The 144179-nt window shown below is 37.4% G+C and overlaps 4 protein-coding genes and 2 pseudogenes across 32 annotated transcripts; 4 read left to right on the top strand and 2 right to left on the bottom strand.

Annotated features, from left to right (window-relative positions):
* The first annotated feature begins 13386 nt into the window (after nt 1-13386).
* Nucleotides 13387-13872, top strand: LOC145807118 (21 kDa protein pseudogene; annotated as a pseudogene).
* A 35818-nt stretch (nt 13873-49690) lies between these two features.
* Nucleotides 49691-50176, top strand: LOC114308698 (21 kDa protein pseudogene; annotated as a pseudogene).
* Nucleotides 50177-54717: 4541 nt separating this feature from the next.
* Nucleotides 54718-64371, bottom strand: LOC114268872 (DNA topoisomerase 2-like). Of its 24 annotated transcripts, none has more exons than XM_082907264.1 (12): nt 63653-64330; nt 63282-63331; nt 62792-62827; nt 62507-62700; nt 60501-60747; nt 60041-60391; nt 58523-58617; nt 58300-58429; nt 56258-56419; nt 55431-55553; nt 55259-55330; nt 54718-55028 (listed from the first exon to the last, which is right to left on the bottom strand). In XM_082907264.1, exons 6-9 carry the CDS (start codon nt 60054-60056, stop codon nt 56340-56342), a joined length of 321 nt encoding a protein of 106 aa, XP_082763390.1. In that variant the 5' UTR covers nt 60057-60391; nt 60501-60747; nt 62507-62700; nt 62792-62827; nt 63282-63331; nt 63653-64330; the 3' UTR covers nt 54718-55028; nt 55259-55330; nt 55431-55553; nt 56258-56339. The 24 variants fall into 24 exon arrangements, with proteins under 24 accessions (XP_082763390.1, XP_082763396.1, XP_082763388.1 ...); XM_082907270.1 differs by having other exon boundaries at nt 60041-60133; XM_082907262.1 differs by having other exon boundaries at nt 55431-55562; nt 60041-60747; nt 63668-64371.
* Nucleotides 64372-67638: 3267 nt separating this feature from the next.
* On the top strand, nt 67639-73545 carry LOC114308686 (protein RETICULATA-RELATED 1, chloroplastic). Of its 2 annotated transcripts, none has more exons than XM_082905942.1 (7): nt 67639-68469; nt 69058-69156; nt 69482-69702; nt 70392-70461; nt 70835-70914; nt 71963-72027; nt 72796-73545. In XM_082905942.1, exons 1-7 carry the CDS (start codon nt 67987-67989, stop codon nt 72987-72989), a joined length of 1212 nt encoding a protein of 403 aa, XP_082762068.1. In that variant the 5' UTR covers nt 67639-67986; the 3' UTR covers nt 72990-73545. The 2 variants fall into 2 exon arrangements, 1 of the variants encoding a protein (XP_082762068.1); XR_014350695.1 differs by having other exon boundaries at nt 67651-68469; nt 71550-72027.
* A 10701-nt stretch (nt 73546-84246) lies between these two features.
* On the top strand, nt 84247-108495 carry LOC114308689 (AP-2 complex subunit alpha-1). 4 transcript variants are annotated; one of them, XM_082905940.1, is made up of 28 exons: nt 84274-84672; nt 88620-88751; nt 90125-90300; nt 90480-90605; nt 92929-92991; nt 93097-93194; nt 93282-93489; nt 94768-94839; nt 94914-95006; nt 96789-96890; nt 97138-97235; nt 97886-97967; nt 98552-98640; nt 98958-99063; nt 99161-99226; nt 99673-99779; nt 99869-99973; nt 100101-100221; nt 100387-100566; nt 100677-100919; nt 105423-105503; nt 105659-105823; nt 105912-105995; nt 106084-106209; nt 107112-107192; nt 107271-107342; nt 107663-107742; nt 107822-108495. In XM_082905940.1, the coding sequence occupies exons 3-28, from the start codon at nt 90298-90300 to the stop codon at nt 107964-107966; spliced, it is 2796 nt and encodes a 931-aa protein (XP_082762066.1). In that variant the 5' UTR covers nt 84274-84672; nt 88620-88751; nt 90125-90297; the 3' UTR covers nt 107967-108495. The 4 variants fall into 4 exon arrangements, with proteins under 4 accessions (XP_028110137.2, XP_082762066.1, XP_082762067.1 ...); XM_082905941.1 differs by having other exon boundaries at nt 84305-84672; nt 90125-90265; XM_082905939.1 differs by having other exon boundaries at nt 84316-84672; nt 90125-90387.
* Nucleotides 108496-108942: 447 nt separating this feature from the next.
* On the bottom strand, nt 108943-127506 carry LOC114308687 (DDT domain-containing protein PTM). 2 transcript variants are annotated; one of them, XM_028254334.2, is made up of 10 exons: nt 127271-127506; nt 126030-127058; nt 124948-125652; nt 123449-124733; nt 114070-114364; nt 113783-113907; nt 113141-113607; nt 113018-113046; nt 110585-111070; nt 108943-110476 (listed from the first exon to the last, which is right to left on the bottom strand). In XM_028254334.2, exons 2-10 carry the CDS (start codon nt 126959-126961, stop codon nt 109548-109550), a joined length of 5253 nt encoding a protein of 1750 aa, XP_028110135.2. In that variant the 5' UTR covers nt 126962-127058; nt 127271-127506; the 3' UTR covers nt 108943-109547. The 2 variants fall into 2 exon arrangements, with proteins under 2 accessions (XP_028110135.2, XP_028110134.2); XM_028254333.2 differs by having other exon boundaries at nt 126030-127068; nt 127271-127474.
* Between the last annotated feature and the right edge of the window lie 16673 nt (nt 127507-144179).

Here is a 144179-nt window from a genome sequence, read left to right as displayed (position 1 = left end):
CTAGGGCTACTGCTTTAGCGTTCAGCTCCGGCTCAAAATTTTCACTACGGATGGTGGGCATGCCGATTTCCAACGGGATGACCGCCTCCATGCCGTATGCCAGGGCAAAAGGAGTTTCCCCGGTAGATCACCGCGGGGTCGTCCGGTATGCCCAAAGGACATTGGGGAGTTCCTCGGCCCATTTTCCTTTGGCTTTCTCAAGTCTTTTCTTCAACCCATAAAGAATGGTCTTGTTTGATGCTTCGGCTTGGCCGTTGGACTGCGGGTAAGCCGGGGTGGAGTTGTAGAATTCAATCTTCAATTCTTCACAAAATCCTCTAAATAAGCACCCGTCAAATTGGGTGCCTTTGTCAGAGATCAGAATTTTAAGGACGCCAAACCGCGTTACCACATTCTGCCAGACAAACCGTTTGACGTCTTTCTCCTTGATAGTTGCTAAGGGCTCTGCTTCAACCCATTTGGTGATGTAGTCCGTAGCCGCGATGAAGAACTTCCAGCTGCCTGGTGCCGTTGAGAGTGGTCTCACTATGTCCAACCCCCACATCGTAAAACGCCAAGGGCTTGTGAGGGGAAGAAGTTCTCTGGCCGGCTGGTGAATTTGGTGGGCAAACTTTTGGCACTTCTCACATTTGCGAACATATTTCTTAGCGTCCACTTGCATGCACGGCCACCAATACCTTTTGTAAATAGCCCGGTAGGCCAAAGATCTGCTCCCGATGTGACTGCCGCATATGCCTTCATGAATTTCATACATGAAAGCTTCCACGTTGTTTGGGTGTACACACTTGAGATAGGGGCCGGTGAAAGACTTCTTGTATAAAGCGCCAGATGGAGGGAGCCAAAACCGCTCTGACTTCACCCGAACTTTATGCGCTGTCTTTTTATCGGCCGGAAGGGTCCACTCCTTGAGGAAAAGGATAATAGGGTCAATCCAAGAAGGATCTAGCTTGGTGCAAAGTACCTCCGTCAGCTCGGTTTCCTCGATACTTGGCCTTGGATGATACTCAATCAAGAGAGGACTGGGAGATGTTTGGTCGACCATGGAAGCCAGACCGGCTAACTCATCCGCACGGCTGTTGTCTTCCCGGCCAATTTATTGGACCCTGATTGCCTAGAATCGCTTGATTTGTTCTCTCACTAGAGCTTGGTATTTTGTCATTCTGTCATCTTTAGCTTCGTAAACCCCAGATACTTGGTTGACAACGAGTTGGGAATCGCTGTAAACCATCAGCTCGGATGCATGCACCTGAAGAGCGCTCTTGAGCCCGGCCAACAGCGCCTCGTACTCAGCCTTGTTGTTTGATGCAGGGAACCCGAGGGTGATGGAGTGTTCGATGGTCAGACCATCTGGTGAAATCAGAACTATGCCCAGTCCGGCACCATGACGGTTCGAGGCTCCATTTACAAAGAGTTTCCACATTTCGCCGACAAAGAGCTTCCAACACTCTGAGGGGTCCTAGGAGGGTTGAAGGTTGAGGGGATCGCGGTTGCTCGGTTGTTCGGCTTCAGTTTCAATGCTGGCGGTTCCAATTCCTCCCCCTTGGGCGATACGACACCGGACCCAACAGGTTGGTTTGTTATGCCCAAGTCCGTCACCTCATCGCCGGTCTGCAATATCATGCTGGGTGGAGGTTCTACGGCGGGCGCGCAGGTTCCGCGTTGCTAACATCGCCGTGCTGTGTAATTTCGGTTGAGCCTGCATTCACCTCCTCAGCTGCCGCGGCAAGATTCTCCAGGCATATTGGATGAATGCCAGGTGAGAATTCAACAACGAAATCGGTCAAGGTCTGTGCTTTTATGGCAATTCGTGGTTGGAACTTGACGTCAAATTGTCCCAATTCGACCGCCTACTTGAGGATTCGGCCGGAGAAATCTGCCCCCTCAAATAAGGCTTTGAGAGAGAACTCGGTCAAAACGATGATTGTGTGAGCATGAAAATAGTGCGCCAATTTCCTTGAGGCCATCATCAACGCCAAGGCAAGTTTTTCTAGCGGCAAGTATCTCGACTCTGCCGGTAGCATGGTTTTGCTGACGTAAAAAATGGTGAAATGCTGGATGCATTCTGACCGGACAAGTACCGTGCTAACTGCATGCTGAGAGACTGCTAGATAAAGGTAGAGTTCTCCGCCAGGCTTTGCCGTCACCAGTAATGGAGCGGAAGACAAATATGCCTTTAGCTCGGCCAAAGCCTTGTCGCATTCCTCGTCTCATGAAAACTTGGATTTTAAGGCTCGAAAGAAAGGGCGACAGCGATTTGATGACCGGCTTATGAATCTGTTAAGCGCGGTTGCCATACCGGCAAGATGTTGCGCGTCCTTGGCCAAGTTTGGCTGCTTTAACTCTTGTACGACTCTGATTTGTGTGGGGTCTGTCTCGATGCCTCGGTTTGTGACTAGGAAGCCCAAGAATTTTCCGGATCCCACACCAAAGGCACACTTGGACGCATTCAGGCGTAGCTTGTGCTGTTTAAGGTTGGTGAACATCTCGGCTAGGTCGGACAAGTGGTCTGCTTGATGCTAGTTTTTGACCACCATGTCATCGATATAAGCCTCCATCGTCCTGCCTAGCGGAGGAGCAAACATTTTGGTCACCATCCTTTGGAAAGTCGCCCCAGCGTTCTTCAAACTAAAAGGCATGACTCGGTAGCAGAAGAGTCCCCTTGGTGTAGTGAAGGAGGTGATTTCACGATCGGGGCCATGCATGGCAATCTGATGATAACCGTGGTAGGCATCCAAGAAACTGAGCCTGTTATGTCCGGCCGTTAGATCCACCAGCTGGTCTATTCGGGGTAGGGGAAAGCTGTCTTTAGGGCAAGCTCGGTTGACGGTCTTGTAGTCGACGCAAACTCGCCACTTCCCATTCTTCATGGGCACTACGACCGTGTTCGAAATCCACCGAGGGTAGTGCACTCCCTGAATAGCCCGTGTCTCAAGCAAGTTTCTTACCTCCTCCGCGACTACCTCGACGTGGTGTAGCGCCGATCTTCTCGTTCTCTGAATGACCGGCCATGCACCAGGAAAAACATTGAGGTGATGACAAATAAAGCTTGGATCGATGCCGGGCATGTCATAGGGCGACCATTCGAAGACTTCGTTATTTGCCATCAAGAACTTTACCATCTCGGTTCTTTCTTGGGCGGTAAGGCTTGATCCGAGCAAAAAGAACTTGTTTGAAATTTCCGTGTCAATCCGCACTTCTACCAACTCTTCAACAGCTTGTCCTCAGCCTTGGAGACCACATCTTCAAGGACTCCTTGATCCTCCGGTCCTTCGATCATTTGGACGAAGCCTTTGGCAGCCCAGCTCCAGTTCACTGCCACGAAGCATTGCTTCGACATGACTTGATCGCCTCAAATTTCCTCAATTTCCCCCATAGCCGAGGAGAATCTCATAACCTGGTGGTAAGTCGACGCTACAGCTTGTATAGCGTGAAGCCATCCCCTACCGAGGATCAGATTATACATAGACGGCACCTGCAGTACCCAAAACTCCACCTGCTTGACCACCGTTCCGGTTGACTGGTAAAATTATCTTTCCCAAAGGCTATTCCGGTTGCGAGTTGAAACCTACCAGTGGCGAAGTCACCGGAGCCAAGTCTGTATCACAGAGTTTGAGTTGCTTGAACGCATCGTAGTACATAATCTCAACCGAACTTCCTTGGTCAATTAAGATGCGCTTGACATCGAACTCTTTGATGCGAAGAATGACCACTAGGGCGTCGTTGTGTGGCATTTGAATGCGCTCCAGGTCCCTGGTAAAGAAACTAATCACGCCTTTTTGCTCGGTCTTCCCCCTTTTGATCGCGGACTAGACTGACACAACTTCCCTCATGTGTTTAGCCTTTTTGATCATTCATCGGAGCTCGCATACACACGCCGGCTCCACTATGTCGTGGATCACATTAACCACTCCTTGAGGGGGCGCCTCCAAGTCATCCGGTCCATGCGGATCAACCGGGGCGGGATGCGCGGCCGTAACTCCCCCATCAATGTAAAGATCCAAGTGTCCGGCTACGACTAACTCCTCCAAGTGTTGCTTCAGAGGCAAACAGTCCTCTGTCCGGTGTCCTCGCTCCCGGTGATATGTGCAACGGTACCGTGGATTGAAGCCCTTTTGCGCGTCACCTATCTTAGCAGGAAACCGGACGTAATCCTCGTCACGGATTTCACTAAGTATGCGATAGATTGGAATTTTGAAGACCGTGGTGATACCCGTCCGAGCTTTCAACCTTCTGTTCACATCAGCTACGTCATCGCGGGGGTATTCAGCTCGGTCATTCCGACGACCCCTTCTCCAGTTCCGATGATTTGATCCACAGTCAGATTCCTCGGCGCGATCATTTGGTCAATTAGACTCTTGTCCGACCGCGTGTACCTTGCCAGCCGACCTCTTGTCTGTTACCACCGGAGTTGTCTTCGCGATGGATGCCGCCGCATTGTCTTCTACCCGGATGTTCTCATTGATGCGCTGCATTAGTTGGCCCATGGATGTCCGCTGGTTCATGGTAAGCGAGTCCCGCAGCCTATGTCCGACCGGGAGATCGCGCTTATATTGGGTGATTGCCAGGTTGATCGGGCAATCTAAAATCTCGTTGAAGGTTTCCCAGTATCTGGAGTTGTATGCCTTAAGTGTGTCGCTCGACTCCATTTTGACATTGAGAAGGTGGCCCACCTCCTTCGGTGTTTTGGTGTTGGTCTTGAAACGAGTCACAAATGCTTCCACCAACTGTTGCCATCTTTCGATGCTTCCCTCTAGCAGCCTCTCAAACCATTTACAGCCCAGCTCACCAAAACTTGATGGGAAGATAAGGCTCATAAGAGGGTCATTGCGCCTATGTCCGGCCATGACTTGCCGGAAGTGGCTTACATGCATGTATGGATCGGTCTTTCCATCGTAGAGTGTAAACTTGGGCTAGTGGAAGCCCGTGGGGAGATGAGTGGTTTCTATCTCAAGAGAGAAAGGAGTGGCGCTCAGCCGCGCCAAATCTGTGTCTAGATGGAGAGGCACGACTGGGCGGGGTGGTGGCATTATGACCTCTTCACTGGCGCGACTGCCGTAAGATAGCCGCTGGAGCGCCGGCACCCTTTGAGTCTCCCGCTGGCAAGCCCGCTCTTCAAGACTGCCTGCAAGTCCTCTGAGTGAGCAGAATAAGAATACCTCGACGTCGTCGCTGGACGTGAGGGTTGATAGGTACTATCTTGCGCGCTAGACTTCTCTACAAGCGCGTCGGATTCTCCAACCCTGTAGCTTCTGGTGATAGAAAGGGAGGGAGTGTGCCGTTGGCTCTGACTGCCTGAACGGCGTGGTTGGTTGCGCTCACTGTGGTCTTTCATTCCAGCAACACCCTTCCCTTTGACATGCCATTTGAGATATTCCATCTCCGTCGCCATTCTCCGAATGAAGGCGTCTTGGTCCCTTAACTTGTGCTCTAGATGCCTGGCATGCGATTCTCGTCGTCGCTGGTGCCCGTCTGTATAGCGACCCCGGTCTTTTCCCATTTGATTATTGTATCCGGACTGTTCCGTAGATTCTGTCATTGTATATTGTTGTTGTTGTTGTTCCTTATTTTCTCTTTTGGAATTATAGGATGTGTTGGGCAGGTTTGTTCAGGTTGGTTGGGTTTAGAAACCAAGTGTTGCTGTCCAGAATTTTGGTTATTCGCTCGAGCGAGGAGTTTGTCGCTCGAGCGAGATGTTGTTTTGGTTCTTCGCTCGAGCCGGGGTTTGGTAGCTCGAGCGAGAGTTTGCGTCTGGGTTGGACCTGTAGCTTTGCATTCTTGGCTCGAGCGAGCTTTTCTTCGCTCGAGCGAGTTAGTTTGTTCTTCGCTCGAGCAATAGTTCCTTCACTCGAGCGTGAGTCTGGTTTCAGACCTGAGGGTTTGAGTTCTTCGCTCGATCGAGCTTTCTTTCGCTCGAGCGAGCTTTTGGGTTGTTGGCTCGAGCAAGGCTTCCTTGGCTCGAGCGTAGATTCTCTGTGTCTGGTCGCTCGAGCGACCAAGTCTTTGCTCGAGCGAGCCTGTCCAGTTTAAATACACAGCAGCGGGATTTGATCAGTCTTTTTCATATTCTTTTGATTCCAAACCCTAGGTTCGACCTCTCTCTCTCCCTACTCACCTTCTCTCTTAGGTTTGATCTGTTTAGAGAGTGTTTCAACCCTAGTTGCTTTATTAAAAAGATAGAGGGAGTCAAGAGCTTTCATTTAATCTGAACATTTGGCAATTTGGAGCATTTTGGTCTTTGGGCACTCATCTCTGTCTTCACCATTTGGGTTGTTTTCTCTGAGGTAGGGATTTCCTACTCCAATTTATAGGTTACGTTCTAAGTTTTGGTATTTTAATATGTTGGGAATACTTTGGTAAATTTTGGGAAAAGCCCTAGTTGAATTATTGAATTGATTTGTATAAGTAATTCATGGAATTGGGAAAAGATGATTAAATTCATGGAATTGGGGAATTCATTGATTAAATGGCATAATTGGATAATTTGTATCATTTGTCTATTGAATTGTGGACATAGTTATTTTCATTTTAGAAATAACTGTTTTGGGCTATCGGTGGAGGATAGTCGTGATTGTTGTAGACATTGCATGTGGATTAGGATTAACTGAAACTAATCACATTGGTTAAGTCATAAATTTTGACTATTGCATTGATAGAGAATAAGTGTATTGACTGAGCATTGCATTTGCATACATTGTTTTGTGTGTGGGAGGAGATAGGGGATGTACTCCACGGTTTAGGGGAAGATAGGGGATGGACCTCTAAACCGGATTTTGTTTGGGAGGAGATAGGGGATGTACTCCACGGTTTAGGGGAAGATAGGGGATGGACCTCTAAACCGGATTTTGTTTGGGAGGAGATAGGGGATGGACTCCATTAGCATCACTTTTATGTGTGCTTATTTATATAGAAGTGTTTTATTGATACAGCACTAAAATGTGTATCAATCTGGAAGTATGAAGTGTTTTGATTTATTTGAGCTTGAGTCTCATTTGTTTGTTGATATTGGAAGGATGTGAATACGATATATATAATTCACTGTTGTAAGTTTGGCCAGGTTCTGAGCCATGTTGATAAAACTGGGAAGTAAAACGTATCTTAGACAATAGTGTCATGAGACTGTAAAATGAAGTAATTGATTATCCTGGTTAACCATCTGTTGAATGCTATTGCTTTATTCGTTACTTATATGTGGTTTAGTATATTTCTACTGGGCTGTGGCTCACCCTTTATGGGAACATCATTTTCAGGTTCAGGGGATAAGCTACCTCCAATGACTTAGCTTGGAAGGACTTGGATTCTGAAGACTATTTTTCTGTTGTTTGCTTTTATTTGTTAGTACATGTAAACACTCAAGCCTAGGGCTTTTCTTGTATTGAGTTAGAACTCGTATTTTTGTATCCAAGTGTTGGCTTGGAAAGATGTAAGCCTGTAGGGCATTTTATTCGATTATTTAGTAATACTCTGATGAATGAATTAATAAAATGTCTTCTTTAAATAATGCATGTTGATGATATATAATGGGTTAATTTTGAGGGCGTTACAGTCTGGGCTTCGAGAGTTACTGAAACTTCTACCGCGCTTATCCCGCGCGTCTCTTGAATGTCCTCCTGGCGAAGTCTCAAGGCTCGCCATGTTTGGAACGGCGGGGAGTCCGTCTCTCCGTCTGGCTGACTCCGAGGTAACACCGTCGATGGCGGACAACGGTATCTCGTGGTTGTTCGCCATGGAAGGCGATCAGATGAGCTTGAAAGACAAGGTTTTGTCTATTAAACATTCCCACAGACGGCGCCAATTGTACGGGGAGCAAATATTCTGCGGAGCCCGTACTCATTTCGTCCAAGCTCCTTGTCTGTCCGATCGACCTGGGAGCATAACGGCAGTGAGCTACCCAGCGGTGTGTGGCCGGAAAACCCCTCCAACGGTCAAGTTAGCACACACTCAAGGATATAGAGAGAGAATAGGGAGTTTTCTGTTTTAGGTTGTTCTCACCAAAAAATGTTCCATCTCCAGCATGGGGGGCGCAGTCCAGTGTTGAAATTATAATATTCTGCGTAACCCATATTCTTTTAATAATATCAATTTTATATTGAAATTATATAATATTTGATCAATTTTATTCTGTTGTCAACTGTTGTCTATAATTAAGCAAAAGTTACTAACGTGGCACTAAAATTTCATTTGAAACTTTATTTTGCCCCCAAAACTGTATCAAAATTATCAATCAGACCTCTAAATATATATAAATAAATAAAATTAAAGGTAAAATACAAAATACACTCTTTGAGATTTGCTTAAAATATGAATTGTTCTCTATAGTTTTGGAAATCACAAATACACCTTATAATTTTTTATTTAACAAAATTAATGGAAAAAATAAAATTTCTACTTACTCTCTTATACAATAATAAAATTATATGAATTAATTGAAATATATTTCTAACATCATTAACCATTAATTGACTTTATAATTTATTAATAAAATGGGTCATTTGTTATGCGATTAGAAATTTGAACAGGTGAAATGTAATTTCCAGAACTACAGGAGACAATTCATATTTTAAGTAACTACAAGGAGTATATTTGCAATTTACCCTAAATTTTTTAATATTTAATAATAATTTTCATCATTCAATATTGTTTTCCAAATCTCAGAAGAAAATATTTCTCTCAAAATATGTATGGTCTAAATTTTTACCCATACAATTTTCTACCTACTATTAGTTATATTAAGATTAATTTGCAAGATAAACTAGTTGCAATTGCTAAAGAAGAGAGAGAGAGAGAGAGAGAGAGAGAGAGAGAGAGAGTTAGTAGACTTAATTTTGGGCTCAATTAGAGGTAGTTTGGGATAATTTAAATAAGTGCACTTTTTGACTTTTTATAAAATATGAGCTGGATTTGAAGTGATGTGGTAGAAAAATTTTGTGACTTAAATAAGATGATATGACTTAAATAAGATAGTGACTTTTTAACTTTTTAACTTTTTTAGATTATGACAAATAAGGCCTTAGTTTTTCTGGAGTCAACTCCAAGTAATTTGAGACTCAAGGCAACTTACTGTTTTAGCCTAAAAATCAAAAAAAAAAATTAAAATAATTAAAAAAACAAACATACATACTATACAAAAAAAATTCAAAAAATTTATTCCCTCTACTTTTTACATTTTTTTTTTTTTTTTTGGTAAAAGGTCAAAAAATTATCTCAAATATATTAGTTTTTTTACCTCATATTTTTGTCAAAAAATTAAAAAATTACTAAAATAGCTTTCCCAAGTGACGATTTTAAATGAAGTTTTTTTTTTTTTTAATAATTGTTTCTTGCAAATATTATTTAAAATTTAATTTTCCCACCTTTTCTAGATGAAAACTATTATCCGTTTGGGATCTATATTAGCTTTTTGGCTTTTTGGATATTTTAGCCTAAGGAAAAAGTTCGTTTGGATTGAGCTTTTTGGCTTTTTTTATTTTTGTGACAAAACAAATAAAATGATTATAGTTTGAATGGGACACTTTGTCTTATGGACTTTTTAGCCTATTTTATCTTTTTGTGGTCAATTTAGCCAAAAAGCCAAATTAGTCTACATGCCAAACGTAGGCTAAGTGTTGTATGGTTTCGCATAAATTAATAAGTATACACTTTTTATCTTTTTGAAGTCACATCACCTCTCTATTTTTTTATACATCTTTTCATAAAAATTCAAAAAATACACTTATTTAGATCATCTCAAACCACTCATTAATACTTTAACTTTTAATGAAAAGATGTGAAATGTGATAGAGAGGTGATGTGACCCAAATAAAAGTTGATGTAGCCCCAAAAAAGATAAAAAGATGTGCTATTCTAACACATCGCAAACAAGGCGTTAAATTGAGTTGTTTGAGATGATCCAAATAAGTGTATTTTTTGACTTTTTATGAAAAGATGTACAGAAAAATAGAGAGGTGATGTGACCCAAATAAGTGCACTTATTTGGGAGATGCTATTTTTTCTATTTATTATTATTATTATTATTAAAGGTCAAATTGATATTTTGGGAGGCAATAAAATAAATTCAAAATAAGTTTTAGTGTCACATCAACAACTTCTGCTTAATTATAAATGTATGCTAATGGGATAAGTAAAATTGATGCAAAAATAAATAGTTCATATATAAAATTATATTATTAAAAAAATATGAGATAAATTGATTTTTCAATACTAAATTTTAGGGGCAAAATAAAATTTCCTTTTAAATCAAACATTTTACTTAAATTTAAAATCAAATTACATGTAAAAACTAATTGAGTCCAAAATTCTAAATCTACTCTATCTCTTTCTCTCTCTCTCTCAATAATTCTAACTATCTTATCTTTCAGATTAATTTTAATAGGACTGATCTGTAACGCCCTCAAAATAAACCCATAATAACCATAACATTAACATGCATTTATAAAAGAAAATGAATCATTTGAGTTATTCATCAGAGTATTCTTATTGAAAGACATCACATGTAACATCCTGCAACATCAAAATAAATGCCCTAAGGGCTTACATCTTTCCAAGCTAACACTTGGACACAAAAAGGATGAGTACTAACTCATTTACAAGTTAAGCCCTAGGCTTGAATGTTTACATGAAATCTCAAAAATAACAAAATAAAACATAGAACTAAAGACAAGCCTTCAAAATCTCAAACATCAAATCCTTCCAGGCTAAGTCCGTGGAGGTAGCTTATCACCTGAACCTGAAAATGATGTTCCCATAAAGGGTGAGCCACAGCCCAGTAGAAAAATACTAAACCAAATATAAGCATTGAATAAAGCTATAGCATTCTATAGATGGTTAACAAAGATAATCAATTTTATCGTTAAACAGTCCCATGACACTAATGTCTAAGACACATTTCACTTTCCATTATTATCAACATGGCTCAGAACCTGGCCAACTTACAACAGTGAATTGTATATCATATTCACATTACTTCCAATATCAACAAAACAAACGAGACTCATGCTCGTATCAAAACACTTCATACTTCCCATTTGATACACATTTTAGTGCTGTATCAATAATCATGTAAAAACACTTCAATATAATAAGCACACATAAAAATGGTGCTAATGGAGTCCATCCCCTATCTCCTCCCAAACAAAATCCGGTTTAGAGGTCCATCCCCTATCTTCCCCTAAACCGTGGAGTACATCCCCTATCTCCTCCCAAACAATATGCATATGCAATGCTCAATCAATACATGTAATTTTCTGTATTAATTCGATAGTCTAAATTTATGACTTAAACAAATTGATTAGTTTCAATTTTCCCTAATCCGCATGCAATATCTACAACAAGCACGACTATCCTCCACCGATAGCCCAAAACAGTTATTTCTAGTCTCGAAAAATAAATATACCAACAATTCAATAGGCGAGTGATTTATATTAACCAACCACACCATTTAATCAATATATTCCCCAATTTCATGGATTTAACCAAATTCCCCAATTTCATTAAATTAATTACTCAAATCAATTTAGCAATTCAACTAGGTTTTGTTCCCAAAATTTTCAAAGTGTCCCCAACCTATCAAAATACCAAACTTAGAACAAAACATATAAATTGGAGTAGGAAAATCCCTACCTCGAAGAAAATGACCCGTATGGAGAAGATGGAGATGAAGACCAAAGACCCACGTGCTCCAAATCCCAAGTTTCTCAGATTAAAACAAAGCTCTCGCGAAGCTCTACCTTTCTTCCAAAGGAACTAGGGTAGAAGACCACCGGAAATAGATCAAATCTTGGAGAGAAGGTAAGAGTAGAGAGAGAAACTCTCAAGGGGCGGTTTTTAAAAGTTAAGAGATGAAAAGTAGGTCAAAAAGTGATCAGAAAAGTGAAATCACGGACTGATGTAGTCGACTCTACGCTCGAGCGTAGAAAGCCCCGCTCGAGCGTAAGACACAGAATCATGCTCGAGCGTGAAGAAAGCCGCTCGAGCGTCGATTGCACCCTTTCAGAAGTTTTGCAGGCGCTGCACCCGCTCGAGCGTCAAACTCCCCGCTCGAGCGGAGGAGCAAAAACAAGGGATCACGCTCGAGCGTAAAAACTACCGCTCGAGCGGAAGAACTGCAGAGCAAAATACTGGGAGATGGAAAATCCCGCTCGAGCGTCAAAACTCCCGCTCGAGCGGAGAAGCAACAACGAAGGGCCCGCTCGAGCGTTAAAACCTCCGCTCGAGCGTGAAGGCCAAAAATCTGGGCATCACCTATTGGCATCAAAATTCATCCAACCTGTACCAGACCCGTCCAACACAACCTATACTTCAAATACAAAGAGATTAAAGGACAACAACAACCAATAAATAATGACAGGATCTACGGAGCCTAAGTCCGGATACAATAATCTAAAGAGAAAAGACCGGGGTCGCTATAGATCAATTAGTACTAGGTTGAAAATCGTGTTGGTAAAAAATCTAGACCGCGCGTATTTTGAAAGAAACATATTCTTTTGAGATTTTCGTAGCAATATAGAATGATTAAATATTCAAATTTATTTATGTTTATAAATTTAGGGGTCAATTGATATTTTGGAGTTAGTTTGGGATAAAATGAAGTTCTAATGTAACATTAGTAATTTTCATTTGACCATAGTTGGCGGTCGACGGCAAGAGTAAAAATTGATTCAAAATCAAATAGTTTAGGTGTAAAATTAACATTATTAAAATAACATGTGTTGAAATGATTTTTGAGTGATAGTTTAGAGAGCAAAATAATTTTTTTTTTCTATTTTTTAATATGCATACATATCATTTGATTCATTAATTTAAATGGCAATTGACAACGTTTTAGAATCAATATGCCATTGAATTTCAGAATTAAGATTTTTGTGTCATCTTTCATCTTATTTCAAAGTTTAATTTTAACAATATTCATAATCAAAGTTAAGTTTCTATATCACTTCTTCCAAAGTTGGGGTCATTTTATCATATAAATTATTTTGAGACTTTAATATATTTTTTGCAATAAAATTTTCACGTTAGAGACAAAAACACTTGCTCCATAAAACTCTTATATGTTACAAGGAAATGAATTTCACTAAATTTTTCATATTATACGTGATTTACACAATAAATATGATTGGTTCATATGAGTTAATGCAGTTTTCAAGTTCCATATTGTGCATCTATACCTTATCTAAATAAAGTAAATGCCAAAATTGCTATGGTACATGGTCAAATTGGTGACACAATATTCACCAAGGGTTACGCGCAACTCACGTTAGAACAAAAATAGACCAAAGCATGCTCTATAAAATGTTGCCCTAGAGACCTCTTAACCCGCATCCTCCTTATTTAACAAATTCAATCTATTCTAAACCATCCTCCTCAATCAATAAATCCACACTACTCTAAAACATGGCAAGACCTACCCTTCAATTGCTTCTCCTGGCCCTCTATGTCTTGTACATTTCGAGTACAGGTGAGTCCACAACCCTGGCAAATATTGTTAAGGCCCGCACTGCGTTGACGACAAGCTTAGCAACAGCTGGATCCATAAAAGCAAATATGTTGAAGCTAAAAACCCTTAAGGGACTTAAGGCCACAGATTCCGAAGTCTTGAAGGATTGCTTGGGTCATGTTGAAGAAAGTGTGGACAAACTTAGCCAATCAGTACGAGAGATTAAGTTCTTGGGCCAAGTCAAGGGTGACAAGTTTGTTTTTCACAAGGGCAACGTGCAAACTTGGACTAGTGCTGCCTTAACTGAAATAGATGATTGTGAGGAAGGATTGTCAAGCAAAGCTATAGATAGTAAAATTAAGGGCTCCATACAAGGACAGGTCACTGATGCTAAGAAACTTATTAGTAATGCACTAGCAACAATTAACCAATTGGCACAATGAGCCATACCAACAATGTTTGAATTGCAAAAGGTTCAGATGACACATAGTATGCGGGGGATCGACTTTATGTCGTTTGTTTTTACCATGAAGATTTTATTTTGAGACCTTATATGGAACTTTAAAATATGTGATATGACACGTGGTTAAAAAAATCATAATTATTAGTTTCTTGTGGTTTTGTTTTATTTATTTAAGAATATGAATTAAGAGGATGCAAAAGTAACATAAGAAACGTTATTTTTCAAAATGCGTATTAAATGATTTATCAATTAAAGTGGCACTCGACGACTCTTCAAAATTAATATATAATTGAATTTTGTATTCAAGTGGTTTTGTCATCGTTCATATTGTTTCAAAGTTTAATTTTAACAATATTATCACTTTTTCGAGACTGGAGCCATTCAATCATATGAATTATTTTGAGACCTTAGTATATAAGGATTTTTTTGTTTGTCTATTAGGAGTCACAACCACCCTTAACCTTAGTGTACCTTCATTGAGAATAGAAAAATTCGTACCATCTACACTTATCTCAAGCTCTTAAACCTGAGTCCTATAAAAATAAAATAAACAAATGAGTCTGGAGATGCATTAATTGTTATTTCTTTATTTTTCCTTTACTCAATTGCATGAGACTCATCAAGGGTTGGTGGTATATCTTGTTTGAACATCTTGTCACTCTATTTTATTTAGTTATTAAAATAAGCTACACAAATGCACGATGCTTCTTATCTAATGTTTTACCAAGAAGTTAAAAGGACAATTTGTTAGAAAAAATCAGATCTTCAAGTTTGCAGTCTTGGAGAACCTCTAACGAAATGGTAAAATCTACTTATTTCAAATTGCGTTGTGACGTCAGTTTTTCAAGACAATATTTTTTTGTCCACCAGATAATGTGCACAATGTTATTGCGAATTCGATTCCAAGATACCCTTGAGATGAATAAGAGAACCAAGACACTAATTTTCAAGTTTACAATAAGTCGATATTAGAAATTAGCAAAATCATAAAGCTAATTTCGGAGAGAGTTAGAATTGCAACGATAATTCTGAATTCGGAGAAATGTTTTTTCGGGTTGGACCATTGCATATTTATAGGCCAAGAGGCACACTATGAATGAATGTGGTGTACCCATTTGGGTATGAGTGCATTACACTCAAACATTTTCAGGTTCAATTTGATCCGTCAGATCTGTGATTGTATAATTGATCGTATCGTCGGGAATATAGACTTTCCACCCCATTTTCAGGTTGTCTAACATTCCATTCCACCCCATTCAAAGGTGTGTGGAAATATAGACTTTCAATAATATTTTTTTTTTTTTGATCAGCAAAGAAAAATTTCATTTAAACAACATGAAATTAAAAGTACAGGAAGATGACATGCATCAAGAGAGATTCGGAAAGTATAAAAATACCCCTACTACTGCTACTCGCATCCATACAACCAACCCTTTAGCCTCTCGATTTTTTAAACAAAAAAAGTTAAGAAGAAATTAACTAGAAAATAAAATACAAGAATTCCCACATAATCAACCCACCAAACACCTAAAACAAACCAAATTAACTAAACCAACACCCAAGCTGCCCGAACCACCCAAACTAAAGTCTAATCACCAACCCACTCTGCCAAGACCCACACCTCTACAGCTACAACTCCCAAAGCCTTCATCACCCACGCCTACTCTGTTGCCCACGCCACCCCTAAGATGCTGCAACTCCCAACACCTAGAGCCTGCGCTGCTGCCCACGCCGCAAGTCCTACACCAGCCACACCTAAGCTATTAACTGGACCGAGAAGGCTCCATAGCCAACACTGGGAAAAAAACTTGAAGATGCTTCACTGCTGCCCACGCCACAAGCAACCACTCCCATGCTGCAACTCCCCCGCTGCAACTCGAGAAGACTCCAAGCTACTTCAACTCCCCTGCTGAAACTTGGCATTGCAGCTCCAACATTAGCTGCCGAAAATAGAACAACACCCACTGCCACCACTAAACTCACCCACAGATCAACTCCCACCAGGACTTCTTCTTACACCTCTCTTCTTGCTCACACCCACTGCAGCCCCATGCACCGACCAATGCCCACTGCAGACCCATGCACCGCCGGGACACCTCTATACACCGACTGCAGACCCATGCACCGACCAACTCTCACTACAGACCCATGCACCGCCGGGACACCTCTAAAAATTAGGAATAAGTTCACCCCTCAAACTCTCACTCGAATAGGAGCGCTCGAATGAAAAACCAGACAGATCTGGATCAACTACGACACCCAAGTTCCGCCCAAACAAAGCATCAATACAAAGAAATAATTTCAATGTATTGGAAAAAAAAAATTGAAGATGGTCGGAGAATCATGTAAGGCCATGTTTGTTTGGTAGTAAATAATCATGGGAATGATTTCTTTGTCCGACAAAAACTTTTATCCATGTTTTAGTTTAAAAATAAAAATAAAAAAGGATCTTTGGACTACTAGTCTGATTTGGACAATGTATCCCATATGAGGAATAACTTAATCCTATGGAAGGGGTGGAATACAAATGATTAGATTGAGGCGAGCTTAGATTTTGATGAAAATTTGATAACACGATTGAAATAATTCATATCAAATCAAGAAAAAAAATTCATTTTATCTCTAAATAATCTTTAAAAAATTAATTTAACCTATATTCTTTTAATAATATCAATTTTATATTGAAATTGTATAATATTTTATTCCGCTATCAACTGTTGTCTATAATTAAATAAAAGTTACTAACATGGCACCAAAATTTTATTTGAAACTTTAGTTTGCCTCCCAAAACTATATCTAAAATATAAATAAGACCTTTAAATATATAAAAATAAATAAAATTAAAGGAAAAATACAAGCACATTCTTTAAGATTTGTTTAAAATACAAATTATGCCCTATAGTTTTTGAAATCACAATACACCTTCTTAATATTTTTTATTTACCAGAATTAATGAAAAAAAATAAAATTTCTAATTGCTCTCCCATATAATAATAAAATTATCTGAATTAATTGAAATATATTCCTAACATCATTAAAACCTGTACGAGGAGCAAATATTCTGCGGAGCCCGTATTCCTTTCGTCCAACCTCCTTGTCTGTCCGATCGACCTCCGAGCACAATGGCGGTGAGCTACCTGGCGGTGTGTGGCCGAAAAACCCCTCCGACGGTCAAGTTAGCACACACTCAGGGATATAGAGAGAGAGGAGGGAGTTTTGTGTTTTAGGTTGTTCTCACCAAAAAATGTTCTATCCCAGCATGGGGGGCGCAGTCAAGCTTATATACTTTCTGTGCTTGTATCTGCTCCCATTAGTCTCTCGACACGTGGAGCTGCTCTCCCATCTGTCAGCTCAAATTTCGCAATCACCACCTAACCAAACCGCCAGACAACATTAACGAGATCTCGACAGATCGGCGGAATCACCGCAGCCTCCCACATCCATACTGCGTAACGTGCCCGAGTGCTCTACTCGCCGAGCTCCATAACAACCGAGCTCAGTAGCTTTCCGGCATAACCGAGTTTAAGATAAGCCGAGCCAATGAATAGAAGACTTCACCACTGAGCTCACCATGCTCCTCCAAAACCTGTGTAGCAGACGCTCATCTCAGCCCAGTAAGTCCAAATCTGGGGGAGCTCGGTCAATCACATGGCCGCGGACCCCAGGCCTGGGCCTCGACCGAACAAGATCACGTCCAGGGAAGTCCCAGTTAGCTCGGCCTAGACAGGGGCTAGGCCTCGACCGAGCAAATCCCACTCCAAATCAGGCCCAAGTGATTTCAGGCCAAACATGCTCGGCCCTGACCTGTTCGACCTCTTCCACGATCCAAAGCCAGATTATAAATCTCCCTCTCAATTGCCCCTTAATTCTGTCCGCGCAAGCGTGACTGGGATTACATGACCCATCCGGGGTAGGCTCTTCCTCACTCCTCAGTTTGCAAGACAGTAACCGCGCTAATTTCCATGCCTGGTTTCTGGGCTTGCTCGGTTGACGCCTCAACTTGCCATCTTGTTTCTTTAGTACTGACGCCACCACCATTATGAACACACGCCGTGCATTTATTGGCCTCGAGCAGCCAACCTAGACGTCCTTTCAAATTCGAATTTTGGCGGCCTTTTTCTCTTACATATACGCCTCTCTCTCCTTTCATTTCCTCCTTACTGACTCTCTTCCGTTCCAGACGACCTGAAGCTGCAGTGCCCTCATCAAGCTCCATTCTTGGCCTCCTCTACGTTCGTGTTCGAGGAACCAGCTCTTGCCTCTATACTGGTAAGCTCTTTGAATCTCTTTATAGCTTTTCCCTTTGGTATTTCACGTTTTAAGGCACCAAAACCATAGATTTTAGGGTATAGCTCCCCAAAACCCACCTCTACCCCTGTTCCCCTCAGTGTTCTTCAGCCTAAATGATGAACACATGAAGATCTGAAGCGGACCGAGCTCCAGGTCTTCTTCTGATCCCAAAACACATCCAAACAGAGCAAATTGCGAGTTTGCAAAACCTTCTGTAGGAACCGTGGTAGGCAGAGGGCTTGATCGCTCGACCGGGCTAACATCTGGTCCGCTTGAACGGCCGAGCTTTTGGACTTACCTTCGTGACCAAGGTGGTCTGGCACTCCATCTGACCGAGCTAGAGCCAAGCTCGTTTTGCGCGACTGCGCTCCCACTTATACTTACCCTCCTTTTCCTGCAGAGTCCAAGGGGACAACGCACCAACATCGAGGCTCTCAAAGACCGAGCAATCACCAAACCAGAGTTTGTGCCAAACCACCTCAGTCGCGCCAAAACCAGCCGGCTACACATGGGGCGCTACCGCTTCCTGGTCGACACGCCGGTCGCTTTAGCCTCGTTCCGGGAAGAATACGGTATCCTAGCTGACGTACATCTCGAGCTTGGTGCCGAGGAAACAACCCCCTAGGGCAGACTAGACCAGTGTCCTTTCACCGTGCTCTCCATAATAGAAGATGGCCTCCGCTTCCCGATTAACCCCCTTTTGTGCGAGTTCTTGCGGCGCACCGGGCTAGCGCCAACCCAAGTCTTAACCAATACTTACAAGATAATTAACGGGATCCACGAACTGAACAACCGACTAGGAACCAACCTAGGATTAGCCGAAATACTTCGCCAGTATACCCTCAGGCATACGGGGTGACGGCCTTGCTTATTACTTAAAGATCAGACCGGGCAAGGAGAAGATAATGACCGGCACCCCGGACAAAGACATGCATGACGATGACTTTTTCTGGGTGTCCGGTAATTACGAAACGACTGACGTGCCGGGCTAGTATATAAGCAAAAACTTCGGTGAAACATGTAAGCCGTGCTAACTGCTCGGTCAAATTTCTTCTCTTCTAAATTCCGTACTTAACATCTTTTCTTTTTTTGCAGCAATCGAAGCTTTGCAAGCCAATTACCATTATCCCAACGAAGCAATCATCAGAACCGTGCTTCGCTACTGCAACCGAGATTACCACGAACTCCTCAATTATGTGCCGACCTACAGGTACTCAGCTCCACGCCGGAGTAAGGTTACAGACTTCCTCCGTGCACCATCTCTACCTCCCGATCCCACATTGCTGGACATGCCACTTATCAAGTTGACCGAGGCAGAAGAGATGGCCAAAAGAAGCTGCATCAAGAACCTCCTCACTACTATCTCCACCGAGCTACCGAGCAACCCATCCCGCACAGCAGTTGCCGGTCAATCAAACCGAACCATGGTGGTACTGGCATCTCCTGTCGCCGGGCAGGCAAGCAAAGAAAGCCACCGGGCTGGGAAAAGGCCACGTACGGCCGACCCCTCTGCCAAGCTAGTTGCGGAGTTGAACATCAAGCAACCAGCGGTGACCACTGACCCAACACCTCCATGGAAGCCACAACTTAAGCACAAGGGTAAGGAAATCCCGGCGACTGCCTCGGTCAAAGGTGACAAGGAGCATCTACTCGCCTCTGACCTAACCAAAGCCTTGCTTCTGCCGAGGGACGTGGTCGACAGCGACCACGTGCCGGACACGCGGTTAGTGAAATCCTCGGTCAAGTCTATGACCCGGGTAAGAATCTCTAACTTTTTACTCAAATTTTTCCAAGTGTTTGCTCGATTTCCTTTCTAATCAAACTTTTATCTTGCAGGCCATCCAGAAACAACACTTGGTGATGGAGCGCATTCACAGACTCCGACATAAGGCAACCGACGCTGCCAGCCAGGTTGAGCATCTTCAGACCGAGCTGGGGCGATCAAAGACTTCTTTGGAGATCGTAAACTCCGACAACTCCAGATTGCTCGGCCAGCTTGGAGCCGCTGAGCAAAGGGATGCTCTCTAGGTCGAGCTGGAGGCGTTAAACCAGTTATGGAAAACGGAGTTGGAGGACGCCAACAACGCCGGTTTCAAGGAGGCCGAGGAAAATTACACGAAGCAAGTCCATGCCACCCAAGACATTTTCTTCAAGGCTGGCTGGAAGGCTGCTTGCGAACAGCTTGACCAAGGATCTAGAACCGACGTGTTTGCCTCTCCCCCAGCGGCCTTCCTACCGACATACTTGGTGCCCTGCGCCAACGATGTCTTCAGCGCACTGCAGGCCAAGGCCGAGGAGGAAGACGTAGAGGATGACGAGGAAAACACCGAGGGAAATAACCGCCCAAAGTAGACCGGCAAGGGCGAGGCCGGCGTCCAAGAAACCACTGTTACGGTCAACTTGGAGGCGACTACTACCGGGGATGAGTTCGCAGACCTTTCTCCCTTAGTGTAGTTTTCTGTCTTCCTTCTTTTGTTTTTAAGAATGTAACCGGACTACCAGTCCCACCGTATGTAATTATATTTCACATTAATGAAATGTTCTGATTTCGTTAAGTGTTTGCACAGTGTTTAAACTAAACAACTTTGGCCGGGGTAAAGCACCTTGGCTTAGCAAATCATCAACTCATCCTTGAACGAATTATTAACTCATATAGCAGAGATAAACCATCTCGATTGATAAAAACATCAACTCATTTAACCAGAGCAAAATCATCTCGGTTTAAATCACAAAGTTGAGCAAATCATCTCTGTTTATGCTGAGTAAATCATCAACTCATTCAACCGGAATAAAACATCTCGGTTGAAATTTCAGAGTTGAGTAAGTCATCAACTCATTCAACCGGAGTAAAACATCTCGGTTGAAATCTCAGAGTTGAGTAAATCATCAACTTATTCAACCGAGGTAAAATATCTCGGTTGATATCTCAGAGTTGAGTAAATCATCGACTCATTCAACCAGAGTAAAACATCTTGATTACAATTTCAAAGAGTTGAGTAAATCATCAACTCATTCAACCGGAGTAAAACATCTCGGTTACAATTCCAAAGGGTTGAGTAAATCATCAACTCATTCAACCGGAGTAAAACATCTCGGTTACAATTCCAAAGGGTTGAGTAAATCATCAACTCATTCAACCGGAGTAAAACATCTCGGTTACAATTCCAAAGAGTTGAGTAAATCATCAACTCATTCAACCGGAATAAAGCATCTCGGTCGAAATCTCAGAATAAGCAACGAAAACAACAGAATGCTTTAGCAAGAATAAGTTACTTCTATTATATTAACAAAAAGGGGATTACTTTCTGAAGTGTAAGGCAAACAAGTCCTTGCTCAAAAGAATAACATAAAAACTATGAAAAACTTAAAAATAGTACAGTTTGAGGTTGGCTACATTCCATGGCTGGGGTATGCCTTTGCCATCCAAATCTTCCAAGTGGTATGCCCTCTTGCCCGCCAGACTGATTATCCTGTAGGGTCCTTCCTAGTTTGCCCCTAGATTGCCTTCGCCTGGTACCAGGGTATTGCCCATGACCTTCCTTAAAACCCAGTCGCCTACTTTACACAGTCTGGGGTGCACGGTTTTGTTGTATTTCCTGGACAATTCTTGTTGGTACGCGTCCACGTGAATCAAAGCTTTTTCTCGGCGCTCTTCAGTAAGGTCCAACTCCAGGGCTACTGCTTCAACGTTCAGCTCCGGCTCAAAATTTTCACTACGGATGGTGGGCATGCCGATTTCCAATGGGATGACCGCCTCCATGTCGTATGCCAGGGAAAAAGGAGTTTCCCCGGTAGATCGCCTCGGGGTCGTCCGGTATGCCCAAAGGACATTGGGGAGTTCCTCGGCCCATTTTCCTTTGGCTTTCTCTCAAGTCTTTTCTTCAACCCATCAAGAATGGTCTTGTTTAATGCTTCGGCTTGGCCGTTGGACTGCGGGTAAGCCGGGGTGGAGTTGTAGAATTGAATCTTCAATTCTTCACAAAATCCTCTAAATAGGCGCCCATCAAATTGGGTGCCATTGTCAGAGATCAGAATTTTAGGGACGCCAAACCGCGTTACCACATTCTGCCAGACAAACCGTTTGACGTATTTCTCCTTGATAGTTGCTAAAGGCTCTGCTTCAACCCATTTGGTGAAGTAGTCCGTAGCCGCGATGAAGAACTTCCAGTTGCCTAGTGCCGTTGAGAGTGGTCCCACTATGTCCAGCCCCCACATCACAAAAGGCCAAGGGCTTGTGAGGGGAAGAAGTTCTCTAGCCGACTGGTGAATTTGGTGGGCAAACTTCTGGCACTTCTCACATTTGCGAACATATTTATGAGCGTCCACTTGCATGCATGGCCACCAATACCCTTGCGAAATAGCCCAGTAGGCCAAAGATCTGCCCCCGATGTGACTGCCGCATATGCCTTCATGAATTTCATACATGAAAGCTTCCACGCTGTTTGGGTGTACACACTTGAGATAGGGGCCGGTGAAAGACTTCTTGTATAAAGCGCCAGATGAAGGGAGCCAAAACCGCTCTGACTTCACCCGGACTTTATGCGCTTTCTTTTTATCAGCCGGAAGGGTCCGCTCGTTGAGGAAGAGGATAATAGGGTCCATCCAAGAAGGACCTAGCTCGGTGCAAAGTACCCTTGTCAGCTCGATTTCCTCGATACTTGGCCTTGGAAGATACTCAATCAAGAGAGAACTGGGAGATGTTCGGTCGACCATGGAAGCCAGACCGGCTAATTCATCCGCACGGCCGTTGTCTTCCCGGCCAACTTGTTGGACCCTGATTGCCTAGAATCGCTTGATGTGTTCTCTCACTAGAGCTTGGTATTTTGTCATTCTGTCATCTTTAGCTTCGTAAACCCCAGATACTTGGTTGACAACGAGTTGGGAATCGCTGTAAACCATTAGCTCGAATGCGTGCACCTGAAGGGCGCTCTTAAGCCCAGCCAACAGCGCCTCGTACTCAGCCTCGTTGTTTGATGCAGGGAACCTGAGGGTGATAGAGTGTTCGATGGTCAGACCATCTGGTGAAATCAGAACTATGCCCAACCCGGCACCGTAACGGTTTGAGGCACTATCTACAAAGAGTTTCCACATTTCGCCGACAAAGAGTTTCCAACACTCTAAGGGGTCCTGGGAGGGTTAAAGGTTGAGGGGATTACGGTTGCTCGGTTGTTCGGCTTCAGTTTCAATGCTGATCGGTTCCAATTCCTCCCCCCTGGGCGATGCAACGCCGGACCCAACAGGTTGGTTTGTTATGCCCAAGTCCGTCGCCTCATCGCCGATCTGCAATATCATGCTGGGTGGAGGTTCTACGGCAGGGCGCGCAGTTCCGCGTTGCTAACATCATCGTGCTGTGTAATTTTGGTTGAGCCTGCATTCACCTCCTCAGCTGTTGCGGCAAAATTCTCCAAGCATATTGGATGAATGTCAGGTGAGAATTCAGCAATGAAATCGGCCAAGGTCTGTGCTTTTATGGCAATTCGTGGTTGGAACTTGACGTCAAATTGTCCCAATTCGATCGCCTACTTGAGGATTCGGCCGGAGAAATCTGCCTCCTCGAACAAGGCTTTGAGGAGGAACTCGGTCAAAACGATGATTATGTGAGCATGAAAATAGTGCGCCAATTTCCATGAGGCCATCATCAACGCCAAGGCAAGTTTTTCTAGCGACAAGTATCTCGACTCTGCCGGTAGCATGGTTTTACTGACGTAAAAAATGGAGAAATGCTGGATGCCTTCTGACCGGACAAGTACCGCGCTAACTGCATGCTGAGAGACTGCCAGATAAAGGTAGAGTTCTTCGCCAAGCTTTGGCGTCACCAGTAATGGAGCAGAAGACAGATATGCCTTTAGCTTAGCCAAAGCCTTGTCGCATTCCTCGTCCTATGAAAACTTGGATTTTAAGGCTCGAAAGAAAGGGCGACAGCGATCTGATGACCGGTTTATGAATCTGTTAAGCACGGCTGCCATACCGGCAAGATGTTGCACGTCCTTGGCTGAGTTTGGCTGCTTTAACTCTTGTATGACTCTGATTTGTGTGGGGTCTGTCTCGATGCCTCAGTTTGTGACTAGGAAGCCGAAGAATTTTTCAAATCCCACACCAAAGGCACACTTGGACGCATTCAGGCGTAGCTTGTGCTGTTTGAGGATGGCGAACATCTCGGTTAGGTTGGACAAGTGGTCTGCTTGATGCTAGCTTTTGACCACCATGTCATCGATATAAGCCTCCATCGTCCCGCCTAGCAAAGGAGCAAACATTTTGGTCACCATCATTTGGAAAGTCGTCCCGGCGTTCTTCAAACCAAAAGGCATGACTCGGTAGCAGAAGAGTCCCCTTGGAGTAGTAAAGGAGGTGATTTCACGGTCGGGGCCATGCATGGCAATCTGAAGATAACCGCGGTAGGCATCCAAGAAACTGAGCCTGTTATGTCCGGCCGTTAGATCCACTAGCTGGTCTATTCAGGGTAAGGGAAAGCTGTCTTTAGGGCAAGCTCGGTTGACGGTCTTGTAGTCGATGCAAACTCGCCACTTCCCATTCTTCTTGGGCACTATGATCGTGTTCGAAATCCACCGAGGGTAGTGTACTCCCTGAATAGCCCGTGCCTCAAGCAAGTTTCTTACCTCCTCCGCGACTACCTCAGTGTGGTGCAGCGCCGATCTTCTCGTTCTCTGAATGAACGGCCATGCACCGGGAAAAACATTAAGGTGATGACAAATAAAGCTTGGATCGATGTCGGGCATGTCATAGGGTGACCATGCGAAGACATCAAGAACTTTACCATCAAGAACTTTACCATCTCGGTTCTTTGTTGGGCAGTAAGGCTTGATCCGAGCAAAAAGAACTTGTTCGAAATTTCCATGTCAATCCGCACTTCTACCAACTCTTCAACAGCTTGTCCTCAGCCTTGGAGCCCACATCTTCAAGGACTCCCTAGTCCTCCGGTCCTTCGATCATTTGGACGAAGCCTTTAGCAGCCCAGCTCCCGTTCACTGCCACGAAGCATTGCTTCGACATGACTTGATCGCCTCAAATTTCCTCAATTTCCCCCATAGCCGAGGAGAATCTCATAACCTGGTGGTAGGTCGACACTACAGCTTGCATAGCGTGAAGCCATCCCCTACCGAGGATCAGATTGTACGTAGACGACACCTGCAGTACCCAAAACTCCACCTGCTTGACCACGATTCCGGCTTTGACTGGTAAAATTATCTTTCCCAAAGGCCATTCCGGTTGCGAGTTGAAACCTACCAGTGGCGAAGTCGCCAGAGCCAAGTCTGTATCATGGAGTTTGAGTTGCTTGAACGCATCGTAGTACATAATCTCAACCGAACTTCCCTGGTCAATTAAGATGCGCTTGACATCGAACTCTTTGATGCGAAGAGTGACCACTAGGGCGTCGTTGTGTGGCATTTGAATGCACTCCAGGTCCCTGGTAAAGAAACTAATCACGTCTTTTTGCTCGGTCTTCCCCCTTTTGATCGCGGACTAGACTGACACAACTTCCCTCATGTGTTTAGCCTTTTTGATCATTCATCGGAGCTCGCATACACGCGTCGGCTCCACTATATCGTGGATCACATTAACCACTCCTTGAGAGGGCGCCTCCAAGGCATCCGGTCCATTCGAATCAACCGGGGCGGGATGCGCGGCCATAACTCCCCCATCAATGTAAAGATCCAAGTGTCCGGCTACGACTAACTCCTCCAAGTATTGCTTCAGAGGAAAACAGTCCTCTGTCCGGTGTCCTTGCTCCCGGTGATACGTGCAACGGTACCGTGGATTGAAGCCCTTTTGCGCGTCACCTATCTTAGTAGGAAACCGAACGTAATCCTCATCACGGATTTCACTAAGTATGCGATAGATTGGAATTTTGAAGACCGTGGTGATGCCCGTCCGAGCTTTCAACCTTCTGTTCGCATCAGCTACGTCATCACGGGGGTATTCAGCTCGGTCATTCCGACGACCCCTTCCCCAGTTCTGATGATTTGACCCACGGTCAGATTCCTCGGCGCGATCATTTGGTCGATTAGACTCCTGTCCGACCGCGTGTACCTTGCCAGCCGACCTCTTGTCTGTTACCACCAGAGTTGTCTTCGCGGTGGATGCCGCCACATTGTCCTCTACCCGGATGTTCCTATTGATGCGCTGCCAGCCGACCTCTTGTCTGTTCCCACATTGTCCCAAATCTGTGTCTAGATGGAGAGGCACGACTGGGCGGGGTGGTGGCATTATGACCTCTTCACTGGAGCGACCGCCGTCAGATAGCCGCTGGAGCACCGGCACCCTTTGAGCCTCCCGCCGGCAAGCCTGCTCCTTCAAGACTGCCCGTAAGTCCTCTGAGCGAGCGGAATAGGAATACCTCGACATCATCGCCGGACGTGAGGGTTGATAGGTACTATCTTGCGCCCTAGACTTCTCTACAAGCGCATCGGATTCTCCAACCCTGTAGCTTCTGGTGATAGAAAGGGAGGGAGTGTGTCGCTAGCTCTGACTACCTAAACGGCGTGGTTGGGTGCACTCACTGTGGTCTCCCATTCCAACAACACCCTTCCCTTTGACATGCCATTTGAGATCTTCCATCTCCGCCGCCATTCTCCGGATGACGGCGTCTTGGTCCCTTAACTTGTGCTCCAGATGCCTGGCGCGCAATTCTCGTCGCCGCCGGTGCCCGTCTGGGCTTCGAGAGTTACTGAAACTTCTACCGCGCTTATCCCGCGCGTCTCTTGAATGTCCTCCTGGCGAAGTCTCAAGGCCCGCCATGTTTGGAACGGCGGGGAGTCTGTCTCTCCGTCTAGCTGGCTCCAAGGTAACACCGTCGATGGCGGACAACGGTATCTCGTCGTTGTTCGCCATGGAAGGCGATCAGATGAGCTTGGAAGACAAGGTTTTGTCTATTAAACGTTCCCACAAACAGCACCAATTGTACGGGGAGCAAATATTCCGCGGAGCCCGTACTCTTTTCGTCCAAGCTCCTTGTCTGTCCGATCGACCTGCGAGCACAACGGCGGTGAGCTACCCGGCAGTGTGTGGCCGGAAAACCCCTCCGACGGTCAGGTTAGCACACACTCAGGGATATAGAGAGAGAGGAGGGAGTTTTGTGTTTTAGGTTGTTCTCACCAAAAAATGTTCCATCCCCAGCATGGGGGGCGCAGTCCAGTGTTGAAATTATAATATTCCGCGTAACCCATTTTCTTTTAATAATATCAATTTTATATTGAAATTATATAATATTTGATCAATTTTATTCTGTTGTCAACTGTTGTCTATAATTAAGAGAAAGTTACTAACGTGGCACTAAAATTTCATTTGAAACTTTATTTTGCCCCCAAAACTGTATCAAAATTATCAATCAAACCTCTAAATATATATAAATAAATAAAATTAAAGGTAAAATACAAAATACACTCTTTGAGATTTGCTTAAAATATGAATTGTTCTCTATAGTTTTGGAAATCACAAATACACCTTATAATTTTTTATTTAACAAAATTAATGGAAAAAATAAAATTTCTAATTACTCTCTTATACAATAATAAAATTATATGAATTAATTGAAATATAATCCTGACATCATTAAAACCATTAATTGACTTTATAATTTATTAATAAAATGGGTCATTTGTTATGCGATTAGAAATTTGAACAGGTGAAATGTAATTTCCAGAACTACAGGAGACAATTCATATTTTAAGTAATTACAAGGAGTATATTTGCAATTTACCCTAAATTTTTTAATATTTAATAATAATTTTCATCATTCAATATTGTTTTCCAAATCTCAGAAGAAAATATTTCTCTCAAAATATGTATGGTCTAAATTTTTACCCACACAATTTTCTACCTACTATTAGTTATATTAAGATTAATTTGCAAAATAAACTAGTTGCAATTGCTAAAGGAGAGAGAGAGAGAGAGAGAGAGAGTAGACTTAATTTTGGGCTCAATTAGAGGTAGTTTGGGATAATTTAAATAAGTGCACTTTTTGACTTTTTATGAAATATGGGTTGGGTTTGAAGTGATGTGGTAAAGAAATGATGTGACTTAAATAAGATGATATGACTTAAATAGAATATTTTTGACTTTTTAACCTTTTTAGATTATGACAAATAAGGCCTTAGTTTTTCTGGAGTCCACTCAAAGTAATTTGAGACCCAAGGCAACTTACTGTTTTAGCCTAAAAGTCAAAAAAAAATTTAAAACAATTAAAAAAACAAACAAACATACTATACAAAAAAAAAGTCAAAAAAATTATTCCCTCTACATTTTACATTTTTTTTTTTGGTAAAAAGTCGAAAAATTATCTCAAATATATTAGTTTTTTTATCTCATATTTTTGTCAAAAAATTAAAAAATTACTAAAATAGCTTTCCCAAGTGACGATTTTAAATGAAGTTTTTTTTTTTTTTAAATAATTGTTTCTTGCAAATATTATTTAAAATTTAATTTTCCCACCTTTTCTAGATGAAAACTATTATCCGTTTGGGATCTATATTAGCTTTTTGGCTTTATGGATATTTTAGCCTAAGGAAAAAGTTCGTTTGGATTGAGCTTTTTGGCTCTTTTGATTTTTGTGACAAAACAAGTAAAATAATTATAGTTTGAATGTGACACTTTGTCTTCTGGACTTTTTAGCCTATTTTATCTTTTTGTGGTCAATTTAGCCAAAAAGCCAAATTAGTCTACATGCCAAACGTAGGCTAAGTGTTGTATGGTTTCGCATAAATTAATAAGTACACACTTTTTATCTTTTTAAGGTCACATCACCTCTTTGCTTTTTTGTATATCTTTTCATAAAAATTAAAAAATACACTTATTTAGATCATTCCAAACCACTCATTAATACTTTAACTTTTAATGAAAAGATGTGAAATGTGATAGAGAGGTGATGTGACCCAAATAAAAGTCGATGTAGCCTCAAAAAAGATAAAAAAGATATGCTATTCTAACAAATCCCAAACAAGCCGTTAAATTGAGTTGTTTGAGATGATCCAAATAAGTGTATTTTTTGACTTTTTATGGAAAGATGTACAGAAAAATAGAGAGGTGATGTAACCCAAATAATTGCACTTATTTGGGAGATGCTATTTTTTCTATTTTTTATTATTATTATTATTATTATTATTATTATTATTATTATTATTATTATTATTATTATTATTATTATATTGGAGGTCAAATTGATATTTTGGGAGGCAATAAAATAAATTCAAAATAAGTTTTAGTGTCACATCAACAACTTCTATTTGATTATAAATGTATGCTAATGGGATGAGTAAAATTGATGCAAAAATAAATAGTTCATATATAAAATTATATTATTAAAAAAATATGAGATAAATTGATTTTTGAATACTAATATTAGGGGCAAAATAAAATTTCCTTTTAAATCAAACATTTTACTTAAATTTAAAATCAAATTACATGTAAAAACTAATTGAGTCCAAAATTCTAAATCTACTCTCTCTCTCTCTGTCTCGTAATAATTCTAACTATCTTATCTTTTAGATTAATTTTAATAGGACTGATCAATTAGTACTAGGTTGAAAATCGTGTTGGTAAAAAATCTAGACCACATGTATTTTGAAAGAAACATATTCTTTTGAGATTTTCGAAGCAATATAGAATGATTAAATATTCAAATTTATTTATGTTTATAAATTTAGGGGTCAATTGATATTTTGGAGTTAGTATGAGGTAAAATGAAGTTCTAATGTAACATCAGTAATTTTCATTTGACTATAGTTGGCAGTCGACAGCGAGAGTAAAAATTGATTCAAAATCAAATAGTTTAGGTGTAAAATTAACATTATTAAAATAACATGTGTTGAAATGATTTTTGAGTGATAGTTTAGAGAGTAAAATAATTTTTGTTTTCTATTTTTTAATATGCATACATATCATTTGATTCATTAATTTAAATGACAATTGACAACTTTTTAGAATCAATATACCATTGAATTTCAGACTTAAGATTTTTGTGTTATCTTTCATCTTATTTCAAAGTTTAATTTTAACAATATTCATAATCGAAGTTAAGTTTCTATATCACTTCTTCCAAAGTTGGGGTCATTTTATCATATAAATTATTTTGAGACTTTAGTATATTTTTTGCAATAAAATTTTCACGTTAGAGACAAAAACACTTGCTCCATAAAACCCTTATATGTTACAAGGAAATGAATTTCACTAAATTTTTCATATTATACGTGATTTACACAATAAATATGATTGGTTCATATGAGTTGATGCAGTTTTCAAGTTCCATATTGTGCATCTATACCTTATCTAAATAAAGTAAATGCCGAAATTGCTATGGTACATGGTCAAATTGGTGACACAATATTCACCAAGGGTTACGCGCAACTCACGTTAGAACAAAAATAGACCAAGGCATGCTCTATAAAATGTTGCCATAGAAACCTCTTAACCCGCATCCTCCTCATTTAACAAATTCACTCTATTCTAAACCATCCTCCTCAATCAATAAATCCACACTACTCTAAAACATGGCAAGACCTACCCTTCAATTGCTTCTCCTGGCCCTCTATGTCTTGTACATTTCGAGTACAGGTGAATCCACAACCCTGGCAAATATTGTTAAGGCCCGCACTGCGTTGACGACAAGCTTAGCAACAGCTGGATCCATAAAAGCAAATATGTTGAAGCTAAAAACCTTTAAGGGACTTAAGGCCACAGATTCCGAAGTCTTGAAGGATTGCTTGGGTCATGTTGAAGAAAGTGTGGACAAACTTAGCCAATCAGTACGAGAGATTAAGTTCTTGGGCCAAGTCAAGGGTGACAAGTTTGTTTTTCACAAGGGCAACATGCAAACTTGGACTAGTGCTGCCTTAACTGAAATAGATGATTGTGAGGAAGGATTGTCAAGCAAAGCTATAGATAGTAAAATTAAGGGCTCCATACAAGGACAGGTCACTGATGCTAAGAAACTTATTAGTAATGCACTAGCAACAATTAACCAATTGGCACAATGAGCCATACCAACAATGTTTGAATTGCAAAAGGTTCAGATGACACAGAGTATGAGGGGGATCGACTTTATGTCGTTTGTTTTTACCACGAAGATTGTATTTTGAGACCTTATATGGGAACTTTAAAATATGTGATATGACACGTGGTTAAAAAAATCATAATTATTAGTTCCTTGTGGTTTTGTTTTATTTATTTATGAATATGAATTAAGAGGATGCAAAAGCAACATAAGAAACGTTATTTTTCAAAATGCGTACTAAATGATTTATCAATTAAAGTGGCACTCGACGACTCTTCGGAATTAATATATAATTGAATTTTGTGTTCAAGTGGTTTTGTCATCGTTCATATTGTTTCAAAGTTTAATTTTAACAATATTATCACTTTTTCGAGACTGGGGCCATTCAATCATATAAATTATTTTGAGATATTAGCATATGAGGGTTTTTTTGTTTGTCTATTAGGAGTCACAACCACCCTTAACCTTAGTGTACCTTCATGGAGAATAGAAAAATTCATACCATCTACACTTATCTCAAGCTCTTAAACCTGAGTCCTATAAAAATAAAATAAACAAATGAGTCTGGAGATGCATTAATTGTTATTTCTTCATTTTTCCTCTGCTCAATTGCATGAGACTCATCAAGGGTTGATGGTATATCTTGTTTGAACATCTGGTCACTCTATTTTATTTAGTTATTAAAATAAGCCACACGGATGCACGATGCTTCTTATCTAATGTTTTACCAAGAAGTTAAAAGGACAATTTGTTAGAAAAATTCAGATCTTCAAGTTTGCAGTCTTGGAGAACCTCTAATGAAATGGTAAAATCTACTTATTTCAAATTGCGTTGCACCGTCAGTTTTTCAAGACAATATTTTTTTCTCCACCAGATAATGTGCACAATGTTATTGCGAATTCGATTCCAAGATACCCTTGAGATGAATAAGAGAACCAAGACACTAATTTTCAAGTTTACAATAAGTCGATATTAGAAATTAGCAAAATCATAATGCTAATTTTGGAGAGAGTTAGAATTGCAACGATAATTCTGAATTCGGAGAAGTGTTTTTTCGGGTTGGACCATTGCATATTTATAGGCCAAGAGGCACACTATGAATGAATGTGGTGTACCCATTTGGGTATGAGTGCATTACACTCAAACATTTTCAGGTTCAATTTGATCCGTCAGATCTGTGATTGTACAATTGATCGTATCGCCGGATGGTTACTAGCATTTGGTTGTCTAACATTCCATTCCACCCTATTCAAAGGTGTGTGGAAATATAGACTTTCAATAATATATGATGTATTGGAAAAAAAAAATTGAAGATGGTTGTAGAATCATGTAAGGCCATGTTTGTTTGGTAGTAAATAATCATGGGAATGATTTCTTTGTCCAACAAAAACTTTTATCCATGTTTTAGTTTAAAAATAAAAATAAAAAAGGGTCTTTGGACTACTAGTCTGATTTGGACGATGTATCCCATATGAGGAATAACTTAATCCTATGGAAGGGGTGGAATACGAATGATTAGATTGAGGCGAGCTTAGATTTTGATGAAAATTTGATAACACGGTTGAAATAATTCATATCAAATCAAGAAAAAAAATTCATTTTATCTCTAAATAATCTTTAAAAAATTAATTTAACCTATATTCTTTTAATAATATCAATTTTATATTGAAATTGTATAATATTTTATTCCGCTATCAACTGTTGTCTATAATTAAATAAAAGTTACTAACATGGCACCAAAATTTTATTCGAAACTTTAGTTTGCCTCCCAAAACTATATCTAAAATATAAATAAGACCTTTAAATATATAAAAATAAATAAAATTAAAGGTAAAATACAAGCACATTCTTTAAGATTTGTTTAAAATACAAATTATGCCCTATAGTTTTGGAAATCACAATACACCTTCTTAATATTTTTTATTTAACAGAATTAATGAAAAAAAATAAAATTTCTAATTACCCTCTTATATAATAATAAAATTATCTGAATTAATTGAAATATATTCCTAACATTATTAAAACCTGTACGGGGAGCAAATATTCTGCGGAGCCCATACTCCTTTCGTCCAACCTCCTTGTCTGTCCGATCGACCTGTGAGCACAATGGCGGTGAGCTACCCGACGGTGTGTGGCCGGAAAGCCCCTCCGATGGTCAAGTTAGCACACACTCAGGGATATAGAGAGAGAGGAGGGAGTTTTGTGTTTTAGGTTGTTCCCACCAAAAAATGTTCCATCCCAGCATGCGGGGCGCAGTCAAGCTTATATACTTTCTGCGCTTGTATCTACTCCCATTAGTCTCTCGACACGTGAAGCTGCTCTCCCATCTGTCAGCTCAAATTCCGCAATCACCACCTAACCAAACCGCCAGACAACATTAACGGGATCTCGACAGATCGGCAGAATCACCTCAGCCTCCCACATCCGTGCTGCGTAACGTGCCCGAGTGCTCTACTTACCGAGCTCCATAACAACCGAGCTCAATAGCATTCCGGCATAACCGAGTTTAAGATAAGCCGAGCCGGTGAACAGAAGACTTCACCACCGAGCTAACCATGCTCCCCAAAACCTGTGTAGCAGATGCTCATCTCGGCCTAGTAAGTCCAAATCTGGGGGAGCTCGGTCAATCACATGGCCGCGGACCCCAAGCCTGGGCCTCGACCGAGCAAGATCACCTCCAGGGAAGCCCCAGTTAGCTCGGCCTAGACAGGGGCTGGGCCTCGACCGAGCAAATCTCACTCCAAATCAGGCCCAAGTGATTTCAGCCCAAACATGCTCGGCCCTGACCTATTCGACCTCTTCCACGGTCCAAAGCCAGATTATAAATCTCCCTCTCAATTGCCCCTTAATTTCGTCTACGCAAGCGTGACTGGGATTACATGATCCGTCCAGGGTAGACTCTTCCTCGGTCCTCAAGACAGTAACCGCGCTACTTTCCATGCCTGGTTTCTAGGCTTGCTCGGTTGACACCTCAACTTGCCATCTTGTCTCTTCAGTACTGACGCCTCCGCCATTATGAACACACGCCGTGCATTTATTGGCCTCGAGCAGCCAACCCAGATGTCCTTTCAAATTCAAATTTTGGCGGCCTTTTTCTCTTACATATACGCCTCTCTCTCCTTTCATTTCCTCTTTACTGACTTTCTTCCGTTCCAGACGACCTGAAGCTGTAGTGCCCTTATCAAGCTTCATTCTTGCCCTCCTCTGCGTTCGTGTTCGAGGAACCAGCTCTTGCCTCTATACTGGTAAGCTCTTTGAATCTCTTTATAGCTTTTCCCTTTGGTATTTCACGTTTTAAGGCACCAAAACCATAGATTTTAGGGTATAGCTCCCCAAAACCCACCTCTACCCCTGTTCCCTTCACTGTTCTTCAGCCTAAATGATGAACACATGAAGATCTAAAGTGGACTGGGCTCCAGGTCTTCTTTTGATCCCAAAAAACATCCAAATAGAGCAAATTGCGAGTTTGCAAAACCTTCTGTAGGAACCGTGGTAGGCAGAGGGCTTGACCGCTCGACCGGGCTAACATCTGGTCCGCTTGAACGGCCGAGCTTCTGGACTTACCTTCGTGACCGAGGTGGTCTGGCACTCCATCTGACCGAGCTAGAGGCAAGCTCGTTTTGGGCGACCGCACTCCCACTTACAGTTACCCTCCTTTTCCTGCAGAGTCTAAGAGGACAACACACCAACACCGAGGCTCTCAAAGACCGAGCAGTCACCAAACCAGAGTTTGTGCCAAACCACCTCAGTCGCGCCAAAACTAGCCGGCTACACATGGGGCGCTACCGTTTCCTGGTCGACACACCGGTCGCTTTAGCCTCGTTCCGGGAAGAATACGGTATCCTAGCCGACGTACATCTCAAGCTTGGTGCCGAGGAAACAACCCCCTGGGGCAGACTAGACCAGTGTCCTTTCAACGTGCTCTCCATAATAGAAGATGGCCTCCGTTTCCAGGTTAACCCCTTTTTGTGCGAGTTCTTGCGGCGCACCGGGCCAGCGCCAACCCAAGTCTTAACCAATATTTACAGGATAATTAACGGGATCCACGAACTGAACAACCGGCTAGGAACCAACCTAGGATTAGCCGAAATACTTCGCCAGTATACCCTCGGGCATACGGGCAACGGCCTTGCTTATTACTTAAAGATCAGACCGGGCAAGGAGAAGATAATGACCGGCACCCCGGATAAAGACATGCACGACGACGACTTTTTCTGGGTGTCCGGTAATTATGAAACGACCGATGTGCCGAGCTGGTATATAAGCAAAAACTTCGGTGAAACATGTAAGCCGTGCTAACTGCTCGGTCAAATTTCTTCCTTTCTAAATTTCGTACTTAACATCTTTTCTTTTTTTGCAGCAATCGAAGCTTTGCAAGCCAATTACCATTATCCCAACGAAGCAATCATCAGAACCGTGCTTCGCTACCGCAACCGGGATTGCCACGAACTCCTCGGTTACGGGCCGACCTACAGGTACTCAGCTCCACGCCGGAGTAAGGTTACAGACTTCCTCCGTGCACCATCTCTACCTCCCGATCCCACATTGTCGGACGTGCCACTTATCCAGTTGACCGAGGTAGAAGAGATGACCAAAAGAAGCCGCATCAAAAACCTCCTCACTACTACCTCCACCAAGCTACCGAGCAATCCATCCCGCACAGCCACTGCCGGTCAATCAAGCGGGACCATGGTGGCACTGGCATCTCCTGCCGCTGGGCAGGCAAGCAAAGAAAGCCACTGGGCTAGGAAAAGGCCACGTACGGCCGACCCCTCTGCTGAGCTAGTTGCGGAGTTGAACACTGAGCAACCAGCAGTGACCACTGACCCAAAACCTCCATGGAAGCCACAACTTAAGCACAAGGGTAAGGAGATCCCGGCGACTGCCTCGGTCAAAGGTGACAAGGAGCATTTACTCGCCTTTGACCTAACCAAAGCCTTACTTCTGCCGAGCGACGTGGTCGGCAGCGACCACGTGCCGGACACCCGGTTAGTGAAATCCTCGGTCAAGTCTATGACCCGGGTAAGAATCTCCAACTTTTTACTCAAATTTTCCCAAGTGTTTGCTCGGTTTCCTTTCTAATCATACTTTTTTTTGGCAGGCCATCCAGAAACAACACTTGGTGATGGAGCGCATTCACAGACTCCGGCAGAAGGCAACCGACGCTGCCAGCCAGGTTGAACATCTTCAGACCGAGCTGAGGTGATCAAAGGCTTCTTTGGAGATCGTAAACTCTGACAACTCCAGATTGCTCAGCCAGCTTGGAGCCGCTGAGCAAAGAGACACTCTCCGGGCCGAGCTGGAGGCATTAAACCAGTTAAGGAAGACGGAGTTAGAGGACGCCAACAACGCCGGTTTCAAGGAGGCCGAGGAAAACTACACGAAGCAAGTCCATGCCACCCAAGACATTTTCTTCAAGGCTGGCTGGAAGGCTGCTTGTGAACAGCTCGGCCAAGGATCTGGAACCGACGTGTTTGCTTCTCCCCCAGCAGCCTTCCTGCCGACGTACTTGGTGCCATGCGCCAATGATGTTTTCAGCGCACTGCAGGCCGAGGCCGAATAGGAAGACGTAGAGGATGACGAGGAAAACACCGAGGGAAATAACCGCCCAAAGCAGACCGACAAAGGCGAGGCCGGCGTCCAAGAAACCACTGTTACGGTCAACCTGGAGGCGACTACTATCGGGGATGAGTTCGCAGACCTTTCTCCCTTAGTGTAGTTTTCTGTCTTCCTTCTTTTGTTTTTAAGAATATAACTGGACTGCCAGTCCCACCGTATGTAATTATATTTCAAATTAATGAAATGTTCTGATTTCGTTAAGTGTTTGCACTGTGTTTAAACTACACAACTTTGGCCGGGGTAAAGCACCTTGGCTTAGCAAATCATCAACTCGTCCTTGAACGAATTATCAACTCATATAGCCGAGATAAACCATCTCGATTGATAAAAACATCAACTCATTTAACCAGAGCAAAATCATCTCGGTCTAAATCACAGAGTTGAGCAAATCATTTCGGTTTGTGCTGAGTAAATCATCAACTCATTCAACCAGAATAAAACATCTCGGTTGAAATTTCAGAGTTGAGTAAGTCATCAACTTATTCAACCGGAGTAAAACATCTCGGTTGAAATCTCAGAGTTGAGTAAATCATCAACTTATTCAACCGGGGTAAAACATCTCGGTTGATATTTCAGAGTTGAGTAAATCATCGACTCATTCAACCGGAGTAAACATCTCGGTTCCAATTCCAAAGAGTTGAGTAAATCATCAACTCATTCAACCGAAGTAAAACATCTCGGTTACAATTCCAAAGGGTTGAGTAAATCATCAACTCATTCAACCGGAGTAAAACATCTCGGTTACAATTCCAAAGAGTTGAGTAAATCATCAACTCATTCAACCGGAATAAAACATCTCGGTCGAAATCTCAGAATAAGCATCGAAAACAACAGAATGCTTCAGCAAGAATAAGTCACTTCTATTATATTGACAAAAAGGGGATTACTATCTGAAGTGTAAGGCAAACAAGTCCTTGCTCAAAAGAATAACATAAAAACTATGAAAAACTTAAAAATAGTACAGTTTGAGGTTGGCTGCATTCCATGGCCGGGGTATGCCTTTGCCATCCAAATCTTCCAAGTGGTATGCCCTCTTGCCCGCCAGACCGATTATCCTGTAGGGTCCTTCCCAGTTTGCCCCTAGCTTGCCTTCGCCTGGCACCAGAGTATTGCCCATGACCTTCCTTAAAACCCAGTCGCCTACTTTAAACAATCTGGGGTGCACGGTTTTGTTGTATTTCCTGGACAATTCTTGTTGTTACGCGTCCACGTGAATCAAAGCTTTTTCTCGACGCTCTTCAGCAAGGTCCAACTCCAGGGCTACTGCTTCAACGTTCAACTCCGGCTCAAAATTTTCACTACAGATGGTGGGCATGCTAATATCTAACGGGATGACCGCCTCCATGCCGTATGCCAGGGCAAAAGGAGTTTCCCTGATAGATCGCCGCGAGGTCGTCCAGTATGCCCAAAGGACATTGGGGAGTTCCTCAGCCCATTTTCCTTTGGCTTTCTCAAGTCTTTTCTTCAACCCATCAAGAATGGTCTTGTTTGATGCTTCGGCTTGGCCGTTGGATTGCGGGTAATCCGGGGTGGAGTTGTAGAATTCAATCTTCAATTCTTCACAAAATCCTCCAAATAGGCGCCCGTCAAATTGGGTGCCATTGTCAGAGATCAGAATTTTAGGGACGCCAAACTGCGTTACCACATTCTACCAGACAAACCGTTTGACGTCTTTCTCCTTAATAGTTGCTAAGGGCTCTACTTCAACCCATTTGGTGAAGTAGTCCGTAGCCGCGATGAAGAACTTCCAGTTGCCTGGTGCCGTTGAGAGTGGTCCCACTATGTCCAGCCCCCACATCGTAAAATGCCAAGGGCTTGTGAGGGAAAGAAGTTCTCTGGCCGGCTAGTGAATTTGGTGGGCAAACTTCTGGCACTTCTCACATTTACGAACATATTTCTGAGCGTCCACTTGCATGCACGGCCACTAATACCCTTGCGAAATAGCTCGGTAAGCCAAAGATCTGCCCCCGATGTAACTGCCGCATATGCCTTCATGAATTTCATACATGAAAGCTTCCACGTTGTTTGGGTGTACACACTTGAGATAGGGGCCGGTGAAAGATTTCTTGTATAAAGCGCCAGATGGAGGGAGCCAAAACCGCTTTGACTTCACCCGGACTTTATGCGCTTTCTTTTTATCGGCCGGAAGGGTCCGCTCCTTGAGGAAGAGGATAATAGGGCCCATCCAAGAAGGACCTAGCTCGGTGCAAAGTACCTCCGTCAGCTCGGTTTCCTCGATACTTGGCCTTAGAAGATACTCAATCAAGAGAGGACTGGGAGATGTTCGGTCGACCATGGGAGCTAGACCGGCTAACTCATCCGCACGGCCGTTGTCTTCCTGGCCAATTTGTTGGACCCTGATTGCCTAGAATCGCTTGATGTGTTCTCTCATTAGAGCTTGGTATTTTGTCATTCTGTCATCTTTAGCTTCGTATACCCCAGATATTTGGTTGACAACGAGTTGGGAATCGCTATAAACCATCAGCTCGGATGCGTGCACCTGAAGGGTGCTCTTGAGCCCAGCCAACAACGCCTCGTACTCAGCCTCGTTGTTTGATGCAGGGAACCCGAGGGTGATGGAGTGTTCGATGGTCAGACTATCTGGTGAAATCAGAACTATGCCCAGCCCGGCACCGTGACGGTTCGAGGCTCCATCTACAAAGAGTTTCCATATTTTGCCGACAAAGAGCTTCCAACACTCTGAGGGGTCCTAGGAGGGTTGAAGGTTGAGGGGATCGCGGTTGCTCGGTTGTTCGGCTTCAATTTCAATGCTGATTGGTTCCAATTCCTCCCCCCTGGACGATGCGACACCGGACCCAACAGGTTAGTTTGTTATGCCCAAGGCCGTCGCCTCATCGCCGGTCTGCAATATCATGCCGGCTAGAGGTTCTACGGCGGGGCGCGCAGGTTTCGCGTTGCCAACATCACCGTGCTGTGTAATTTCAGTTGAGCCTGCATTCATCTCCTCAGCTACCGCAGCAAGATTCTCCAGGCATATTGGATGAATACCAGGTGAGAATTCAGCAACGAAATCGGCCAAGGTCTGTGCTTTTATGGCAGTTCGTGGTTGGAACTTGACGTCAAATTGTCCCAATTCGACCGTCTACTTAAGGATTCGGCCGGGGAAATCTGCCCCCTTGAACAAGGCTTTGAGGGAGAACTCGGTCAAAACGATGATTGTGTGAGCATGAAAATAGGGCGCCAATTTTCTTGAGGCCATCATCAACGCCAAGGCAAGTTTTTCTAGCGGCAAGTATCTCAATTCTACCGGTAGCATGGTTTTGCTGACGTAAAAAATGGGGAAATGTTGGATGCCTTCTGACCGGACGAGTACCACGCTAACTGCATGCTGAGAGACTACCAGATAAAGGTAGAGTTCTTCGCCAGGCTTTGGCATCACCAGTAATGGAGCAGAAGACAGATATGCCTTTAGCTCGACCAAAGCCTTGTCGCATTCCTCGTCCTATGAAAACTTGGATTTTAAGGCTCGAAAGAAAGGGCGATAGCGATCTGATGACCGACTTATGAATCTGTTAAGCGCAGCTGCCATACCGACAAGATGTTGCACTTCCTTGGCCGAGTTTGGCTGCTTCTCGATGCCTCGATTTGTGACTAGGAAGCCCAAGAATTTTTCGGATCCCACACCAAAGGCACACTTGGATGCATTCAGGCGTAGCTTGTGCTGTTTGAGGATGGTGAACATCTTGGCTAGGTCGGACAAGTGGTCTGCTTGATGCTAGCTTTTGACCACCATGTCATTGATATAAGCCTCTATCATCCCGCCTAGCAGAGGAGCAAACATTTTGGTCACCATCATTTGGAAAGTCGCCCCGGCGTTCTTCAAACCAAAAGGCATGACTCGGTAGCAGAAGAGTCCCCTTGGAGTAGTGAAGGAGGTGATTTCATGGTCGGGCCATGCATGGCAATCTGATGATAACCGCGGTAGGCATCCAAGAAACTGAGCCTGTTATGTCCGGCTGTTAGATCCACCAGCTGGTCTATTCGGTGTAGGGGAAAGTTGTCTTTAGGGCAAGCTCGGTTGACGGTCTTGTAGTCAACGCAAACTCGCCACTTCCCATTCTTCTTGGGCACAACAACTGTGCTCGAAATCCACCGAGGGTAGTACACTCCCTGAATAGCCCGTGCCTCAAGCAAGTTTCTTACCTCCTTCGCGACTACCTTGGCGTGGTGCAGCGCCGATCTTCTCGTTCTCTGAATGACCGGCCATGCACCGGGAAAAACATTGAGGTGATGACAAATAAAGCTTGGATCGATGCCGGGCATGTCATAGGGTGACCATACGAAGACATCAAGAACTTTACCATCAAGAACTTTACCATCTCGGTTCTTTGTTGGGCAGTAAGGCTTGATCCGAGCAAAAAGAACTTGTTCGAAATTTCTGTGTCAATCCGCACTTCTACCAACTCTTCAACAGCTTGTCCTCAACCTTGGATCCCACATCTTCAAGGACTCCCTGGTCCTCCGGTCCTTCGATCATTTAGACGAAGCCTTTAACAGCCCAGCTCCCGTTCACTGCCACGAAGCATTGCTTCGACATGACTTGATCGCCTCAAATTTCCTCAATTTCCCCCATAGCCGAGGAGAATCTCATAACCTAGTGGTAGGTCGACGCTACAGCTTGCATAGCGTGAAGCCATCCCCTACTGAGGATCAGATTGTACGTAGACGGCACCTGCAATACCTAGAACTCCACCTGCTTGACCATGATTCTGGCTTTGACTGGTAAAATTATCTTTCCCAAAGGCCATTCCGGTTGCGAATTGAAACCTACCAGTGGCGAAGTCGCCGGAGCCAAGTCTGTATCACGGAGTTTGAGTTGCTTGAACGCACTATAGTACATAATCTCAGCCGAACTTCCCTGGTCAATTAAGATGCGCTTGACATCGAACTCTTTGATGTAAAGAATGACCACTAGGGCGTCGTTGTGTGGCATTTGAATACGCTCCAGGTCCCTGGTAAAGAAACTAATCATGTCTTTTTGCTCGGTCTTCCCCCTTTTGATCGCGGACTAGACTGACATAACTTCCCTCATGTGTTTAGCCTTTTTGATCATTCATCGGAGCTCGCATACACGCGCTGGCTCCACTATGTCGTGGATCACATTAACCACTCCTTGAGGGGGCGCCTCCAAGTCATCCGGTCCATGCGGATCAACCGGGGTGGGATGCGCGGCCGTAACTCCCTCATCAATGTAAAGATCCAAGTGTCCGGCTATGACTAACTCCTCCAAGTGTTGCTTCAGAGGAAAATAGTCCTCTATCCAGTGTCCTCGCTCCCGGTTATACGTGCAACGGTACCGTGGATTGAAGCCCTTTTGCGCGTCACCTATCTTAGCAGGAAACCGGACGTAATCCTCGTCACGAATTTCACTAAGTATGCGATAGATTGAAATTTTGAAGACCGTGGTGATGACCGTCCGAGCTTTCAACCTTCTGTTCGCATCAGCTACGTCATCGCGGGGGTATTCTGCTTGGTCATTCCGACGCCCCCTTCCCTGGTTCTGATGATTTGACCCACGGTCAGATTCCTCGACGCGATCATTTGGTCGGTTAGACTCTTGTCCAACCGCGTGTACCTTGCCAGCCGACCTCTTGTCTGTTACCACCGGAGTTGTCTTCACTGTGGATGCCGCCGCATTGTCTTCTACCCAGATGTTCTCATTGATGCGCTGCATTAGTTGGCCCATGGATGTCAGCTGGTTCATGGTAAGCGAGTCCCGCAGCCTATGTCCGACCGGGAGACCGCGCTTATATTGGGTGATTGCCAGGTTGATCGGGCAATCTAAAATCTCGTTGAAGGTTTCCCAGTATCTGGAGTTGTATGCCTTGAGTGTGTCGCTCGACTCTATTTTGACACTGAGAAGGTGGCCCACCTCCTTCGGTGTTTTGGTGTTGGTCTTGAAACGAGTCACAAATGCTTCCGCCAACTGTTGCCACCTTTCGATGTTTCCCTCTAGAAGCCTCTCAAACCATTTCAAGCCCAGCTCACCCAAACTTGACGGGAAGATAAGGCACATAAGAGCGTCATTGCGCCTATGTTCGGCCATGACTTGTCGGAAGTGGCTTACATGCATGTATGGATCGGTCTTTCCGTCGTAGAGCGTAAACTTGGGCTAGTGGAAGCCCGTGGGAAGAGGAGTGGTTTCTATCTCAAGGGAGAAGGGGGTAGCGCTCAGCCGCACCAAATCTATGTCTAGATGGAGAGGCACGACTGGGTGGGGTGGTGGCATTATGACCTCTTCACTGGCGCGACCGCCGTAAGATAGTCGCTGGAGCACCGGCACCCTTTGAGTCTCCCGCTGGCAAGCCCGATCCTTCAAGACTGCCCGCAAGTCCTCTGAGCGAGCGGCATAGGAATACCTCGACGTCATCGCCAGGCATAAGGGTTGATAGGTACTATCTTGCGCGCTAGACTTCTCTACAAGCGCGTCGGATTCTCCAACCCTGTAGCTTCTGGTGATAGAAAGGGAGGGAGTGTGCCGCTGGCTCTGACTGCCTGAACGGCGTGGTTGGGTGCGTTCACTGTGGTCTCCCATTACAGCAACACCCTTCCCTTTGACATGCCATTTGAGATTTTCCATCTCCGTCGCCATTCTCCGGATGACGGCGTCTTGGTCCCTTAACTTATGCTTCAAACGCCTGGCGTGCGATTCTCGTCGCCGCCAGTGCCCATTTGGGCTTCGAGAGTTACCGAAACTTCTACCGCGCTTATCCCGCGCGTCTCTTGAATGTCCTCCTGGCGAAGTCTTAAGGCCCGCCATGTTTGGAACGGCGGGGAGTCCGTCTCTCCGTCTGGCTGACTCCGGGGTAACGTCGTCGATGGCGGACAACGGTATCTCGTCGTTGTTCGCCATGGAAGGCGATCAGATGAACTTGGAAAACAAGATTTTGTCTATTAAACGTTCCCACAAACGGCGCCAATTGTACGGGGAGCAAATATTCCGCGGAGCCCGTACTCCTTTCGTCCAAGCTCCTTGTCTGTCCAATCAACCTGCGAGCACAACGGCGGTTGGCTACCCGGCGGTGTGTGGCCGGAAAACCCCTCTAACGGTCAAGTTAGCACACACTCAGGGATATAGAGAGAGAGGAGGGAGTTTTGTGTTTTAGGTTGTTCTCACCAGAAAATGTTCCATCCCCAGCATGGGGGGCGCAGTCCAGTGTTGAAATTATAATATTCCGCGTAACCCATATTCTTTTAATAATATCAATTTTATATTGAAATTATATAATATTTGATCAATTTTATTATGTTGTCAACTGTTGTCTATAATTAAGCGAAAGTTACTAACGTGGCACTAAAATTTCATTTGAAACTTTATTTTGCCCCCAAAACTGTATCAAAATTATCAATCGGACCTCTAAATATATATAAATAAATAAAATTAAAGGTAAAATACAAAATACACTATTTGAGATTTGCTTAAAATATGAATTGTTCTCTATAGTTTTGGAAATCACAAATACACCTTATAATTTTTTATTTAACAAAATTAATGGAAAAAATAAAATTTCTAATTACTCTCTTATACAATATTAAAATTATATGAATTAATTGAAATATATTCCTGACATCATTAAAACCATTAATTGACTTTATAATTTATTAATAAAATGGGTCATTTGTTATGCGATTAGAAATTTGAACAGGTGAAATGTAATTTCCAGAACTACAGGAGACAATTCATATTTTAAGTAATTACAAGGAGTATATTTGCAATTTACCCTAAATTTTTTAATATTTAATAATAATTTTCATCATTCAATATTGTTTTCCAAATCTCAAAAGAAAATATTTCTCTCAAAATATGTATGGTCTAAATTTTTACCCACACAATTTTCTACCTACTATTAGTTATATTAAGATTAATTTGCAAGATAAACTAGTTGCAATTGCTAAAGGAGAGAGAGAGAGAGTAGACTTAATTTTGGGCTCAATTAGAGGTAGTTTGGGATAATTTAAATAAGTGCACTTTTTTACTTTTTATGAAATATGTGTTAGGTTTGAAGTGATGTGGTAAAGAAATGATGTGACTTAAATAAGATGATGTGACTTAAATAGAATATTTTTGACTTTTTAACCTTTTTAGATTATGACAAATAAGGCCTTAGTTTTTCTGGAGTCAACTCAAAGTAATTTGAGACTCAAGGCAACTTACTGTTTTAGCCTAAAAGTCAAAAAAAAAATTAAAACAATTAAAAAAACAAACATACATACTATACAAAAAAAAGTCAAAAAATTTATTCCCTCTACTTTTTACATTTTTTTTTTTTTGGTAAAAAGTCAAAAAATTATCTCAAATATATTAGTTTTTTTACCTCATATTTTTGTCAAAAAATTAAAAAATTACTAAAATAGCTTTCCCCAGTGACGATTTTAAATGAAGTTTTTTTTTTTTAAAAATAATTGTTTCTTGCAAATATTATTTAAAATTTAATTTTCCCACCTTTTCTAGATGAAAACTATTATCCGTTTGGGATCTATATTAGCTTTTTGACTTTTTGGATATTTTAGCCTAAGGAAAAAGTTCGTTTGGATTGAGCCTTTTGGCTTTTTTGATTTTTGTGACAAAACAAGTAAAATGATTATACTTTGAATGTGACTGTAGGAACCCACATTTTATGTCCTCATCATGTTCATGAGCATCGGTATGATTGTGACTTGTTAAGCTTGCATGTGTATGTTTGTGACTTGTTTCGCTTGAGCGGATGTGATCCATGCCTTGTTTTGAAGCCTCGTGATTTGTCTAAGTGTAGTGTGCTTGTCTTGTTCCTTCCTTGATGTGAAACTTAGGTCACGCCTTGCCTGAGTTATACTAGTCGATGTTATTCCAAGCCTAGGTTACGTTACGCCTAGATCATTCCAAGCCGAGGTCATCCTCAGTCTAGAAGTATCTTGGAACCCCTTGTTGACCTCCGTCCTTGCCTTGACACATTAGCCGAGATGTTACCTTGCACCCAAGTGATCTCGTCCTGGAGTGGTATGACCTAGGCCGAGGTGTGGCGCATCTAGGCCAAGATGTGGCACAGCTTAGTCAAGTGTTGTCCTTCCTAGCCGGGGTCATTGTCACCTTAGTTGCCGAAGTCCTTTTGTTAGCCGATGTCACCCATTGCCGGAGTACCATTCCGCGTAGCTTGTTGAATACGCCTTGTTATTAGCCGATGTCATTGCCTCGTCAGAGAGCCCATACCGCTTTACTCGTTGGACACCCTTCCACCATGCTTTGTCTGGTCTGTCAGCCACCTTTTCAGGGAAAGCCCAACCAGTCGCCGCCACGTGTCTCAGCAGAGGGTTAAGCCCAGAACCGAGTAAAGAAAACTATCATTTGGTATCATAACCTTGCCTTGTAGAGAGAGAAACTCTAGGAGGAAGAAGGAGTTTTAGAGTGAGGAAGTAGATCTTCAAGCTTGATTCCTAGAGATCGAACCGTTAGATCCGTGTTCTAAGGTTAGATTCTTGATCTGCTCATGATGTTCTCTATGTTCATGTTATTGCATTGCATGATCGGATACGATTTGGAAGCCATGCATTGTTTTGAAGTTCGACTTTAGAAAGAGAAAATGACATTCATGTGTTCTTCAAGAAAGTCTTGTTTTGATCCGAAAGCTGGCATAAAGAATCATGTTTTTGTGTTTATTTCCGCAAGAATTCCAAGTATGGGTACCCAGGTCCATGTTTTCAAACTCATAGCATGAAAATCCCAGATTTGTGATGACAGATTATGATTGAACATTCATATTTTTCATGTTTTCACACTCATGTTCTTCATGTTCCTCAGCAGAGGGAAACCCAGAGTTTCCCGACCTCTTTTCCTTGCATGTGGCCCCCGGGAACACACCTCGGCGAGGAGGTGTGGAACCTCGGCCTAGACCTGGTTGGTGCCCAGCATGTTTTCCGAAATCAATTGTGTACATACGAAACTTGTTGAAGGTGCATTCAATAGGCTTTGCCATGTGTTTGTAGGACTTGGGCTTGTCTCGACTCCGACGTTTGAAGAAACTATGTGAGTGGTATTTTTAATAAAGTTATGTTACACTTGCTTTCATAAACCTCGTCTTGCCTTGTTTTGAAAAGTACTTGATCTAGCATAAATGACTATCCCTACTTGTATATTAAACGCTATCTTGTTTTGATGACATTTCTTGAAAGTCCTTAGCTGCAGGGGACTATAATGCAACTGCACTCTTGTCTTGAAAGTCCTTAGCTGCAGGGGACTATAATGCAACTGCACTCTTGTCTTGAAAGTCCTTAGCTGCAGGGGACTATAATGCAACTCCACTCTTGTCTTGAAAGTCCTTAGTTGCAGGGGACTATAATGCAACTGCACTCTTGTCTTGATATGTCATCGCACTTGTAATATGTAGATGTAATAACATCCAAGGAACTTGAAAGGCCGACAATGAACTTGATTTTCCCCTTGATTGTAAAGTATGCTATGTATTGTTTTGAAAGAATCTTGGATATCAATCATGCAAAACCTTTATTTCTAATATCATTCACTGAGTATCCAAGCTCACCCTCTCTATATATATGTAGGTGATGAGCAAGAAGGCAATGAGGCCTAGACGTGTAGCCGATGTGTTTTTGGGCGCATTGCCGACGTGTTTTGGATTAGCATTTTGTACCATCTTGAAGATTATGCTTCTTAGCTTATATTTCATGTGCACTTGTATATGTCGGCTTGAGAAGCCTTTTGGTCAAGATGTATTTTGTATCTCATTTCCTTATTGTATCTAAGTTGTAAGACTTTGTAAAAATGTATGTCATTTCATTGGACTTAAGCACGGCTCTCATGGACTATTTAGACTCTGTGTATATATATATTGCTTCTGCACTTGTAAGCCCCATATTTCATACTCTGATTGGGTGTGATTCTTGTAAGTCGGCCTTCGGTAATCTCGGATTACTGGCCATCACGGCACCAAACTACTAGGGGCGGTTTGGGGGCGTGACAGTGACACTTTGTCTTCTGAACTTTTTAGCCTATTTTATCTTTTTGTGGTCAATTTAGCCAAAAAGCCAAATTAGTCTACATGCCAAACGTAGGCTAAGTGTTGTATGGTTTCACATAAATTAATAAGTACACACTTTTTAACTTTTTGAGGTCACATCACCTCTCTATTTTCTTGTACATCTTTTCATAAAAATTCAAAAAATACGCTTATTTACATCATCCCAAACCACTCATTAATACTTTAACTTTTAATGAAAAGATGTGAAATGTGATAGAGAGGTGATGTAACCCAAATAAAAGTTGATGTAGCCCCAAAAAAGATAAAAAGATGTGCTATTCTAACACATCCCAAACAAGGCGTTAAATTGAGTTGTTTGAGATGATCCAAATAAGTGTATTTTTTGACTTTTTACGAAAAGATGTACGGAAAAATAAAGAGGTGATGTGACCCAAATAAGTGCACTTATTTGGGAGATGCTATTTTTTCTATTTATTATTATTATTATTATTATTATTATTATTATTATTATTATTATTATTATTATTATTATTATTATTATATATTGGAGGTCAAATTGATATTTTGGGAGGCAATAAAATAAATTCAAAATAAATTTTAGTGTCCCATCAACAACTTCTGTTTGATTATAAATGTATGCTAATGGGTTGAGTAAAATTGATGCAAAAATAAATAGTTCATATATAAAATTATATTATTAAAAAAAATATGAGATAAATTGATTTTTGAATACTAATTTTAGGGGCAAAATAAAATTTCCTTTTAAATCAAACATTTTACTTAAATTTAAAATCAAATTACATGTAAAAACTAATTGAGTCCAAAATTCTAAATCTTCTCTCTCTCTCTCTCTCAATAATTCTAACTATCTTATCTTTCAAATTAATTTTAATAGGACTGATCAATTAGTACTAGGTTGAAAATCGTGTTGGTAAAAAATCTAGACCACACGTATTATGAAAGAAACATATTCTTTTGAGATTTTCGAAGCAATATGGAATGATTAAATATTCAAATTTATTTATGTTTATAAATTTAGGGGTCAATTGATATTTTGGAGTTAGTTTCGGGGTAAAATGAAGTTCTAATGTAACATCAGTAATTTTCATTTGACCATAGTTGGCAGTCGACGGCAAGAGTAAAAATTGATTCAAAATAAATTTTTTAGGTGTAAAATTAACATTATTAAAATAACATGTGTTGGAATGATTTTTGAGTGATAGTTTAGAGAGCAAAATAATTTTTTTTTCTATTTTTTAATGTGCATACATATCATTTGATTCATTAATTTAAATGGCAATTGACAACTTTTTAGAATCAATATACCATTGAATTTCAGACTTAAGATTTTTGTGTCATCTTTCATCTTATTTCAAAGTTTAATTTTAACGATATTCATAATCGAAGTTAAGTTTCTATATCACTTCTTCCAAAGTTGGGATCATTTTATCATATAAATTATTTTGAGACTTTAGTATATTTTTTGCAACAAATTTTTCACATTAGAGACAAAAACACTTGCTTCATAAAACTATTACATGTTGCAAGGAAATGAATTTCACTAAATTTTTCATATTATACGTGATTTACACAACAAATATTATTGGTTCATATGAGTTTATGTAGTTTTCAAGTTTGATATTGTGTATATTTTGCGCATCTATACCTTATCTAAATAAAGTAAATGCCAAAATTGCTATGGTACATGGTCAAATTGGTGACACAATATTCACCAAGGGTTACGCGCAACTCACGTTAGAACAAAAATAGACCAAGGCATGCTCTATAAAATGTTGCCATAGAGACCTCTTAACCCGCATCCTCCTCATTTAACAAATTCACTCTATTCTAAACCATCCTCCTCAATCAATAAATCCACACTACTCTAAAACATGGCAAGACCTACCCTTCAATTGCTTCTCCTGGCCCTCTATGTCTTGTACATTTCGAGTACAGGTGAATCCACAACCCTAGCAAATATTGTTAAGGCCCGCACTGCGTTGACGACAAGCTTAGCAACAGCTGGATCCATAAAAGCAAATATGTTGAAGTTAAAAACCCTTAAGGGACTTAAGGCCACAGATTCCGAAGTCTTGAAGGATTGCTTGGGTCATGTTGAAGAAAGTGTGGACAAACTTAGCCAATCAGTACGAGAGATTAAGTTCTTGGGCCAAGTCAAGGGTGACAAGTTTGTTTTTCACAAGGGCAACGTGCAAACTTGGACTAGTGCTGCCTTAACTGAAATAGATGATTGTGAGGAAGGATTGTCAAGCAAAGCTATAGATAGTAAAATTAAGGGCTCCATACAAGGACAGGTCACTGATGCTAAAAACCTTATTAGTAATGCACTGGCAACAATTAACCAATTGGCACAATGAGCCATACCAACAATGTTTGAATTGCAAAAGGTTCAGATGACAGAGAGTATGAGGGGGATCGACTTTATGTCGTTTGTTTTTACCATGAAGATTGTATTTTGAGACCTTGTATGGGAACTTTAAAATATGTGATATGACACGTGGTTAAAAAAATCATAATTATTAGTTCCTTGTGGTTTTGTTTTATTTATTTAAGAATATGAATTAAGAGGATGCAAAAGTAACATAAGAAACGTTATTTTTCAATATGCGTACTAAATGATTTATCAATTAAAGTGGCACTCGACGACTCTTCAGAATTAATATATAATTGAATTTTGTATTCAAGTGGTTTTGTCATCGTTCATATTGTTTCAAAGTTTAATTTTAACAATATTCATAAAAGAAGTTGAGTTTCTATATCACTTTTTCGAGACTGGGGCCATTCAATCATATAAATTATTTTGAGACCTTAATAGACGAGGGTTTTTTTGTTTGTCTATTAGTAGTCACAACCACCCTTAACCTTAGTGTACCTTCATTGAGAATAGAAAAATTCGTACCATCTACACTTATCTCAAGCTCTTAAACCGGAGTCCTATAAAAATAAAATAAACAAATGAGTCTGGAGATGCATTAATTGTTATATCTTTATTTTTACTCTACTCAATTGCATGAGACTCATCAAGGGTTGGTGGTATATCTTGTTTGAACATCTTGTCACTCTATTTTATTTAGTTATTAAAATAAGCCACACGGATGCACGAAGCTTCTTATCTAATGTTTTGCCAAGAAGTTAAAAGGACAATTTGTTAGAAAAATTCAGATCTTCAAGTTTGCAGTCTTGGAGAACCTCTAACAAAATGATAAAATCTACTTATTTCAAATTACGTTGCGCTGTCAATTTCTCAAGACTATTTTTTTCTCCACCAGATAATGTGCACAATGTTATTGCGAATTCGATTCCAAGATACCCTTGAGATGAATAAGAGAACCAAGACACTAATTTTCAAGTTTACAATAAGTCGATATTAAATTATCAAAATCATAATGCTAATTTCGGAGAGAGTTAGAATTGCAACGATAATTCTGAATTCGGTGAAGTATTTTTTCGGGTTGGACCATTGCATATTTATAGGCCAAGAGGCACACTATGAATGAATGTGGTGTACCCATTTGGGTATGAGTGCATTACACTCAAACATTTTCAGGTTCAATTTGATCCGTCAGATCTCTGATTGTATAATTGATCGTATCGCCGGGTGGTTACTAGCATTTGGTTGTCTAACATTCCATTCCACCCCATTCAAAGGTGTGTGGAAATATAAACTTCCAATAATATATGATGTATTGGAAAAAAAAAATTGAAGATGGTCGTAGAATCACGTAAGGCCATGTTTGTTTGGTAGTAAATAATCATGGGAATAATTTCTTTGTCCAACAAAAACTTTTATCCATGTTTTAGTGTAAAAATAAAAATAAAAAAGGATCTTTGGACTACTAGTCTGATTTGGACAATGTATCCCATATGAGGAATAACTTAATCCTATGGAAGGGGTGGGATATAAATGATTAGATTGAGGCGAGCTTTGATTTTGATGAAAATTTGATAACACGGTTGAAATAATTCATATCAAATCAAGAAAAAAAAAATCATTTTATCTTTAAATAATCTCTAAAAAATTGTTTTAACCTATATTCTTTTAATAATATCAATTTTATATTGAAATTGTATAATATTTTATTCCGCTATCAACTGTTGTCTATAATTAAATAAAAGTTACTAACATGGCACCAAAATTTTATTTGAAACTTTATTTTGCCTCCCAAAACTATATCTAAAATATAAATAAGACCTTTAAATATATAAAAATAAATAAAATTAAAGGTAAAATACATGTACATTCTTTAAGATTTGTTTAAAATACAAATTACGCCTTATAGTTTTGGAAATCACAATACACCTTCTTAATATTTTTTTATTTAACAGAATTAATAAAAAAAATAAAATTTCTAATTACTCTCCTATATAATAATAAAATTATCTGAATTAATTGAAATATATTCCTAACATCATTAAAACCATTAATTGACTTGATAATCTATTTATAAAATATGTCATTTGTTATGCGATTACAAACTTGAATGGGTGAGATGTAATTTCTAGAATGACAGGAGGTAATTCATATTTTAAGCAAATCACAAAAAGTACATTTACAATTTATCCTAAATTTTTAAATATTTAATAATAATTTTCATCATTCAATATCATTTTTCGAATCTCAGTTGAAAATATTTCTCTCGAAACATGTATGGTGTAGATTTTTACGCATTTGCAACCCACTACTTTAATTTGTGTGATAAATTAGAGAGAGAGAGATAGAGGACTTAGGCCACGTTTGGCAACAGGCCGATTTAGCCAAAAAGTTAAAAAATTACAAAAAAAGTCAAAAAGCCAACAATTTATGCCAAAAAGTTAAAGATTCTCTTTTCTCTCTACTTTTTGCACATCTTTTCGTAAAAAGTCAAAAAGTCATCCCAAACATACTAATTTTTTTAGCTCATATTTTAACGAAATAGCCAAAAAATTACTAAATTAGTCTGTTCTCAAACGAGGCCTTAGAATTTTGGGCTCAATTAGCTTTTCTAGAGTTGACTTAAAGTAATTTGAAAAGTTAAGAATTTAAAAAAAAAAAAAACAAAAAAACAAACATACTATACAAAAAAAAAGTCAAAAATTATTTCTCTTTATTTTTTACACATTTTATTTTTATAAAAAGTTAAAAAATTATCTCAAACATATTATTTTTTTACCTCATATTTTAGTAAAAAAATTACTAAAATAACTTGTTTCTAAGTGACAATTTTAAATGATTTTTTTTTAAACATTGTTTCTTGCAAATATTATTCAAAATTTAAGTTTCTCACCTCTATTAGATGAAAACTATTAAATTGGGTTGGTTGAGATAATCTAAATAAATACACTTTTTGACTTTTTATAAAAAAAATGTGTAGAAAAGTAGCGAGGTGATGTGATCCAAATAAGTGCACTTACTTAAGTGATGCTAAATTTTTTTATATATTGGGGGTCAAATTGATATTTTGGAAGGAAGTGAAATAAAGTTTTAAAATAAATTTTGGTGTCCATTAGCAACTTCTGTTTAATTATAAATGTAAGCTAACAGGATAAGTAAAATTGATTCAAAATTAAATAGTTCAGATGTAAAATCAATATTATTAAAAAAATATGAGTTAAATTGATTTATGTTAGCAAAAAAAAAAATCCAATTTAAGCCCAATCAACAGTGATTGATTGACAGGCTCAAACAAATTTTAATAAACACAAAAAGATAAGGTTTTGTGGTTGAGTTCTATACCTTAAACAGATTAAGAACTTCCTTGAAGATAATTAAGTAAAGAAGGATTTGAATAGAAAAGAATATGTATTTATTCAATTAAAGTATCACTTGTTATCAGTTACAATAACTCAAATAAGAACAAAGAAATGAAAAAATATAGTAATCAACAAGAAGAAGAGAAGTGAGGGTTGGAAAAACTATTATTAATCTACTCCTAACAAATGGTAAGTCAAATTACTCCTAGATAAATATCACGTTTTATCCATGGTGGTTGCGATGATTCCTTCTTCTTTGTACCTATCTTGGCCTATTTATAGGCTCAGTTACATGAGAAAAAGAGATAACCTAAACTCACGATTTTCTCAACAAGCCCATGATTTCCTTAACATTATCTATATCCCATGTTTGATAGGAACCATTTTACAGATTTGGTACTTGATTTGATCTTGACTCCTTGATCTCAACAACTAACTTTCAAATTGCTGCAATTGCTACTTTTCCGGCCCTCCATTTAACATGTCATCATGCCAGGTTCTTAATACATCTGTCATGCCACGTTAGCATGCCTGTTAACAGAAATAATAACAATAAAAACAAATGCGGTTAAGGTTACACTACAACAATTAACACTTTTAGCAACAAAAAAATTGGTCGCTAAAAGTCTATTTTTGGTCGGCAAAAGTTATCCGCGACCAATTTTTTTAGTCGCTAGTTTGGTCGTCAATTGAGGGTCGGCAAAAGTTGGATTTGCCGACTAAATTTTTGGTCGCTAAATATTTAATTACCGCGACTAATTCATTTTGTCGCTAAAACACTTTGGTCGCGAAAAGTCGCCTTTTGCCGACCAAATTTCTTAGTCGCCAATTGACACATTTCGCGACCAAAAAGTTTGGTCGCCAATTGTGACATTTCGCGACCAAAAATTTTGGTCGCCAATTGTGACATTGTGCGACCAAAATTAGTTTGGTCGCCAATTGTTACTTTTCGCGACCAAAACTGTTGGTAGGCAAAAGTGAGTTTCCACGACCAACAAAGTTTTTGGTCGGCAATAGATGTATTTTTTGCGACCAAAACTCTTGGTCGGCAATTGTCATTTTTTGTGAAAAAAAATAATTTATTGGTCACGACTAATAAATTGGTTGCCAAAGCAGGAAAACAATACACTTGTAATATTTAGTGAATTCATAATCAAAATAGGACGAATTCATAATCAAAACAGGTCTTATTATAAAATTTTCTATATCCAAGTTTCAACACATAACTCAGCAGTAGCAATATTGATTCCAAAAACAAGGAACAATTCACAAAACCCTATTCTAAACCCCAAAAAACAAAAAACAATTCATTCCAACAAAAATTTAACATAATCAGCATCAATTTCAAAAAAAAAGAACATCTGGTGTTAACAAGGTTGAGTATTGTTGTTCTTTTTTATGTAGGGCATCCAGCTCCTTTTTGGCCTCTGCAAATCTCTCTTTGTCGTACTCGTCAACAAGGTAAACTACAGAATCTACCTGCATGATCAAAAATTATATACTATTTGTGAACAAAATTCAATAAGCGCTGTCATATAAATGAGCTGTGATTTGTCCTTTTCGTGCCTTGACAGTGAAAAAAACTAACAGCAATAACAATAACAGGATGGAAAATTAAATCGCTTTGGTCGTGTAATCAATTATACATTGATGAAAACACTGAAGGTCAAATAAAAATCATTCACCAAAACTTAACATGCTTTACTTACAACATTTGCAGATTCATCATTTTCCAAATATATTTCGGGATTTCACCAGACATGTTGCAGTTTCTCAAAACCCTAAATACGAAAAAAATTAATAAAATTAAACTCAGGATGAAACTCACCTGCACACACTATAAATATTGAACATTATAAATTATATAATCATCAAACATACAATCTTACTAGCCCTGTAGTATTGCTCAAGGTAGGAAATTCCTGAGCCATCCCATTTTGGATACAATCTTATTTTGGATGTCGCGACTAATAAATTGGTCGTCAAAGCAGGAAAACAATACACCTGTAATTCCTAATAATTCATTCAATCCATAATAAACCTATAATTTTAATGCATCATTCAAATTAACTTAATCATTAACATTCGACACAATACATAATTCATTAACATTCGACACAATACAACTATTCTAAGTTTTCATTCACAAGTCACATATATCTAGCATAACAATTTGAAACATAACAATTTGAAACATAGCTTGATGAAACCCAATTAAATATTTGCAATAACATTGCAGAGCTCGTGCATAAAGAACGGCAGTGTCAGCTGGTGTTGGTTTGGAGAGAAGCTAACAGATGCACAAATCTATTGGCCAAGGAAGCTATTTCCTCATCTATCAATCAGGTCGCAAATACTGAGATAACAGCCCCTCTTTTAGTTGTTTTTGTTTCCCTTTTTTTTTTGGCTCCGGCCATCCAATATCTAAAAAAAATTCTCAATCCTGAGTTGAACAGTTCCTTTTCTCCTTCAAATATCCTCATCACAAAATGCGAGGAAAAACAAGGTTTAATAGTTTTGGTCTGTGTCCTACAATGCTTTTAATTGTTCCACAACTAAGTATATAATAAATGAATTTTATTTTTATTTTTTTAACTTTCCTACAAATAAGGCATCAAAAAACAGTCCAGTTGTATGTTATCTAGATTGCAATCTGGACAGCACATCCAGCAAAAGGGAAAAAACAATGTTCTTTAAAAGCGTCATACCTGTTGAGGGTACTGCGCGTAACCAGGGTATGCACCATATGCATATAATGAAGGATCATGTGTAGTCCCATAACCATAGGCATCATAACCTTGTCCGTAACCATAATAGGTGCTGCTCCATTGACTTGGATCTGCTTGCTAACTCCAAACACCAGGTAATTCCTACAACATAGTATTAAAAAATTGTGTAGTAATTAGCATTAACTGAATATTCTTTTAGAGACCAGAAACATCATTTGGCAAAAAGTAAGAGTCTTTTCAATTACACCTCATTACATACCAATCATGACTGCCAAACAACAGTCAAATCATGAAGATGTCAATACCTTTATGAAAATCATGAACCTTAATAATGTCCTTTCTGGCTTTGACATAGAGCATCAAATTTAAAGCAACAGTAGGAAAGGATAAATTGTAGATTATAGGTGATGTTGTGCCTGCTCTGATCTATACTTACTACACTACGCAATTACTGGTCTATACATTGATTTTCAAAAAGTCTTTGATGCCATGTTTGAAGCCTCATCCCACCCATCCTGTACATCAAAATTTGGAAAGAAAACCAACCCAATCAAGCACCCCTCATCCCGTACAGCCCAACCTCAGTCAAACTCATAGATTTCACACTAGCGAGAATAAAAGATGAAACTTTGCTCAACTGACATAGGAACCTACAGGCATGAGTAACTTATTCTTTTAATCAACATTATTTTCAAAGAGTTTCTGTTTTATTGTCCTTGTGGATTCAAGGTTGTTCCTATGGATTCAATAAATCACATCTAATCTAAAATGATATCAAGCCCATGTTGTCTACTAGAACAATAATTAGTTCCTTCCTCCATTACCACTGTGTCAATTGGTGTCAGAACGAGGTCTTCCCCGAGGGGTAGTTCATAACCATGGTTGCCTTCGGACAGGTCGTAACCCGAGCTCGTGGACTTTTCTTATCATCAAGATTATAGGTATCATGAAAATTTACCTAAATTTAGTGGTGGTGAATATTTTAAGATATTCTAGATTGGATACTAGATATATATATATATATTGAAAATATGAAAATTCCAAACAAATAAAAGTAGAGGTTTGTGTTATTAAAGCTTACAGGTCCTGCACTTTGGTGATAGTTAGATTTGCAATCATCAAGAGAGCAACAAGGCAAGGTGCGTATTCGTTCATGGTCAAGAATGAAAAGGCATATAATGGAGATTTTTTTGCCATGGAATTATGAGCAATTATTGGAGGAAAAATACAAGCCTAAGCACAATACTATTAATACTTATGTCGAAACTATCCTTGAAGGGCTCACGTTTGAAAACAAATCTATATTGTCTCGTGTCCAAGAAATAAATGAAGAAAAAGTCTTGAAAGTATACCAAGAAAAAATCCAAGACATTATTGCAAAAGTTGGAAGTCTTGTTACAGAAAGTGAAGATTCGTCAAACAAAAAAAAAAATTGTCAAATTGCAAGATGAGATCAAATTATGTAGTTCAAAATATTCACCAACTGATGGCTTAATAACAGAGGAAAACCGGAGGGCTACCACAGCGCAGAAGTTTGTTCTTGTATTATTGGGCAGTGCAATTAAAAACAAAGGTGTGCAACCACTTTTTGACTATGCTCTTAGTTATTTTCCTTGTCCTACTAAAGTGTACGACCTTGACCGAACTAATGAAAAGAAGGGTTTTTAAGAAGATGCCAAAATTCCTTGCTTAAGTAATTTAAGAATTCAAGGAATTGTTATTTCCTAAAAGAACTAAGAGAGAATGCACATAGATGGGAGCAAGTATCCTTTATGTGCCATATGCATTCAACAATCATCCCAAGAGGAGTTACACTTTTCCAAAGTCAAGTATGTGAAAAGATTATCCTTAACTATAAGATAGATGCAGACAAGCTCAAACGTATGAAGTTTCGATTCATAGTAAATCAAGGGTGAGGTTTTTTTTTCCTAAAGGGAGAGAATGATGTAAAACAAGAGTTTCAAAAAATTGTATAGTAATTAGCATTAACTGAATATTCTAGAAAAGGATCTTCCTTTGACCTGGTTTTAGGCCATCAACCATTGAAGGAATTGACCGTTGAAGATCTGCCATAGAAAACAATAAAAGCTCTTTGTTGACAAAATCACTGTACTTGATGACCTTCTCCTTCTGATCAAGGTAAGTGCCAAGCTGCAAATCACATAGACAAAGAAAGTGTTATTAGAAAAAGAACAATTACAGAACACCTTAGATTTTATGGAAGAAAGAAATTTAACTTCCAACCTCAAACTGTCGGAGCCAATTCTTCCTTGCTTCAATTTTCTTCTTACTGAAGGCAAGCTCAATTGCTTCCCCATCTTGCTCATGATCACCCATTTCTGTTGTATAAAGAGTTAATTGTACCACACATGGCTTTTACTTTTGGTTACATCCTTTTAACTCCTAACCCTTAAAATCCACTCAACAGATTCTCTCCTTGCCACCATTAACTTTTGGTTACAGCCACAATGCATGCTTATTTGCAAGTCATCCATTTTATACCCATGAATAATGGCCTAAATGAGTTTCGCATTGTTGCAACAAAAAAAAAAAAAAAAGTGCAGAACATGGTTCTGCAGCAAATCTAATCACCTAACTAATATTCCAAGCAACCAAAAACAGATGGTCAAAATCTAAGAATTTAATTAGAGGAAAAAAATGCAAATTAATATGAGCAATATTGAATTGAGGACCCGAAATTCCCTATTGATGGGTGATGCAAAAAAGTGTTGAAACTATATCCTATAAATAATGTTTGAGTGAAACACATTCTGTTCTATAATCAATGTTTTAAAAACCAGAATGGAGTTTAAAGCCTTTCAATAAGTGGAGATGGCAGTAGACTTGAAGAATTATTTACTAGTCAAAGAAAACAAAATAAAAAACAGAGTGAAGTAAATTAGCATTTCCTTAAATGGATCTTGTGGCACCAATAGGGCTATGAACAGTGCACTAGATCAAGGTCATCATAATTTGTCTTCAAATTATTTCTCATCTTTTTTGCTAATTATGTTTGTTAATAGGCATTTTGATATCAGCATGATGCCCCAAGTCAACCTAGTTACTTGGGTGGTTGGCCAACTAAAGGATTGGTAGACAGTTTGGGTTGAATGCATTGGCAACTAAGCAACATTTTATTACACAGCAATAGCATTGACTTCAAGCAAATACAAACATAAATTATTGTAACCACATCATGTTTGCCTATATAAATGCCATTTGAACAATTTTGTAAAACAATTAAAACTCAAATGAGACATGACCAAATAATTGAGAAAAGTCAGAGTTTGAAAACTGCATGTACTAACTTAAACTTTTCACTTTTAAGATACGCACGTGTAAAGATTGTAAAGTCTGTACTTATCCAAAAAAAAAAGAAAAAAAAAAGAGAAGATTGTAAAGTCTGTTTATTTTCCCCTTTCAATGTTCTATATGCTATCAAATTTCAACCTATAAAATATAAAGTTCTATTAAACTTAAAATTTCAGCTAAAAAAATCTTGTTTAAAAATTTACCAACCTTAATTTAAAATTTGAAGAGTTGATATTGTATAATTCTTATCACAAGTACAAAAGGCAACTAATTTCTTATAAACCAATGAAGCAAACAACTTACATCTAAATGAAAGTATTGTAAGCCAGTGAAGTAGTCAACTTACAACTAAATGAAAGTATGTTCTGTGCAATAACTTTTAGTCAGCAAAGGTTAGAACAGCAATTTATGAATTAAAATATTACAACTATGTGACAGTTTGAAGGTTACCTAAGTTGCATCCCATAAGATACTTTTTTGAGTCACAAGAAGCTCTCTCTTATTCTTTGATGGAAGAGGGGAACCATCATTAGCGGTCTCCTACTGCAACCAAGGCAGAATAACACCATCCATTTCAATAGGAAGAGAATTAGATCCTGCTGTATTATAAATTGTTTCTGTTTCCCTAGAATGTGACACTGCATCTCTAGTCTTTGTTACTCCTAAAGTCAAACTTGCATCACTCCTTTCTCCATCAAATAAAGAAATTTTAATATCTTCAACATTTGAAATGAAGTCCTCAAAATATTTCTCTGCTTCTTCAGTCAATCGTTTAGACACCTTATTTCTGTCATTACTCCTCTAGCAAATTGCAGAAGCATTGAAGTTAATAGAACACTTTATCATCACTACTCTCAACAAGGACTAAAGACAGATCCTGCAATTTACACATGGAGATTGAGAACCATACCTTTCAGGCCCGGGATGGTTTATCCACAATTGTAGAGCTCTTTGTATTAGGAAGCAATTCTGTTACAATTTAGATAGTTCCCTACCACGTTGCTCCTCCAAAACTATCTCAGCTAAGAGATCTTGTTTATGCCTTTCTGACTGGAAAATTTGTGGAAACTCAACATTTCACTACTTCAAGTCCTTAAAAAGCACAGAATAACAACATATCTTTCCAAGTTTGCTCATCTGTCAATTGCTTCAATATTCTGGAAACTCACATAAAACTGTCAATAACAAACTATCCCTCATTCAACTTAGTTTCACAAGATGGTGCTTCAATGGTGATCTAAAATTTATTATGTTATGTTTGTTATCATCATTTCATGAAAAGCAATGTTAGCAATATATTATGTTTAAAGTCATTTGTCAAAAACATATCTCTAACACAACACTATACAATTGTGATCATGTATCAAAATTTTACAATTAGAAAAACTAATTTATTTTTCCATCATCCAATAAAAAGAGAGTTTTTATCTGTTCAAGTATCCTAGACTTATAGTCAAATAAGCAATTTTACAGCATTAGCTTTTTCAGACGCTATTAATTTAAGAAGTTCGTGCTCAAATCAGTGGCATGGCATAATGATAATACCTATAATAATGGATAGAACATTAACGTAGCAATAATATAGTATTAGTAGTATTATATAATAATTAAATAACAAGAACACAATATTATGTGATGTTACTATATTGTATATATTAATTAACTAACAGTTATTATAAAGAAATAAATAGACTTTGTTATGCATGACGATGTTGGTGTTTCCCCTAAACCCAAGACTTTTTTCTTCTTTTTTTTTTTTTTTTGGGTGAATAAATCATAAATTAAAACAGGAAAAAATACAAGATTACAAGGGGGCATGCCCCAAGCCCAAACATGACAAAACAACCCAGCAAAAAAATAATAATAAAAATGACAAAACCAACAGAAGAAAATAAAACCAACTAAAACCCAACAAACAAAAACAACCCCTACAAAAATGGCCACAGTACATGTGAGGCAATAGCTGCAGAAACAGCGATACACACTCACAAACAACACCTAGACAGTTGCTAAACAGCCAGCAAACAGAGCTAGCAGCAGCAAGGCAGAATCAACAGCAGCAAGGCAGAGACACACACTCACACATGGCACCTGGGCAGCTACTCATAGAAGCTAAACTAAAGCATACACATCACAATCCTGTAGAATTTATAGATAGTAACAGCAGGCAGACACGACACCTGGACAGTAACAGCTCCATTCTTTATAAAGAAACAAAGCATCACAACCACCTACAATACTTGTGTTTACTCTTTTTTGCTGAAAACAGTGTAGTTATTTAAATAAAAAATAAGAAAAAAATGATAATGACTAGTATTGTTTACTCCATCTGATAGAATTATAATTTCACCCATGTATTAATTAAAAGTAAAAACTAATTAATGCCTAAGATAAAAACTTGCTCATAGATGACATTTCATCTTTAAAAACAAATAAAGATTAGCATTTCATGCAATAGTTAAAGAATTAAATATTATCTTTTATTTTATTTTTATTAAAGTATTTAAACAGGATAAACAGTATATAAACTTTATAAATGGAACCATTTAAGTGTAGCGAGATAAAATGCAAAATGGCCAAGACTATGTAAGGAATATTTGGTTATTTGAAAAAAAATAAAAATAAATGGGTAATTCCACGAGTTAAATAAACTGTGGCCAAACATTAAATATTAAGAGGTCACATATATATGATTTCAAAAAATATGCATGGCAACAAGTAGCAACAAAAGTAGCAACAAAAGTAGCAAAACAACTGTAAGCATTAGGAAGTAACAAAACAAAAGCTAAATTATCCATACAAACATTATAATTCATCAAAATTAAAGACAAACTCAGTCTCCAATTTGTCATCATTATAATTAATCAAAATGAAGGGTAAACTCTTAGTTTCTTAGAACTACTGAGAGAGACATACTTGGACAGTTTGTCAATGAGGTCTCACATTCTCAGTTCCACAAGAACTTCCTCTAGGACTGGTCCTTGATTCGTCAACAACATTAACAAATACAATTGGAAGGCTGCTACCTTGAAGTTTTTAAATGATAATTTTTTCAAACTTGGCAAGCAACACCAAATTTCTTTCCATTGTAACTCCTATGAGAGTGTCTCCTGACAATTGAAACAAAAATTCACTTGAAACCAGCTAAAATTTAAGAAGCAACAATTTGGAAGAGGCTAGAATGGTTGTCTAGATACTCACATATTGACCTGTTGCATCACGATCCATGATCAACATCTGAAGGTTTGGACATCGTTTAAAAAATATAGCAAGACCCACCAAATCAGTTTCAATATAGTTTGTTAGAAATCATAATCATAAAGGTCCCTATCCAAAAATGCACACCACAAATTTTTTTTTAAAAAAAGATTCTATCGAAACAACACTTATACAGCCAATATACAACACAATTGCTTCTCAAATCTAAACGAAATCGCTTGTCACTTCAGCAGCATATTGTGCCTTATATTGAAAACCCCTCACATTTCTTATGCATCTTCTAACCTCTAACTTCATATTTTAGACGTTCAAAATTGAATGTTTAATTTTGAACTTCTAATCAGCAGCATTTACAAGTTAAACCTGAGATCATCAGCTAAACAGTTTGGGCAAATGCAGTGTCCCCTTAGATTTATAATACAAAATTAACACTTTTAAATCAATTCAAGGTTAAAAGGGCAGTTAGGATTACCAAGAGAGCGAAAAGTAGAACAACCAATCCGAACAAATAGTATGCTTAATCTGCAATTAAAATTTGACAAAATTTAGAGCCCTAGCAACAACTTCATGCACATGAACTGTAATACTAATCAATTGAAGGTTTTTCACTTTGACATTTTATCAAACACTTGGTGAATATACTATATAACCCAATTTCAACATAACCCATTTCCCTGAACCACCCATCAATGAAAATCTCTTATTTAGCATATCAAATTCTCATTAAAAAAAATTAACATCAATCAATTAAACCCTAAAAGAACAAAAAAAAGTTGACATAAAGACAGAGCGAGAGAGATCAGAAATAGATGGAGAGAGAGAGAGAGACGCGCACACACATACCAGAAACACACATACCAGAAAGACAGAGCAAAAGAGATCAGAAATAGAAGCCCATGACTTATCAGGAGCCGCATTGTCTACAGTTGAAACCACATTCAACTCAGGATTCAGGGCCAGAGGATTTTGGCCTCTGCCTCCCCTTCCTCCACGACCACCTGACCCAGATCGACCTCTAATAGGTGTGTAAACCTTCGAATCAGCCATACCACCACCAACTCCATGAGAATGGACATTCCCAGCCATCAGAAGGGCATCAAGCTTCGATACCAGATTTCTCGCCCTAGCAAGAAAGAGGCTGTCTGGGATATACTTATTCGCGATCTACAACAGCTTCCTCACTCCCCTCCATTTCTACGTTGTCTGACCACCGAGATTGGAGAAGATTTAGGGCAGAAGCTGTTAGGGTTGAAGTTTCCTCTTGGATAAGATCACATGGGATCAGATCCTCCCGATCCACACCAGACATGGAAGCCTTCATACGATTAAGCTCCTCTCTTAACTCTTCAAAGGGCTTCGACTGAGTAACTCGCCGAAACGGATCCCCCTGTGCAACCTCCACCGAAGCTAACCCCAACGATGCAACCCCTTTCTCTCTTTCATTCATCGCCATAATATCACTCGTCAACCCTTCCATAGATTCCACAAAGGAAGAAGGGTTCAAATCGGCCTCACATACACAAAGGCTACTCACTGGTTCTAAATTTTTTTAATTTTTTTTTCTGTTTCTCAGAAACAAAACGACGTCGTTTTTTGATTGGCAACCAAATTTTTTTTGTCGCCAACCTAACCCATTTCCCCCTCTATGTTTCAAATTTCCCTCCACAAACTTTTGGCGACCAAAAGATCAAATTAGTAACAGAAAAAGTACCTACGCCAACAAACTTTTTTAGTCGCCAAATCTTAATCAACGGCGACTAAAATATTAGTCGCTAAAAATACAAATTTGGCGACTAATTTTTTTTGGTTGCTGAAAATAAGTTTTTGGTGACCAAATTTTTGGTCACCAAAAAATATGTGACCTTCCGCGACCAAATTTGTAGTTGGTCGGCAAAAGTATACCACTTTCTGCGACCAACTCATTTTTTGGTCGCCAAAATATAACCTTTTGCGACCAATAATATTTGGTCGCCAAAAATAATGATCATTCGCGACTAATTAATATTTGGTCGCCAAATGTCATTTTTTGGCGACCGAAATTTTTTTGGTCGGCAAAAATGGTCGGCAATTGTGTAAATTCTTGTAGTGTTATTCTTTGAAAATAGTTTATAATGTCAATTGACAGACCATGATCGAACTTGGCCATAATTAATAGGCCACAATTGGCAGAAAAATAAAATGTGATGCAAATAATGCCCCCTCATTTAAATGGATTGAAGAATGAAATCCGATTAAATGATTTATAAGGCGGTTTAGCACAATCAACATAAAGTATTTTATGGTGCAAATAATTCAGATTCTTGAAGAGTTATATTACATCCATAATAATTTTTAATCTATCATTGTCAATTTGGCGAACACTCCATCTTTGCCTTTATCGAGTGACATAGCAAAGAGTATATCCCTTATTTTTAAAATAAAGCAATTCTTTGTTAGCCACATTTTGGCTAGTTAAAAAGAATTTATTACATATAACATTTTTCATCCATTGTTGTTTTTCAAACCATGTCATGAAAAATTAATTTTTGGTATAATCTACAAGTCCAAAGTGGATGTTGGATCCCAAAACTCACATAATTGAATGTTATGAAAAAATCATAAATTTTGACACTTCGAATAATGCCAAAAAATTCACTTTCAATGAACGTGAATTCATAATTTTCAGTCATCTTTGGCTTAAAATCATGCCCCACAAGTAAATTTTTACCATCATTTTGTGATGATTTTTTTAACATTTTTTGAGAGAATGGGTTGTTCTTTTCTCTTTTTTTTTTAGCCATTAATGACTTGTCACTTTTTGCCACATTTGGCAAAACATCATGCTCCCCAAGTGAATCTTTATCATCAGGATTCTCAATAATTTTTGAGAGAATGGGTTGTTTTTTAATTTTAGCCATTAATGGCTTATGAAAATTCTCCAAAATCATATTATCTCCTTGACTTGATGTGCTAACCCTTCGAGCCACATACCTTGGCTGACTCTTCATGAATGATTGGCTCTTAAAAAATATGTGTGTTAATCGTATGAGCCACATTATTTTCATATCTTAATTTTCCATTGGCCATTATGCCTTCTGACTTTTGCTTTCAATATAAAATTTCTTCATTAATTAGAAAAATTTGGCCTTTAAGTCGATGAGTTTTTTTATCACAGTAATTTAAATCTCTTTGCGTCAAATAATACAGAGATAATGAAATTATTTGAAATCTTTACCTATAAAGAGAATTAATTTCTTCTTTTAGGATTAAAATTTTACTCCTGTACCAATAAATTTCATCCTCACAATGCCAAATCATTCTTTTCACATCATTTGGCATGCCATTATGTTGACAATAAAGTGGTAAAACCACCACCATAACACTGACAATTTTCAGAATATAAGGCATTCCACTGATAATCTATCTCCATAGGAACACTGCCGCTCCATTGGCGGTTTGTATCCATGGGTGCATAAGATGTAAGCATACCTGTTAAAGGCATGATTCCATAAGGATAAGTTTGCTTCTTCATCATCATCATTCCAAGTTAGAATGGTCCTACCGGGCGTGCCAATTTATGTTAGCAAAAAAAATTTAGTTTAAGCCTGATTGACAATGATTGATCTACAGGCTTAAACAAATTTTAATAAACACAAAACGATCAGGTTTTGTAGTTGAGTTCTATGCCTTAAACAGATTAAGGACTTCCCTAAAGCTAATTAAGTAAAGAAGGATTTGAACATAAAATAATATATATTTATTCAATTAAATTGTCACTTGCTATCAATTACAATAGATCAAACAAGAACAAAAAAATGAAAAAATACAGCAATCAACAGAAAGAAGAGAAGTGAGGGTTGGAAAAGCTATTATTAATCTACTCCTAACAAATGCTAAGTTAAACTACTCCTAAATAAATATCATGTTTTGTGAATGGTGGTTGAGATGATTCCTTTCTCTTTGTATCTCTCTTGGCCTATTTATAGACTCAGCCACATGAGAGAAAGAGATAACTTAAGCCCACGATTTCCTCAACAACCCATGATTTCTTTAACATTATCCATATCACATGTTTGATAGTAACCATTTTGCAAATTTGGTATTTGATTTGATCTTGACTCTTTGATCTCAGCAACTAACTTCAAATTGTTGCAATTGGTAACTTTCTAACCTGTCATTTAACATGTCATCTTGTCACGTTCTTAACATATCTGTTATGCCATGTTAGCATGCATGTCGACAGAAATAATAATAATAAAAACAAATGTGGTCAATGTTATTATTTGAAAATAGTTTATGATTTCAATCACAGACCATAATCGAACTTGGCCATAATTAATAGGCCACAATCGACAGAAAAATAAAATGTGATGCAAATAATTTTTAAATAATAATTTTAGGGGCAAAATAAAATTTCCTCTTGAATCAAACATTTTACTCAAATTTAAAAACAAATTAGATGTAAAAATTGATGAAGGATTCTTAGAGTATCTCCAACGTTTCATCAAATTTGAATAAAAATTTGATAAAATGTTTGATTTGATATGATACACTCCAATGGTTTCATCAAATCTGGCAAATCATCCGGCTAGTCGTCTGGCCTAAAGTAAGTTTTCATCAAATCTTTTTACAAAATTCTTAATTCATTCTAAAATCCGATTGACAAGCAAGTTGTTCAGTCGATCGTCCACCAACAGTTACCTGTAAAATTTGATAAAAGGATAAAGACTTCCTCAATTTGATGAAAAGGTTGGAGCTCAATTTGGAGGCATTTTTTTATTAAATTTAAATTTAATAAAACAACTGCTATCTACAAAATTTGATGAAAAGATACACACACAAAAATCTCTTACTTTGATGAAAAGGTTTGGTTCTGTTTTCATTTGCTATGAATTTGATGAAAGAATTGAGGCCCAGCATCAAAGCGTTTTTTATCAAATGGGTTCTTACAGCGTCCAAGATCCATGAGCTGCAGCCCGACCCGCCTGGCATGGAATTACGCCCGCTCCGAAGTCCGAGTTGGCCCTCGCGCTCTCTCTCTCTCTCTCTCTCACTCTCTCCGAGACACACAAAACCATCCATTAGGGTTTCGCTACGGTTTTGATCCCTTGAATATTCGTTTTGAGTTGTGTTCTTAAACCGTTACGTTTGAAAGTTCCTTTCTTTGATCATACTTGAAGTACTTGGATATAGAATTTATGGATATGGTAGCAATTCAATCATCAAATTTGGGATTCTCGAATGCTCATGGTTCTTTGATTGGATTTCATTCAACAAAGCAATGGAGTCAGAATTTTATGGTCGAAGTTAATTCAATAAAAATCGTGGCTCTGCAACACTCCAATAGGAGGGACAAAGATGTTTTCAGATTCAAATGCATTAGTTCAGATTCTGCAGCGAAGACAATCACGGTGTTGCCGGACTCTACACCGAAAACTGACAATGGAAGTGCAGGCGGCGGCGGCGGTTTCGGCGGCGATGGGAGGTTTCCGTCCGGCGGAGGCGGCGGTGATGGTGAAGAGAATGATGAGGATGAGGAAGAGTTTGGACAGGTAATGAAGTATGAGGAAGTGATGAGAGAGATTGAATTGCGAGGGGCTAGTCTTCCTTCTGATATGTTAGAGGCTGCAAAGACTATGGGACTTCGCAGACTGGTTCTTACTCGATACTTGGATTTGCAGGTGAATGAGAATTTATTTTTGATATGATTCGTAGCCCGAATAGCTCGAATGTCTCAAAACGATATCATTTGGGGGTCAACGTCGTTTTGATACATTCGAGTCATTTAGACTACACAAATTCGAGTTACGAATTACAAAGCATTTTGATAGCAAAAATTTTGTGATTTCTCTGTATATTATTTCGTGGTAGATAATGATTGATATGCCCTTTTTGGCATATAAATTTTGTATGAATTTTTTTGTTTGTATGAAATCTCTGTTAACACATAAAAATTATACCAAAAAATAAACTTTACAGCGCAATTTTTTTGTAAACAAACTTGTCTTGGGTGTTTTATTTTAAAATGAAATGTTTAAAGTGATCCACATCCTTCTATATGAATTATCTGATTGTATATCATTACTTGACATGGAAAACTCTATTCATACATAAAAATTATACAAAAATACTCTAGAAGTGCTATTTTTGTAAATAAACTCATCTTCATGGGTGTTTTATTTTAAAATAAAAGGACTAGAGTGAGCTTTGTCATTCTATATGAATTTTCTGGTTGTATATCATTACTCTTTTGGTATTTGACCTTTCAGGGATCAGTTTGGCCATTAAGCTTTTTGGTGAGGTATTGTGGAATGCTTCGGAACCGAATGCTTGCTGATCCGAATTTTCTTTTTAAAGTTGGAACAGAGGTTTGTTGGTTGCTATCTTTGTTGCATTAGTATGTCACTTAACGGTTGTACTTGCACGCAATGTAATATTGTGTGTCAATTGACCAATATTGTTGAATGTTCGTATGGTGCGTGGAGCGTAAGCCAATAATTACAACCTTGTCAATTTATTTCCTTTTCATTTTTTGAAGTAACAACCATATTAACTTGAGATGACCAACAGGTGATCAAATATTGATATTGAAAGTTATGTTTAAATGTTGTAAATGTTTATACATTGAGTCCTTAGAATGTATTGTGGTGGTGTTCATCTAATAGTATATGTTATGAATTTGATGAGACACAGGTAGCCATTGATTCTGGTTGTACAACCTTTGCTGAATTTCAAAAAAGAGGAAAGGATTTTTGGGCAGAATTTGAATTGTACACTGCAGATCTTTTGGTTGGCATGGTCGTTGACATTGCTTTGGTTTCCATGTTAGCACCGTACACTCGTATTGGGAAGCCATCTACATCTAGTGGTTTCTTTGGACGATTCAATCGTGCTTGTGGAGCTCTTCCAAGCAGGTTATTGATGCATAATAGAACTTTGAAACTCTTTTTTCTCATTGGATGTACTTGCACATTTGTCATTATCATTGCACTCTCCATTTATAATTAAATTTTGCTCCCTTTTTGGCACTTCTAACACTTAATTTGGGAACTTGGCTTGAGCTGGTTTAATGATTTAAGGCCTAGAATTTGGGAATTCAATGACCTAGGTCAACGATTTTTGTTGTGCCTACTTAGCCTAAAGAGGCACAGTGGAGTTTGAGAGAATGTAAAAATATCATTAGATGGGAGATGATTTAAAACTGATGCTTGGTAACTTATGGATGAGGGGCTACCCAATTATATTTGCATTACATCCAAATCTATTCAAGTACCTCTGTCTTTATTTTCTAAAGGTTTTATGTGTTATATAGTGCCGTTTGTCATTTCATGTCTGCATCTTGCAAAAAAGTGAAAAATGGAGGAAAGGCATTACATTTCTCAGAGTCTACAGATGTAAGAAAAATGGACCATATTTATATTGTACAATCCGAAACTAAAGGTTTCAAGTGTAGGGACATAATTGGACCACAAGACTTAGTTTGGTTTAAGGATTTGCTTGATTTAAATTTTTAAACTTACTGCTTGGAATTAAAGGGCCTTGTTTCTAAATGAAGCTTTGATTGCCATATGCTTCTAATTAAAGGCCTTTCTTGCATACGCAGTGTTTTTGAAGCTGAAAGGCCAGGATGTAAATTCTCAATGAAACAGCGGATTGCTACCTATTTTTACAAGGTACCATAAGTTACTGGGCTTATTGAGTGAGTGGTATGCTACCTTGTGGCCTTTTGGACTACAGATCTCAAAAAGAAAACTTTCTTTCCTGCCACTCTATCTTGAAAATCCCACTTACTTGCTTCAGACCTTTTTCTGGTTAAATATTCTTGCTTCGTCATTTAATATCGCAATAGGGGAGAAGAAAAAAAAAAATAGAAATAAATGTATGTTTGCTTCATCTCTTGTTTTCATTGTTGATTTATCTAATTCAAGTGTTTTCTAGATTGGGTTTTAGTTATGGTTACAGTGTGCCTGAAGTTGGGTTTAGTAGTTTTTTCTGCCATCTAGTTTTTACCATTAACTGTGATTGATTTATTCATTTGGGATTCAGGGCATATTGTATGGCTCAGTTGGATTCGGGTGTGGTCTTATTGGCCAAGGCATTGCAAATTTGATCATGACTGCTAAACGGTACAGTTCTATCTAGATGCATCTTGTATTAGATGTCTTTCTAGAATATATTCAGTGTAGTGACTAAATGATGTATATGGGACATGATCTCTATTCTATATTTTATTTGTTAAGACTAGTGTATAACCCACAGGAAAAGATCATTTGCCTAGAAGCATGGAAGAAATGGAAAACAGCATCTCAAGCTTTGAATTTCCTTTGTATGAAATTCCATCCTACAAATCAACATGTCAACTCTAGAGTTCCAGAAACATTTTGCATCCTTTCTGCAAACTGATAGCTTAAAATATTATGGCGTGGCCTATTATAGGATGTAGGAAGGCTTTTAAGCTTACTATATCATGTAATTTGATCAAGTTGGGGGGTAGTTCAGTTGAAAATAATGTTGGCTGAATAAAAACATGCTAAATGTATTCAACCTAGATGTAAAGGTTTCTGCTGCCGTATAATTTGATTCAAATCCCATCCTTCCATTCTAAACTTTGTGATCATGATTTGACTCTCTAACCACGATGCTTTTTCTTCTCTCTCTCTGTCTCTCAGAAAATCTATGTCAATAATCCTTTGACTGACTTTGTTTTTTTTTTGATAGTTTGCAATATTGACTCTTTTTTTTTTTTTTTTGTTGCAATCAGTCTAATTGTTGAATGATTAAAGCAAAGTGACGCTAACAAGTAGTCTACAGTTAAAAGACAGCCATGATGGTCAATATGCTTCCTGCCTGATTGTCCAATTTTTCAAGGAAAGTTTCTCATGAGAATCATGAATGAGGGGATGGTTCATCAAAAAGTTTATCTAAACCTTCTGAAAAACCTCATACTGGGACATTTATATAAGTAATTGTGTCCTTAACTAATATTTTTTTTTTCCCTTTCTTTCCTTATGTCTTTTTTTTTCTTTTTTCTTTTTTCTTTATTTAACGTTATTTCTTTTGGCCTTACTGGTGTTTCAGCTTATAGATCCTTAATTGTGCAAGCTTTTTACAATTTTGTGGCTTTATCTTGAGGAAGATAATTACACTTTGTTTTTTGTACTTTGATATGGCCAGAAGCATAAACAAATCTGACGAGGACATTCCTGTGCCACCTCTATTTCAAAGTGCTGCTCTTTGGGGTATGTCTAACTGTTTATTCTGGATCATGTTTTTGGCCGCTATTCTTGTCTTAATATGAACTTTATGGTTACTTGACTAGTATTTAGCTTAGGCTATTGGCAGACGAAGCTTGAATTTTTATCCTCATCCACTATATCCACTTCAATTAAATGTTCTGAAAAAAAAAAGGAAAGGCTTTCTTTTTTCGCAATTTGAGGTTTCTGCTGCTTTTGCCTGAAATCAAAAGGAGGTTGATCTGTTTGGGTTATAATTAGGTTTTCAAGTGCAGTGTACTTTGTTATTATACAAAAATTTTGAGACTTCATTGGTTGACTAGGAAAATAGTTTTCACATTTCAAACCCTGTAGTCCTGTCAAGGTTTCACGGGCTGCTTCCACAATCTCTCTCATCAGTAAGCAATTGTGGTTAGATTTTTTATCAGGCTAGTCACTTACTAGATTCGACATATAATGAAGTTGGACATCATTTGTTTCAGATTGATTCTGATTTTGTTTAGAGAAGAATTTGTTCTGCTGTTTGGTCTTCTATTATTGTGTATGTGTATTGCGTAATTGTTTTATGGCCGCCTTTATAACCTTATATCTCTACTTTTGTGTTGGGGTATGTTCATATCTTCTACAACTAGTTACTCCTTACTCATGTTCATGTTATTTTAGCCTTGATACTAAAATATCCTTTAGTTAGAGATGTGAGGTGGGGTTGTTTTGGTAAAGCCTTGTCTGCCACTCACGTATTTATTTTGCATGTTGGTTTTACTTTGTTATCAGGTGTTTTTCTTGCGGTGTCTTCCAACACTCGCTATCAAATCCTAAATGGGCTGGAGCATCTGGTTGAAGCATCTCCTTTGGCGAAGCGGGTCCCACCTGTTGCAATGGCTTTTACTGTGGGAGTGCGATTTGCCAATAATATCTATGGTGGAATGCAATTTGTGGATTGGGCGAAATGGAGTGGCGTGCAATAGCAACATCTCAACTCCACTAAGAGTTTTGGATCTTCAACTCTTATGAGCTTCCTCAGTCTCATACTTTTAGTAGGCTAGATATACAAACTATATTTCAAATTCTCAAGAACACGATTAGATTTTAATTTGTAGATTGGGCGAAATGGAGTGGCGTGCAAAAGCAACATCTCAACTCCACTAAGAGTTTTGGATCTTCAACTCTTATGAGCTTCCTCAGTCTCATACTTTTAGTAGGCTAGATATACAAACTATATTTCAGATTCTCAAGAACACGATTAGATTTTAGATTGGTTATGGTGGTTATGCCTTTTTACATAGGTTGTGTATGGAAACAACCTCTATGCACACGGAAGAAGGCTGTGCACCTGACAGACCAGAGCAGTGGAGGGAACTTGGTGCTCTGAGCTGTTGAGAAGTCGCCTCTGTTGCTAGCCTTCATGTATGACACAGGTGCAAAAGTGAAGATGTGAGGTCCGGGTGAGTCCTTAATAAAGCATGCATTTATTGTTTAGGGGATTGTTGTATATTAATGGAATTTGTTGTTTTTGAGATAAAATTTTTAATTATTTTGCTTTATTCTTCTATGGGAGGAGTGGACAAATGTTGGGCCGAGCTGGATTCAGGTGAGCTAACACTACATATAAGGGATTTTGTGTCTGTCCAAGTCCTAACCCGGCCCTAACATTGGACATTTATATTTGCCCAAACCCAGTCTAAAAAATAATTTTACATCCCAAGTCTACCAATCGGCCTATATGTTAAAAAAAAAATAAAACATTTCATAATTAAATTCAATTACACATTATATTTTTGAGATAAATATATTGATATTATGATGAATATATAGATTTTGTGTGTAAATCGAATAATTTTTTAAGTAAATTCAATCACACATTATTGCAAATGTAAGTTTTAATAAAATTAATAAAGGTAAAGTTTAAATCTCAACAAGAAATATATATTTTAATGTGTTATAAATAAATAAATAAATAATTTAATAACGGGTTGCGTCGGGTTGAATTGGGTTGAAAGTATAAATTTTAAATTTAACTCATTAATAGTTCAGATTGGAAATACAGTAATGATTTAGATCACTAATTTTGGTGCTCTAATGGAGCACTAATGACATGACAATAAACAAAAAAAAAAACAAACAAACAAATCAAGATCAAAACATTACATCACTATGGGTGGAGTTCACTGCCAACTCATTAGCACTACCTTTAGAACTCAAAAATTAGAGCTCTAAAGTATTTTTTTTAAAAATATTGATGCAATTCGATCCAATGAATTAAAATAATTTTTTAAAAATTTTAAAAGAATAAGATTGAATCGGTCGACCGGTGGGCAATAGACCGAAGTCTGCCCCAATATGGGAGTATCCATTAATGGAAATAAGCATCTCTCTTAAGCAACATATGACAGAGCAGTGGATGTTGGTTGGTTGGGCTCGCTAGCAGGTCGTCGTGCGTGTCCACGGGTCAACGTAAAAAATGAGGATTTATTTGGGAAGTAAGTTGATTTTTTGTTTTTTTTATATTTTTTTTTAATTTTTTAACTTTTTTTTAGTCTGGGCTAAAACTTCGCTTGGGAAGGTTTTTTTTAGTTTTTTTGACTTTTTTATAAGAGAAAAAATATAATGATTATGAGTTGGATGTAATGTTTTATCTTATTGAATTAAAAAGTCTATTTTATTTTTTTATGACTATTTTAGCCAAAAAAAAAATCAAACCCTCCTTCTCAAATGAGCTCTAAAATGTTTTAGAATTTTTTAAGAAATCTTATGCTTCTAGAATAATGAAAAGGAGAGTAACTTGGGGCAATTTGGAAATTTCATAAAAATAAATAAATGTTTTGGCTTTTTAATCTTTTTACATAAAAAAATCACAAAAAAAATAATTTTTTTACACAAAAATGTTCTTAAAAAGCCAAAAAAGTAAAAAAAAAATCAACTTTTTACGAACTTTTCAAAACATAAAATAATAATGTGTATATTTTAAGAGTAAATTGATGATAAATTTTATTTAAGGAGGCTGTTAGGTATTACGTCTAATGGTTATTTTTTTGTTGGTGAGAGATTCATTTTTTGTGAAATAGTTTGGTGAAAAGTCCTTTTATTTGTTTTAAATGATATTCTGTTTTTAATTTTGGCCCGGTTTGGTAGAACTGTGAGAAAGTGATTATAGATTATAACTTTACAGATTATAGCTTATGGCTGTGAACATAAACTGTTAACCTGTTTGGTACAGCCGTGAAATTATGGATTTAAGAAGAAGAGTAATGTTTGGTTGATAAGTTGTAAAATAGTTTTTACCTGTGTAATTGTCTTTTTTACCCTCATATGATATAAAAATGATAATTTTGTCATTTTTTTTCAGTTTTAATTTTAAAAAATTATTTCATTAATAAAAGTTAATATAATTAGTATTAATTAGTATCAATTAATATAAAAATTGATACATTTGATAAAAATGTAATGGAAGTAGAATAATGCTATATGTACTAATTAATGTACTAACTAATGTACCAATTGATGATGTGACATAATTTAAGAGTTTTTTTGGTATTTGTAATGTGATTAATGAGCAGAGTCAATAATAATATTATAACTAGTGTTAGTATACTAATTAGTACACTAATTAGTGCATGCAGCACCACCGATAAAAGTGTTATTGTAACAATTTTTTTCTATTATAAATTATTATCAATTAATTGCTTAATTAGTCTCAATTAATATTAAAACTATTAATTAGTATCAATTAATGACTTAATTAGTCTCAATTAATACTAAAATTATTAATTAGTATCAATTAATATTAATAATTAATTTTTATTAGTATCAATTAATATTAATAATCAGCAATTGTTATTAATTAGTATCAATTAAGAATTAATTCATTACAAAAATATACAATATTAATTTGTTAATAATTAATATCAATTAATATTGATACCAATATAAAAATTATTGATTCTTCATTTTCTTTTCTTCTTTTCATTATTTTGTTAATTTTGATTAATTTATTAATTCATTACATATTATTTTATTAATTTATTAACCGCTGCCGGTGGCTAGGGTTTTAACACCGGTGAACAACGCAGATTGCGATTGCGATCGCGACGGCGATAAACAACGCAAATCGAGAGAGAGAGAGAGAGGGATTGCGGTGTTTAGGGTTTTAGATCGCAATCACGATCGCAAAGAGAAAGATAGAGAGCGCACATGTCGATCCTAACGGTGGCAAACAACACCGAAGAACAACGCAGCCGGAGAGAGAAAGAGAGAGAGAGATATGGCAATGATTAGGTTTCAGATTGCGATCACCATCGCGATGGCGGTGGTGACGAGAGGTGACGACGAAGCAGATCGTGAGAGAGACAGAGATCTCTAGCGGTTCATGAGAGAGAGCTCTTGTTTGTTCGTCGAAAATCGCCTCAAGGCCGGAAATCGCTTCTCTCTCTCTCTCTAGTGAGCAAATGAACAGTGTTTTGAGAAAATGAGTTTATATACTTAGGTTTTTGGTAATAGTCGAAATTAACGAGGGCTATTTAAGTAATTTTGCCCCTCAATTTTTAGCTTTCCATTTAAGCAGAAATGGAAAAGTAGTTCCTCACACACTCAAAGAAAAAGTTGGAAATTAATTTATAAAAAGCTATAATCTATACCATTAAGCTACACCAAACACACAAAAATAACTTATTTTAAGCCATAAGTTGACTTAAGTTGAAAATAAGTTGTGCTAAACAAGTACTTTATCTCTTAATTTATTTGTTGAATTTTTTTTATCTATTGACTTTTATTAAATATCTGTTCAAATTTTTTCCTATCTGTTCAAAAAAGTTTCCTATCTGTTTAAAATTTTTGCTTATCTATTCAAATTTATATCTATTTGTTGAATTTCTCTCCTTATCTGTTCAATTTTTTCCAATTATGTGTTCAAATATCTATTCAAATTTTATTATCTGTTCATTTTTTTTTTCTATCGATTGAAATACCAAGCCTTTATTTGTTAAATTTTTTTTCTCTCTCTATCTCCCTATCTATTGCAATATGTTTCATCATCATCATCAACAACATATCTGTTCATTTTTTTTATCTGTTGAAATACAAAGCCCCTATTTGTTTAAATCTTTATTTTCTTTCTCAATTTCCCTATCTGTTGCAATATCTGTCCATTACAAATTTGTTTCTTCATCAACGTTATACGGAGACATTTCATCATCATCTTTCTTGTCTTGAATCTTTGCCTTGATATTGTCAATTGTATCTAAGCTCTTGTCACGACCCAAACTCGTCCCTATGGGTTTAGCACCGTAACCGGCCAGTAATCCGTGATTACCAAAGGCCTGCTTATCAGTAAAGACAGTAATACAGAGTACAGGGGCTGGCGGAAGCCAAAACAGTAATAAAAGATGTCCAATGAGCTGTGACAGTCTGTATGCAAAAAGACTTTTTAGACATACTCACAGTCAGAAGCAAAACAGTATGTACATACATATACAATCATCCAGGACAGGGACCTAATCCCTATTAGAATAGTACAGTACAAATTTAAACAGTGTTACAAAACAGATACATAAGGGTGAACTAAAACACCCCAAAAAGTCCTAGCTTGAAGGACTTGGAACCTCGCTGTGAGGCACATTGGTTGGCTTAACAAAAAGGGAGCTTAACCCAACGCTCCTAGTTCCATTCTGGTGCCTGGACACCTACATATATATATATATATATATATATATAAACAGTAAGCTAAAGCCCAGTGAATAATATATACGTAAAGAGGTTAAGAATGAATGTCTTTTCAGTATTTAAAACAGTCATTTGAACAGTATATCAGTTATTCGATCATAGCAGTCATAAATGATACATCCAATAGCAAACAGTACAGTAGGTCTTATCAGACCGAACAGTCAATTGATGGCCATCATATCAGTAAACGGTAGTGGTTCCAAACATGGGAACTGACAGAGATCTCTGTAACAGTAGTAGTAATAGTTCAGTAACAGTATATTGCTATGGATGCCACGAATACAGTTCGCAAATAGGACAAACATTCATTCAATAAACAGTGTCATTTCATTAAGCAGTACAGTCATTTGTTCAGAAAATAATCTCAATTGAACATATCTTTACAACATTGTTACTCACAGAGTTCTGGGCTATAGGTAAGCTAGTGCGCGTTCTCAGATGCCAACCCTACACAGTTACAAGATGAACACACACTAAGTCACATGCTTAGGAATCGAAGACTTAGTCCCTACTTAGGCTCGGTGTGGTTCTACATCAATAACCTCATTAAGATACCTTAAACTAGGCTTAAGAATGCCTATGATGGAATGAGGATGCAAAGATGCACTTTTAAACACTTTTCAAAATTTTGCTGAAACAGGGGTCCTGCTCGAGCGTGGATTTCTCTGCTCGAGCAGACATGCAAACAAAAGGGCTCCGCTTGAGCGTGGATTCCCCACTCGAGAGGACCGTAAAAGTATTGGATGCACGAAATTCACGCTCGATGGGCGCTCGATACCCGCTCGAGCGTGAGACACAAGTTCTCGCTCGAGTGTGCATTCCCTCACTCGAGCGGACTGTAAACACATGCAAAGTACTGGATACATGCATTTCCCGCTCAAGCGTCACTTTTCCCCCTCAAGCGGACTGCATGAACACAGGTTGTACGCTCGAGCGTGGAGTTCCTTGCTCGAGCGTGAGTCCAAATTCTGGAAATTTCAGATTGAACCTTCAAGCTCAAAATCAACTTTAAATGTACCAAAATCGATCCTTTTGGGCTAATTTTCTAGAAAATACTTGTAAACTCATAGTATAATATGTTTTGAAGATCAATTTGAGGAATCCAAGCCCAAAGGTAGTTCAATTAAATAGCATTTTCAAATAAACCTCAAGAACAAGACTCAAATGTAACATGCATGAGCTTATATGAATTTAAAGCTTCAAACACAAGATCAAATGAGCCAATCCTTCCAAAAACATGGTGAATTCATGGATTATAACAATAATATGGACATGCATGCAATAATTTCCATGAAAACAACTCTAAATTTCAAGATACGCACATGCATGCATGATTCAAGCTTCAATTCAACAATTTAAGCCATATCTTGGCTCTAGACTTCAAAATTAGCATGGACCATGCAAGTCACAACTTAAATTCATAAACTAAATGATGAATATCCTACCTTAGGTCTTCAATTTCAAATATGGAAGCTCAAACATGCAATCTCTCTTCGAGTCTTCTAATTTCAAGCAAGAATTCTAGATGAATTCAATGTCTCCAACTCTCAAGGTCTCTCTCACGTTGGTCTCTTAGCGAAAGTGAAGAATGAAGTAAGACTAAGCTTCAAACAACATTTGGTGAAGTGGCCCACTAGGTGGCAAAAGAGTAAATAAGTCCAACTAATGTAATTTAGCTTATTTAATCCAATTTAATCATACCAAATCAATTTTCAATTAAATATACCATAAAATCACATTAATTCTAATTAACACAAAGCATTAATCAATTTCAGATTCGACCGCCGATAAGGCCTTCAATTTGTAGTTTAAAACATATAACATGAACAGATCATTTAACGGTCAACAGATAGAAATGCATTTAAACTAATACATTAAATTAATCAGTTCAGAATTTCAGTCAATCAGTCAGTTAACATGCTTAATCATAGATTAGCACTAATCAGTGGTGAGGGTTGTCATAGCTCTCAACCTCCAAAGTTATCGTCTTTCTGGTGAGAGTCTTCATGAAGATCTACATATCGTCGCGGAGACGAAGGATGAGGTGGAGCATACTCCTTTTGGATGTTGTAATCAACAATGGAGGGCGGCAGAGGCGAACTCAAACGTGAGTGAACCATCAACAAAACCGTGTGTAGAGGTCCGATCTGGTGATAATGGCAGTAGATTCGTCGATTTGCGAAGTTGATTTGAAATAAGAGGTACTGGCAGCAGCGGTGGTGGCAACAACAGTGGAGGAAGCGACAACTGCGGAGGAGGTAAAGTGATGAGAGAGAGAGTATGTGTGTGTGTGTGGTGGGTTTGATTTGGGAATATACTGATATAATAGTATAGATGTGAGCAAATGACTTGGTGTCTAATAGTGTGGTGGTTGTAAAATTTTTCAATCTTAAAATAAAAAAATAGATGTGAGCACGTGACTTGATGTTTAATAATGTGATGGTTGGCAAATTTTTTTATCTTAAAATAAAAAATTATTATTTAAAGGTGTGAGTAAGATTTGAACCAAAATCTTGGGTTTCATTAAGAATACTCTTATTTTTTAGAAAACATACATATTATGATATTAATTTCTTTATTATTTAGTATTATGTTTACTTATCTAAATTGCACACGCATTGCGTGTGCCACCCGCTAGTATATATATGTATATATGAAAGTAGTTTGATCATTTGGTAGAACCTTGTCTTTATAGACATAATGTTTTAGCGCTTAGACTAAAAAAAAAAAAAAAAAATTGGACTTTTGAACAGAGCGCCCATGTTTTAATTGGTGAACTTATTGTTCAATGAATTATGTGAGAATTAATGACGTTTTTCATTAAACATTATTTAAAAACGTCACTAATTGTTAATTTTTAAAAATAGTTTAAAATTTTTGTCGCTAATTATAAGTTTTAACGGAAAAAAATCGTCACAAAAAAAGTCATTAATTTTCAACTTTCAGTGACATTTTAAAAAATTTGTCATAGAAAAACATCACTAATTGTCAGTTTTAGCAACAATTTATAATTGTCAATTTTTAATGATATATAAAAAAAAATGGTCATAAAAAATTTATTTTTAGCGACAATTTTATTATGACTTATTTTTAATACGACTTATTTCTAATTATTAGAACCTATTAGTAGTTTACCCAAAAGAAAAAATGGAAGTTGTTTAATTATAATAGGAAAATGTAACTATTAATGGTTGGAGTTGGATTAAGAACAGAAACTTTAAAAAATAATAATCTATCCATACTATAAGCCTTTGCTTTTCTCTATGTCAAGAATGAGACTCAAAATCAAGAGCTTAGATTTGGTATAAAAAAAATGTTCTTACCACTTAGAGACTCAAAGTCAAGAGCTTAGATTTGGTTAGAAAAGATGTTGCCACTTGAGCCGCACATATACTTCCTCTATTAATAATAAAAGAAACTAAAGGGGAGGACCTAATAGGCATGTTATAGTTGAGCAACTAAAATCAATCTTGAAGTGAACTTTAAGCTAATTCATTGAGGTTAGGAATGGTTACAGGGCGGTTTTGGGGTTGGTTTGTTGTCTCCCACTCTATCATATCATAAGTAGAACAAATCGGGTTGGTGTCAAGGGCAGGGTGAAGACAGATTAATTTTGTAACTTGAAATATAAAAATAATAATTAGAGATATATTATGAATAATAATTTATAATTAATAAAAACTAAGATATGTAAGATGAAAAATAATTAAGTAAAATGAATGGTAAGTGTATTATTTTAGTGATTTAATCTTATTATATTAAAAATTTTAAAAGATATATATATTATTTACATATAAATGTATTTAAGGGACTAAAAAAGCTAAAAATTAGCTTTTTACCTATTTTAAGTCATATCACCTCTCACATTAAACAGTAAAAAAAAGTTAAAAAATTAACTTTTTACTATCTTTCCAAAACATTACTTAATAAATTCAATCGAAATGGGGTGGGTTAGAATAGGGCAGGGAAATAAACTTGTCCTTTTCCCCTTCTTCGTCAGTGCAGGGAAAAAACGGGAGATGTAGGGGCAAAGTTGGCCAAGAAAAATAGTCATATGTAATTGAGCAAAAATTAACATATAAATCAAAAAAATTACACGGATGTGTACCTATTATTTCTTCATCGTGATAATTACTTTGATTGAGGCTTTCAATTGTCCGCAAATCTAAACCTTAGGATGCAGATCAATTCATTTTGAACTTGGTTTATTGAGCAAGGACTAACAACCTCTTTTTATCAAGGAAATAATTGTCGTCAAAACTATTTTGGTTGCTTTTAGTGTATTTCATTTTCAAGTGGGGTGTTTCATGTATGAAATTTTTGTCACTAATTATGAGTTTTAGTAGAAAAAAATCGTCACAGAAAAAGTTATTAATTTTTAAATTTTAAGAATAATTTAAAAAAATCGTCACAGAAGAGTTCGGCTTGTCTCGTTTAGTAAATGAACAAAGTTCGAGCTATTAGGCTCTTTTGATAAACGAGCCAAACTCAAGTTTAAATAAGTTTGACTTGTTTGCTGCCCTAAGTATGGTGCAGCTGTTTGTATTTTGTTTTTAAAAATATATTTTGTTTATCAATTAAATTAAATTAAAAAATGATATAAAAAGACTAAGATTAAAATCAAGTAAGACAAAATACAAAACTATGGAAAAATTTTTTTACTATCTATTTATTTTTACTCAAAATCTGTTACAAATTTGCAATTGAATTTGGATTGGTTGATTAAACTTGGGGATTTGGTGATAGCCCCCTCACTATCTAATTTGTCTTTCAAAAGGACAAGAATTTTATAAGTACTTTCAAAACTCTCTAATATTTTAAAACTTGTTTCTTTTACTATATTACCCTCATATCTATCAGCTCTCCTATTAAGTCATCTTCACTATATATTTCAGAGTAAAATTTTACTCTGTATAAAAGTAAAATTTTACTCTGTATAAAAGTAAAATTTTACATTCTGAAACTAAAAGTATGAAAGTAAAATTTTACTCTGTATGAAAGTAAAATTTTACTCTGTATAAAAGTAAAATTGTACATTCTGAAACTAAAAGTAAAATTTTACTCTGTATGAAAGTAAAATTTTACTCTGTATAAAAGTAAAATTTTACATTCTGAAACTAAAAGTAAAATTTTACTCTGTATGAAAGTAAAATTTTACTCTAAATAAGAGTAAAATGTTACACTCTGAAACTAAAAGTAAAATTTTACTCTGTATAAAAATAAAATTTTACTTTGAAAAACTAGTAAAATGTTAGATTCTGCACAAAAGTAAAATTTTACTCTGTATAAAAGTAAAATTTTACTCTAGTTGTGTCAAATGAAAAAAACAGAGCAATAGAACCAGAGTAAAATTTTACTCTGGTTCTGTCAAATGAAATTAGATAAAAAACAACAAAAATAAATAAAAAACAAACAAACAAACAAAAACAAAATAAATTAATCAACAAATCAACATATCTAATTGAGAAGAAAAACTTCTAAAACTCGATCAATAATCACAAATCTCAATGAAAAGAATACATGTGTTCAACAACACTCATACACACAAATATATATATATATATATACATATATTCAAAACTCAAATCTGTGTTTAAAAAAATATGTATTACCAAACAACTCCACCCGCACTCTTCTCCACGTGGTCATTGCGAACTCAATGGATTTTCAAATTGCAATAGAAGCTTCAAATTGAGTCTAATTTCGCTTCAAGATAGCAAACACAAGTCTGATTTTGATTCAGTTAGTGAAGTCAATCTGCAAGTCGTTCGAACTTAGAGTTTGCAACCTTTAAGCCAGATGCAAACTGAAATCGCAATTCCAATTAGAACTTGAAATCCAAAGTTCTCATCGAAGTTGACTCAAAGAACAACGAGTCACAAGAGAGAATCCAAGGTCAGATCGCGAAGGACTCCAGTTCGTAATCGTGAGTTTCAGAAGCTTGAATTCGGGTTGATTGTCAAATCGGATCAATTTTGCGATGAAGTCCTTGGTTTCTTAACAGACGCAAATTAGATTAAAGTTTCAAACTAAGCTTCAATTCAAATACACAGGTCAGATTGTGATTGCTTGAACCAGGTCAGTGTTCTAGGTCAAAGATTGAATGAATCTTAGGCTTAGATGAACTCGATTTTGGCTGGCCAGAGTCATAGAGACCAAGAAGGTGGAGAGAGAGTGGGTGGAAAAGGTGGGAAGATTTAGTTGATGGTATAATAGTCTGAAAAAATATTTAAATAATAAATTTTGTCCTTTATACAAAAATTTATAATTATGAAAGGATTTAGAAAATTTAATTTTTTTCTTAATTCTTTTAATAATGAAAAGAAGGTAAAAAGAATTTGTACCCAAATTTTCCATTAAACTCCTAGTAGGGTCCTGTAATTCAAAAGATGGCCCACCACCGTTACTATGACCCGGTTATATCATACGCAATCATTAATCATTAAAGAAAACAAAGACACGAAGATAAAGCATAGTGTAAAAATATTAAAAAATTCAATTAAATTAAAAAACGAAATGATGAAATCCGAATGGTAAAAGTCGTCTTCTCCACCGCCTGACAACATTTTTTCCAAATTTTTTCCTCAGTCCTCTCTCTCTCTCTCTCTCTCTCTCTCTATAGATCACTGTCATCTTTCTATCTTCTCTCTCCAGAAGAACATTCTCTGAGACATCCATTATCCCCAAGATATAGCTTTTCTACTCCCCTTCGATTCCCCAACGGACGGCCACGATCTAGAGAGAGAGAGAGGGAGAGAATCGCCGTCACAGAGGCGTCCTCTCGGTTGGATCTGAGCGGAGATGGCGTTGTCCGGCATGAGAGGTCTCTCTGTTTTCATCAGCGACATTCGCAATTGCCAGAACAAAGAACAAGAACGCCTTCGTGTCGATAAAGAGCTCGGCAATATCCGTAACCGCTTCAAAAACGAAAAGGTTAGGGTTTCATAATTATCTCTCTCTCTCTCTCTCTATATATATGTATATATGTATTTTATAGATTTGTTAGCTGTAGCTGAAAAAGAACAATGAAATAATTCCAATTCGTTGCATTTAATTCAGCAAGGCCATAAAATTTAATAATCGGTGAATGTGGACTGTAATGGTTGGTGATTTTGAGTTCATACAGTAGATGTAGAAGAAGAGAAAGAAAATTGAAGAGGACTGCATTGAGTATAGACTTGGGCTAGCTTTTCATGTTTTGCACTTACTATCAAGGATTCATGTAAGTAACTATAGGAAAAAAGGTTAATTTCACCGTTTGTAGCTAGATTTAATTGGATGATGACTGACCTAGAGCTTTGTGCTACAACTTTAGTTTGTGTATTTGGAGGAAGGTGTGCAATTCGGACCCTTCAATAAGGTTGCACCTGGGAACTTGGATATTTGTTGGAAAGTGAGATTTGAATTACAACTCCAAGGTTTTATAGGGTTGCATGGAAGAGTTTCAACACTCAAACAAAAGGGAAGACTTTTGGCACTAAAGAGGAGCTGTGAGCAATAAATTGAGAACCAATAGTTCACTATTTTTCAAGGAAAGAAAGAGAAAGAGAAAGAGAAAGAGAAAAAGAAGAAGAAAAATAGACAAAGGAGGACCACATTGTTACAAAGCTTGAATAAGATTACACAAACACACTAAATAGTAAATTCCCATATTGTAATTGTAGTTGAATAGAAAGATCACATGCATATTTATAGGCTACTATAATTGTCATACTTCTACTAGAACTTAGATTGTTCTAAATTAGGAGCTTAAGGGCCTACTTGGTATCATGTTCATAGTTTGTTCTCAGTTTTTGTGGTTCAGTTTTCATTTTGAGTTTCTAAAAAACTTGGGAAGCTTGAAAGCACAATCATTTTGCTTCATTTTTTATTTCAGAAATTCATTTTTTTTTTTTTAAATTTAAAATTTAGAAAAGAGTTAATATTTCTTTTTGAATTGGGTTGCTTTCGGAAAATTTTCTTGAAATCAACATTTTCAAAATAGTTTTGTTGGATGCATTTTTTTGTACCTCATCATTTTTTTCTTAAACTTTGAGAATGTAAGTAGTTTTAAATTATTATATCAAATATGGCCTTAGAAACTGTGACTACCCAATATAGATATTTATAACATAACTTGACCTATGATAAGACTATTAGACTAAAGTTACAACACAAGTTATTTAAATTAAAAAAAAAAACAACCTTAGAAATCATTCAAATGCTAGATGTCATAAAGATGCACAAATCATGTTATACTGCCTACTAATTGACCAATAGACGCGGGAAATGTAATAAAATTACAATAGTTGTGAAAATCATGGTTTTGAATATCGGCCGATATATGTACTAGTTATTTTATCTTCCCACTAATGATACTGATACCAATACACTTGGTGTACCAGTAGGAACGAAGATTGCATGTGTATTGGCCAGTTCGCAGTGCTTATCACTTCATAACCTATACCCTCTATACATAATACATATAAGGCCAATTCGGCTGATATATAAAATTCTCACAATGGTGTAATACATCACTTGACACTCTTGATACCGATACACAGTGTCTGATACTGATTTTTTTTTCCCCTAATACTGCTATTAAAACCTTGGTGGAAGCATAAAATAAACTAAACTCAACAAAGCCATGTCCCAACTACTTGGGGTTGACTATTTAAATTGGTTTAAGTATTTCACTTTAAGTGCCGTTTCGTTTGGTCCCCTGGGTACCTTCTCCGCACTTACCAGACCGTAATTTTAGTTAAACCATAGGCTAATAGATTTATTTGTTCTTGGTAAAAAAGAGTTTTTTTAAAATTATAGCAAACTACACTAGGAGCTTTGCATCTTGCCTTAACAGGCTATCAACAAAGAAAATCCCAACTTTCAAGATATTAAGAGACCATTTGAAACAATTGTACATAATTCCTACTAGATCAAATCTTTATTAGATCTTTGCCCTCGATCACCGAAACTCCAATTTTGATACATATCTCAAGCCGACTCAAAATGTTGCCATTTTGGTCTCCCTAAAACTAGGAAGCACGTATGCGGGTGTGGGTGCATTATAGGTATGCCGGTGTGGGTACATTATAGGTATGCCGATATGACCAAAAAAAAAAAAAAGAAGAAGAAAAAAGTAGGGTACGGATACAGTCCGGTACGTCTATAAAAAAATATACTTTATAATTTATACTAGTACATGACATATAATAATTAAAAAATCAAATGTAAAAAAATAATTAAAGTATTTTGGTAACGGTCAAAAAAAGAATTTTAAGTATTCATTATATTTTTAATAATTTAAAAAAATAGATACAATACAATTATTCTAGTAAATTTTTTTTTTTTAATATTTATGTTCCAAAGTACCCATAGAAAATGTTACATGGACTCGGGTAAAGGTGTTGGGTACGGGTATGCGTCTAGAGGTCGGACTCATCAAACAATAAATTTAAAGGTATGTTGACTTGGCAAAAAAATGTCGTATTTTTATATTTTATATTTTTAATCAAATATGTGAGATAAAATGGTACTATATGCAACTTACAATGTCAAAAAAAACATTTATAGCAATTATACAATAATATATACATATAATAATAGTGTTATATACAATTATATAAGAAGTATCTATTAAAAAATATCCAACACATATCCCATACTTTTGTCCGAGTGTCATGTGTCTAACACGGGTATTTGATTTATTTTGAAGAGTCCGTGTAACATAGTATAGAAGTACCCATGCCGTACCCAAAGTGTTTTGCATACTAGATACATATTTTGCGTACCTAGTACATGTGCAGCCGTACCCTACTTGTACAACAATATTTTTGGAGTATCCAGCTTCATAGGCTTTATGCACATCCCTTGAAGTAATTAGCATTAGTGTAGCCTTATCTTAATATTCATTCTCAAACGTGCTCCAATTTCTCTCCAGCAAGCCATATATGATGCAGTTAAGTAACAATACCATCTTTTGAACAATATTTGAACAGGATTTGCTTTACATGTCATTTCTTACTATTTTCAGGCTACATTTAATTTGGGTCTTCCTTTTCCCCTAGCATTACTCTTAATGTAAACAGTGTCACTCTTCCTAATTGGTATTGATCTTCGTTGTGCATAGTCAAACCATTTTTAATTGATTTTCAATAGGTGCTACTCTACCATCTCACTAATTTATTCCTAATTACATTTTTTTCTTATTTTGCCATACTTCTACCTTCATATCCTTGTATCAGTTACATTCTTTTTTAAATATATTGTGTCTTAACTTCTAAACCATGTGTTATAGAACATAGCTATTCCTCAAGTCATCATGCAGAAATTTTCTTTCTGACTCGTGGTATGCATTAATTACACAATTCATTTATAGCACTCTCTCACTTTGTCTGTTTGGCCTTAGTTCAATGATTAACCTCATCGCTAATCTCCTGTTTTGTTATTTCATTTTTCCTTTTTTCCATAACTACTTGGATTTTTGTAGATTGTTTTCTATTTGCTTAATAATTATTTTCTGAAGGAACTTTGACAAAAATCGAAAGAGTGACTATGTTAGAGTGATAAAAAATTAAGTGCAAAATCCTGTTACATATACGCAATTGCCGGATTCATTGTTGAAATCATCTTTTTCGGTGCCTCCATGGTCTACCCATGATTTGTTTTGCTTTTTTTTTATTGGCAATGATTTCTTTGATGCTCCCATCTTTCACAATAAACGATGTTTCACTGTATTCTTTTGGGTTATTTATTTCCATAAGTTTAAGTTTTTTTTGGGTAAATTAGCAATAGGTCCTACTTTTGGGACTAATAACCCATTAAGTCCTAAATATTTGGATAATTGCATGGTGACTTGCTCCTTCATTATTGATTTTTTCTCTTTCTTGTTCTTTTGACAGGGTTTGTCGCCTTATGAAAAGAAGAAATATGTCTGGAAAATGCTTTACATCTTTATGCTTGGTTATGATGTTGATTTTGGTCACATGGAAGCTGTTTCTTTAATATCTGCACCAAAGTATCCAGAAAAGCAGGTGTTGTGTATATCCAGAATTATCAAATAATTGGGTTTCTTCAATGGGAATGAATTGCGACAAAATGTATAGATGTGTTGTAGTATTACATATTGAACAAGTATCTATAATATTTTATAAATCTGTTACATCATCTTGCTGATAGTAACACCTGCTATGTAAAGTCCAACAAAATTGTAGATTATTGCAATTGCCATTTCTTTCCTAGGCAATTTTCTTACACCCAAACAAGTAAAATGAATGGTTGTAATTGTCCATTCCTGGCTCAATTTATTCTTTTATTCTAATAAATTTTTGTCTAATTCCATTCATAACCAAATAGTGCCTTTAATCAAATTATGTGCCTTGCAATTCCTACGTTCGAGACTAAACTAACTTATCACAACCCTGTTAAAGAAATCCCTGAGAAAATATTCTCTTAAACGAAGGTATTCGTGCTAGATCAAACAAGCATATCTAAATGCATTGATAGTCACGATGGCAATGCAAATGTTTGTGGGCACCCCTAAGTAGAGGTTGTTGGATAGCTCGATCATTGTTGGGCCCATTTCCTAATAATTTAAGCCTTTGAGAGTAGTGGTGATCTAACATGGTATGCCTCAGGTTGGGGTGAGGTCTTGGGTTCAAATCTTTGCATTTGCATTTGTTCTCTATTTGCATTCTGCTTCTCTTTATGTACGCTTGTTTGCATGTCCATGTGCAAGACGGGATTTCAAGTGGGGGAGGACATTGGATAGCTTGATGTACATTGTTGGGCCCATTTTCTAGCAACTTAAGTTTTTGGGACCAGTGGTGATCTAATAGTCTGTTGAAGTGTGGTCTTCATGTCCTTTACACTTGCGCTTGTCTAGTAATGCAATTAAGTGCTTAGGGTGGGACATATTCAATGATTTTGCAATTAATTGCGTTTGATAATGCATAGTTATGTATTACTTAAATTTGAAAACTTACGTAAGGGGCATCATTTTAAGTCAGGGGGACTTGATTTATCAATGGGCGTTGAATACACTAAATACAAGATAGGTTTAAATTTTAATCTTAATTGAGAATTTTTTTTGATAAATAATCTTAATTGAGTAGTTCATTATTAAATTTTCAACATAAAAGTTTTGTTTTAAATATTTCAGCATTATTAATTTAGTACATAATTTTCAGTTTTATTAAAATCCCGTTTTTCAAGAATGCATTAAGAACCTCAATATATATTTTGTGTTTCTAATGGATTCTCTTTCGTATTTTATCAAAAGTTACTAAACCTGCTGTGGCACTATCATCTCTCATTGATATACCTCCTTTTCTCATTGCTTGCGTAAGTTTTCAGCACTTGAAAGAAAACTTCTCGGACACTGATGAAACTTTTATTTTAACTGTAGGCCCAACGAGCTTTCAAATTTTGGTTATCCAATGTGAAGTTTGTTTTCAATGTTTTGATTGCTGAGCTGACTCAAGCAAATGTGTTTTGCGCATGTATGCTCTGTTAGAACAGTAGAAGATAATCTTGAAACGAAGATATGGTAAAACGGATACGTGGAAGTTGAAATTGGATATGGTATCATTAGAGCTCTGTAGTGCTATTTAAAATTTTAAGTATATGTGGCTAGTGCTTAATCTGGCTGGGGCTCATGTGTGCTATAAGGTTTTCTTGCTTTCTGTGCCTAGGAAGGGTTTGTGACTTTTGTGACTCTCTATCGGTTAATTTAACTTCTGTCATGCTACCAATGGCTGCAGGTTGGGTACATAGTGACATCATGTTTGCTCAATGAGAATCATGATTTTTTGAGATTAGCAATTAATACCGTCCGCAACGATATTATTGGTCGGAATGAAACTTTTCAGTGCCTGGCATTGACTTTGGTATGGCTACAGATTACCTGTTTTACTTCTATTCTCTTTCCAAAATAAATACACTTTACTGTTTTAATCTACTATGCCACCTGTGTACAACTTGTTCTGTTCAGAATCATGCATTTGTCATGTGTGTACACATTTTATGTGTTCTAAAGCAATTTTATCCTCTTAACATTTGTGCACGCTAGAAGAGATTCCAAGCAGTGATCTTTTCAAAGCCTGAGCTTTTACTTTTTGTAGAATTATGATGCATGTGCACAGCTTGTTCTTTCTTTCTTTCATTTAATTTTGTGTTTTTCAAAGGTAATGGTTGTATTTCTCTAAAATAATTGAAGGTATGTGAGAGCAGAAATTTTGTTTTCAGGTTATTATGATACCTGTGTACAGCTTGTTCTGTGTGCTATCATGCATTTTGTCATGCATGTTGCATAATTCATTTATATTTTTTAACAATTTTTTTCTTTCACAGGTTACAAGTATCAACCGTTTGCAAGCCTCTTTTTTTTTGCCTTTTGTATTAGTAGACTTTTTCCTGTTGTTCTGAGATTCTTGGCGCCTTTTCTAATTGCTAAGTCGGTGATCATGGAAATATATCCATTTGTGCTGCTCTTGATATGTGTAGTCTCTTAAGAATTCTTAGCAACTTGGTATCTCTTGTGGGGTTGTGAATTTGAGTTCACTTCGCAGATTAGAAGACTTTGCATCCTCATATTGAGTTTATAGAAAGAGAGAAATGGGACCAATTGGTTGCCAGTACCTTATCTCTGGTCAAAAGCAAAATGAAGATGCCATTGAAAGGAACTTAAACTTTAGATTACGAGTCTATATGAGCTCCCTGTTATATATGTACATACAAAAGAGGCTCTGACTAGCCTCGGCAAGTCCAGTGTTCCGAGGGATTCCACTTTTTTTGCTTGCTGTAGATTGGGTGTCAGTTTGTATTATATAGCTGTCACTGAGAGTTTTTTTTTTTTTTTTTTTTTTTTTTTTCTGTGTTTTGGTTGTTTCTTTTTGTTTGGTTTCTTTTCGCTGTTTTTTCTTTTATGTAGAGGATGCCTTATTCTCACTTCTTTTTGGCTTTGTGCCTTAATATAGCCTTGTTGCTGATAATAAAAAAAAAAGAAAAAAAGAAAAAAAAAGAGGCTCTGACTAGACCTTAGGATGTTTTAAAATGTTCACTTTCTTTTTGCCCCATCTTTACTTATGTTACATGGACTGGCTCTGAATTTGTGAAGTACCCACGTCGGACAATCGATATTTGGGTAATGATGTAGGATATGCGCCGGCATGTCTAGTTGTACATACTCATTAAGTATGCCTAAGTAGTCTAGTATACAACATAACTATAAACTGGACTGCCATTTTATACATGAAGTATTGGATGTTAGTTTGTAAATGTCATTTTACCCAAATAATGAAATAAATATCTAAGAAATTTGAAATCTAATTGTGTCCTAGTGTTCTTGGACATGAGAATTACATGAATCCAACACTTAGACATACACCCATGCCCAACACTCATATAGGCCTTTACTATTTGAAAAGATTCATTAATAAGCAACCTTTGTTGATTTTTTTATTTTTTTATTTTTTATGGTAGCTACTTGCCTATGGAATGCAGGATGTCAATTTGCCTTGAAGTAAGGCATCTAAATTTGTTCCTTTTATACAGTGGGTTAAAACTCATCACTCTTAAATACCTATGTTGTGTTTGGATCATGGATTTAGATAAAGATTTGGAAAGGGAAAGGGAAATAGAGAAAAAAAAATTAGCTTGTATTTATTCACATTTTCCCTTCCTTTTTTCAAATCTCTATCCAAACCCATGACCAAACACAGCCCAAGTGTTTTCTTTAAGAATTATCAAGCATTAGAGGTTAAACATATTCAGATTCCGAATGAGGTTTTTCAAAGAGTAAATATATGTGCTGCTTAAGTGAACTTGGAACCCTAAATATGTTTGAGGTTTTATGTTCTGCATGGCCTGATTATTCATAATTCCTGTGCACATCCCACCGAACCTGAAGTGGGGGTGGGAACAGGTAACAGGGTTTATGCTATGGATTTTTTGTCCTTTTAATATTTAGTTTAATTCTCCATGAAATCTCTGAACTGGTGCTTCTAAAGTGAACTGGTGCTTCTAAAGGTAACTGGCCCTACAAATCTGTTGGATATGTCAAAGGTTAGATTACAGATTGCACAGGTTGACTGTGCAACCTTCCTTGGCATATGCTGGCTGTGACTTCATGTGCCATGTTATATATGCATTCAAAATCTTTGGATAGTTTGTAGTCTGACAGATTTCCATTTTCTGTAAACATGTGTGCAGGTTGGTAATATTGGTGGGAAAGATTTTTCTGAATCATTAGCACCCGATGTTCAGAAGTTACTTGTAAGAAGAACGCATTTGTGGAGTTCAATTGACACTAGTGAAATGTGAATAATGGTAACACAACCAAACAACCCCCCCCCCCCCCCCCCCCCTTTTTTTTTCCAGATTTCCAGTAGTTGCAGACCACTTGTGAGAAAGAAGGCTGCTTTGTGTCTCCTTCGCCTGTACAGGAAAAACCCTGATGTTGTCAATGTAGATGGCTGGTAAGCATGACTATATATTCTTTGACGCTGGAAGTTTACCAGGGTAACTTATGTTTTTATGATTGTCTTTTCCACCTCATTTTTCAGGTCAGATCGAATGGCACAGCTGTTAGATGAGCGTGATCTGGGTGTTTTGACATCTTCTATTAGCCTTCTTGTTGCTCTAGTGGCAAATAATCACGATGCCTATTGGAGTAGTCTTCCAAAATGTGTGAAAATATTGGAAAGGCTTGCTAGGAACCAGGATGTTCCACAAGAATACACTTACTATGGTATCCCATCTCCCTGGCTTCAGGTTTGCATCTCCTTGTTCTTAAACTCTTTTTATGGTATAATTTAAGCAACTAGTTAGTCCTAGTTAGACTGGCCAATCCAAGCCTGTTGTTGGGCAGGACAATTCCAAACATGACACTAAACTTTAAATGATATACTCAGAGTGAGTTAGTACTTTGATTTTGGATTGCAGCTTCAATGTTTCCATTTAAGGGAATGTGGAATTTATAAAATTTTAATTGTAGTGATTTAAGACTTTGTTGTTTGAATCAGTTGTATATGGAAAGATTTAGGGCTAAGATTGAATGATGTTGATGTCAAATTTAATAAGTCAGCCTATGTACTATTTCAAATGATGCGTCTTGGATTCTATGTTTTTCAGTCAAATTCTAAGACGTGATCTTTTGAAATTTAAAAAAGAAAAGGGAGACCAAGAAAGATTACACATTACGTTCACTAATCAAATTAGATTGATGAATTCTTAATGCGTCCGTATGGAAATTCCTTGGAAATATCACAGTAGTTAAAAGAATTCAGCCAACTAGAAACAACCAAATGGGATAAGTTTTTTTACCCACCTCATCTGGGGATTGAGGGTGGAGAACAGAGAAGAAGATAGAAGTTGTTTAACCTTTTAGACTAGGGTTACAAGGGCTGATATAGGAGGCTAAAGAGAGTTTGTGAAGGAAGCAAGATGGAGAGACCGTAAAGGAGAGAAATGTTATGCGGGAGTGAGAGGGACAATAGGCAAACACAATATACATGTGGACGCATGCGTGCATGCACACAATCACACGTAAACAGAGAAGGTGTCGTCTCGTGAGGACAACTTGCAGAGTAAAGGACACTTGTGGCTTAGGCTTTATTGAAGCCTCCATTTTGTGAATACCAGTAACATTTTCATGAACCGTTTGGTAACAATTAAACTTTTTGCTTTATGGGTTTCAAATTTATGCATGGATTTGATTTGTTCCCATATTTTATTTGTACTGTTGCCTCTACTGATCTTCATTGTCCAACACAGACACGACACCTTAGTAGTGTTTGTGTGTCTTAGCTATTTTAAATATGGTAGACAAAGATTTGTACAAAGTAATTGTAGTACTTGCCCAAAATTTTTAACATATTTTTATTGTCCTTTCTGATTTCATGGCATGGAATTATTGCGAGCTGAATGTTGTAATTTCATTCAATTTGTGTCCTCAAGTAGTAGTAGCTTTATGAAAGCGAATGACACTTAGTTGCTGACATATATTGTACAAACTTTCATTTTATCCTTACTAGTATTTCGTCAGTGCAGGTTAAGACAATGAGGGCTCTTCAATATTTTCCCACAATCGAAGATCCAAACACTAGAAGATCATTGTTTGAGGTTTGTTTTTTAGGGCAATTATTTATTTGCAATAGATTTCGTAGTTGTAAAGAAATCTCTTTTGGTGATTCTAGGTTTTACAACGGATACTAATGGGAACCGATGTTGTGAAAAATGTTAACAAAAACAATGCATCACATGCTGTTCTCTTTGAAGCTCTTGCTCTTGTAAGTTTGCATTCCATTTTAAGTTGATTATTTTGTTTATGCTGCCGTACATATATGACTAATAAATATTTTTGATGATCTCTGATTCTCGGGAAGCAATGCAAATTCAATTTGTGATAACATGAATTTTAGAAAGATTCATAGGAACTTATAGGAGACAGATTTTTTATCCTTCTATTGAAAAATCTGGTTTATGATGAATAGTCTATTTTTGTATCAACTAATGTTGTCAGATTTTGTTTTATTATTATTTTTATAACCGGGAACCGTAACCTGGGTAGCGTCCTTTGGGCCCACCCCAGGAGCATAAACCCGAGGGTCAAGCAACAACACCTCCTAATCACATGAGATCCAGCAAATGGGAGGGGCCGACAAGAGTTGAATCTAAGTTGGGCATGTGGGAAGCAAACCCACTACCAACTAGGCTACCCCTCAGGGGTAAGGAAATGCCAGTCAGATTGGGAATATCTTTAATTGAAATTTTTGTTATTATTATATATATACATATTTTTTTTTTTTCAAATATGGTTTGAATAGAAGTTTATTGAGAGATTTTACTTCACAAACCAAAGGGAAACTAGACTGGTACTGGCTAAACTTGAGAGGAAATCCATAAAGCTTTGGCATTTGGTTGGTTTCAAATTTTTTGAGTTGTCTTCTAGCATAGAATTAAATGACAGACGTGCTGTAATTTTGAAATTCTTTTTCTTCCTTTTTTCATTGAATTCTATTGCATCGCTTGTGGTCCCAATATTTATAAATTCTGAAACTAATGTTAGAACTTCCGACTGTGTAGAGCTACAACCTGGTGATTAGATTTCTAGCATGTAGTATCAGAATATATCGGCAGTTTGGTTCTGTTTTCATCTACTATTTTCATCTTCCTAAAATATGGAAACCAATTTTTGGAATTTTTAATTTTTTTTTTTAAAAAACCTACCTTTTAGTAAAACACCAAAATGTTTTTGAATTTTCTAAAGTTGCTTTCACGTAAAAATGAAAACGATGGGTATTTTCAAGCTTTTCATTGTTTTTTATTCTGAAAACAAAAACGGAAGAAACAAAAACAAAACTGAACAAGCCCATTAGAACCACTTCTAGTGACAATCACTTCTCAAAGGTTGGAAGTTTTTAAGTCAAACAAAATTTTGCATTTCATTGCAGTTGTGAATTTGTAATCAACATTGCATCTACCTTTTTCTAATAAAAAATGATTTAAAGTATAGCGAAGTGGCCCGTGGGTTACTATTGTTGATTCTGATTGCAAAACTTGGAGGCTTGATTATTGAATTTAATTTCACAAAGCTACTATATAAATATTGGGACATGGAAGAACATCTCTCCTTCAATTAATTTTCATTCAATCAATGCTGCAGCTTAAGTAGTCTTCTGGTGCTTTTTTTTTTTTTTTAATCTTTTACAACATGTCTATCTTGATAACAACACATTGCAATGTTTTCCTTCTCTCTCTCTCTCTCTCTCCCTCTGTGTGTGTGTGTGTGTGTGTGTGTGACACCGATAACTCCAATAAACAAGTTATTGGTGTTAGTTATAGTTTCCAATTTGTGGGTGGGCTTAATCTTCTAACTGTGGTGTTTGGACATTGGATTTGAGTAGGGATTTATGGATGGAAAGGAAATGAGAAGGGAAAAGTGATAAATTTAGCTGTTATTTTTGTTACTTTGTCCTTTCCCTCTACAAATCCCTACACAAATTCATGATCCAAACAGATTCGAAGGGATTTTTTGGGCAGATTTGTGTGTTCTAATCACCTTATTGCAGGTCATGCATCTTGATGCTGAAAAAGAAATGATGTCTCAGTGTGTTGCCTTGCTTGGAAAATTTATTGCTGTTCGTGAGCCAAATATTCGATATCTTGGTTTGGTAAGCTGTGGGAACACAATAGTTCTATTTGTTCTCTCTCTCTCTCTCTCTCTCTCTCTCACACACACACACACACACACACACACACGCACACACACACACACACACACACACACACACACACTCACACATTGATGGAACGGATGTTCAAAGCAAGCCAAGTTGGGGAATGCAAATGTCAGAATTTGAAAGGTTTAATTTGGTTGTTTCTGTCTGATTGTATGATTTATGGATTCTTCTGATGCAGGAAAATATGACCAGGATGCTGTTGGTTACAGATGTTCAGGACATTATCAAAAGGCATCAATCCCAGATCATCACCTCATTGAAGGATCCAGACATCAGGTTAGTTTCAAGTGCGATGGAGTTTTTGAGAGATGCCTTTTTGGTTCTTCATCACTAGGCACAATGGTTGGTTACATGTTAAGCAACAGTAACATTAAACTTGTATTCTACACTGTACACATGCTACGAAATCTGCATGGACTTGTTGAGCATTCAGTTGATTATCTTGGATATGTAAATTCTGCCTAACATGCATGGTAGGTGTTTACCCTTTTACCTGGATCTCTTTTCCTGGCATCCTAGCTTGCACTATATTGTTTCAACACTGTGAAATGCTCACTTTAGCAAACAGTGATTCATCAATCAGGCTAGTTTCCATATTGCTGATTTTAAGGATATCTCAACTATTTTTTTTTCTTCTTCATAGACCATAGTATAGCGGTACACTAATTATTCTAAGTGGTAGTCATAATTACTCCTATTATGCTCGATGGTTACCTGTTGGACTCCCAACTATTATATCAGGGGCACAAGTCCCCTTGTTGATTAATTGAAAATTATACAATTAAAATAAAACATGATAGTCATAATTGTGATTTCATCTGCAGTGCTAGGCAGTTTTTCATAAATCTATTTTCTGTGAAGTTGGTACTCTACGTCATAGTTTTAAAAGTCACCATCCCTTACTGACAATGATTTAACCCCCATAGTATTCGGAGACGTGCTCTTGATCTGTTATATGGCATGTGTGATGTTTCAAATGCAAAGGATATAGTTGAAGAATTATTGCAGGTACAGTATTACTGGACAAAAAACAGTAATTGTCTTTGATTTCAGTTGACAATTTTTTTTCTTATGTACCATCTGTAGTCGGCCACCAATGTTAGATGGGCTCTTCTATTATTTAAGTGTATCGTTGTCCATAAGATATGATAAGGGTAAGGGTATGAGATTTGTGTCCAATGCCCATACCCAAATTAGACATTTGGATCCTCTAATTTTCTTTACAATGTTCAAAGAATAAGTAGCTTAAATTTGATGATAAAGAAAATTTTCTAACCTCACACTGTATAGGAGATAGAAATCCCTGTTTTCCCCCTAAATCCCATTTAATTTGAATTACATCCCCAAGTAATTACAACATCTTATATTATGTTTAAACATTCAAGACATGACCACATACCCATTTCTAACTTTTGAAAACATGTTATTGTATCCTAAGATTTAAGGTTGAGGGACGTCCAATGTCTGGACACACCTACAGGCTACACCCAACACATAGAGTCCATGTAACATACTTGGCCACTAATGATGGACTGAGATATTTCCTAGCAAAAAGCACAAGAAGCATGCTACTGACACTTATCTGTTATCAGTATCTCAGCACAGCTGACTTTGCAATGCGTGAAGAATTGTCACTAAAAGCTGCTATTCTAGCAGAGAAGTTTGCCCCTGACTTATCATGGTAAGTATGCATTTCTATCCAAGAGGGAGAGCATGTATTTCATTATTAGATCGAGGCAGCACACCATGATATACTGTTGAATGCGATATTTTCAGTTGTCGCATGAATAACTACCACGAATAACTCTCGATTGATGAATTATTTTGATGTCAAATGGCTTCTCTGTATAGCAGTGTTACTTCAGTTTTTTACTTAAAAATTTGATCTTTTCTGCTTAGAATGCAATAAATTTTAACCTATTGAAACTTTTTCTCTTCACTCTTTTATAATTTTGTACACTACTTATAATATCATTTTTGTTTCTAATCACTGTGCAGGTACGTGGATGTGATTCTTCAGTTGATTGACAAAGCAGGAGATTTTGTCAGTGATGACATTTGGTTTCGTGTTGTGCAGTTTGTTACAAACAATGAGGACCTACAGGTGTCTACATCTTTTCATTCACGTGCTTCATTGTTTGTCCTTGTCTTCTTATGATATTCATTCAGTTGCTATTTCCTTACTTCATATATTTTATCAGCCTTATGCAGCAGTAAAAGCCAGAGAGTATATTGATAAGCCGGCCACACATGAGACAATGGTCAAGGTGTGCATATTCTTCTGCCTATGATTTATTTACATTATCTGGTAAAATGTGAGTAAGGATATCTTTTAAGTGTTAAGGTGTGCTTGTGCATATTCCGGCATCAAGGATCTTTACCAGAGACCCATTTGTGTTGCACTCTATTTGTTGGACTTGGATGTTGTGGCTTTAGTAGTAGGCCTATACAAAGACAGATATTTTTACAGCATAGTTATAATTTACCCGCTCTGGATTACCATCTTACATTTAATGTGGTCCCTTTTGTTTGTAGTTTAATTTTCAAGCTCTTAATCAATTTATTGTAAGTTAATTACAGAAAGCATGATCAATTGTATCATTTTATGATTGCGCAAGGCAAGATGAATTACTAAGAAACTTTTTTTTTTTTTTTGGGAACAAATCAATTGCAAGGAATTAAGTGTAGTTGGGCATTGGTATTTTTGGAGCAGGTCAGTGCTTATATCCTTGGAGAATACAGCCACCTTCTGGCCAGACGGCCTGGATGTAGTCCAAAGGAAATTTTTAATATCATACATGAGAAGCTGCCAACTGTTTCGTAAGGGCACTTGAACTTCTGCTCGTCTTTTCTTGGTAGTAAATGCTATTCATCACGTAACAATACTAATGGGCATTATGCATCACCAGGACTTCTACGATTCCCATTCTTCTTTCAACATATGCTAAGTTATTAATGCACACTCAACCCCCAGATCCAGAATTACAGAATCAAATATGGGCAATTTTCCACAAGTGAGTTTAACCTATTCTGAATGTTATTTTTGTTACGTTATTTATTTATTTATTTGGAGCTCGTTGTTCATGTTTTGTCACAAAATGCCTTGGAATTCTTTACAATATCATGCATTTTTTTTTATAGATATGAGAGTTGTATTGAGGTTGAGATACAGCAAAGAGCTGTTGAATATTTTGAATTGAGTAGAAAAGGTGAAGCTTTAATGGATATAATGGCTGAAATGCCTAAATTCCCCGAGCGCCAGGTACGTGTTTTACAACATTTTCGTGAAATCATATTGACCTTATTATCTTCTTGTTCTGGTGGATTAGTTCATCAATATATTTGATGAAAAACCCCATTTTTATTGTCAGCGTGATCTTCTAGTCCAGCTTATGACACTAATTGTAGCATACACTTTAATATTTAGTCCGCATTGATAAAAAAGGCTGAAGATACTGAAGCTGATACTGCGGAGCAAAGTGCGATTAGGTTGCGGGCACAGCAACAGACTTCTAACGCTTTGGTAGTGACTGACCAACGCCCTGCCAACGGAACACCACCTGTGAGCCAAATTGGTCTGGTAAAGGTGCCTAGCATGAGCAATGCGGTAATATTTCTTCTGCTGGATTTTATAAAGAGTGGTTTTTATTTAATTAAAAAAAAAAAATCATTTTTGGCTTCAGTTATATATTGATCCATGGTTGATTATTTGGTTAGGATCATAATTTATCATATCAAGGGGTGACCCAGGAAAATGGAACTCTGAGCATGGTGGATCCTCAACGTCCTGAGCCTTCACCTGATCTCCTTGGTGATCTCTTGGGTCCATTGGCTATTGAAGGACCCCCTGGTGCTGCTTCGCAATCCGAGCATAATTTGGTCCCTGGAGCAGAAGGTGCTCCAAATGCGGAAGATGCTCTAGCGATTGCACCTGTTGAAGAGCAGATAAATACTGTCCAGGTTACTGTTGCTTTATTACATGCCTTGTTGATTTGAGTCTTTATAATCATTTAACATTGACTCCTTCCTAGACTGGGAAACTATGACTCCTTTTTCCAAAAAAAGTGTGTAACTGTGACTTGTTTTGCTCTTCTGAATCCTTGAAATCTGTTTCATGTGATCATTAAAACATGCTGATTGGTTTTCTGATAAACATTTGGCATTGTTGCACATGTGAATCTCTTTAAATAATTAATATTTTTATATCAACATTATTTTTCTATTCTTGCTGCTCAAACATGTGCTAGCTTCATGAATTTGAAAGTTCAACACAATGTATCTCCTCTCGAAGTAGTCATAGTGTTGCTTCTGCAATTTGATATCACATGAAGTGCCCTTAATATGCTAACACCTGCCTTTCTGCTTAGATGAACAGTTTATTAGGCATCCATCAGTATCAGCTTGGTGATTCTTAGGTATCACTTGCACGACATATTGGCTTAAAGTAAGTGGTTAGGATATTAAGAGTGGTATGCAGATATATAAATGCAATATTGGTGGATCAGGATTTTAAAGATGATGATGATCATTAAGCTTTGTTTCTAGTTATGTAGATAGACCAATCTAAGAAGCATGGACACTTCTAAAAAGGAGACTTGTTGTGTTTGACACTAATACAACACGACATTCATTGGACACTTCCCAGCACTAAGACACAATAAATGCATTGGAAATTTGAATAAAATGACTTGCAATCCAATGACAAAACAAAAACAATGTTAATTTATATCTAATTTTTTTCTTTTAGACTTCAAAAATTTATTATCTTACAGTTAAATATTCATATACAATGTTAATGTACACCTAAACCTACTCCACTAAACCTAACCCACTACACCACTCCACCTCCACTTCACCTACTCCACTACACACTCCACTTCACCTACTCCACCACTCCACCTCCACTTCACATCTCCATCTCCTATATAATGTACATACAATACATCAAAACATACATCAATCAATAATACATCAATTTTAACATGGTATCAGAGCTAGGTTAAGAACCTAGTAATTTTGTTTCACCGGCGGGCGGCAATCTCGCCTTGGCCGCCCGCCGGACAAACCCAAATTTCCCTAATTTCTTCTTCAATGGCAGATTCTTCAACAACCTTACACTAATCCAACAGCAGCAGCAGCAACAGGCACTCCATTCTCCTCCTCATGTACTCATATTTCCCCTACCCTTACAGGGGCCTGTAAACTCCATGCTGAAGCTAGCAGAACTTCTATGCCTATCCGGACTCCACGTCACCTTCCTGGTCACCGACCACATCCGCAGTCATCTCCTCCGATTCACCAACATCCAATCCCATTTCAGTCGCTATCCCGGATTCCATTTGGACTCCATCTCCGATGGCCTTCCCGAAGACCACCCTCCATTGATGTTGCTAAAGAGATTGGTCTTCCCATCGTTTGCTGCCGTACTACCCATCGTTTGCTGCCGTACTATCAGCCCTTGTTCTCTCTGGCTTTTCTTCTGCCTTCCCATCCTTCTTTCCTAGCCGCTACTACTACTACAGCCTGCGGCAGCAACATTACCATTCACCCAAGGACAGAAGTAATTGTGATGCCTAATTGGATCAAACTCAACAGCTTCTTCATAGTTGCTTTCTCCATTTGGAGGCCCTATCCCATTTGCCACCAAATAACCTGACTGAGGGTGTGCACAATCATCAGTAGGTGATGCCTTGCCACCCTGAGTCACTTCTTCTTTGGATGCTTCATAACCAGAACATACCACTGCATTGCAAGAAAGAGAAGGATGGGCACTGTTCTCCTGAGGTAAAATGTTCATGTTACTGGTTTTATCACCACTTTCAACAGAATCAGCCTTCACAGAACCAACAATCTTTGACCCACTATCTGCCTTTCTAACAAATCGAAACATCAAATCCTTGACCCACTATCTGCCTTTTTTGTGCACCAGCACATGGTTTTTGCCGTGTATTATGGGTTAGTGCTTGAGCAGCTGTAAAGCTTATTGGTAAACGTGTGTATAGTGCAGAGGTGGGACGTGTTTTGTGATGAGGTATGTCACTAGTTAGTTGATATTATATATATATTTATGTATATTCGACTGCCAAAAAAAAAAAAAAAAAAAAAAAAAAAGAAAAAGAAAAAGCCATTCACAACCATCTCGGTTTTCATTCCACAAACTTGTCATTTTTTTCATGACGGGATCAACCCCGATCACAATTTTACACACACACACACACACAAAAAAAAAAAAAAAAAAAAAAAAAACAACAACAACAACAACACCCACAGGCGGGATTTTTTCTTATCTACTCTGCCGCCGGTCTTTTCTTCTTGCCTCCGTCCTGGGCGGCCCTTGACGGTGTTGCCTCCGTGTTTCTCACGCCACCGAGCACGTTCACTCCCCGCTGCTCCTCCACTGCAGCATATGCCGGATCTCCAAATCGGAACATCACGGTGGCCTTTCGCTTCAGCTCCTTATTTTCCGCCTTTAGCACACTTATCTCTGCTCGCGCATCCTTATACATGCGCTGGAGCAGAGCCAGTTGGGCGTTTAACTGCTGCACCTCATTTGTTCTACTCTGCAGCCGGTGCGACAAGTTTGTGACTGCCGTCATGGTCTCCACACATGACTTCAAAGTATACTGATTGGCTTCAATATCCGTTTGAACTGCCATTTTTTGCTCCACCGACCGCATCGGAAAGTTCAACGGAGCAAAACCACAGGTGTTTGGTTGCGGTTCATGGGCCACCACACCAGTTATCTCTCTTGTTGACTCGTTGAGGTCGGGAAAGAGAGTGAGCAGACTACGGGATGAAGAGGCCATGTTATGGGTTGCTGAGTATTTCAGAGAAGGGTTGGTTACAGAGTGTTACAGAGTATCTCTCTCAAGACAACGAAGAGTTTCTCAGAGGTTTTTAGCCAGTTTTTTGTCTTAGCCTCTGCCTTAGCTTCAGCATCCGTCTTGGTTAAATAGCCAAGGCAGACACGCGCATCGCGCGCCACTTGACGCCAGACGATAAAACGGGTGCGCAAGCCAATGTGGTGACGCGCCTCGCCATCATGTCCGGCACATCTTTTTATGACTTGGGCTCGCCTTTTGATGGCATGCCTTTTTATGGATTGGGCACGCCTTTTGATGGCACGCCTTTTGAAAGATTGGGCACACCTTTTGAGGGTGCGACTTTTTAAGGGTCCGACAAGACTCTGTAAACTGTCCCGACATTGATTCCGGTTAGCTCCTTCATGGGTCCGACAAGACTCTATAAACTGTCCCGACATTGATTCCGGTTAGTTTCTACAAGGGTCCAGCAAGACTCCGTAAACTGTCACAACAACTGTCACAACATTGTCTGCTACAACGGTCCGACATGACCCCGTAAACTGTCTTCTACATCGGTCTGACACGACCACACAGTGTCTGCTACAACGGTCCGACATGACCCCGTAAACTGTCTTCTACATCGGTCCGACATGACCCCATAAACTGTCTTCTACATCGGTCCGACATGACCCCATAAACTGTCTTCTACATTGGTCTGACACGACCACACAGTGTCTGCTACAACGGTCCGACATGACCCCGTAAACTGTCTGCTACAACGGTCCGACATGACCCCATAAACTGTCTGCTACATCGGTCTGACACGACCATACCATGTCTCCTATCCTGTTTTATTTTATTTATCAGTTTACTTTCCTGCTTTGTTACTCTCTTCAAACTCAAGTTGGTTAGTTCCTATCCTCCTTGAGTTTGAGGGGGGCTGTTAATGTACACCTAAACCTACTCCACTAAACCTAACCCACTACACCACTCCACCTCCACTTCACCTACTCCACTACACACTCCACTTCACCTACTCCACCACTCCACCTCCACTTCACATCTCCATCTCCTATATAATGTACATACAATACATCAAAACATACATCAATCAATAATACATCAATTTTAACATGACATATAATAATTATTTATCCTTATATATGGCATATAATAAAAATATATATATGTATTTTGCACATGTCTCTCAAATGCCGTGTTCTATATTTTTTGAAAATTTGTGTCATCGTGACTGTGTTGCTTCACTTGTCCATGACTCTGCTTCTTATGATCCAATCCATTGCTGGGCTCATGCTCCAAAGCATGGACTCTGTCAAGCGGGATTTGGAGCCTTAATTCCTTTACTATTGTTAATGGACTCTGTCAAGTGGGATTTTGAGGCTAGTGTTTGACCACTCTTACGATTCTCCCCCAACCCCCCCCAATTTTGACCTATCTATTGTTTTCTATGCTGTGCATGGGCATTTGTTATTGATATATGCTGCTAAATAGACAGCACCATGTTGCAATTATATCTTTTTTATCAGCAATTATAAATTATAGGTAATAATTCTGCTGCTATGCATTATAAAATAAAGACCAGAGTTGCGTGTGCTATTTTGGAGTATTTACTGACTGATTTCATGATACTTGTCTGCAGCCAATAGGAAATATTGCTGAAAGATTTCATGCTTTATGCCTGAAGGATAGCGGTGTATTATACGAGGATCCTTATATTCAGGTATGCTGCCCTCTTGGAATTTTTGGGTTGAATATTCTATAATGGAACTTAATTATTAATTATTTTTGTTTCTGTGAGAGGAATCTGCTTTAGTGGTCATGTGTTGATAGTGATTTTTAAGGACTTCGGTAAATTTCTTGTAAATACTTTGCCAGATTGGCATTAAAGCAGAGTGGCAAGCCCATCATGGCCGACTTGTTCTTTTCTTGGGAAACAAGAATACTGCTCCCCTTGTTTCAGTTCAAGCTCTAATATTACCTCCTTCCCATCTGAAGATAGAACTCTCATTGGTACCTGAAGTTATTCCTCCACGGGCACAGGTCAGACAACTGGTTATGCATTTACTTAATCACTTCTTGTTAGCTGCTCTTCTATTTGTACTTTTTGTTTGTTTTTTTGGTTACTTAGGTGCAATGCCCACTTGAATTTATCAACCTCCGACCAAGTAGGGACGTAGCTGTTCTTGACTTCTCCTACAAGTTTGGCACTCATGTGGGTATTACCTAGTAATAATTGTTTTTTGTGGTATAACCTAAGGTAATTCTAGTGACTGTATGTTTCTTATACTTGTCCTTCTCAGGTCAATGTCAAACTTCGCCTTCCTGCTGTCTTCAATAAATTTCTTCAGCCTGTAACAGTGTCTGCTGAAGAGTTCTTCCCGCAGTGGAGATCCCTTGCTGGACCACCTTTGAAACTTCAAGAAGTGGTACGTACAATACACTATACCTCATTTTTTGGCCTATATATATTGTGTGTGGCATTTTGTCTCATTTTGTTGTAAGTTACTGTTCGTGGTATCTGTTTGCTTTAACAAGATGATTAAAAAAATCAATTCTCCTTGCACTTGTGTTAGTCAATTGATTAAAAAATGAAAATAAAACTGTCTTTTGCCATTCATGTATAATTTCAATAGATCAATGCACACTTTTTCTTTCTGAAATTACCAATAGTTGGAGTTTTCCATCATTGTCTCATTGCATTGCAAGGTAATCACATGTTGGGCCTAAAGCTAGCTCCTAAGACTTTCATCCACCTGCAATTAAAGCAGATTTGGTGTCATTTTCATCTCATTCTTCCCATTATGTTTTTAATCAGAAAGTAAACCAAGGGAAATTTGTTTTGCAAAAATAATTTTAGATAGGACATGTGCATGTTAATGCTAATTGATGTTTTCCAAGCTTCATTCATAAACTGTCATCGAGTTATCAAAATTCAAAGCCATTGTAAAATAGTGTTATAAATTTGTATGGCATTTAAAAGGAAGGAGTGGCATGTTTGATTCATACTACTGTCTTGAAAGTATAGTAAATAAATGAGATGGCAGTCAGTATTTTTAGTATTTTTATTCTCTGACTTTTCCAGGTTTGACAAGTTTTTCATTGTAATACACTCACTTGTAAAACACCATGAAATACCTAGGTTGCATCGTCTTTAGCATGTTGACAAATATAAAAGGGAGATTACTCGATATTGATTCCTTTTTAATCAAGGGAGGGATAAAACTTGGGAACACTGAAACCCATGTTCCTATGCTTAGTAGCCCAAGCTTTTACCATTGCACTGACCATTGATAAACATTTATTTAAGTCTTTTATGTGAAATTGGCAGGTTAGAGGTGTAAGACCAATGTCTCTTGCAGAAATGGCAAATTTATTTTACAATTTCCGGTTGATGATCTGTCCTGGGCTTGTAAGTTTTCATCTACCCACCTGGGCCACCTCCTCTCACTTGTATAAAGTTTGCTTACTGTTAAATTTCCTGTTTCAGGATCCAAATGCAAATAATTTGGTTGCAAGCACTACTTTTTTTTCAGAGAGTACAAGGGCCATGTTGTGTTTGGTAAGATTTGGCCTTTAATAGCTAGTTGTACACATTTACAGTAGGTTATGATTGCTAATGATGAATAGGCATTTTATGATTGACCTTATGGTGGGATATGTATTAAATCCTTCATTTCAAATTTCTAATAAAACCTTTTCGCTTTCTAGATGAAAATTGTTGTGCTGAATTTTCAAGTTGTCAGAAGTTATGCTGCTTGTAGCTCTTTTGAAAGCTGGGCTTGCTTTTGACCTCTTTAAAGCTAATGTAGGAAAATATAAAAGCTTTTGCAATGTAATGCTGACTTCATTTTTCATATTTTTTCTTTGGATGATATTCAGATAAGAATTGAAACAGACCCAGCAGACAGAACACAGCTGCGTATGACAGTTGCCTCGGGGGACCCTACACTAACATATGAGTATGTCTACTAATTTCGGGTTATAACTACAATTTTACTTCATCTCAATTTGATGCCATATTTGACCACATTTGTACAGGTTAAAAGAATTCATCAAGGAACAATTGGTTACCATTCCAACAGTTTCCCGGTCACCAGCACCAGCACCTCCACAAGCTCAACCAACTAGTGCCCCAACAGCATTATCAGATCCTGGGGCTCTGCTTGCCGGTTTGCTTCACTAAAGTGGATGCAATCAATTGAAGAATTTTTAACCACACCTGTAAAATCTTCCACCAATTATCCCGTACAAGTCAAAGAAGTGAGCAAGAAACAAAAATGATGCGGAGGGCTGGCGGAATTTAATGGTGAGCTTAAGTGTGATCCGGCTTGAGTGTTTCAAGTTGGGTTTCTAAGGGGAATGGGTCAGGCATTCAAGATTAGGTTCTTTCTGCACAATCATATTGTGGCTTGTGAGTTTTCCTCTTTTGGGATTAGGGTTTGCTTTTTTTGCTTTCAGTGCTGTTACCTTTCCATCCTTTTATTTTTTATTTTATATATATATATATATATATATTTATTTAATATAGTGAGGTTTTATTGGGTTGGTTTTTGTAATATGAATAGCTTAAGGGAGCAGTTGAATGTAGGACCAATTGTAAAAAAAAAAAAAAAAAAAAAATCATTTGATTGTGGGTACATATTTGTATTTTCGATAAGAACAATTATTAGAGGAAAGAAAAATTAATGTAGCATTGATGTGCCATTTTTTTCTTCTTCTCTCTTGTTTTGGTGTTTATGATTTTGAGGGGGGGTGCAAAGATAGGAGGAGGAATAGTTAACACCAAAAACTCTTCAAAATTCCCATTCTAAAAAATGTGAAAGTCATTCTGATAGTAGCAAAAACTCAAATTGATTGAATATTGACAGTTACATGATTAATTAAATCACATTTGCCTTTAAAGAAATCAAAGGTCTGATTCAAAGAATCACATTTATCGTTCAATTTTTTTAAGATAAATGTGATCGGATCAAATTTAATATTTTTTACATCGATCATATACTCATTATATTTTACAAAATTAAGAAGTTGAATTATCTTAACAAACCAGGAGTGGTCTCCATCAAGAAGCAGGGCAGTGTTTTTCTATGTACGAGGCCAAAATAGAATTTTGGATATTGTTGTGCATGCTATTTGTTCAGATCCCAAAAACAAACAAATTCAAATACTGAAGGAAATTACTTCTGAAGTCAAGTGTCATAGCCAAACAAGAATACGAGGGAATTCTGATTTACACAAAGTGAAAAAGAATAAGATAAGCACCAAAAAAATCTGCTCATCCATCCATCCATTTCTGAGTAAATATCACACCTCCCATAGTGATTCTAATCCTCCCTGGTTTTTAATCCAGGTATCAACAGGCTTTGAACATTTTTGTATCTTCCAATATTTGATCTAACCAAACCTATGATTGCAAAATCAATCTTCCATATATTTGTGATATCAAAAGGCTGAATTTAGCACATAAGAAGGGAGAACTAGCCAAGAATCAGCACCAATTTCTCTCTCACTAAACGCACTCAATAACCACTAAGAAGCTACTACAAAAGCGGTTGAGCTCTGGAAGTTCGTCATGCACCACAACTGGCAAAATTCTTCAACCAAAGAAGAAATCACTGTTCAACTGCACAGCATATCTTAATCTCTCATAACAATGCACAACATCAATCGGCAAGTCTGTGTTCAACTGTGCTCCGTTTCATGACTAATTGAACTTAGTTACAGCAGAATTTTTTTCAGAACCCTATATATAACATGAGATCAACTACTGCCACTGCTGGCAGTGGCTGCACCTCCAGTTCCCCTCCCAAGATGACTGCTCGACCCAGGACACACAATGGCTGTGTGTCCACAACCCACAATTCTGGCAATAAAGATCGGGGCGTGGATCCATAAGAGAACAGCTCCGACAAAACTCCATATCACCAGCAGGATCCACAGAAATTGTTGGTTCTTGATGATTGTCAATACCCATCATTCCACACTGCTCGGAAGGTCCATCCCATGAAATCCCAGATGCATCAACTTCACCCAATTGGCCACCATCATCAGATGCCAGCAACTCTGTAAAGGAGAAGTAGGTCTGGGGTTCAAACTCTATGTCCTCGTAGTTTAGACATTCGTAGTCAAACAATAAACCATCATCAAAATCATTTTTAGAAACATCCCACTCCACGTGAGGAGATAATGATTCCTCTCCAGGGTTCGGGAGAATGTTTGGTTCAATTGGCGTTGATAACTCAACCTGAGATGGGTTATTTGCCGAGGTTCCATCAACATCATTTTCACGCTTCATATGCCTTCTAACTGGTAGTTTCTGAGGCCCAGTTCCAGAAGCAGTAGCAGGATTCCATTCAAATTCCATTTCTGATTTGTGCTCTGTAAATTGCTCGACGGCTGAAAAAGGAAGAGGATTGTCTTCCTCCGGAACTACCTCATTCTTGGGCAACACTGGAGTAGTGGATTCCCACTCATTAGGTTGTTCAGAAATGGTTCCATAATCAGAGTCCAATTCTGAATTTCCTGTCTTTGGAGCTCTTGTGCGTGGCCTCTTGGCTTCTAATATTTTCTTGCTTTTTGGATCCAAATAAGGGCACACAGGTGATCTTATCCTCCGACATCTGCAACATTTGAATCCCATCACCTCAGGAATTTTCGAATCCTCTAGTTCTATAGCTTCAGCATGATACCAATCTGCAAGTGACCAAAAGCGGCATGAATGGAATACTACAAATTAGCAGAGAAACTAACCAAAAAGAAACGGAGGGAAGAGAAATAGAACTTATCAAGTGGCAGGCTTACTTTGGCATGTTTCACAGCGAATATACACGAGATTAGAATTATAAGTCTTTTGGCACAGGTGACAAACAGGTTCTAACCAGCTCATATCTGAATTGCCCCTCAGAAGAATGTTTTTCAATCTGAAATCACTTCCATCATCGTCAGGGTTCTTCCTTTTCCATATCAGACCCCAAGAACATAACTTGCGTCGATTTTTTGTTGCCAAATTAGAATCATGCGTAGCTGGTTTCATCTCCATAGAACTTGGAGAATGTCCAACAGATGTTAATGGTTGATTAAAGGTTTTCTGCTTGGCACCTTTACTGACTGTAACAGCATTCTGAAACTCTTGCCCTTGCGAAAGCAAGGGGCTAGTTGGAGATTCATTACTGTTTTCACTTTGAGCAATAGCTTTGGTATGGGAACACTGTCTGCAGGTGATCAAGAACTCAAATTCGTCATTCCTGTGAACCATAGAACTGATGGTACATTGCTCATGACAAAAACCTGATCACAAAAATGTGAAAGTCAGTTCATGCGTATTTGACCAATTTCAGTTCTAAAAAAACTTGAGTTCTACATTCATACCCTAAACATTTATGACGGAAAATACATTAGAAAAATATTGGGAGCCTCCCCAATTTTTCATACGTTCTAATAAGTTCTTCTAAAATGCCAGTAACATCCCAATTATTGTAATGGCGATAACATCTGACATAAAAATAGAGGTCAAATCAAGGCATGTACAATTATAATTTTAAGTTACATGAACTGTTGATTATGCAGGTATTCTTGTCTGTATACTACCAACAGGAAAGTTCCGGTGCAGCTTCTTTGACGAGTAAAAAGTTCATCTAGTTTCTTAAACTAGTAATGATACTCTTTAGCAGCCGATCAAGCTCAGTGACTCATCTTTCACATAACTAGTACCAAATCAAGAGGGCGTTGGTCATGAAAGCTAGACAATCAGTGTAAAACTTGCCCTCATGCTTCATGAAAATAAATCCTACTTCATGCTAGGCTGATTATCTAAAGGAGGTAGGGCCTGTATAAAGAAGAGAAGAGGGCGAAGAAAATGTGAATGGCAAACCACAAAACAGTAAGGATTATGTCGTGTAGATGCCAAATTTTTTAGGGTCAGTGTAGATGCCATATTCAAGCATCTCACTCTTCTACACAAGATTTCGTTGAAATGGAAAGGCCATTTCACTACATTTTGGGCCTGTTCAGAATCCTTAAAATCTGTCTAGTCTAGCTCCAAACCAGCTCCATTTAGCTAGTCTATATTAAAACATGATTTTATGTGAACTAGTTCTAGCATACTACTAGTTTGGTATATTTAAGACCATAAATTATTTTCATCTGTTTTGTACAAGATAATCTCAGTCAATTCTCTCCATCAATTCAAAATATATTCTATAACATCAAACAATCACAAAATAAAACCATTCCTACTGTTCTAACATAACACCTTCGCCACACCCCAATTGCCACACCTTCACCACTGTTACCTTCACCAATAAATCCAGGCTCATTTGATGGTTTTGATGGTAAGATTCAGAGTAAGGAATGTGGTTCTCAGATAGAGAAAGTGAGATTGAGAGAGCATTTTCAGAGAACAAATTACATTCAGTTACCAATTGATCGTTAGTTGGGAAACTCAACTTGCTGTCCACCATTTTGATGAATAATAGGTAATGGATGTCACCATTTTTTTATGTTGTCATCACTTTGTGGGAAGCAATTGCGGCTTCGTTTAAGCCAATCTGTTTGGGTGAAATAGGTTTGCCATAGATCAAGTATTGTGGCAATATGGTGGTGGCACTGGCAACTAAAACGGTTGTGATGGTTAAGGAATGATTGCCATTGTTGTGCTAGTAGCATCAAGTGGGTCTCCAGTTTGCATATGGTTTGGTTGCTAATGTAGTCAACTCAGTTAAATAAATTGGGTTCATGTGAGAAGAGAGAAATAGAGAGGAGAGAGAAAGTTATAGGGTATGTGTACGGAAGGGAAGGAGGGTAGTAAGGTAATTTAATTTATTATGAGAGGATAGTAAAGTAATTTTATGTTTTCTATTAACCCCATTAAGAGACAAACTCTGACAAGGATAAATTTGTGATTTCTCAAACCATAGAGAGGTATTGTAATTTACCATACAAGGGCATGACTACATGATCTTAGAATAGTTGACAAGGCTTTTGCTGAATTTGCGTGATGTTCCAGAGGAAGTCTTTCTATCTATCACACATAAAAGCTTCAATTTCTTTCTTTTTTTGTGGTTGTGGGAGAAACAATTCCAGCACTAGAATTGATATGCATTATTGATGCAATTCAAAAAGCTAAAAAAAGGCATATTAAGTAATTTAGATAGTTTAAAATTGAATTAGGGATTAGCAAATTGAACAAACACTCTAATCTACATGTTTCCTGATACAGAAAAGTGATAACTATACCTTGGCATGCACTGCATTTAACCGCTTTCCTGAAACCACAGCAGAGAACATGTTACTCAATTGACGGCCAAGTAGAAGAATAAAAAACAAGAGGGAAATTTACAGTAGTATTGAAAGCATTACCTAAGTAAAACATCCACTTGACACGAAGCGCAATAGCACTTGTCCAAATTGTCTCTCTTACATGAAAGGTAACAAAAAATCTCCTTACGAGAAACTTTCAGCTGCCTTCTTTGTAAATTGGACAACACATTCACAGGCTTGTCAGCCGATGGCGGATGCACTTCATCTACATTTTCTTCATACTCTTTGATCAAATATAAAGGAATGCGAGTTTCAGGAAACCAGTGTTTTTCCCTTCCATCTTTGCCTTGCTCTACATCTATGATACTCTTCATGACGCGGGAAGGGAGATGCTTTTGATTCCCAAAAGCAACTCCATACATAACCTTGTCTTCCACAATTTTCTTATCACAAACAAAAGCATTTCTAAAAGCAGAAGCTTCTGTCTCTGGACCTTTTGAATCTTGAATGTTCTGCTCAGGACGAACAAGATCACTCCACCTTACATGAAGGTCAAGGTACCTGACCTGAAACAAGGGACAATTTTATTGTAAAGGTTGCGATGGCAAAAATGGACAATCATCCAGAAATCACAAATTTCACCATAAACTGAACAGGGACCGGAGGGGGCAATTGTTTGCTAAATGGAAAAAACAAGAGCAACTGTATAATTGCAATAGCATGTTAATAATAATAACACACCTGAACCGCAAGTTGTGATGCATTCTTACTCATTTCAACTGCAGCTCTCCAAATAAACTGTCTGCTCCTTTTAGGGATCTCAGAATCTTCAGCATAATAAATACCAGGAATCTTTCTGCAACCACCTGATAAGCAGCAAAACCGTGAGTGAATTATCTAATTCTCTTTCAGAAAAAAAAATGTTCCAAAAAAGAAAACAGAAAAAGAAGAGAAGGAGAAAGAAAAAAAAAAAAATATTAGACTCAATCCATGATGCTTGCAATAGAGGGTCAGAGTTCAGATGTTACCTTGGCGAGCTGCTTTCTTAACCAATGAACGCGGCAAAACCCCTCTCTGAAATATCCGCTTTGATAGCTTTCCTCCTCGCCACCAGGTGAAGTCACTCAAGTTGTCAAGAGAGTCATCAGATGTGACTTCAGATATAGCAGACGGTTTTCTACCCCGCCTCCCACGTGGTCCACGTTTCTGAGTTGATCCAGCAGCACACGTAGTGCTCTGGGTCACGGAAGATTCAACTGACCAATTATCCACAAGCTTAACCCAGTCCACAGAAAGAGCAACAGTGCGGATGTGTTCCTCAAGCTGCAAATATAAACAATATGAGCATACCAACAAGATGATCAAATGTATAGGCATGTATAACAAGAACAAAATACATCTTTTGCTGTCAATTATCAGTTTTCAGATATAATGGAATCCAAAAGACAAGACTTCTACCCATATAATATATTTTACTTTGAAAATGAAATTTCAACAAATTGGAAGGATTTCATTTTGAATAACTTCCACAACATTCTAATGACACTCAATTTATACATCCTTCGATGATTTGTACTTCTCAGATTGAATTTGTAAATATATTATATAATGGGGACTAAACTGGGTGTACTTTCTTTTATTTGCACACACACAGAAATATATACATGCACACACATTCTATTTATTAGAGGTGGCCAATTTGAAACTGGACACATAAACCTGCCCAAACCCACCGGTAATAAATGGGTTTGAGTATTGCTAGTTTATGTAAAAGGGCATAATCGGGGTTAATAAAAAAATACCTTTTTGTAAATGGGTTGATATGTTGGACCCGTTGGGTACCCAACTTCTTAACCCATTGGTCTCATATTTGGGGGCTTTTCTCTTAGGGTTTTCTTATACGTTTCTGTAAAAATATATGTATTATTGATTGATGTTCATTGATATATTCTATTACAAATCAGAGTGGCTCATTATATAGGAGATGGTTTGGGTAGTAGGTGAGGAGTAGGTGAGGGTAAATTGGTGGTAAGTGTAGTAGGTGTGGTAGTAGGTGGTGGTAGGTGTAGGTAAATTCTAACAGCCCCCCGCAAACTCAAGGAGGATAGAAACTAACCAACTTCAGTTTGGAGAGAGGAACAAAACAAGAAAATACATAAAAATAATAAAAAAGGATAGGAGACACTGTAGGGTCGTGTCAGACCATTGGTGAAGACACTGAATGATGGTGTCATAACGTTGTAGAAGACAGTTTATTGGGTCATGTCGGACCGTTGTAGAAGACAGTTTATGGGGTCATGTCGGACCGTTGTAGCAGACAAACCGGAATCAATGTCGGGACAGTTTACAGAGTCTTGTCGGACCCTTGTAGAAACTAACCGGAATCTAAGTCGGGACAGTTTACAGAGTCTTGTCGGACCCATAAAGGAGCTAACCGGAATCAAATGTCGGGACAGTTTACAGAGTCTTGTCGGACCCATAAAGGAGCTAACCGGAATCAATGTCGGGACAGTTTACAGAGTCTTGTCGGACCCTTGTAGAAACTAACCGGAATCTATGTCGGGACAGTTTATAGAGTCTTGTCGGACCCATAAAAAGTCGCACCCTCAAAAGGTGTGCCCAATTTTGTCAAAAGGCGTGCCATCAAAAGGCGTGCCCAATTCATCAAAAGGTGTGCCGGACATGATGGCGAGGCACGTGGGTGCCTTGGTTGGCGCGCCCGTTTGTCGGCTGGTGGTAAGAGGCGCGCGATGCGCGTGGCTGCCTCGGCTATAAGACGGAGGCTGAGACTGAGGCAAAAAAACCTGCGAGAGATATTCTGAGAGAGAGTTCTGAGAGAGATTCTGTAACACTCTGTGTTCTGAGAGAGATTTCTGAGAGAGATACTGTGTAACACTCTGTTGCCTAGAAAATGGCTTCATCGTCTTCCCGCGGGCTACTCACCCTCTTTTCCGACCTCAACGAGTCAACAAGAGAGAGAACTGGTGCGGTGGCACTGGAACCTCAACCAAGCGCCCCGGAGTTTGCTCCGTTGAACTTTCCGATGCGGTCGGTGGAGCAAAGAATGGCAGTGCAGTCAGATGTGGAGGCCAATCAGTATACTTTGAAGGCATGTGTGGAAAGCATGATGGCGGTCACAAACTTGTCGAACCGGCTGCAGAGTAGGACAAATGAGGTGCAGCATTTAAACGCCCAGCTGGCTCTGCTCCAACGCATGTATAAGGATGCGCGAGCAGAGATAAGTGTGCTGAAAGCAGAAAATAAGGAGTTGAAGCGGAAGGCCACCGTGATGTGGCGATTTGGAGGTCCGCCACCATATGCTGCAGTGGAGGAGCAGGGGGGAGGCAACTTGCTTGGTAGTCTAGGAAACACGGAGACCGGACTGGCACGGGACACCCAAGATAAAAGTAAGAAGAAGAGACCTGCAGTAGAATAGAGAAGGGAAAAGAAAAATCCCACTGTGGGTGGGTGTTTGTGGGTGATGTTTGTTTGTTTGTTTGTTTTTTTTTTTTTTTTTTTTTTTTTGTGTAAAATTGTGATCGGGGTTGATCCCGGAGATGAATAAAATATGAGTGTTGGGTAAATTTGTAAATTATTTGTTTTTTTTTTTTTTTTTTTTTTTTTTTAAAAGAGGGGTAACACGCCCATGTGATAATAATAAAAATAATGAGAATGAGAATGTGCACCAGCAAAGTGATGATGAAAATAAAATAAATCCGGTGGGGGGTTTTCGAAACCTGTGGGCTAGGATAGTGATGTTAATATATTAAAATGGGTTGCCAGGGTGTGTGTGTGAGTGTGGGTCACATGGGTGAGTGGACAAGACACTGTTATAGGGTTCAACAACAGAGGTTGAGATCTGGTATATCTTCATCATCATCTCGCGGAGTGGTTGCGAGAGTAGCCGATGAAGACGTTGTTAGTGAGCTCCAGCACCTAAACAACCAAAATGGGGTTGAAATGGCCATCGTAGCTGATTGATCTCGTACACAAATTACAGATTGATCTCGTTCAGATTATCAGATCAAGTTTTCATTCTCAAATGAGATCAGATCATATGGAAGTTGCCAAATCAGAGCCGGCAAGCCGTAGAGTGTTGGCAACAGGGCTGGTACTGATCTCCTTTGCTGAGCTGTTAAAGAAAGAGATGGAGATGAGAAACCCAATCGCCGTCGAGCCCTGTTTCACCGCCTTCGTGGCGTACTCCACTTGGAAAAAACAGCGGTAGAGTCGTGGTGGAGACGATAGCTGTGACGGTGATGTATATATATAGAGAGAGGGGGGATACCAGTGAGGGATACCGTGATAGAGGACGGCGATGGTGGTGCTGGTTGACGACGGTGGCAGACGGACCGGCGGAGGTGGACCAAGATTGCCGTAACGGCAGTGTCTGGGAGGGGCACAGGCACTGCCAACAGAGTTTACCAACAGATTTCATCACATCGGGTCTAAACCCCATTGTTGCCGTTGAGCTCATCAAATAGAAGAGGAGAGAGACGAGATCGCTGATGATGTGGAGGACGGCTGGTCCTTCACCTGTCTCTGCCGTGAAGGAAGAGGAGAGAGAGGGCATCTGGTGACAGATCCTCTTGAGGTCAGAGTAGTCTCAGTTGGGTTCATTGAAGGTGGTGGACTCGAAGAAATTTCAAGGTATGTGTAGGAAATTCTAGTGGACTAGGTTGAGGTCCGGCGGGCGACCAAGGCGAGGTTGCCGCCCGCCGGTGAAGCGAGAAATACTAAGATCTTAACCTTGCTCTGATACCATGTAAAAATATATGTATTATTGATTGATGTTCATTGATATATTCTATTACAAATCAGAGTGGCTCATTATATAGGAGAGGGTTTGGGTAGTAGGTGAGGAGTAGGTGAGGGTAAATTGGTGGTAGGTGTAGTAGGTGTGGTAGTAGGTGGTGGTAGGTGTAGGTAAATTCTAACAGTTTCTAACAGAGATCTAACAGAGTTTTCAGATTAGAAAGGTCAATATTTACTCATCACTAGAGAGAGAAAAAGATATTGAAGGAGAAGATCAACGTTTCCAAATAGCTCAAAGCCAAGCATCAAAAGGTTTACTTAATTACCTGAAATCTTTTATGGGTTTGAATATTTACTTGAAATCTTGTATGGATTTGAATGTTTAGCTTAAATATTTTTAGGGTTTGGATATTTATGAGTTCTTACATTTGCAGATCTTAGAGAGAGAAAGAAAAAGACATTGAAGGAAAAGACCAACATTTCCAAATAGCTCAAAGTCAAGCATCAACAGGTTTACTTAATTACCTTAAATCTTTTATTAGTTTGAATATTCACTTGAAACCTTGTATGGGTTTAAACGTTTAGCTTAAATATTTTTTGGGTTTGGATATTATGAGTTCTTACATTTGACAATCTGGAAGATGTTGAGAACCATTTTTTATTGTGATATGATAGGTGTGTTGCTCATCAGCTTATGAAAATTGTAAAGAAACTCCTTGTTTTTTCTTTTTTGTTTTTCCTGTTTTCTAATCTAGTTGAAACTTATCATCCATATGTAAAATAAATTTGGCAAATACATAGGAAAGAGTAGTTGAGCAATTTAATAGATGTTGCTCGATGCGATTCCGAATGATGAAGTATCCCTGCCTTGACAAAATGATCCCCACTTTGACAAAATAATACCCTGTTTAGTTGTGTTTTTGTCAAATTAGTTTATTTTCTAATGGCTGAAAATTTCATTACCATATGTTACCATTATTAATTTTAAAAGTGATGAAGATGAATATTTGTTTCATATTATATCCTGGTGGTTGGAAATTTCATTTTTAGTTGTTATTGTCTGTGTTGAAAATGTCATTGCCACCCATTTTGGGGTATGGATTATTGCAATTTAAAAAGAATATATTTTACATGCGATAGGATGGAGGAAAATATTGATGACCATGTGGAGCAAAGCTCTTGTGCTACTTCAAAACAGTGTAAGAGATCCGCATCCATAGTTTGGGATGACTTCGAAAAGTTGCCTATTAGTGATGATGGGAAACAAAGGGCTAAATGTAAGAAGTGTGGGCAAGAGTACATTGCAGATTTGAGAGCAGGCACCATGAACTTATTACACCATATTAGTAATTGCCATAAACAGGTGCCCCATGATTCTCATCATTTTACTGAACTAGATCAAGACCTATATCGTAAGAAGGTAGCCACAACAATAATTAGGCACAATTATCCTTTTATGTTTGTAGAACATGAAGGCATCAAGGATATACATTGTTTTTTAAATCCAAGTGTAAAGAACATCTCGAGAAACACTGCAAAGTTTGATAAATTAATGGTGTATAGAAGGGAACAAGAGAAATTGAAAAATATATTGAACTCAATCAGACATAGAGTATGCTTGACATCAGATTTGTGGTCCTCACTTACTATGGATGGATATCTAGCACTTACTGCCCACTATGTTGATGACGATTGGGTGTCACAGAAAAAGATCTTAAATTTTCGTCACATACCTCCTCCACATAATGGTCCAATTTTGGCCGAAAGGGTTATTCATTTGTTGAAAGAGTGGGGCATTGATAAAAAGATTTTCACCCTTACCTTGGATAATGCATCGTATAATGATGGCCTTGTGGATGTCTTGAAGTGTCATATTGGTTTGAATGGTACATTGTTGTGTAACAGTGATTTTTTTCATATACGTTGTGGCGCACATATTCTGAATTTAATTGTGCAAGCAGGGTTGAAGGTGATTGATGAAGCTATACATAAAATCCGAGAAAGTGTTAAATATGTCAAGAGGTTCAGAAGGGAGGAAGATCAAATTTACCATATGCATCGCTCAATTATCTTTGAAGTGTAGTTAAAAGATACGGCAAGATGTTTCCACAAGATGGAACTCAACATATTTGATGCACGAGTCTGCCTTAATACATCGTCTTCCATTTTCTCAATTGCAGTTGATTGATACAAATTTCAAGACATGTCCATCAAAAGATGAGTGGCTTAGAGCTGAAAGAATAGCTAAGTTTTTGAAACCATTTTATGAGATTACCACTATTTTCTCGGGATCTTTGTATCCCACGGCAAATTTATACTTTCATGGGGTGTAGAGAATACAATTACTTATCACGGAGGAGATGAAAAACTCGGACAAAATCATAAATTCCATGGCAAGTATGATGAAAGAGAAATTTGATAAATAATGGGAGTGTTATAGTGTGGTGTTATCTTTTGCGGTAATATTAGATCCTCGTTACAAGTTACAATATGTAGAGTTTCGTTTTAAGAAGTTGAACCTTAAGGTATATGTTGAAAAGGGTAAGGTTTATTCATGAAAAGTTATATTTGCTTTTTGACGAGAATGTGCAATGTAGTCCCACTTCATCATCAACATGTGCTACAAGTGGAGACAACAACGAGAATGTACTTGATGAAATGGATGTAAGAGTAGTTAATTATATACAGTTATAATATCTTTTCCTTTATCTTTATTATTCTAATACACTAATTGCAAAATTTATGTAGGAATTTGATTTATTTGAGAGTCAACAATATCGGTTATGTAGAATGAAGTCACAATTGGACTTGTATTTGGAAGAGCCGAGACTAGACAGAAAGCAAAATTCAGATATGGATATACGTAGTTATTGGAAAACAAATAGTGTTCAATATCCAGAACTCTCTTTGATGGCACGTGATGTTTTGAGTATTCCAATCACGACAGTTGCTTTTGAGTTTGCGTTTAGCATTGGAGGCCGAATTATTGACAAATTCCGCTCTTCAATCATGCCTAGGAATGTAGAGGCATTATTATGCACTTGAGATTGGCTATACTGTTTTAGAGGTAAACATATGAAGTCATATTTTAATATTGGAGATTGATTGTTTTTCTATGTAACTCCTTGAATTTGTAATTGGCCTTTTGTTTTATTTTTTTGGCTAAGATCATGGTTGGGGTGTGTTTTAATCTAATTGGTTTCTTGTTTGTCAACATACTCTTTTTTTTTTTTAGCTTCAGAAGAAGAACTGGTGGAGGATTTTGAACCCATAGTTGCTGGACTTGGGACCAATTCAAACTTTCCTCATTGCTAAGTGAGTTTTACTCTTGAGTTTTTTTTTTTTTTTTTGAAAGAGAATTTACGCATTTAAGGGTGGAAAATAGATGGGATCAAATTGGTACTGGTCTTGTTGTACTGTTTCAGGTATTTCACTAGTCTAGTTTATCTCCTTTTAGGTCCTACCATCTCGTCCTACGACATCCACTATCCTTCCTAGCTTGGTATTGCCCTTTAAAGCGTAAATATAGTACCAAAATCCTATGTTGAGACATCAGGCTCTCTCTAGGAATCATCTTACAGTCGCTGCATTTTAACCAAGTGCACATCAGTCCAATCTTGTTTAGGCCTTCAGTAGCAAAAGCTACTGCCCGTAGAGGGTTGGGTTTGGATGATGACAAATGGTGTATTTACAATAGCTTCTTTCAATCATAAACTCATTGGGCAAAGCAATACTAGCTTTCCTTGTAAAGGTATGTGGTGGCTGAAGGCAAGCACCTTTCTTTGCCTAGACAACTGTTAGGGAGACTATTTTTATCATTGATAATTGATAACATAAGAAAAGGGGGAAAGACTATGATGGACTATTGCACGGTTATCTGAATCCCGGTCCAGATTGTAAGATCTTACGATTCAGTTCATCCAAATGATCCGGATCACACTAGAATCTTAAATTTAGTAAGGGATCTTAAAGTGACTACAACCTATTCATAAAATCGTGTAGAATCAAATAACAATCCCAATTCTACTATGATCCTAATCCTACAATTTTTTTGTTATTAGTTATTTCTTATATGTGTGTGTGTGTGTGTGTGTGTGTGTTTATGTGTGTATATTTATATAAAAAATTTGACTATAAACTCTTTTTTCAAACGTCTCTTCTAATTTATGTTAACTTAGAAAATTTATCATTTTTCTTAATTTTTTTTTTTAAAACAATGTAACATACATTATTATTATCGATAATTTTTAATTTTATTTTGCATTAAAAGTAAAATCTTACGATCTTTGATCCAATTCTACGATCCAATTCACGAGTCCCTCCCAACAATATCACCTAGGGTCCTGATTTCAACCACCTTGGACTATTGTTGCAAGTGCAAGTGTATAAGGGAGTCGAACAATCTTTTTTTTTTTTTTTTTTTTTTCATTGTACAGTGGTTACAGATTTGGGAATTGTTATTCTCAGTGTTTGGAAATAGCGTGAGTGATGCCTAGGCAATTGTTATTCTTAGTGTTTGGCAAAAAGAATGTCCAAGGGGAGACAATAGGAAGGCTTGGGAAATGGCTCCTTTGTACATTTGGAAATAGAGGAATTGTAGATCTTTTGAGGCAAAAAGAATGATTGGCTTATGCCTTGAAAGGAATGGTGTTGGCATCTATTGTCCGAGGGGAGACAATAGGAATGCTTGGCTCAAGGAGGATTAACCATCGCATCAGAGGTGCCCCATAGATGAGTAATGGGAAGTGGCAGCAAAGGGCTTTCCTTTTCAGCCCAAGTGAGAGTGGTCGCTGAGTGTTACTTAGAAGAGACCAACAGATTAGCTTCAGTTGGTGGTTCCAATCGAGCATCTGGCTATGATCAAATATACCAAGTAATGAGCAATAGCGAAACCAAGCCACCGCCTGTGAACCGTAAACCTTAAACTCTTCTGTAGAATTTTTGGGGTAGTTATCTGTCCATGTAGATATATAAATTATAATAGGTTTTCGGATATCAGTGTTTTTTTTTGTTTTTCCATTTGTATATTATGTATGTGCAAAGTTGTGCCCCTACTGGAGCATTTCTTCAATACACATCAAAACAACTTGAAAATGTCTATTGCGCTTCAAATTCTATCAACAATTGAATTGTAAGAGCTAGATAACCAAATATTAAACAATGGAAGACACTAAAACTGTGTACTCAATTCTTCAAGCCACTAGCATTAGTCAGACATAGTCATCTATGTAAATATGTAATCACGTTTATACCAAAAGGTCATCAAGAATTATACTAGATTGAAGGACTGAGATAAGTTAATTCACCCATAAAATTATTAGTTTCAAACTCATTATTAATCATTAAAAAAAGACCCTTGGAGATGCTATTTTGAATTGGGGAAAAAAAAAATATTTGCCAACCATATTTTCATGGTAAACATAAGCGGCAAGTGGAATTGCAAGCTACAGGATAACATGATTATTTTGGTACATATGTAATCGACGGAATTAAAAGTACCATCATTAAATGGAAAACATTAATTAAAAAACGGAGACCATCTACCAAGCATTTTCATCAAAAATGAAAAGATTAGTCATTAGAGAAAAGATGACATGCATCTAGAAGATGCCAGCAACACATAATTGAAATGCAAGGAAATCAAGTACTTACCTCAAGCAAGAGGGGCTTTATAGCACTGCAGGTTGTAGCCCGTTCTACTTGTTTACGCCATTGCTTTCTGTGCACAGCATTCCGGAAGGGACCAACTGTCAGACCAAATAAACTCTCTTCCATGAACATAACATACATTGCAATACCATGAAGGCTTCCCTCTCCACTCCTTGGACAAAGGCTAGCAAGAATCTTCATAGCACCTTTAATGGCATTTGAGGCAGCTGCATTCAACAAGCATGCTCTCTTGCTTGAAACAGGGGCCTTGCAAGAAAAACACCAACCACACCTTTCTCTTGGGACTTCCACAAGCTTCTTTTCAGAATTCGGCCAGAAAAAACGTATAGCTGCTGATGAGAAAGCTTTTACTTGCAGTGAAATGTTAGCAGACATAGCTTTCCTCCTGTTGTCTGAAGCATGAGACTCAGAAACCCGATTTTCTTCTGATGAAAGAATAGCCAGATTGGCAGCAGCAGAAGCAGCAAAATCTCCATGATTGTAGTTATTTATATATGCATGGGACTTAAAATGTGATCCCATGTACAAGCAGCAATCATCAGATGAATTCATGTAACCTCTTCCACCAACTCGCTTAGTACCCTCTTTGCTTTGAGAGGATATGTTAACAGGAATACAAATATCATTCACATGTCCTTTGTAACTTTTATTGCTATTTCCTGATGTACATGTTGCAAAATCAACCAAGCTTGCTTTGCCACTGAAGGTTTGATGAATCATATCAGATGGATTGACCTGCTGGCTAATTGAAACAGAAGACATGGTAGAATCCACCTTAGTCCGCTCAGAGAATTCAGTATCCTTAAGATGGCAAAGCTGTTTTGTTGTAGCGTCACCACTCCTCTGCTGACCAGGGTGTTCTGTTTGGGTAATTGTATACAAAATCTTGTTAAACCCGGGATTTTTGCAAGAGTTTTCCAGACTTGAACCGACCATATTTTCCACATCACTTTCAGTTACACAACTTGCTAAGTTCTCACCCTCAACCATATCTAAAACTTTAGGACTTTCCTTACCCAACAGAGTAACTGATGGAGTAGAGAACTCAACATCCTCCTTTATGTTTGCTAACATTTTACTTGTTTCAATTGTTTCAACAAGAGGTAAAATATCACTTCCAATATGCCAATACTGTAAAATTCCCTTGCAAATCTCGGAATACAAAACAATAAGTTGTGCAGATGAATACAGTGCTTGCAGGACCTGTGGAATGTCATTTTGATTGTAGTATCGAAGAGATGGTTCTGAGTTGACTGAAACCTTTATCCTGAGATCAATTATTTAAAAACATCATGAAAGGACTTGAGATGAATGAGGAGACAATATAATACATAATAATATACAGAGAAATAAAGTGCAATATTGAGCCAAAGCAAGGCGGCGCAATGGACAAAGCCATCCAGTTACAACAGCATAAATATTATCATATTCAAAATATGGAAAAGCAACAAAGTAGTAAAACTAAGGTATTAGAAACATACACCAGTAAATGGTTGCAAGTACCCAAAAACATTTGTCCATATGAATCAACACCAAAAACTTCAGCTCCTCTTAGAGATGTACCCCTTGTAATTGTTGGCCCAATCTTATTAATTGTACACTCAGGACAATACCATGCCCCTTCGGGTATAAACATTTTGCTCACACCTATACATCTCGAATGGTAAGCTGACGGACACCCGTCACAACATAGCAAAGTCCCATCCATACCACAGAGCCGACATTCATCAGAATTACCATCATGAACAATATCAGCTTCCACATCCATTTCAGTGCCTTTCACACCCAAAGAACTTGAGTTGCAAGAAGATTTTGTCCCATGAGTTTCTGCTATGATCTCCATAGCTTCTTCATTCTTGCAAGCGGAAGTCTTTGAGTATCTAGGATGAACCCTTCGTGGCCCACCTTCAGAAGAAACAGTTTGAACAGCATCAGAATCAATTCCAACTTCTGATTCTTCACGCATGTCAATTTCTGCCCTTAGCTCTTCAGATTCTAAAACATCATCGCACAATATTTGCAAAATCATCAACTTTTGACCCACGGCTAAGGTGTAATAATCCTTCTCCAGAACATCAATGTAAAATCCTTTCCACTCTGGTCCATTTGTGTATTCCATTACCATTAGATATTGGACCAAGTAAACTGGCCAAGTCAATGTATCAAGCAAGCTCCAATCAGTAAACCTACAATCAAGAATGCCACGTTAATTCTAAATTCTGATCAAATGACTACTGAAGTAAACACTTCTTGCACAATAAGATGAGGCCAATGAAGTGGGCATAAAAGGTACCCAGTACTTACTGTTTAGGCCACATAATTGGTGCAGTAGTGCTTCTTGCATGCATTCAATAAATTATAATTCCACTGAAAACTCTTTTATTTTATGAGGATGATTATATGAAAAAAATCTTAGAGCATTCAAAATCTCAAAGAAGTAAAATAATACTGCATGGTTGTTGGCCACCGTAACATTTTCAATGAGATGCTCAAATTTAAGTTTACCAATAGAAAAGTAAATGTTACAATTTTTGTCAAAGAAACATAATAATGCATAAAATACCTGAGACATTTTGATGCCAGTTCAGAACCATCATAAGAGAGTGTTTCAAGATGACGCCTCAATGAATGCATGAGACCAACGTGAATGGCATCCAACAATGTGTTTGCAACAGGACAGTTGAGTGATCCCACGAAATCATCAAGTCCAAAAGGGCTCAAAAACAGCTGGATGCTAAACGAGCGCAAGAAACTATATACAGATAAAAGGTGTGAAACATACTCCTCCGGAACACCAATATTCCCCGAAGATGGAGGCAATTGAGGTGGAGGGACAACTGGTTCATCAACCTCCAAGCTGAAATCCCGATCAAGAGCATGCTCACATGAATCACTCGATGAATCAGCATCACCTTCAACTTGAACATCATCGATTTCATAAGCACCATCATTACTTAACTCACTCAGTTGAGATGCTTCAACCTTGTCCACAGCATTCGCCGACACCACGATCTTTTCCACAGCATTTGCCGACACCACAATCTTGTCCACAGCATTTGCCGACACCACGATCTTGTCCACAGCATTCGCCGACACCACGATCTTATCCAAAGCATTCGCTGACACCACTATGTTCTCCTCCACTGCCAAATCCTTCACCTTTACATCTTTCTTTGCAATTAACTCATCTAACTTCTTCTTTCTTAACATCCACTCATCATCGAAATCATCATCCCCCATAAGAAATTCCCTCACTTCAACGCCCTCCAAATCCTCACAATCCCCATCTTCATAATCAACTCTATATAACCCAGCATCATAATACACTATCTTCCCAAGAAAAATCCCACTACCCTCAAACTCTTTCTTCACATACCTCCCAACAAATGCCTTGGATCTCGTCTCAACCGCCTGCTTCTTTTCTTGCCCATCCATCACATCCTTCCTTCTCCTTTTTCTCCCTCGCCGTTCCGATCTGATTACCTCAGGTTCCATTTGCCCAATCAGAATTCAATCAATCCCAAAATTCCACACTTGCAACAATCCCTAGGGTTCCAAGAAAACACCTTGATTTCACCAAAACAATCGACACCTGGATCCAACTAATTCAATAAAAGTGCAAAATTTAGGGTTTTTACGGATCTCAACAAAAATAAAACAATCAAGTGAAAATTTTAAGCACGAAAACAAGGAAATGAGCATAAAAGTGAAGAGTTTTAAGGAATCAAAAGTTGATTTGACTTCAACATCGATATATATATATATAATAGTATACATATGTAAGAATGTGAAAACGAAGCGTACCTTGTTAAGGATCGAGAACCGCCATTGAAGACGTGTTTTGGGGACTAGTTGTAGAGAGAGAGAGAGAGAGAGAGAGAGAGAGACGGTGTGGCAAAGTGCCCTAATGGAGCAGAGAGAGAGAGAGAGAGAGAGAGAGACCAACTCGGCCTCATCACCACTCCTGCTAGCGAGTTATAGCGGCACACAATCTATCATAACTCGTTTGACTCGTAAACTCGCCTTTCCGTACCGGTTTTAGCTCGTCCGAGTCGTTGTCACGGATTAATATTAATATCACAAAAAGAAAAAAAAAGTAATAAAAAAAAAACCTGAGAATTATTGCGAAAAATAAAAGTACAATTGAATTTGATGCAAAAGTACAATCTAACTTGAACCTCTGTATTTTTTATAACTATTTTATTTTATTTTCACTAATTTGTAATTCTCCAGTTTATTTTTTATGAGTAAAATTTCAAATTTTAATTAGAAAAAATTGCTAAAGTGAATTCATCTCTATATTGTTAATTGTGATTTTTTAGAGGGCTATATCAAGAGAAAGTTAGCTGAAATTTAAAAAGATTTGAAGATCCAAAGTAATTTTTTTAACCAAGAAGTAAAAAAAAATAAAAAATAAAAAATAAAAAATTATACACAAGCATTATTTATAAATAAACAACATTTCAATAAAATTGAATTAATTATCTAGTAGTTGTTAGAAGTTTTTTGTTTTTTGAAATTCATTCTCAATTTATTTGGTTTAATTTTTGAAATTTCCACATATCCTACATTTACGTTGTGTTTAGTTAAGGGATTTGAGAATGGATTTGAAAAATAAAAATAAAAAAGTAAGTAAAATATGAATAAAATGTATCAATATTTTACTTAATTTTACACATATTTTTTATTTTTTATTTTTAAATCCATTCTCAAATCCCAACCAAATACAGTGTTATTGTAACGAAAATCTCATAGACAAAAAAATGTCTTTGAATATAATTTCATAGGTGTTAGACTTGCAACTTTTTGACAAATTAAACGGCTTGCTAAAATATATTGTCCAACAATAGTATTATTATTAGTTTGATTTAGAGTTTTCAAATTAAATTATTAATGTATAAAAAAATAAAAAGATGCATGGAGGTTGGCGAGTCAACTCAGACAATGGCCTTTCCTAAAGGCCGGTTTCGGGTCTCCGCCGTTTTCACACGAGCAAATGAGCTAGTAGCGAATGGCTAATAATACAAACCAAACCAACATTCACAAAAAAAAAAAAAAAAAAAAAAAATAGTACAGGAAATGAGTATTAACTTGACTAATGGGGAATTGGCGGGAACAAATTAAAATTGTTTTTGATTAACCGTCAATTTTTTAATTATTATATAATAATTTTAAATAAAATAAAATAAAATAAAATGGAAATCACAATTTTCAGTGCGTAACGGTCAACTAACATTGGTCAGATGGCTAAATTAACTGACTGTCCTAAAACAGTTAATATTTGGTAGTCTCTAAGAGAAATTATTTTTGAAATATGTATATATATTTTTTTATTTTTTATGTTTTCATAAAAATATTTTTTCTATATTTGAATGTGATATTTAAATTAATATATATTTGGTGATTATATTAGTGGTGGTGGTAGTAGTGGTAGCAACGATTATGAAATAGTGGTATTAGTAAGATTTGCGTTTAGAAAATATTTTTATTTTTTTAAAGTCGAAAACATTTTCCACTACTTATTACTTTTTGTTGACTCTCGTTTCCGTCATGCCACAATTCAAAAACTATGAAAATATTTGTTATAAACAAATATTTACTGTCGATACAAACGAATTACAAGTGAACGTATGATCATTATTGTCTAAATATAGAAAATAAAGAGGTATTTTAAAAAGATGGTTAAAAATTACTTTTTGACTTTTTTTTGGTGGAGGAGTGATGGAGACCCCCTCCAATCACCACCCCCACCACCCCACACACATGTGGTAGGTGGTGAATGGAGGACAAGGGAAACAAAAAAAAAAGAAAAAGAAAATCCAACCAATGAGAGAGAGGGGGGTCAAAGGGGTGGGAAAAAAATAGGGTCTTAGACATTTTTGTTTTTTGTGAAAGAGAAAAGTGGGTTAAAAACTGGAAAGTGACTTTTAACCGACTTCCCCAAATAGCCCAAAGTGACTTTTAGAAAATATTTTTATTTTTTTAAAGTTGAAAACATTTTCCACTACTTATTACTTTTTGTTGACTCTCGTTTTCGTCATGCCACAATTCAAAAACTATGAAAAAACCTGTTATAAACAAATATTTAGGTCAAGTTTGGCAATTCAAAAACAATCTATTTTTTTATCTTTTTATCTTTTTTTCATCACATCACTTCTTTACTTTTCTGCATATCTTTTCATAAAAAGACAAAAAGTACACTTTTTTAGGTCATCCCAAAACCCCCTTACTGCCAATACAAACGAATTACAAGTGAACGTGTGATCATCATTGTCTAAGGGTTGGTTTGGGAAGTGGGTTGGTTTTTTGGTTTTTTGATTTTTCTGGTTATTTTAGCCTAGGTTAAAAAGTTTGGTTTGGGAAGGACTTTTTGGCTTTTTGGATTTTTTTGTGAGAGAAGAGTATAATAATTATAGGTTGGATGTGATGTTTTGTTTGTTGTGGCTAAAATAATCTATTTTGTCTTTTGTGACTAAAATAGCCAAAAAAACCCACAAAATCCCTTCCCAAACAGTGCCTAAATATAGAAGATAAAGAGGTGTTTTGGAAAGATAGTTAAAAATTACTTTTTGACTTTTTTTGTTGAGAAGTGACGGAGACCCCCTTCAATCACCACCCCCACCACCATACACACATGTGGCAGGTCGTGATTGGAAGACAAGGGAAACAAAAAAAAAAAAAAAAAAAATCTAACCAATGAGAGAGAGAGAGGGGGAGTCAAAGGGGTGGGGAAAAAAAAGGATCTTAGACATTTTTGTTTTTTGTGAGAGAGAGAAGTGTGTTAAAAGTTGGAAAGTGACTTTTAACTCATTTTCCAAAATAGCCCAAAGTGACAACTTGACTTAAGTTGCTAGCTCAATTCGCTCAATCTAACCCTACTTTTTTTGGCTCATAAAGGGTATTCTAACTTATAAAACTAAGCCGGTCCAATATTTTGGATTGGACTTGGGATTTAAGTTCATAGCTCGGCTTGGTCTAGCTTGTCCCACTAGTATATTTATCATTATTTGTTTATGTAATATATATTGAAAAATATCAGTTTAAGTTGAATTTCTGTCCTTTTTTTTCTTAGTCTTTTTTTTTTGTTTTATATCTTTTTGTAGAACTTGTTTCTAAACCATTGTTGTACATCCTTGGTAGTTCCAAAATGCTTCTTATTTTACCTAGTTGTCAAACCATGGGCAATCAAACTAATAATAGCAATTTTTGGGGATAAAAGTTTTAGGTTATTTATTTATTTTTTCTTCTAATTCTTATTAGTGGTCACAGCTTTTTGTTTTTTATTTTTATTTTTCTGGGATTTTTGTTTTTTTTTTATTATTTTAGATTTTATTGTTTTTAATCGAAACTAGTTTTCTAGTATTTTTATTTTTAAACAGTCCATATATAGAGGCTTGATAGGCAGGTTTGAATAATAGAGTTGGGCTTAGATGTGTTCAGGTTGGGCCAAGCTTAAGCAAATAAAAATTCCTTATTAATAAGTATTGCAAGTCCCATCTAAAACTTAGCATGTCTCTAAAGATGGAATCCGGATCCTCGGCCGCCCTACCCGGCAGCCCCCCAAAACGACGTCGTTTTGGGGTTTTTTTTTTTTTTTTTTTTCTTCTTCTTCGTTCTCGTTTTCTCTCTCTTCGAACGGAAACCAGAGGGAGGGGAGGGGAGAGGGAGAAAAGGGAGGAAGGAGGGAGGAGGCTGCGCAGCCGTCCGATCGTCGTCTCGCCTTGCCATCGAAGCTCGTCGCAGCTCGTCGCCTCCTCCTCCTCCTCCTCCTCCTCCTCCTCCCCCACTGGTTATGGCCCCCTCCAGTCCTGCCTCCTCCTGCCTCCCCCTTCCTCCTCCTCCCTCCCCCTTCCTCCCTCCTTCCTCCCTCTCTTCCTCTGCGTTTTTTTTTTTTGAAAATTTGCCCCCAAAACGACGTCGTTTTGGGGGCTGCTGGGTTTGGCTGCCGGGTAGGGCGGCCGTGAATCCGCGCTCCTAAAGATGTCCACCCATTTCTGCAATTGAAATGACACATTACGGGTGATGCAAGTTAGACTTGCTAAATAATTTATCGTCTTCACTTTCTGTCTTTTTTTTGATAAACAATGAGCTAATATATAGACATTAAAAGAGTTTAAGAGTACAACATTCTAGGTATATTGAAAGAGTTTAAAAGTACAACACTTTAGGTCCTTCAAGAATTTGGCATAGGAAGGCACTACAAGAAATGTCACTTTTGGCTACCAAAATATTGGTCGTCAAAAATCCAATATTTAGTCGCCGAAACCATTTAGCGACTAAAATATTTTGTCGCCAAGCTTATCGCCTATACCCTGTCGGCGATAATATTGGCGACTGAACTATTTTTTGTCGTTGAAAGTGAACGTTTTAACTACTAAATTTTCGTTAGTCGGCAAAGGTTATGTTTTGGCGACTAAAATATTAGTAGCCAAAAGTAAGCATTTGGCTACGAAACTTTGGGTAGTCGGGAAAGGTGATATTTTGGCGACTAAATATTTAGTCGCCAAAAGTGTTCAAATAAAATTAATTAAATTTTCAGCGACTAAAACTTTTTGTCGTAGATAAGTTTTAGTCACAACATTACTACATTTAGGGACTAAAGAATTTAGTCGCCAAAAAAATTATTTTTCATTTTATTAAACTTTTGGCTACTAACCATCTGGTAGCCGAAAGTCTTCATTATACTTTTAGCTACTAAATTTTTAGTCACCTAAAATCTTTGGGTTCTTTATGGCTACCAAATATTTAGTCACTAAAAATATTGATTTCCTTTTTGGCTACCAATTGGTTAGTCACTAACAAATTCACTTTTTTTTTTTTTTCTTTCCGCTACTAAACATTTAATTACCAAAAACTTTATTTTGTGTTTTTTTTATTATAATGAATTTCTTCACAACCTGTATTTATTTCGTGCAACCTACACCCTGTATTTAAACAAAATAATACATATATCTATTTCTATTTCGTTTCAACAATACAAAAATTTGATCTTTTAACATCAAATTCTATACAAATTAAATACAATCCAACCTAAAATAATAATTCCATACAAACACAAAATCATACAAAAAAGATGTTCTCTGTACAAAAAATTCTACATCAAATGTCATTTACAGAATATTTTGAAGGTGTAAACATGATAGGAAAATTAAATTTATTTACTAAAACACTTGCTTAATTTAACAATGGAACCATTGATCTAAACGCTTCTCATCCTTCAAGCTTGCTTCATATAGTTTGGTACCTTTCTTTCTGAAGACACCAACTGCAAAATAACGCAAATGTAGTAATGCAATCAGAAAATCGGGAAATGGAATGGAAAGATGCAAGAACATTTTCCAATACACCCATCTCAGCTTCAGAAAAGAAATTTACACATCATAAGCTTCGCTGAATGAATATACTCAATTGAATATTTATAGAAAAGTGTAAACAACTCAACATGTAATAATTGCCAAAGAACTATATGAAGAAAGTCAAAGCCAAACAATATGTTGTCCTATTCAATCCCCACACACCTACAACCTTTCTTATACATTCTTCTAGAACCTTAAATCTACAGGTTTTTATTGCCCTAAACTTGCCACAGCCAAATCAAACAATAGATAGTAGCATACCAAGTTTTCCAAAAGCTAAACAATTGAATTTGCACATTAGAGGCACAACTGATAATTATCACATGCCCATGAAGCAAAAACCTAATTGGCAAAAATTTTAAATGGGCACATAACAAAGCATATTTACACAAAACTTTAACTTGATTACTATCTTTCAACAAAATTTGGCAAAATATAACATAACCATGTAATGCATAAAAAACATGTCTATATACAAAACACAAAACAAAAACTACATAACAAGATCCATCTCTTTCCTGTCTAGATTTGTAGTATCCTATATGCTCAACTTTGAAGTTCAGTGATTATGAAAAGTTAATTAAAGTTAGGTGAATAGGACAAATTTTATATATAAAAAAAACAACAAAATAAAAATTATGCATTTAAAAAATAATTTGAAGTTCAATGTTTATGCCAAGTTATATAAATGACAACCACACATAAATCACACAGGAAATAGACAAAGGAATTTAGCATGAAAAAAATCATGGAAAACTCTTCTCAAATGAGCCTTGCATAACGTAATTTTTTTTAATAGTAGTCAATGAGCCTTGCATAATAAATAATTTAAATTATTAAAATTGTCTAAAATGGACTCAGTCAAGCTCTCACAGCAGCTTGTTGTACCCATAGCCCTATCCTGCAAGATAAACTTCTCTATTACTCTCCAAAGAATTAGATGTGCTCAAGTTTAGACCAAGTAGTAGAAATGGGTTTTCAATATGCAGAATGCCCAAAATTGACTTCTTTTCATATGATTAAACTAACCAACACATTCAAATAAGTACAAGAATCTGAGTGAGTTAGAGCATAAAATTGTCTTCAATCCACCTAGTTCCAACTAAATATGAATAAAATATATGGGGATTCATCAACGAATGAGAATTTAACCACAATATATCTCATCAATAAATGCATACAAACAAACACAATGGTGAGATTATATCCCAATTTTTGATGACCATGTTCCATGGGGCTTGGCTAATTATGCAGTGGTTTGATTTGCTATTAATGTCTATCTCTCTAATGATCTTCATTAATGTCTATCTCTCAATAAAATCACAATACTCTGTAACAGAGTTACAATGGTGTACATATATTAGTGACCATGTTCAATTGTGAAAGCAGATTGAAACAGATTCAAACACTCCATGTTCCAATTGTTTCTGATAAAATTTGTCACTTGAGCATAGAATCAAACACTTGGTGGGCAAAAAATTTAACAATCCACATATCAAACAGACAATCACCTAAACCAATGATCCAAATTCAGAGTTTATGATCTAAATTTTCTAAATAATAATAGACCATAGATAATGAACCCAACAAAATAATAAAGTGTCAAAATCTTCAAATTTTCCATCAATTTTAAACCATTGATATGAGCATAACCTCAAACAATACTTTCACCATACATTGAAACTCGAAAGCATATTTGGGTAATGAGGTAGATGAAACTAGCATGACTATTGTAGATAAAAAATGAAAAGCTCCACCACCTCAAATAGGTCTTGTGAGATGAGGCCCATCCCATATGCAAACGGAACAAAAGCATTTCCATTTTCTTGTTACACAATAACAATTTCAAGAAACTTGATCTTTTTAACATATTAGAACGCAACTATATGTAAAATCAATATTATACCCGTTTTCATTTTCTTGTTATTTCATTTCACACTTCACATATTTTGAAGTACACACTTCACATATTTTGAAGTACACAGTATAAAATTTTCATCTGTGCCTCAATCCAAGGAATCCAAGCAGTTTCAGTGATTCACAAGATTAGCAAAAGCTTCAATCAAGTTTTCCTCAACAAACCAAAAAAGACAATATGGAAACCATACAGTAACACAAAGAAAAGAAAAAAAAAAAAGACTAAACATAATCAATAATATAATCTTAGAATGTAAAAAAAAAAAAAATTGATTGAATGATTACCGTGCTCATAGACAAATCCATCAAAGCTAGAGCAACCAGGGCCACCATTGAACCAGGGAAAATGACATCAAATTGCAGTTTGTTTAAGTTGCTTTGAATATGATTAGACTTCTTGGTTTGTAATTAGTTCAAATTTTGTTGGAGAAAGCATGTAAAATTCCAAATAACTTGACATCATCTAACAGAATTCAATCTATTTTCCTGCAGATGAATTGATGTCAAATACAAATACCTTGAGCTCCAAATCAATATAATCTGCTCCCAGTTCTTTAGCTAAACGAAGTGTATCCAACCGCATGTTTTCATCACCCCCATACTGTAACGCCCTCAAAATAATAACATTAAACCCATCAAATAAGACATGCATTTACATTTAAACTAACCGCATTTCTTTATTCATTAGAATTCCATTACATAAGTATTACATGTTAACATCATAACAAAATGCCCTACAGGCTTACAGCTTTCCAAGTTAACACTTGGTTACAACAAAAGAGTTCTAACTCGATTACACATTAAGCCCTGGGCTTGAAGTTACATGTAATACATCAAAAGTTAAGCGACAAAAGTATGTCCGCCACTAGTCTCCCAGCTATGTCCTTGGAGGTGGCATGCTTCCTGCACCTGAAAATGATATTCCCATATAGGGTGAGCCACAGCCCAGTAGAAATACACTAAACCAACCATGGACAATGACTAAAACATTAGCAATTGATAGTTGGTCAACACTGATACAATCACATAAATTACATATTTATGTCAACGACTTACAAGTCCCAATTACTTTTCATTTTCCCTTTAACAACAGATAAGCATACTAGCTCTATCATCATTTCCACAGATATGTATAAAAACTATATCTCACATTCAGATAAGCATAAAAACTATATCCACATTCTCAACAGATATGTATAACAACAATATCCTCAGATAAGCATATAAGCTGTATCCACATTCTACAACAGATATGTATATCAACAATATCCACAGATAAGCATACAAGCTGTATCCACACTTCACAAAGATAAGCATATGAGCTCTATCTTCACTTCTCTAGACAAGCATATGAGCTGTGTCTACGGAGTTCATCCCCTATCTCCTCCCAATACCTATCCGGTTTAGAGGTACATCCCCTATCTTCCCCTAAACCGCGGAGTACATCCCCTATCTCCTCCTCTACACATAACGTATATAAACACATTGGTTCTATATACAATCACACAATACACACAATTAATGTATTCTATCAACCGTCAAGTTCCATGACACATTCCATTGATTAGTTTCCGTTTACCTAATCATCATGCATTGTCTACAACAATCTCGACTATCCTCCACCGATAGCCCAAAGCAGTTATTTCTAAAATAGAAAATAAATGCACAAATGGATATTCAATCAACATTTCATTTCCTCATTTCTCACCAATTAATTATCCCAATTAATTAAACAATGTAATTAGGCCATTTTCCATAATTACCATTTCAACCCTTAGGTCCCATTTTCATCATTGATTCAACAATCATTCCATATTTCTATGCCAAACATGCATCTAGGTTTATTATGAATAAAACCCCAACCTTTGTAAAATTACACAAAAGCCCCAAGCTTTCACAAAATTACCAAACCAAGCCCAACATCTCAAAATACCAAAATTTAAAGACAAAACCCATAGAGAGGAGTAGGATATCCCTACCTCAAATTTGGAGTCCCAAAGAAGATGAAGACCAAAACCAAAATGCTCGAAATCTCGAAATTTTTAGATCAAAAGGAAGCCCTCGACGATCAACAACTTTTTTGTAAAGGCCAAAGGTGAGCAAATCACTCCTACTAGATCAAAACCTAGAGAGAAGGTAGTATCTAGAGAGAGGGACTCAACAATGGTGTTTTTGGAAAAGTAAGAGAGAGAAGAGAAAGTGAAAAAGTGATTTGAAGAGTCACAAATTTGGGACTTTAACCCAGGTCTACGCTCGAGCGTAAAACACCCCGCTCGAGCGGCCACTCACAGACTTTCGCTCGAGCGGCCAACCTCCCGCTCGAGCGCAGAATGCACTCGCCCAGCACTTTTGCAGAACCAGGCCTCCGCTCGAGCGGCCACACCCACGCTCGAGCGTACAACTCTGCATAACAAATACTGGATGGGTGTATTTCCCGCTCGAGCGCCAACACCTCCGCTCGAGCGTACAGGCCAAAAATCTGGGCAACTAGTTTTGGTTTCTAAACTCAACCAACCTGAAACAAATCCGCCCAACACATCCTATAACTCAAATACGAAGTAAAAAGGATGTAAACAAAATAATAAACAACTACCAACATCCACGGACACATGTCCGGATCACGGTATAACAAGGGTAAACCCGGGATCGCTATACATACTGACCACCTTCCTATTGTGGCCTAGCAGAAAAAGAAAAAAAAAAGAAAAAAAAAAAGAATAAAATATGACTCAATAGTAGTTGAACATTAAAAATTTTGTACTAGGACACTATTTATCTAGTTTTCTTCTAAATTGATGAAGTTTGACTTAATGTCCCACCAAGCACTGAGTTCACAACAACATTATAATAGTGGGGAAAAAAATTCTTAGAAATATATATTATATACACATTCATTTCCTTGTGAGTATATTCACCCACTACAACCACTGCAACGAGAGCGACAAAGATAGAGAAAGTTAACTTCCAACAAAAAGATAATGAATATTTGCCTTTATGTCAAATCCAACTCTAAATTTTGTGCAGAACCAATGGGGAAAAAAACCATTTTTAAATTTTCCAAGCAAACCTTTACAATCTATTTCACCGAATAGAAGCCAAATCTATACAAATATACTTATACAAGGAATCCAAGTCCCCAGCTAACATAAGAGGATCCCATTATTATGCCTACTGTATAACAGGCATATTAGAAAGGTAAATTCACAAACATTGTACTAGCACTTAAACTCATGGATATAGTAAATTCACTTAAACTCATAAATACAGTAAATTCTTATTACAAAAGTAACAATTCATCACCAATAACATATATCTTTACTCTTCAATCCTCACAAGTCCAAACTGAAATATCCATAAAAAAATCTCAATCCTTTAATTCCTAAGAAGAGAACCAAATTCATATGTTTGAGTGGTCCCATCCCAGTTGAAATCAAATTCTATCTCGATGGGAACGAGGTTCAAACAAGATTTTGACTCATATTGAGTGGTCCTAATTTTGTCCTATGCAAGTGCACATAATAGTAATGAGAAAAATAACAGCTATAGTTATAAAACCCAAGGCAAATCAGCAAACATGGTGATCATAGAATTTACAAAACAACGAGACATTAATGTTCCTAAATTCACAAAAACAGAGCTGTGAAGAGCAAGAACTTACAGTGTGCTGGTAATATCTTCTCCGTCACAATACATATAACAATTCAACATCTTTTTAATAAAAGCCAAGTCAATGCTTTGAAGTCAAACATTGACATTTTCGTGGTTGGATTTTCAAGAACATGGCATATTGAAGATTTAGATGACGGATAGACTGCTGGAGTTGCAGATTTGGGTATATGACAATAGCACTAGGAAGTAGGTTCAACAAATAGGATTATTATATTCAATGTGTATATCAGAATTGTTCTGCTTACTAGGGTAAAGTATCCTTGTTTTTCAGCTTTCATCTTCCTGAAATGAGTAGTCCATCAATTATATGGTTTTAAAGATTAATAACTTGGGAAGTCTTACTGACTACAAAAGAAACTTACCAGGCAAGCATCAATATCCTGACATCAGTATGGTCTACTTGCAGATCTGAACAAAGAGTCTCAATTCCTTTAGGCCTGTTCAAGAAAATGCAATTAAATAGAATTATTATAAAAGTATAGATGAGATTTATATATATAAACATATTTTATATACATAAACATATTTTATATATTCCTTCAGGCCTGTTTATGACAAAATTCATATATATAAACATATTTATATATATACAAACAGAATTATACAACCAAATTTATATATACACACAAACAGATTTTATATATACAAACAGATTTTAAATCATACATACTACAGATTTATATATACACACTATGTATACACACCAACACAAACAGAGAAAACACCATTCCAAACCAATCCAATAAAAATCATATTAAAACAGAATGAATAACTACTAAAAAGAAGAGTCACAACTAAGAATCAAATCCATTTCATGTTAATTTGACCTGCACATACAAAGCTATTGAGAAAATAGAAGAACCCATCTGGATTTGTGTCTTTTGAGAGATACCCAGATGGTGTTCTGGACTGAAAGAGGCATTGTTTCAAACTGCTTCTGAGCCATCGTAGTTACGAAGAAAAGCATAAATTCAACAAATGGAAGAAGAAGAAACCCCATCGATTTCGGGTCGGGTATGTGTGAAGGTATGCAAATGGAAGAAGAAAACCCTAGAGGCTGAAATTAGGGGAAGAGAGACCGAAAGATAGAGAGAGGACATACCTGGGGCTTGACGGTGGTGCTCGTGTGTGATGGCGGTGATGCTCCGGTAACGATGGAGACAAAAGCGAGAGAGAGAGAGAAAGACAGAGAGAGCGAGAGGAGAGCAGAGGCAGACAGAGATGTATGAGAGAGTTAGAGAGTGTGGTGTGGGAGTGTACTTCTTAAACCTAGTTTATTCTTTCCCGACAAACGTTTTTAGTCGCCCATAAGAAATAAAGCCTTTTCTCCGACGAAAATGTTTAGTAGCTAATTAATTTTGCCCCCCAAAATCTGAAGTCCAATTTTTAAAATTTTTAATTATAATTGCCGACTAAAATTTGGTCGCTAAAAGTAAATTAAATACCGACTAAATATAAATTAAAAATATTAAAATATCTTAAATATTTGTCCTAATATGTTTTTTTATTGAAAAATATAATAATATATTTAAAATATTATATTCTTATATTTTCTTATATTCTTATATTTTAAAATTTTATGACAGATAATAATATATTCTTATATATTTTAAAATTTTATAAGAATATATTTTAAAATATTATATTCTTATATTTTAAAAATTTTCTTATATTTTCTTATATTCTTATATTGTAAAATATAGTTAATTTTTTTTTGGGACTCCTGCATGACTAACTAGGCACTAATCAATTTGATTTAGAATTTTAGAACATGCAATATGTATATTTTGTCATAGATAAAGACAGATGAAGAAATCATGTGTCAAGTGGATTTAATTAATTTATTATTCAGTTGTAACTAGTTTATTATATTAAATTTTTAATCACAAAATACACCCAAAATAAATTTTTTAATTTTCATTCGGCTACCAAACAATTTAGTAGCCAAAAGTAGGTCTACAGCGACTAAACATTATTTTGTCGCTGAAAATATATGTTTGGCGACCAAAATTTTGGTCGCCGAAGATCAAAAATAAATTTTTTAATTTTCATTCGGCTACCAAACAATTTAGTAGCTAAAGGTGCCCCTACGGCTACTAAAATTTATTTTAGTCGCCAATTGTGATATGTTTAGCTACTAAAAATTTTTTTAGTGGCCAATTGTAATATTTTTAGCTACTAAATTTATTTTAGTGGCCAATAATCAACATTCCCCTACTAAAAAAAATTAGTAGCTAAAAAGTTGACTTTTGCCGACTAAAATTAATTTTGGTAGCCGATTCCCACACTTTTGGCGACTAAATTTGTTTTGGTAGCCAAAAATGGTCGCCAAAAATGTGTTTTCTTGTAGTGAGGCCTTTGTTTAATCGCCTCCAACATGAGGAGGTTGATTTTAATTTGTTTTAAAACCTCCATCATCACTTCCATGGATGCCGCTCTCTTATAAAAAAGGATCGGTGTGTCAAAGTATTGGGGAAAGAGTGCCTTAGGTACATATGGTGCTTTAGGCTCATTTGAAGTACTAGGGGACAAGTCACTACAAGAAAAAGCACATTCGGCGATCAAATTTCCAGACTAAAAAAATTTGGTCATTGAAAATATAGCTTTCAGCGACCAAAACAACATTAGTAGCCAAAAGTAAGGCTTTTTGGCAACTAAACAATTTTAGTAGCCAAAAGTTTACAATTGACGACTAAAAATAAGTTTGGTCACTGATTATATGGGTTTTAGTGACTAAAAAAATTTTAGTAGCCCAAAGTAAAGCTTTTTGGCGATTAAAAAAATTTAAGCCAAAAAGTCTACAATTGGCGACTAAAAATAAGTTTGGTAGCTAATTATATGGGTTTTACTGACTAAAAAAATTTTAGTGGCTGAAAGTCTACAATTGGAGAGAAAAAAAATAACTTTAGTCGCTAAAAGTTAATTTTTTATTTTTATTTTGCTACTAAATAGTTTATTTTACATAAATTATGTAATAAAATAATTATGTTTATACATATACTTTTATATAAATATGGGTGTATGTACTATATAAATAATATATGTCACATATATAGTCATGTGGTGCTATAGAAGCGTAGTGGGAAGAGTGTGGCACCATAAGGTTTATGGTGCGAAAGGTTGGTGGTTTGAGTCTCCGCAAGAGCGGATCAAATGTTCTATGATGATTTTTTTTATTTATTTTTATTTTTTTCACGTTTGAAGCTTTTGGTGACTAAAGGTGTTGGTCAGCGATTCCTTGACTATTGGCGACTAAAACATTGGTTGGTAAATGTATAATTTTAAAGAAATATAATTGACTATTGGCGACCAAAATTTTGGTCGCTAAAGACTTGCTTTTTGGCGACCAAAGTTTTTTTGGTCAACAAAACCCTTCAAGACTTTTCCCGACAGGGTTTTGGCGACAAACGTAGTGACCAAAATTTTTGGTCGTAGAATGTCATTGGCGACCAAAAAATAAATAATTGGCGACCAATAGTTAGTCACTAAAAGTGACTTTTTTTGTAGCGAGTCATCTCCTTTTGGTGTTTCTCTCCCACCCTTACTCTTATCAGGTTTACCACCATGTTCACTCTTTTTAGCCTTGGTTGCATTAGACGCAATTGGCTGAGGCTCTAACTCCCTCCTACTTCATAGAGTAATTACCGCTTGCACTTGTTCATGGTGCTTTCCACTCCCACTAGTTCCATCTACCCCATATTGTCCCTTAGAGTTGGCAACAACTTGGCTTGGTAACTTCCATTCCTCTCTCTTATTCATGTTATTAGCCATTTGACCTAATTGGGCCTCAAGCTTGGCAGTGGAGTGAGTGTGGGAATGAACTATTATGCTAGCCTCTTAAGCTCTAAGAGAACTTCCAAAACCTGAGTCTTAAAGGTCGAATTGCCTTGAGGAGGAAGCAGGGGTGGTGGTTGACGATAAGATTGTGCTAGGTGGTAAGAAGATTGATTGGCAAAATTGTTAAAATTCTGCATTGGTGGTGGAGGAATGTACCTTGTGATGAGGGTCTCCATAAGAAAAAAAAAGGTGATCTCTCCATCTCGGGTTGTATGTATTGGAGTATGGATCATTACCTGGTCTGAAGAATTCTTAAGCCACATTCACATCCTCTTGGGCTAACTCCGGAAATTGTGGTATCGACGGGCACTTACTAAAGTCATGAGTAAGGCTCGCACAAATAGCACAAGCCTCATTAAATTGAGGTTGTACTTGTTGTGTAGAGGCATGCTCTTAAGCTAAAAGTTAGTTCATTTTGTGGGACAACGCCTTTACTTGTTGGGCTAACTCAACATTGTGCCTAACCTCGTAAATGCCCTTTTTTTTTGGGGCATCAGTAACAGATTGCCAGACTTGCTGAGCTGCAGAGGCATGGTAAAGAGAATTATTACTTAGGTTTTTAAAAAGTTTTCCTTGGCATCACTCTTAGCCATAAATGTCCCACCCCAGGATGAATTCACCATTTGGCGGTAAGGCTCAGTTAAGCCATAATAGAAGGCCTGCACAAGTTGCCAATCGGGCACTTAGTGGTGAGGACACTATTGGAGAAGGTCTCGAAGTCTCTCCTATGTCTTGTGAAATTGCTCGCCATCATTTTGAGTGAAATTTGTGATGGCTTGCCTCAATTGGTTGGTCTTATCAATGGGAAAGTACTTCTTCAAAAATTTTTGTTTTAATTGGTCCCAAGTTGTGATAGAATTAGCAGGCAAGGAGTTCAACCAATGTTTGGCCCTATCCTTGAGTGAAAATGGGAATAGTCTCAACCTAAGGGCCTCATCAGTAAAATTATGGATCTTTACTATAAAGCAAATTTACAGAAATTCATGCAACTGCCTGTAAAGGCCATCATGAGCAAGTCCGTGGAATGATGGAAGCATTTGAATATGGATATGGAGTGGGCAGCAGTGGGTGGTGTTCGATAACTGAATGCATGATGATGAAGTGTATGCAGTGGGTGTGAAATAATCTTTGAGGGTCCGGTTGAGCCCATTTGAGATAGGATTTTGTTCAGCCATCTCTATTGGTTTTGAATATGGACATGGATATTCAAGCCTAAGAACATGGGAAGAGTCTCTTAGGTTTTTAAGAGTCTTTTCTAATTCAAGGTCCAAATTCCAAAGTTCAGAGCGGTAAGAATGGCGCCCTTGCATACACCACTCATACACACTAAGTTTTGACTCTTGTGTGCCATCTACAAAAACAAAATACTAAAGAAAGAAATACTCACAGTGATTAACGAAAATGCTTTACTTGTCTTGCCGATACTTGATGGGTAGACGTCTCTAACCTCCGCTTGTGCTTTCATTTTTAAGCACTTTGGTTCTTTGCTTGCGGATGTTTGCTTTTAGCACTTTAGTGTTGAGCTTCTTTTTTTTTTTATTTTTCATTTTAAGCTCGATTGCGCTCCATTTTGCACTTCAGTGATAGCTCCACTCGCAACAAATTCTGTACACTTAGCAACATAAGAAAGTAAAATCCTGAAACTAAAAAGTAAAACAAGAATCCAACTTTAAATTAAGTAATTTTGCTAGAAAGTGAACAGTGCCAAAATTTAATGGGTCACTTTGCACACCAAAAATAAACACTAAACTGAATTCTAATTCCGTAGAACAGAGGTAAGTTTAGGTATCAATCCATAGGACAATTGTGAAATTAAACTAATTTAATTGCTAGGTTCCTAGATTAATTTCAACAAAAACCTTGATGAGAATTGTATTGAAATGAGACTTTAAATAAAAAAGTGAAATTAAATTAACAATAAATTAGGGTTTGCG

Source organism: Camellia sinensis, chromosome 14, assembly GCF_055761805.1.
Source record: "Camellia sinensis isolate YWXY chromosome 14, ASM5576180v1, whole genome shotgun sequence".
NCBI classification, from domain to species: domain Eukaryota; kingdom Viridiplantae; phylum Streptophyta; class Magnoliopsida; order Ericales; family Theaceae; genus Camellia; species Camellia sinensis.
The sequence above is the reverse complement of the archived record's forward strand: the minus strand, read 5'-3'. Positions and strand labels throughout refer to the sequence as shown.

Bases quoted from the DNA above. Each gene is read 5' to 3' on its own strand.
- LOC114308686 (XM_082905942.1), top strand. From the start codon at position 67,987: ATGGATATGGTAGCAATTCAATCATCAAATTTGGGATTCTCGAATGCT. The intron at 69,703-70,391 runs GTTATTGATGCA...TTGCATACGCAG, and splicing joins TGTGGAGCTCTTCCAAGCAG to TGTTTTTGAAGCTGAAAGGC. The intron at 70,462-70,834 runs GTACCATAAGTT...TTTGGGATTCAG, and splicing joins TTGCTACCTATTTTTACAAG to GGCATATTGTATGGCTCAGT.
- LOC114308687 (XM_028254334.2), bottom strand. From the start codon at position 126,961: ATGGAACCTGAGGTAATCAGATCGGAACGGCGAGGGAGAAAAAGGAGA. The intron at 125,653-126,029 runs GTATTTTATGCA...TCTTGATTGTAG, and splicing joins CTGGCATCAAAATGTCTCAG to GTTTACTGATTGGAGCTTGC. The intron at 124,734-124,947 runs GTATGTTTCTAA...AATTGATCTCAG, and splicing joins ACTTGCAACCATTTACTGGT to GATAAAGGTTTCAGTCAACT.
- LOC114308689 (XM_028254336.2), top strand. From the start codon at position 84,541: ATGGCGTTGTCCGGCATGAGAGGTCTCTCTGTTTTCATCAGCGACATT. The intron at 97,236-97,885 runs GTTAGTTTCAAG...TAACCCCCATAG, and splicing joins TTGAAGGATCCAGACATCAG to TATTCGGAGACGTGCTCTTG. The intron at 106,210-107,111 runs GTACGTACAATA...TGAAATTGGCAG, and splicing joins CTTTGAAACTTCAAGAAGTG to GTTAGAGGTGTAAGACCAAT.
- LOC114268872 (XM_082907281.1), bottom strand. The intron at 58,430-58,522 runs GTTGGAAGTTAA...TGTGATTTGCAG, and splicing joins ATTGGCTCCGACAGTTTGAG to CTTGGCACTTACCTTGATCA. The intron at 56,420-58,299 runs GTCAAAGGAAGA...ACTATGTTGTAG, and splicing joins GGTTGATGGCCTAAAACCAG to GAATTACCTGGTGTTTGGAG.